We start from the raw sequence: 122,264 nt of genomic DNA, 5'->3' as shown, positions 1-122,264 counted from the left end.
TCATTGACATATATCGATGTTAATGTTTAAATTATCATATTTTTGCACAAAATAAATTGATAAATTAAAATTTATATTGCAGAACTTCTTTACTTAGAATAAAAATTACTTCCATTCTTTTAATACAAAAAAGGGCGATACTTCGAGTTTCATTAGAATTTTGTGTATACAAAATCACGGTTGGTAATATTTATATAAATATGTTTGTATTTTGAAATTAATGTTCATGTAATTTTAACAATTAATATTAGTGTTTTAAAATTTACTATTTCATACATATCCTATTTTAGGTTTTATCTGTTTTATATTCAGTATGCAAATACGGATATATATGTTATTGGGCTACTTTTTAATATGTTGTAAGTATGAACAATCATTTAATATAATATTTGTGTTGGATAAAATAAAAATCTTTTGTGGAGCAGTGAATAATAGATCACAAAATTATTATAATAGTTTCTGTCTATTAGGTAGTAATTATTTCGTCGTTAATGCAAAACCTTTAATTGGAGAAAACGTTAGAAATGCCTATGTACAGGAATTTCCTTTTGTTGTTTCGTTGATGCATCTTAGAATTTTCAATGCAAATCCAGTTGAAGATCATATATGTACAGGAACTCTCATTAGTTCAAATTATGTCATAACTGCTGAACATTGTATTGTCGTTGCACAGCCCTTGACCACTGCAATCTATGTCGGTTCTACTGACTTGAGAAATTGTGACATTTTTTACATTTACTGGTGGATTAGCTATGAACAATGGGCTGTTGCTAATAATGTACCAATTGAATTTGACATAAATGATGTTGCTGTTGTAAGGGTAATTTGGAGAGATATTTGATAAAATTTGTTTCATAATAGTGAAATATACATTTGTAACAATATTTACTAAAAAGCAAATAGATTTTCTTCATATAAATGTCTATGAAAATATTTGATATTTTAGTTAATACGCCGAATGCCGGAACCATTACCTGCCATACAATTGTCTAACATAATGAATTATAATCTTTATGGGGCTGAGGTTACGATGGTAGGATGGAGTCCAACTAATGAAACGGATTTTAGTCCGCATATGAAAGTGGCAAATGTAACAATCTTAACCCACGATGACTGTCAACACATAATTTCTGATCTTAGTCAGGATGAAATAACTTTTGATGTTCGGCAAGCCTTATGCACTATAGGAAACCCTTACGTACTAATGACGGAGGCGAGTATCTTTTTTTATTTTTTTAGAATTTAATTGCTATTTAAAACTCGAAAGACTGATAAAACAATTAAGATTTTTATTTATATTAAATAAAATTTTACCTAAAAATTTTTATTACAGATTTTGAAATATTTCCTTTTAAAAATAAATATAAATAGTATTTCTATACGGTGTATATTTAACACTCAACACTCATATATATATAAATATATATATATATATATATATATATATATATATATATATATATATATACTTTTCATTTATACATAATATTTCTTTTAGGGTGATAGTGGTGGTCCACTTTTGCTTCACAACATTTTAATAGGTATTAATAGGGGTACTTGTCCACATTTCATACAGAATAATCACCTTGTCGTGAATATCCATATGCCAGTTCGTTATTTCAATCATTTTTTTATGAGTGTCTTGAGTTTGTGATAAAATAGTAAATTTTGTAAAAGTGTCATACAAGTGTTAATATATAGATATTCTGATGATTATTATTTGCGATTATCAAACTGAAATTGCAACAGTTTGCTCATGTATGCATTGAAGTTGAAAAATTTCTGAGTGAGCAGTAATATTTATTGAGCACTATTATTTATGCTTATCTATTTTATTTTGCAAACTATAATGTTTAATAATAATAATAATAATAATAATAGCAATAATAATAATAGTAATAATAGTAATAATAATAATAGTAATAATAGTAATAAAGATGAACACATTACGTGAAAGTTTGTTAAATTGGTTCTGAACTAAGTTTAAACATACAAAGCTTCTCCCTCTCTCATTAACAAACCCCTACCTACGTACACGCACACACACAAAGATATCTATGGATCTGTGTTTAAATATTATTTATTATAATATTTAACATATTTTAAAAATTTTTAAATATTTCGGAGGCATGAATAAAGGCGTGCGCGTGTATAAAAGAAAGAAAGAGAGGGAGAGATATTGTTTAACCTTAGGTAAGAATTAGTATCAGTGAGTTAAAATTTATGTATGACAAACTAATTCATATATTTTAATGTATTATTTAATTTATATCATATTACTTTATCAATGTAGTAATTAAAATAAAATTTATGTTGAAAATTATTCTTGAAATTCTATTTTTGAAAATATTTATTTTATATTCGTGTATATTGTAATCTTATATTGTATATAAATTTATTTTTCAACTATAAAATTAATATATTTTTTAACGTTGACTAATAATATTTATTATAAATTTTCTAGACAAGGCATACATCTAGAATGTATTTAAAAATATATTTTATGCTTATCTTTCATACATAATTAATAATAAATAGGCACCAAATTATCTTTTTGTGTAAGGATATCTTGTTGTTATGAGAATTAGATTAGATATTTCTAAGTATATTTGTGATTCACCGCTGTATAAATATTTAATATTATTCTTTTTGCATGTAAGTGTTGACATTTTATGTTACAGCAATCTAATCATAGAATGTATTATTGATTAGGATACTTTTTAATTAGCGGTTCTTTCATAATTTCGATTTCAAAATTTGTATTATAATGTACCACTGCATACATAATTCAATATACGAGTGAACGTTAAATTAAATTACCAATGTATTATTATATCAACAAAATTATTTTAAAATATTTCTACAAATTTATGTTTTGTGAATCTAATACAGATTGTAACTTGATTTGTATTTTTCTTAAAAATTAATTGTTCTTTAATTAATTCAGAACATTTACTATGTTATATTTACATTGCTTCAATTAAATGTTAATCACGTACTCTTATTACATTTACGATTTACAGATATTCAGCTTTTCATGTAATTTGTGTGATTTTTTTCATTAATTTTATTTTTAGTATGCGGATCCAAATTTATTTCAGTTCTATTTGCTATATTATATTTAGTAAGTAGAAAAAATTGTTATATATTTATAGAAAAATTAAAGATTTTGAACGACAGACTTTAGTATTTATTTATATAAAAAAAATGTTATCAGGTAACCAATATTTCTTAGTCAATATGAAAGCCTTAATTGGTCACAATATTCGAGACGCGGAAGCAAACGAATTTCCATTTGTTGTGTCCTTAATGCGAGTTACTGAATCAAATAGGATCCGATCGAGAAATCATTTGTGTACAGGAAGTCTCGTAAGTAGGCAAGATGTGGTAACTGCGGAGCACTGTGTTATTTTCGAGGAGACTGATATGATACAAATTGTCGTCGGATCCTCCGAGTTAACACAGTGTTTGAAATATAATATAGCTTGGTGGACGACATTTGACCAGTGGTCGAGAATTAAAGATAAAAAGATTATTTTTCCAGCTAATGACGTGGCTATTATAAGGGTAAATTAATTTTCAAAGTAATTAAATACTTTTTTTTTAACTCTTCTGCATAGCATTACAATATAATTTACAATGCGCTTTTTACTTTGCAAATAAAATCATCTGTAAATTAAATAGAATATATATTTTTAGCTATTGAATAGTGTAGACAATAGGATCGAACCAATAACATTGTCCAACATCCCTATACGTTCATTTAATAACTTTCAAGCATCCACAGCTGGTTGGGGTCTAACCAATACTTCTTCATATAATTCACAATTGAAAATAGCAAAATTAACAATTATAAATAATAAAAATTGCAATCAACGATTAACACGTTTAGGAGATGACTTGGTTGTTGATAAAAGGCAAATATTTTGTTCTGTAGCAGAGCCTTATACGCTATTGAACGATGTAAGTAATAATTTCTTTATATAAATATGATTGTGAGTTGGTAAGGATCAAATAATATTTTAGCAATTGACTACTATATTAATTTCACATTAATAAATAAATATTATAAATTATCACAATCTTAATTATTAAATATATTTAAAATAATTTATTTATTATTCATACATATATATATATATATATGAACAATTATTTACAGTCTATCGCCCATAGAAAGAATTTTATAACTAATAAACAATATATATAATAATTTTTTCATTACAGAGTGTGGTATAACTGCATATTTGCATTGATGTGGTTTATAATTGATTTAGAATTTGATTTGGCTTTCATAAAGATAGAAAGCAATCGGGAAAATAAATATTAAAAAGAGAAAAGCGCTTACTTAGATAAATCCAATTAATCGTTAGCTAATATAATTGACAAAAATTATATCTTAAAAATATTTATATATAAATATTCATTTATAGCTTTAATATTATATACAATATTAGGTAAAATAATTATTTTTTTAAGATTTTTTTGATAATTATTTTTAAACATTCATTTAATTTGATTAATCATTTAATTAATTCGTTTAAAATTCCTTATTATTGATTATGTTTTACAATTTAGATACACTATTTATTAAGACGATTCATTATTATTATTTTTTTTTTTTGGCATTCAGTTCTTGGCCTTCAAAAGCTTTCAATTATACTTTCTTTTCTGGATTATTCTTTGTTTCATTCCTATTTATTAACAAATATAGTTAAAGATGATGCGAATGCTTCAATCTTTTCTACGTAAAGGACAACAAAGCTTCTACATATCTTTGCATTATTTCAGATTGGAATATGAGAAAAAGGAAATTTACGGCATTATTACACTGTAAAATTGAACAATTTCTCAAACCAGATAAAACTTTGTATCCCATTTTTGTTTAAAAAACAACATGAATTCTAAAAAACATAATCTGTATAAAATTCATTATAATTGTTTTTTATTATTAAACGCGTAATTATTTAAAATATAAGTCATGCGTTTCGCTGTGCAGAAAAATAAAATTGTCTAGATTTAATTTTGTTTGAATTATATGTAAATTTATTATCAAATATTTCAATTTCTCATATTTGAAGTACTACGGAAAAATATATAAAAATACAGGTGTTTGTAATATTTGTTCTAGGGTGATAGTGGCGGACCGCTTTTTTTTCAAAATATTCTTATAGGCATTAACAAAGGAACAGTTCCAAGGTCATTGGCAGATCGAGATCCACGACTTATTAATATTCATATGGTCGTTTCCTTCTACAGAAATTTTTTTGATGATGTCATCAACGATTTAGGTTAAATTTAATGTTAACTATACTTATGATAAAATATTTATGTCTGTGAATATATATATATACAAAATAAAAAATAAATGAATTTATAATCAAACTTACACGTCCTATTTTGCAATTGTACAGCTAAGATTATCTTTTCATGTATGGTTTCAAATTAAAATATGCATTAAATCATATTTGTACAGACGATTTTCTTTGTGCTAAGTAACCTATGCTTTTATATTTAATTATTGTTTTGATTCATAATTAGTATGAAATCATAAAGTGGCAAGCGTGTATTATCACATTTTTATGATTAGGCTATTAAAATGGCCGGAAATAAAATTTTGTTTAAAATATTATACTGTTATATTTTATTTTATTTATATATTTTTTATTATAATATACTTTTATATATAACCATAGTAGTAGACATAAGGTATATTAGTAATTTACAGGAAAAAGGGAACGACTATTATAACGATAATATATTATATTACCAGTGCATAAAATGTATTAATTAAGAATTAATTAAGCATAAAACTTAGTCTCCTAATTTCGCCAAACAATATTAAAACTCACATTGATATTACTGCTTCAACTATAAAGATTCGACATTCTCATATTCTTATTCTACATCGTGATAACATATTGATTATCTTTCATTCTCAGTAATCATCGATAGTTCCAACAGACGAGTTTTAGGTATCTACTGGTTTAGAGAGAAAGTTCAGAGGATATCCCGATCCCAAATACTGGGAAATAATTTAACGCAAGCTCAATACTTGTATTATATAGGCTAATCCTTAATTCCAGATTAAATACATATCTTACTTTCTCATTTTCTTACTCACACACTAGTCGTTTAATCGATACTATTTTCAATAATAGGCGATAAGATCATCTACAGCGACTAATAGTTCTATTCTCTATTTTCCTATCAATCGTGAATTACTCATAACCCATAATGTAATAATTTACTGTATTTTCAATTTTTGCGAAGAAAACAAAATAAATATTACATGAAGTATATAAAAATAGTTTTATATCACATAGAAATACTCTCTTCGATAATGAATAAACAATTCGAGGATTAAAGACAACTTGGCATTTACAAATGCAAGTGTAAATTTTTTGTCATTTTTTATTTATTATTAAGGTACAAATTTATATTTATATATAAAGATAATTATAATTTTCAGAATTATTTTAACTGTTATTGCTTTTAAATACTATATATGATGTGTTAAAATTATTTTTAATTTATTTAGTCTTTACAAATATATTTTCATTTCTATGAACTAAAAGACCTAATGAATGAGTACAATTAACTTCAGAGAGAATACCGTAAATTAAAAACGGCATCGACGCTGCATTGCAAATACGATTTCTTAATACTATATATTACTAAATACTCATATATTACTAATAAATATATTACTTATTTATTCTACTCAAAGCTCATTAATATGCCCAATCAATCTCTATTCGCAAAAATCAGCTATTACGCTGAATTTTATATTTTTTATTAATATTAATTATGTGAGCCAAAGTGGCCTATTGAGGGATAGTGAATGTTGAACAAATTTGGTTCATAAATCATTGAATTTTAATTATTTCTCTTCAACTAAAATGTTGATTCATATTTTGTGTATAGTGTATAAAAAACATTTAAAAATTAGTTGCTTGAATTTGGTTTTAAAATTCGACAATTATAAAGTAACAATATAAAATAAAATTTATAATCAATATTTGTCGTAAACAAAACGATGAATAAAAATGTATTTTCACATATCTTCGATAAAGAAAGATACTGTTATCACTCAACAGCATATGCACAACATTTACTTCAACTAGTAATGCCTTTTTAACTTTACAACTGAATTGCATGATCTTGGCAACATGTATAAAGCAATTAAAAATCATCGCGTTAAAATAAATATAAGAAAAAACAGCGTAACCAGTAATTTTTTAGGTCAGTTTATAGATGAGTTGTAGAGGCGTAGAATATTATGTTGAGTTGTCGTTTAATTATTGTTAACGGCATTATAGCTCATTTGGAACATTTTCATCAAATTTATAGCAACAGTACACTTGTAAATTCAGATTTCTCAACATTTTATAAAGTCAATGTGGTATCTTTATTGTACAACTAAATATTCTATTACTTATCGATCTCGCGTTAAAATCAATTTAGGTCGAGACTATTCTTATATTGACCACGGGCACAGAAATTACTTAGTCATTTTTGTGAAATTATCTATGTTTATGTTTACACGTGGACGTAGAGGCATAAGTATGTAATAAAAAGGTACTTGTCTTCGTAGTCGTCTTTTCAACCTCGTGAATATGTATTTGAAATGTATATGTCTATTATATGAAATAGCATAACCCTGACGGAATTTCGAGTTTTTGTTAAGTATAAGAGAAAAATATTGTATTCTTTTAAAAAATTTATTCTTTTAAATTCTTCTTATTCTTTTAAAAAATTAAAATTTTTATATTCCATGCTTAAGTCCTCTCTGTCTACCTCTATCGAAATTATTCAATTACAATTATAATTACATTCAATTTTATATAATGTTCAATGAACCATGTACCTTTTATTCAATTTCAAGCATAAGCACGAAACGATTTATAAAAAATTTTGCTTTTTTAAAATTATTTTTCTATGATAATGGATAAATCACTTTTTTTTTACTTTAGCTTCCTACTTTTAAAATATTTGGCTACACTTAAAATTCATAAATATTATTTGAAGTAGATGAAAAATCACTTGCCACAGTAATATTTACATACTATTATTATTTCGACTATTATTTTCGTAATTTTATACATAAAATATAAAGCTTTTGGAATGTTTCGCTGTCTAATTCTAAAATAAGCAATCAATTCAATTATTTTTCTAATACTCACCATTACCCAAAGCATACTGCTGCAGTAAATCCGTCATATTTATGTGAACCAGTCCCTTCTTCTCTTGCGTGAAATTGTCACAATGTGTCACCTTACCACTGCCAGGACCTCCTGTTAAATCATAATTTTCTCATTTTAATCGCGCTTAAGCATTATTTTTTATTATCATTATATAATGCTTGTGCTCGTTCTTTAAAAAGGAAGTAATTCAATGATTTTTTTAAAAAAAAATTAAAATACTAAAGTATCTTTCGTAAAACGAGTTAAAATGTTCCTAATATCTTTTCGTTCTTCAATTAAAATTTATCAAAACATTAATTATGAATATAATCGAATTACAAATCGATTCATTACAAATGCTTCGCAATCTTAAATTGGTGAGGATGCATGATAGTCCCTACTCAATCTTCTACCTGTTCGTAAAATACATTAAATTAAAGTATTATCGCGATAAGATAATAATTTGTGATTACTTAGCATATAAACAAATGTGCTAAAAATGTAAAAGTACAAATACATAATTACCGAGTACGAAAATAACCGGTACCGAGGGAGGCTCGAATCTAACCGGGCCGGCATTCTGCGTGGGAAAGCTACCCCCGGGCGGAGTCGCCAATATCCCCACCTGTCTGCGCCATTTTTCCGTATTCTGAGCACCGGACTCTTCGAACCCCTTCGATCTATCTTGTTGATCTGTAAATAAAAGCGTTCATTTTGCAATATAAATAACGTAATATAAATAAGAAAAGTATGCGCATTCGTGCCTGTCCCTGCTTATTCTTAATCTCACTCCTTTTTCACGATTTTTCAAAGAAAATCGAAACGCCTTGAACTTTAATATTTTCATAGTAAATTTAATATTGTTCTGAAACTTATCACTTACTCTACTGGGACATAGGCGAGCCTTAATATTACCCTAAATAACGCTTATTCAATACTTATAAACGTATTAATAATACCATTACTACTACTAGTACTACTACTAATAAAAATAATAATTATAGAAAAAATAATGGTAAAAAATAAATAAATAAATAAATAAATACAAAATTATGGCTAGATATTAAAATTTTAAAAATAATTATTTAAAACAATCTAAAAAAGCCGTTTCTATCATTCGCAACATAACCGGAACGATATTTTTCTACCGAGTGCTTACGTCGGTCTCACTTTTCTTTCTACGAGTCTCCGGCCAACGGTCATTTACATCTCGTGCAAAAACATATAGACCAAGCCGAAGATCCATGCAATCAACAGTCGTTCGAACGGAATTTGAAAGTTCCAGCTACACGCGGAGGCCGAACACCTATATTTTAAAAGAGCACGAAAAGATTCGATTATTAAAACGCGCGCACTGACGACTCTCCACAACGACGATGCGAAGTTCTTGGTGCGAGTCCTCTACAAATCCCGACCTGGTCAGCGAGCATCAGTTGAGGGCAGAGGCCAAGGTGACGTCCTCAATACCGCGATTCCCACGAGCGATATCCATCGCGCATAATACGTAAAGAGGATTGCGTATTCGTGGAGAACACTAGTCGGAATGTCGCTAACTTTCCAATTGGCGGACCGCAACGCCGTGCGTAAAATGGGCGGCCCTCCAAAAAGAAGTAATGCCACGCAAATAATGGGGCGTCGCCGTTTGCACGACCCTTATAATTCCTCGTATCGTGAGGAGTGGGGTGGGAAGGGTAGGGTAAGAGGGGGTATAGCAGACGCTACCGAGGGAGTCTCTTGTGGCGATCTTCTCGATTCTGTTCATAATCTTTCCAAGCGGATTCTTCATTCCGAGCTTTGAGAAATTATCGCGGTCTCGTGGTGATGATACGAGCTTGTAAATATTTGATTCCGTGCCATGTTGGAGTACACTCGTACATTATACTATATTTCATCTAAGTTAAATCAATTAAGAGCGTGTATTGACGAAACTTACTTAAAACATCTTAAGATACTTTCGTGCTTACTGTCATCTAGAGTAAATAACAATAGTGATTATAGGTAAAATAATAGTTCGAGCTGAAACTACTGGAAGGCGTTCTCAACGAGATTGATCGCCTGTGCGAATCGTGGCGATTATTAGAATTTGAACGTATTTAAGTCGTGGATGTTTATTTTCTGCCCGACAGCAAAAATAATAGTTTTACGCGTGTTCCACACTTTAAACAATAGCTTCTTTTCAATTTATCCTAAAGAAATAATCTACGCGAGTCGCTGAGCTTTATATTTCTTTAATTGTGTAACGATGTATTTTTATTATAATTGTTATGAGACCAAGGATTTATTAAAGCCCATTATAAGACTGTTTACTGCAAAATTCATCGTAAGAATTTATTATCAAGTAATTATCAAAGTAATCACTGGCATATTGATTATTAATAATGTAGTCTTTAATAAAATCCCTTCAGTAACATCTTCGTTGTATCCTCGTACTTTGCTTATAATTATCCTACGAACTCCCTCGCAGGGCAAACTTGCTGATGTATCATGATCGATTAAAATCCGCATAGCGCGAATGGCCTCTCAAATACGATTACTATCGAAGGTATTCCCACCTCTCGCTATACCACGAACCTTTTACTGTGCTTTCTCTCTTTTTTTTTCTTTTTCTTTTTCCTTTTTTTTTATCGATCGAGAAAAAAAGAGGCCAGTTCACCCTAATTGTATCAACGTTTACAATTGACTAGCGTTTTTCGACGCTATAAGTATAGAGGAGGCCGACGATCTACTAGTGCTTTGAATTATTTTATTTAAAAAAAAAAAAAAAAAAAAAAAACCTGTAAATGTATTCTCATACTGGTTTTGAATAGAAAAAAAAGTCAAAGAAAACATAACAATGATTTCAAATAAATCAACATCATACGAATATTTTCAAAATATATTCTCATATTGATGTCAGCAGTAAATTTTCTCTTTTAACACATTAAAATAAGTATTACAAAGTTTTGATGAATTACATGCATATATCTCATCTTATATAAAATTTCTTGATATATTAGGAACGTTAGTTCTTTTTTAATAATCAAGATTTTTTGCATTAATATAAACTGAAAAAAAAAATCACTAATTATAAATATAAATACATTAAAAATTTCAGCCGAAGAAATCAAAATTACTGTAAGTAAATAATTGGTGTTCCCGAGATTATTTATTATATAAGTTTGTAATTATTTAAATAATATATAATATTATAATTAGAAATTAGAAATGAATTATATATAATAATTTGAATATTATTGTTCCGCAATATCGTTAATATATTGTTTAATCATAAATTTTAATCGTTGTTTTTCGGTTTAAATAAGTATTAAATAAGAATTGAAATAAGAAGTATAGTATAATGGGATTTAATTAAGCTGCAAACTGTAAAAGCATCAAAGAAATAAATCACTTATTCACTTATCACTAATAAGTTTTAAAAAATTTTTATTTAGAATAAAAAGTAATTATGTACTTCATAACGATAAAAATTAAACTTACATACAAATGTTCACTTTATAAGAAAATGTTTTTCAAGATTTCTAATTATGGTACATCATAATTGAATTTACCGGTCAAAATTGCGCGCGTTTGCAATTTACGTAAAATTATTAAAAATTTAAGATTGATAATATGTCCACGCACAGACTTTTGGAATATCTGTTGAGCTAATTTGTCGACAGACAGGTCGGCTGGAATTAAAATGGTAGATTGGCGTAATCAACTTATTTGTATTGTACTTTATATTTGTTACTTGACGTCACGCTAACGGAAGTTTTCTTACTCGTATAATTGTCCTTTCCCCTAAAACATTACCTTTTTCAATTATTGAATGTATTATTCGTTGCTATTTGTATGGAACATTGAATTCTTTTGGGCTTTGTTACACAGTGTAAGCAATTCACAAAGAGTTAACGTGACTTTTTTTTTTAATTTTTAATTTTTAATTACCATTAAAAATATTAATAAAATATCACGTAATATTTGTAAATGTAAATTTATTATAGTAAAGTTATTATATGTACGAAAGATTTAGCAGCCTTTTGTTAAATTATTTAATACAAAATTTTCAGTTTAAAAGAAATAATTGATTGCTCGTATTTTCTCTTTATATGATTGGAATATCTGATTCCTCGATAGTGGCCAAAAAGCTTTTCGAACGCTACCTGTAATGGGAAGCTTTGGGAAATTAATACGAAAAAAATGCGCTTACACCGATTCAGAACTCATGTATAAAACAATTGTCCAATAATGTCGCGATGATCACTTTAGCAATAACTAAGTGACGGTTATATCGGTATAAACAAATAATAATTCAATATAATAAAATTAATATAAATCAAATGAAATTGTTTACTTTTCCAAATAATCTCTATAAAATTGATTCTTTGTTTGTACGAATAGTACTTTCCAGTTAATATTTGAGTGAAATATAGAAAAATTCAATAAAAATTTAAGTACAATTTTTTTTATTATAGTTTTTATTTTTATACTTATCAATGTACACGTTACATTGTGAATCCTATTTCATCTCAAATATATTTCCATTATATTGTTCAATTAGAGAGATTTTGAACTTATAGCTCAATTTTAAATAGCCTGATTAAAAAATATATACATAATACAAATGTTGACAATTATTGTCTTCTTCATTTTTTAAATGGAATGCTCAACAAATTGTAGCATATTTGAAATATAAAACATAAATTATGTAATATTTTCATTACCTACAAGCAATATAATATATAGATTATCAATATTAAAGATAATTGGCGTTCAAGTAACGTGAAAATCGAATTCACGTATGATCTGAATGTTTTGTGTTAATTGCATGCTAACATACATTGACGATTCTCCACGAATTCATTCTATAAACTATCCGTTATATATAATTATTAATTATTTTTCTATTATCATCGTTCATTTTTCTTTTAATTATATTTATATAAAATATTTCATAATGATCTGCGTTCTTTCTTATTTAAGAAAATTTAACTTTTTGTAGACATGAAGCGAGCTTTTGTTTAATTCTGTTTATATTCAAATAATCAATAGATCAATTTTAAATGTCTTAATTTTGTTATACTTTTAAATGCCTTACATTATTAAAACGTAAAATAATAACATATCCTCTTATTGTATGAAGAGTAACTGTATTTAAACCTAAAATTTCTGCTTACAAAATCTGCAGTTTAACTATAAACATATGCACAATCAATATACAAACATAAATTCTTCATTATTAAAAAATAATAAAACATACATACAGAACAATCTAACTTTGATAATTTTAATACTAACTCAAATTGCTATTACTCGGATTAAGCAGTTGTAATTATTTATTTAATATAATTAATAGACTTGTAATTATACAAGTCGAGTGAAGAAATAAAAGATAATTTTTTTAATTTCGAATATCTACGTTATTTTAATTATTTATAATGCATTTATTAACTTAAATTTATAATAAATTAATTGTAAAGACAAGATTATTTTATGTAAACTTCTGATTTTACATTATAAATAAATAGTATTTAGGCAAATATTCTTTTTAAATATATTTGATGATATAGATTCTTCAATGTAAATGGTTTTGTATTGATATGTATCAATACTTTTATGTATGAGTAAAATTAACGGTATAAATTTTATTTATAAATCGTTGAAATTATTGTAAAATAATTTGATGTGCACACTAAATTGTAAACAAAGTATTAAATATAAGATATACTATAATCTCATACAAGTATAATATTATAACTACATACACATAAATAATATTAATTTATTTTTTATTTTTCAGTCGTATCAAATGAATTAAGTATTTATTTTGTAAATGTAATTTCTCAAAATTTCCTTCTATTTTAAAATTTCAACAAAAAAAAAATGTTATTACTACATAAATTTAGCAAATTTAGAATTAATTTAGTATTCTGATGAAATAATTTGTAACATAAATATACTCATTAAGCTCATAAAAAGTATGCAGCTCTGAAAATCATGTACAAAAGATTTTTTTAATATTTCCATGTCATAAGTAATAAAATTCAATGTTTACTCTTTCGTTTATGCCAACTGATAAAAACCATTATATTTGATATTACTATTAATATAAAAAAAAATATATATAAATAAAAATAATCAAATTATAATAAAAATATTTTACAATATTTATAACAAATTCACATAAACAAAATTTCAACTAAAATTGCTCAAACATATAAAAAAATTATAAGATTTTTTATATTTTTTAAATTTTCATTTATAATAATGTAAAGAAGATTTTAATAAATTGCCTTATTACCATATGAATTTTTATACATTGCTCATTTAAATATAAATAAATTATTAATATTATATAGCTAATTAAATACTACGATTAATTTTTGTTATCGACATATTACATTAAGCAGAGCAATTTTAAAATATTTTTTGAGCAATGAATAATTGTTTCATTCGGCAAATATCCATCTGTCTGTCTGTCAATCTAAAGTCATCTTTTCTCAGCTCTACTTACCATCATTTCCAATTATAAAACAAACTTATCTATTAATAAACATTTCGCACTTTCAAAGCTTTCTTTAGTGGCTGTTGACATTAAACTTAAAATTTATTTCATAATTATATTGAAGGTACTACCTTCATTTTTAATCATTGAACACTTGTTAACGACTTTTATAATTATAATAAAGAATATATGAATGATTGTTAGAAAAGTTGCCTGGATTATTTTATATATAAATATAGTATAAATATAAAACGATTTAATATATTTATTTTAATTTTCAAGTCATTAAGTTCGTTTCTACTTCGTAATTTAATTATTTTTCAAGTTAATTCAATGTTTAATAATAATCTCAAGGATTAGAAGCTTAATATAACATATTTGTTGCTGTATATGGAGCAGTTTAATAATTCTACAAGAGATTGTCAAGTAAACAGCATTGTAGAAATATTGTAGAAAATCAATTAATATAATTAAAGTGTTAAAATTTTTTTTTAATTGCAACTCTAATTTAAAATTTGAAAATATTGAAATTTTAAATTTTGATATTTTGTTGAAATTTATAGTTGAAATGTATGCGCTGGCGTTGGACTAAGGCAGTCATACATCTGGGACAATATTACTTTAGACTTACGTTATTAAAAGTTATAATCAACGAACGAACATTAAGCAATCCTTGACAATATACAGCTTATGTGGGAAAAAATTATAATGTTTTAGTAATACAAAAAGAAAATTAAATATAAAATAAGACATTTTAACGAGTTGAATCTAAGTCAACCAGAGTTTCAGCCTCGACATAAGTCGGGAAATCAATGTATTGTACTTATTTTTTATTCCTCTGCCTCTTTTCAATTCATACTATATATATATATATATACATATATATATACATCGTACCATAGAATAATGTTAAGAATATTTCGATTAAAAATTTTTAAATTGAACGTAATACTTCAATATTATTAATATTTTGTAGCAATTTCCCATTTATACAATTAAGTCACTAACTTAAAATTAACGACGATTTTAAAATATGCTTACACTCTATTGACTGGTCTACTTAACTTTCTAGATTATTATTGTGTTATTTAAAGTTTTATTTAATTTACAATGTCTTTTCCTTTACGTTAATAACGATTTCGCAGAATAAAAAAATTTAATTATATGTAAAATTTCAATATATTACATTTCACTTTATATAATTTTCTAGAATGTAGGCTTCTTTTTTCATTTAAATATTTTAACAATTTTTATAAATAAGTCAAGTATAAGTCTTAACTAATATTAAATTGGCTATAGAAATATATATGCAGAAACGCCAAATCTAAACATCTTATTTGCTTTAAGATATATTTCCAATTTCTCAATTTAATACCAAAGAATTTTTATGTATAGAATAAAAATCTATACAAATGCATACAATGCGAATAAATCTATGATAATTTTCATGATTTTGAAATATTAGAGGTCAAAACGATTTCAACGTATTTATTAGTTTAATGCAATTCAGTTGCATTTGAGGCCTACTAAATACTCTATTTATTTGTTAGTACGGTAATTATTAAAATTATACAATTTAAATATAATATAATGAAAAATGAAAGATTACTCAAGCATACGTGTATAAAAAATGTAAATTTTTTTCAGCGGATAACAAAAATTTATGATCCAAAACAGTTTGTATGAGGAAAATAATTTGTTTTTATTTAAATTTCATAAAAATTTTAATAAATTTATGTTTTAATTTTACACATCTTTTTGATAAACTAATTAATTGACTTCATTAATTAAAAAGATAAGTTTTGAAATTTGCTCAAATTATAATTTACGAACTTAATTATTATGTGTAATTGAATTTCATTTTATGCAATGGCATATAACATAGAGTTTGTATTTTTGTAATACATAAAGGATCGTAAAATTTGTTTTTCAAGTTAGTCCATCATCATTAATTTTTAATACCTATCATTGGATTGATATTATTAATTATAAAAAAATTTAAATTCGATTTGGGATTAGAATTTTCTTCGCATTCTTCCATTGCGTTGCCATTCTCCACCAGTCTTTTCAAGGTCAATCAGCCCTAACCAATAATTATTGCTTCTCTCTTTCTCTCTTTCTCTCTCTCTCTATCTCTCTCTCTCTCTCTCTCTCTCTCTCTCTAACTAATTTCTTTGACTTTTGCGTGCGTCACTTGTCACTGTCGGTTCTCGTTTAACGGAATCGTGTCGGTAAGTTGACCAATTGCAAAATGAAGAGGATATCGAACAAGTAAGTTAACAAGTTGCGATGCTTAACGGTTCTGTTTTTAACGTCCTCTAGTCAATATTACATTATATAAGTCTTATGTAAAAAGTCTTATTCCTTAATAAAAAAAAAATTTTTAATCAATAATAATACAAATTTTCTTTAATTATGACTACGTATATTTAATATCTGTCAAATTATTAAAATATTTTTTACTATTGAAACTCCTTTAGGGTACTTTAAAAAGTAAGAGAGCTTATTTAATTAAGAAATTTATTTATGATAATGGAGCAGGTTAGTAATAACAATATCGTCGTTAATGTTGAATAATTTTTTCAATTCATCTTATTGACACAAAAAAAGGGAATAATTATTTTCATTCTTTAGAGTCTTTAATTTTTTGCAATAATTTATAATGATAATTGATAATGTATCCATTAAATTTAAAAACAAAACGAAATTTAGATAGAGGAAGTGATGCTTATTTTTAATGGAACGCTTTGTTTATAAAGTTGTCAAAAAAGTGGTCGCATCCTAAAATATTAGTAAATTCTATCGTACTATGTATCATAGCCACCAACTAACGAAAATATTAGAAAACTTGAAACTATGAAGTCAGAGTCACGTAGGGTATTTATTTCATAGCTATTATATTATCCGTAATGTTTCACATTTGTTTTTGTTCTATAATCAACGATAGCTTCGAAGTTATAATTGATCTGTCAATGTAATTAAAAAATATCTTTTACTTATTCATGTCTTCAGCATTACTTTTATTATTTCATACTAACGGAAAAAATGTATGATAAATCTTTGTCGGAAAAGAAGCAATACTTTTACCGCGATTCATTGCAATCCTATTGTAACAATGTCTAAAAGTGTAAAAAAAAAAAAAAAAAAAAAAAAAAAAAAAAAAAATTGTAATATCTCGACAATGTATTCATCGAGTCCTAGTAACCGAATATTAAAAAATCTTAGCTACATTAAGGAAACGGGTAATCGTTAAAAAAAATACCACAACGCGCCATTTAATTCTCCCTATTGACAACCACAGACAAAGTTATCTCCACAATTACAAAAATCAGCCCCCCGCGAGAAATCCCGATATTGAAAGCTCAACCCCAGCACGACATCGGCGATATGATCAGCACGCGATAGCGCTCAAACCGTACCTCATAGAAGGCTGAGAGATCCCGGGAACATTAACCGGTAAACTCGAGAGTTCATCGACGCCATGCTTCAAGTCGGCATCAGCCAACGCTCGCGTGTGCTTCTCCCGATAGTACTCATCCCCCCCCCCTCTCCCATCCAATCCCTCCACGTCCAGACCACCCGCGCTCCGTGTGTCGGTGGAACTCGGTTGGCGTATCGACGATCCATCGATTGTCTCGCCCGCACTCATGTGTCCTAGTGCCTGAGGCACGCGACCTTTACCTTGTGGTGACGGCGATCCACGGGCGTTCAATACGACTTCGACCGCGCGAGCTGCATCGAAGCAAATTTTACATGCGATCGGACGGTTAATGCCGTAAGCTTTTCCCCTAACAGTCCACTCGCCCGCTGTTCATTTCGCTTAACATGCGCGTCTTTCGAGCCACGGGATCGTTTCTTTTTTTCTGTTATATTGACACGACCGGGGGAGTTTTATTTTGCATCCTGCATTGTTTACATTGGCTTACGAGCGCTGGTGGACGGTCGCACGCGAGTTTACTGCTTTTGCTATTATTTGAAAGCCTGAATGAAAATATGAACGCGATGATGCGAGTGGTTTAAGCGTAGTTTAACTAACACTGCTAAAGCTTCAAGGACACGATAAGATCCTAGCGATAACGTTTACTCGGGCAATAAAGAATAAAGTTTTAATTTTTTATTGGATTCAATTATTTATGAAAAAAAAAAAAATATATATATATATATATATATCCATAGATTTGTAAATAAATAAATAAATAAATTGTGACAATATTTTTACAATTTTTAAAAATAGAGAGATGTACTTGATTATGAAATAAGTTTTTCTTTTACTGAGTATTATTAATATATAATGCAGAAAATCGATGCCAAAGGTCGTAAATCGGTGTAATAATGGAGGGAATATTTTAATATGTCAAAGGCTGCCAAAATCTCAAAATCTGCCCAGTTGCTCGATTGGAAGAATGAAAAATTTTTTTATCAAAGGTTATGTCAAGATCGGTATTGTTTGTTGTTTGTTATTGACAACGGTATCGGTTTGTTGTTTTAGTTGCAATGACTTAATATTACTTACTTAAAATGTGCTACTGTATTTGTTGGAATTACCTAGTGCTCTTACTGGCTTATTACGGTAATTGGTAATCAAGAAACTAATGTTTGAAAATATCAATATGTTCTTTATATAGTTCTAATGAAGCGAACAAACACATTAATTTTAATAATATATTTTTCCAACGAGAGAAAAGTAATGACATAGAGAATTCAATCCATTTGTTCGTAACGGGATTTTTTTTAAACTTTTTAATATATTAACGTAATAAATTAATATGAAATGTCATTTAAAATGACTCTACTTGCTTCATAAGATGTAATTAAAGCTTTGCTTTTTTATTGACATTTAGAAGGTAGATAATTTGTACAGTGAACGTTTAAAATTTTAAAAGTCTTTAAATGCACAACTAAAACGATAAAAAGACCATTGAAATGTAAAAAGAAATATAAATATAAAAATATTATGAATAATTATTTACTGCACATCCAAATAAAAGAAATTACTTAAAAAACATATGATTAACTATATTGACAGATTTTTCCTCATTTTATCAATTATAATCTTTCATAAATAACAATTCTATTGTTTAGTTTTTCCTAAATTAATTACACCTTTCATCGAACATTGAATAAATGCAAATATATTATATTCTTTATTATACTCATAAACTCGACTGTATTGTTTTTAACGTGAATTATATTCCTAAGAAAATACTTTTTTTTTATCAGACATTCTAAATTTACAATATCGTAACGTACATAGTATATAAAGTTTAAAAATATTGAATATACAGAAAAAGTTTATGTTTTTATTAATTAATTTACTTTTACACTTGTTAATCCGTAATAATATTTAATAATATAAACAATACCCATGAATGATGGATGAATATATATATATATATATATATATATATATATATATATATATGTTTATTATGTTTATTTGCGTAATCGTTCAAATAATATTATCATTGGTACACAAAGACGTAATATTTGTTATGATCAAAATATTTAACATTGAATATTTCGCATAAGATATATTAATTAAGAATGTATATACAGATACATATCTATACTTCCCTATATTATCTTGTGTTTTACGTTTTTATTATATAGTTTATATTATGGTATTGGTAACGCGTAGTAGAATCGTAAACTTTTTTTTTGAAAATCGAAAGTTAGTATTTCTAAGTTGTACCAAGTGTACATGATATCGACAATCCGTGATTTTACGGGAGATTAAACCAAGTGCATCGGCTAATACACGTTCACTTGCTTATTTATTCGAATATAAACATTAAATATTCAATTTTTAATGTTTATTGCTTTTCTGTTTAAAATTGTATGGACACATTGATTTTCCTTAAATTTTTAAAATTACTTCATACGTACAATACGATACAATACCAATTATGTTTACTGGCTCATACAAACGATACACATATAATAACAATAATATTAAGTACACTAGGAACTAAGCATTATACACTAAATTTACCACAGTAAAATCATCAACCGAAAATGTAATTCATGTCCGTTGGGAAAATTTAACGGCTTATACAAAAACATATTTTTAACTAATAATTTATCATCGTTATAAATGTCCTAAATATCCGAAATATAGAGAATTTAATATTTATTGTAATACTGAGCAGCAATATGACGTTCGAGCCTATTCTTGACCACGTGGTAAAATCAATTTCTCATTCTTCATAATCGCCATACTTTATCCCTGAATTATTGCTTCGACATTCTTTATTGTAACAACGAACTATTCGTTTTCCGGCCAATTATTAAACAGATATTATTAAATTTTGCTTTCCTCTTTTACTTTAAACCTTTCGTCTCTCTAATCCAACCCATACTCCAAAGACAATAATCGAGACAGTTTTAACGCGCACAATGTGACGAAAGAATTTTCAGTTTGCCATAGGATACTAAAACTATAACATTGCTTAAACATCACATTGGTCAAGAAATGTTTATAGTTAACTAATAATATAGATTAACATAATCAATGTAATAAGTTATTTTTAGCGTTTGAAAAAGATCGCTCGATTACATCGAGTACTTCAAATTTTATAAAGTTTGTATGCTAAATAAAATGGAGAAGACCGAATATAGCAAGAAGATCGTTAAATCTTTCATTTTAAAATAATCGAACACTCGAATCAGCCGCTAATAATTAATCGTTTAACAGCACAATCACCAATACTCGCTACTTATTGCATTGGCAGCATAATGTCAATCTGATCGTTAACATAATCTGACTGTTATAAACACATGTAAGGACCCTAAAATGGCAACCGTCGGGCAAAGTAATCAAAGTAGTCGAGATTGCAATTGTCTTTTATTCCAACTGAGAGCCGGACGACGTTCGCCGCCGATACGAGCCAGCCAAATGGCGCCATCCAAAATTTCCCGACCAGTTCCTCCTATTCCTATTCCTATCCCTCGCCCTCCTCCTCCCCATCCAATTCCTCTTAGCAAGAAATCGCGTAAGAAATTTGTCGATCGATGGCTTGGTAAGCTTCTGCTCATCTCACTGACTATTAAGAAATGCAAAGAAAACGCCGGGCTCTCGCGCCCCACGAAAATCCCATCGCCAACCAACAATCTCACGTATCGCATCCATTATCATTGATTCGGTCATGATGGAAAAATGGCTGGCACGGCTCGTCATTAACGCCTCGATAATATCGATCTAGCAGCGAAACATGACACGCGAAACTCATCGAAGCGACAAGGCTAGCCGCCAAATAAATAGGAAGAGCGCGTCCTCCCGCGAGACTCACCAGTGTCCAGGCAGATGCCCATAGTAGGTCGTCGGCTGGCCGACTCGGTCCTTCCACGGCCATTTAATGCTCACATGTCAGGCGGATGGGGCCCGAGCGGGAGGGCGGCCGCGCCAGTGCCGGACCCGCACTACTCGGGGGGCGCGCGTCCCGGGGCCTACGGTCCTCACTCACGAGGAGCTCTCGGGTCGGGCCGTCATCGCGCTCCCTCAACCGTGATTCTTGGTCCGGTGGCCTACGGGGGCGCGCCCGGCCGCGAACCTCATCCCCTCGGCGTTGGCGCGATCGAGGGGCCGGTGCCGCCTCAATATCGTCTTTACGATCAGGCTCACCAGCAGAATTGTCCACATTAAGGGGCCGACACGGCCGTAATTGGGCCTTGGCTCCTCCTTCCGGCTCGCGCGATACGAGCGGGCGCGCACTTCCGGCTCGACTCGCTCCTCGGAGCTTTCTGAGTCCACGACGACGCAACCGTTGGGCGATCGTCCCCGGCCGATAGGGCCTCGATCGGTGTCCAAGGGTTACAGCGAGCTTGCGCCTGCGCCCGCGAGCACGAACCGCACTCGCACCCCCAGTTGGCGGACGGGGAGGCAGCCGCGGACGCCCGTCTTCGTCGCCGAGATCCCTTTCCGGCCTGACAGCTCCGACGCAACTACTATATTTAAGCCTCGCGAGCTGCGCTCTTTCACGCTCATTGTGGCTTTACCACCCCCTGGGCCCTCCCATCCCCTTCCCGCCGCGGCTTTTTTTTTTTTCTTCTTTCAACAAATTTTCAACGGTTAGGGATCGGACCCTCTCGTCTCTCAACGATACGTGTTCTCAACCTCGTGTCCTTCTCTTTACCATTTTTTTTCCCTCCAAATTATCAGTTTTATCGACTCGCCTTTTATTATCAGCCTTCCCTTCCACCCTTCGCCCTCCCCCTCCCGAACAACTCACCCCACGCGCCACTTCGATAATGTGTTCCCTCGCATACATTAAATTACATGCCTCTATGCCCTCGTGTGTGTTTCTAAATAAGCCTCTACACATACATTAATATATCGATGTATAATAATAATCTCTCAGCGCATTAATGCCTTCACCTGTACTATGCGTATTCCATGTGAGCGCCCTCACGCACACACACACGCACACACACACACACACACACACACACACGATATATGATAATCGTATACTGAATACACATATGCGTATATTATACATTTTATACGAAGAAATAACCGTCAGCCTTCGTTTGGAATAATGTGGTAAGACGTGGCTAAAAACATTAATTAACATCCATATTTGAAATCTTTTATTCTAATTATAATTTTCACGAACCAAAGGTTAATAATTTTTTTTCTTTCTTTCCCCCATTATATATGCCTAAATGAGCAATTCTATACTTTTTTTTTTTTTTTTTTTTTTTTTTTTTTTTTTTTGCTAATACGCAAGTGTACTATGTCGATATACCTAATGTTCTATTATGTATAAATATATATATTTAAATATGAATACTTACATATTTGTTTGTTCATTGCGTTAATTTTTTTCTTAGTATCTGTCTTTAGCTTCATTACCTGGTACGCGCTCCATTTTATCCCCTACCCCTGCCCGCTAACCGCCGCCACTGACACCCTCCCTCCCCCGCAACCCACTGACCGTGCGTCTCATCGCCTTTGATTTTACATTTTCATTAATATTTATTCATCAAACTACTTATTTTTTAAGTCACCGAATCGTTGGCGCTACCTTGCTCATCCCATTTTATATTTCCTCTGTTTACATACATGTGGGATATCATATTTCGTTGCCTGTTATGCCTAACAGTTAGTACAACAATTCTGAACTATGAAGTAAGTCCACAGTGTTCAATGTCAAGTTCTCATATATCGTACACACAGGCACACACACACACACACACACACACACACACACATATCCTTAAGTAAATGCATATTCAATTCCGTAAAACACTTCGTTATATCGCATGCACGCATGCTTGCAATTCGAGTGATCGCACACAAAAACACACACGTTCAGATGGCACAGAGTGAGAGAGAGAGAGAGAGAGAGAGAGAGAGAGGAAAGAAAGAGAGGACTATCCCCCTCTCGTATAAACTAACACGTGCAAATTTAGCTTTACTAACGACCCTATATAAGAGCACGCGTTACTGATTGTTTTCCAATATTTCATTCGCGCTATATACATGTGTCAACATGATATTCGCGTGAGCATATCTCTAGATAACTTTGTACACAGTAAGTAAATAACAATGATAAATAATATAAAAAAATAAAAAATACTATCGCCTTGTCTTATTTTAATCTATTGATTTATATTGACTTTGTAAGAATGCTCGTTGCACACTATTGTTCTCTTAAATGAATTAAGTAAAAGGACTTTATCGCTTGTCATCATTTGCTTTACATTGTATACATATATTTATTTGTCTACTTTCTGAAAATTGTGCAAAATATCCATTAACATTATTTAATTAACCCGTATAATATTTATAAACTTATGGATTTTCAACCTAGCTGACTTCCGTCATAATTAATTCAGTAATCAGCCTGACGATTCCTGTAACTTGATTAATTTTTAATTTCATAATGACATACGTACTTCTTCAAAACCAAAATTCAGAGAAATAAACTTTCTAATTTATTTAAAATAATAATTTTTTAACAAGTTAGGGAAATAGATTTTCCACTTTTTAAATAGACTATATATTCAATAGTTTTTCAATTGTCAGTCATATGTAATGCGAAAATATTGTTTTTTCTTTCTTGTTTGTATTAAATTAGTATTTATGTTATTTTACATTTAGTATTTATTTTGAAAACACAGTTTGACTCGTATTTTTATATCAAAATATTATTTATACCCTTAAAAATCGTCTTGATTTTTGCTTCTCTTTCATACATTAAGTTAATTCATATTAATCCATAATCATTCTTATTCATTCTTTTTCCATTTTCATTTACATTAATTGTTTACATCTTTAATTTGATTTAATAAAGAATTTTCACATTTATTTTATCCCCATTTTCAAAGAGAATTTTTCCTTCACATTAACTTTTTCATTTAAAAAATCTACAAATACAATATAAAACAATTATTCTCAATTTTTATTATACCGTATTTTATTATAAAAAAAATAATTTCAATGGTCACTTTCATTAGCATTAAATATTCGTGGCGACGCAAGACGTCGCAAAAATTTTCTTTTCGAAATATCTCAGCATAACGATATATACTCACAGATTAATAATAATTATTATAATAATAATAATAATAATAATAATAATAATAATAATAATAATAAATAATCATCCATTTATTTTAATATTCTTTAGAGAATAGTAAATCTAGTTTACTCAGTATATTATTCGAGTTAAACTTAAACAGGTAATATTTTCTTTTACTCCAATATGATCTCTCAAAGTTGGAAAAGTAGCCGACAAAAGTGCTATATGTGTGGGGTAAATGCGATAAAATGTATGCACACAGAGTAGTCGGAGTAGTGATCGATGTGTACAAGGTGGATCGAACGTTGCCTCACGCGTTGTCGAAATAAGAACGTAATAGGTGAGAGCCTAAGTGCAATTATCGGGAGAATTTCTTTTGTATATCCTGGTGGAGATATATCCCGGAATGCGCCTGCATGTCGCGACCCACTATACGCCTAAGCTAAACATCATTGATCATAACGTCGTATTTTGCTCGTACAGCGAAGAGTAAATGATCTTCGGTCATGTAGAATTAAGGCGAGAGGATTAATCGATCTGCGCATCTTATCGGAAAGTCGGTGAAATCGGCGCTGAAAAATCCTTGAATTAATGTCAAACAATAAATTCTTTGCTATATTATTGATGATGCATATTTTGTAATTTATATAATTGTCAATATAATTTTGTGTAATTATCTATTATATGATGGAAAAGTATATGATAGTTAAATTTTTCAAGTAAATTTCTAATTAGTCATCTAATTACAAGGGAAATATATTGTTATAAAATCTTACTATATTTCTTTCTAAAACTATTAACATTAATATGATCCATTATGATATTAGAAAAATCGACAAATTAATTAATTTCGATTTGAAGTTAATTTACAATTTATTCGGTAGATAGTGAACTCAAATTATCCATAACGTTCATTTCGATAAAGTGACGTGATTTGCAATATATTATCCTTTTAGTCCGAGGTGATGCAGGTAAGATGGTATAAAAAAAATATTAAAATAACAGAATTAATTATTAAGTTATCAAATTTCATATTCATCATCTCGGCTAAAATAAATCGTTATTTGTTCTTACATAAATAATTAAATTTAAATATGCGATAATCGATAAATCTCTACTTTTATTTAAAAACTACTCCACTATTAATTTACATTACAAAAAAAAAAAAAAAAAAAAAAAAAAAAAGAAAAAACGATTCTCTTAATATTTAAACTACAAGCTTATTTTATAATTTATTAATTTATTATTTATTGTATAATATAGCCTAAACGTATGATCGTCTAACGTATGAATGTTAGTTCTAAATATTATCGAATATAGCGTTGAATAGTTTGTAAATAATTCGAAACTTTCTAAGTTTCCCTTTTAAAATATACATTTCAACTATACGAAGTTTATAAATTTAAATGTTCATATAAATGAAAAATAGAATGAACCATTGACAACTTATTCGGCCTAAAAAAATAAAATTCTGTTAAATTAGCTTGCAATCCGCATATTAATTATCAAAACTGATAATAATATGAAATATTTTTAAATTATGTGTATCTTTATATTAGGCACAAAGACAAGGATAGTAAGTAATATTCAAATAATATTGAATTACATTCCTTAAAATTTTAAATAAAAACAGCTTATAAAATTAATTTTTATAAACGATTGATTTATGATTTATATCTTTATTCGAATAATAACTCTTATTATACTCGTGAATTATTTTTGATTAATATAAAATAATGAAATGTATTTCTGATTAATTCATGTTAATAGTTTAAATTTAAAGTATCTACAATGAAGATAAAGAAGAAACTTTATATTACTTTAGAGATTTTAGTATTTTAAATATCTTATTATTTTGAATATTTTAAATGTATATTAAGAAAATTTATATTTCAGAATTACCTAATTTCAAAATGATACGAACGTTCTATAAACAAATGCTGCATTATAAATTATAATGTACGATCAAGCTGATTGAAAATTGTGTTGATTCTGTGATTAGTTTATCCGATATGTCTGACTAATCTTAGTAACTAAATTAGTAATCTAAATATCGATCATATTTAGATAAGGAAATTAATACAGAATATAATGTAACTTTCTAGTTACATGTAATATATTGTAATATATCAAAAAGTCATATATAATATAAATTATCTTTTCTAAAAATTTTCCATTTGGTTAGATAATTTATTTTTAATAATCATATTCCCTAACAATACTACCTAATAAATATTAATAATATAGCAGATGGTGTGATATAACGTTCTATCAATCGAATAGAAATATTCATCTTTACGAACAAATTTTTATAATTATATTTTCCAAATACAAATATTTCTATTTCCATTGGCTAATGAATTATTATTTCAAGTATATGTGCTTAATAAAATAATTTTGAAATAAAATCCGTAAAAATATAAAATTTAAATAAGTATTAGTCAGCAATTTCGAAACTATAGCACAAATATTCGTCTTAGTTACAGTTAAGTTCTTGTTCAATTTTACTGATTTGTATTTATTATATATGACCTTGATGCTTACTTCTTTATACTATAATTTATTACAATCGAATATTTATTATTTCAATAATTTACATAAATCGTTATATGCATAGTCAACGTTAAGAGATAACCAAAATTAAAGTTGAGCTGTGATTGAGAAATTAAATGAAGAAAAATACGAAAATATTAAAGGAACATTTTATTTAAATAATCATAAAAATTATTTTATTATTTGAATTGATAATACGTAATTATAAGTTTAATTGAATGTCTGAATTAAGGCCACGACAAATAATGTTCAATAGTAAGACATAAGAACTCTTATTAAACAAGAACATTAAAAGTTTTTCTAAAAACTTAAAATTGTCCTATTTCTAAATTGGCAAACAATAAGAACATAAAAAAAAAAATAATAATTGACTTTTATCAATTAAATGTATTAAATGATTGTATTAAGTTAAAAAAAATTAATTCATAAATATTTTTATGCTCTTGTACAGCTATTACATTCATTTTTTCAATAATTATTAATTAATAAGTCACTGATAAATATTTACATTTATATGACCATTATATTTATTTTTTGATACTTATGATGTATTATTATCCGCAGCAAATGACTTTTATAATATTTTCATACCGATTGTTGTTCTTATTCTAACGTTGATATCTTAAAAATTGTCATATTCAATGATTGTAAGCTTTTACGAATTAATTAATTCTTTTAACGCTTTAGCTTATTATTATTTTTCACTTTTACATTACACATGACATCATTATGTATAGAAATATTATCACTTTATTATGATTGTAAATAATGTTAGCTTTTTGCTCCATCAAATTAGTTGATGATACAATATTATCGAATGGAAAAATAAGCCATATATTTCACAATTGTATTATATTACCACAAAAATAATAATTTCAAGAATATTTATTGTAAATAAAAAAGAAATAATTAGTAATAATATATAATTATGATATGAGCTTTTCATTATAATGGAAAACACAATTATAATATATTGAAAAAAAAAAAAAAAAAAAAAAGTTACATTTTTAGATAATCTGCTTCTGGTGATTAATTAATTAATTAATTATAACAATAATCTCATGTTCTTTTACGCTCCATAAAATTAACCTTATGAACTATTCCTCAATATATATATATATATATATATATATATATTCTATAAAGAAAATCTATAAATTATTGACTGAAATTTTCATCCTAGATAAATAACAATTAGCTACGATAAATCTTTTCAAATTAATAATACTGAAAAATTAGTGATAATTGTTTTTTCTTAATTATATCGTGGTGTTGTAAATATATCGAAGTATAGTAATCAATTTTCTATTCCATCTATTAACGTCGAAGGTTAACAGATCAATAATATAATAGCATTCTTATTCTTTTTTAAACTTTATACTTGTACTCAATAGAAAAACAATTTTGTTAAATAATGTACGTCCGTACAAATTAAAACGTAAAATGAGCACATATTATACTTCAGAATTCTTGATATCCTAATAAGAAATTTAGCATATGAATAGTGTGATCCATGTAAACCTTGTAATATCAGCTGTTATTTCTATTTCATTACGAAGTAGAGAAATATTAGATTTTATGTACTTTATATGAAAGTTTTTAATGCGAACATAAAGGTTAAGAAACATTAAAGGGCGTTTGAACGCTACTAATAACGATTACTTTATAGAATGATGATGTGCTAATATTGATTAAAACATAGCTGACAAATTAATATTTCTTATAGTTTCAGGAAATCGGTCAAACTTAAAAAAAAAGAAAAAAAAATAATAATAATAATAAAAATTAAACAAAACAAAGAAACAAAACAATATACAACAATAAATGGCAAATCTACTATTTAAAGAGCAAAAAATTTTCAACTTCATTGTAATAAATATGTTTCAATAACAGGAGATATATTATTAATATGGATAATTAACATTTTCTAACGAATTTTGCTCATATTACGAATTAAATTCTCAAGGATTTGTTCTGAAGGAGATGTTACGTTGTTACAATCTATCGAATTCGTTCAACTCCTGAACTGTTGAGATGCTTATTGTAATCCTCTCATCAGTAAATCCCATCGAATATCAAAATTGCTATTTATTTATTGAACAATCTTTCGATTGGAAAGTATCGGGCGCCTCTCGATCGTGAAAACTCTGTCAACTGCTCTTGTTGACCCTGATGAAACTGCCAGTAACCTGGGATGGGACATAAGCGAATTGAAAGTCGCTTTCTCGAGCTCCGCTCATGAAATATTGAGACGACGAAGCACTACTTAAAGACCACTAAACAACGTGGTTTACGCGGCTGCCCTTTCCTCTTATGGTCTCGTCAGCTTTCTCTACATACGGCTTCCGATGGAAATGAGGACGTCGCGACCCTCGTCGTATCCTCAACTACAGCCGCGAGCTGCACATACGGCGATGATAAAATCTAATCGGCGCGATCATTGCGATCTGCGGGTCGCCTCCCGGGTATCGAGTCAGCACCAAAGTTGTTTTAGGAGCTGGCCAAGTCAACTACTGACATCGGGGAAGCTTAATTTATTTCCCTTCTCTGCGCAATTGTAAGTGCGCATTATTATCCTATTTAGGAAAGGAATGTTCGTGAAAATGATTCTCGAACATAGTCTTTTTAATGTTGACTTGTAATAGTATTTAACTTTCTAAATGTAAAGTGCCTGTAATGTGAAAGAAACATATGGACAGCAAATGGCAGCACATCTACGTATTGGTAAAGTATAAATCCATCTATACAATCTTTAATATAATCTCTCTCTCTCTCTCTCTCTCTCTCTCTCTCTTTATGTGTGCGTTTTTTATGATAAATTAATAATTCGTGTGATATGAGTGGGTGTATTTATTACTCTTAGGAAATGATAAAATTATAAAAATGTGTGAAAATGTAAGTCAAATTCTAAATAAAATTCAATTGGAAACTAAAAAATAACACAATTGCTTTTAAAACAATAGTAGCAAGTGCAGTAATATGATTTCAAACGATTTCATACTAAATCAATTTTGTTTTTAATACATTAACAAATACTAATTGTATGATTTTAAGGATTTATTGTTTTTTAATTCCTTTATGATAATTTTTAATTTTAAATACTTATCACATTAAAATTTTTTATTCTCTCTTTCTCTCTCTCTCTCTCTCTCTCTCTCTCTATATATATATATATATATATATATGTATGTATATATATTCTAGTCATCCCTTGCTGATGATAAAAGGCTGATATTAATACATTCCAATAATTTCGTGATTAATGTTTGACAAATCTTCATCGTTATATCCGTGGTCGCGAAAATACAAATAAAAATAAGTGGCTCGTGATCAATCATTCGCGAATATAGTATTGTCGAATTGATATCCCCTCTTAAAATACAGGAAGTAAATATTAAAGTCATAAACAATTACATTAAAATTACTACGCACTCAAATCCAAATTCACGCGGAGAGTAATCAGGCGTGAAATAATCATCACCTTGGCGCTGGCGCAACGTCCTCGGTACAACGCATTCACGTAATCTCATTCGCTCGCTAAGAAAAGCCGGCTCTTTATAATCTATAAAATCGCGAGGAATCGGCGAGTTGCGCAACGCCTCGCTTCCATTGCATACTCAAAAGCCTTCCGGAAGCTTCTTTTCAAAGGCGTGCCCAATCACGCACGTATCTCGAGCAATCGATTAATAAATCATGCGTAGTTGGTTGGTTGCTTGGCCGGAAATGGAGAGGGTTGGGTGGGTATAACTTCGGGGTTTATGACTATCGGAGCGAGGCCACGAGCGCGATGCTTAAGACGCTTAATGAATTCTCATGGCCTTCGTGCCCATATATCGTTGGAAAATTACAGATTACTCCGAGACGCCTTTGTCCCTTTAGCTCGCTTCCCTTCCCCGCTAATGCTCCAATAGCTCAACCCACGTGTATAATTTCATTATCTATTTGTAATATGTCTATACATTGTCTTCGTTTTGCAAATATTAAAGTAATGTAGAGCGATACGAGCAATACAGGTAGTTATTAACGGAGGTTTTGCGCGCAGGTGATGATTAAATAACTTCAATCCACGAGTTATGTATTTTCATAAGAACTACAAACTTTTAAATTGTCGCATGTATGTTTTCTAGTCGTGAAAACCATAATGATAATTTTTACGTTTATTTAAGAGTTTTGAATAGCATTGCTAAATACTCCGAATCCTTAATCATTGTTAAAAAGCATTTTTATTTACTATAGGCTTATAATGTCACAAAGAAACTAATAAAATTCTTTATAAATGATAAGTGTTTTATGAAATTATATCGTCGAAAATTAGCAATTAGTATTCATTGGAACAAAAAATCCTTATATAAATATTGTTTCTTCTATATTTGTTATAAGTTAATATTTCGTTGTAAATTCTGCTTTATCATTGTAAAGGTAATTAATAAATGGCATACTATTTGATTAAAATGTTATAATTATGATAACAATATTATTTATAAAGTACGAGAGAATGCTCGCAAAATGTGAAAATAACTTCAAAAATGTGATAATGTAATAAGAGGCTTAGAAAACACATGCTAGTATTGAAGAAAAAAAAACCATTACGATAATAAAGCAATTTTGTAATGGTTAAGTTCAATGTGATTATAATTATTGCCAGTTAAAAAATTTCTGCATAAATTTTAATAAAATCTAATATATCACTTTTTATAAGATCAATATTATAATATTTTTATATTTTATATAATTTTTATAATTATAATTATTATAATTTATATAATTTATATTATTTTATAATTTTATAATATATTACCTTAGAATACATACACTCTTGCACTCTCGCACTCGCTCCCACACACGGACGCACTCGCACGCGCGGGTGCAGAGTGAGAGAGAGAGAGAGAGAGAGATTATTATTATATATATAAATATATATATAATTTATTATTATATTATTATTATATTATAATATTATATATATATATATATATATATATTCATTACCAGATAAAATTATTTTCCCCATTACTTTAATTTTATCGATTACATTTTTTTTTTTTTTGAAAATAAAAATATGTTTACAATTTAATTATTTATGTTACATATTAAGTAAAAAAATGGACCTTATGAATATCATATTTATCAAACTATAATCATAAATTATATTAAAAATGAATTGTTTAAGAAAGAAATGTATTGAATTTTTTCAGAAAAATATTTTCACTGATAGTATTGATTTTGATAAATTGAATTGCTTATTTCATTTTAAATAGCGTTTTATAAGTTTTTTTAACAAGTGTCGATATAAAATAAGTATGCTAAAGTTTTATTTGCAATTATGTTTCGTGTAGGAAATTTAGATAAATTTTTAAAATAACTCCATAAATATAATTATTGTTACAAATTCATTTATAAAAAGAGATTTTTAAATAAATTCCTTTTCACAAATACTTGAAACAATAATAGTTTTTAATATTGAAGTATGTACTATACATGAGTTATTAAAAAAAGAATTATCATCTAATCAATTTAAATGTAAGTAGTAATGAAATAAATGATAATAAAGTGCATTGTAATTTGTTAACTTTTATACAAAATTTAAGGAACTACGATACTAAATTTTTAAGAATAATTTTTGTTTCTATCTTTATACGTCATTAGTATGCTTTATTTCTTTTGATAATTAATTATTAGGAAAGTTTACATTACTTCATTTAACGTAGTCTTTAGTAGCACAATTTGGAAATTCACAAAGATATTTCCTTACAGACATTACAGTAGAAGTGACCTCAGAAGAGTTGAAGTTAAATCAAGATTTACTATTTAACAATATTCTGTATATAAAAATACTACCTATAATAGCATACGAAAATAATTAATATTACATTAAATTTATTTATATTCATATACTCGTTTGTATTCATAACTTGCTTTATCATTTATAGTATCACTCATAAATACTTGCAAGTAAATATCATATCAAGATATTATATGTATAAAGTATATAGCAATTAATATTCGGATATACGTTCGATATCATATTTGAATCTACTATTATTAATTGTCATTGTCGATATTATTTAAATTGACAATTATGTAACTTTCCAATATATTTCAATGATCCTGTTCGTAAAGGACATTATTTCTGTAATTATATGGGTTCACTTTAAATATTTTCCTACCATGTGTCTAAAAAAAAAAAAAAAATGCCGGAACCAATAAATTGGAAATATTATTGTACCTCTCGCATAATATCTATACTAAAATAAAAGAAGAAATTGGTTTTCATTTAATGCAATGATCATGTCATAAACAGAATTCTGAAATTCTTTATAAAGTGAAAATTACATATTTTACGAATACTAATATTTATTCATTTATATGCAATTTGGTATATTTATTTACTTTTTTTTTTTTTTTAAAGATTATGTTCTTGTATTTTATAGAATAATTTTAAGTGTTGGTATCATTAGTATGGAAACCACACCTTATTAATTTCGATATTTATAGATTCAATACAGATCAATCAACGGTATAGCATTAAATAAATAAATTTACTATATTGGTTATAAGATAGAAATTACACGTTTAAAAACAATGATTGTTAATTTCTTTGTACAACACGTTTTTTAATTAGTAATCTAATAGTATAAAGACTAGATATAAATCTGAGATAACTAAATTATAATAAATATAAAGCTTATGCTTATTTTTAATGTATTTAATGAAATAACGAAATATTACGTAAGTTTTTAATGTTTAAATTATGTACTATAAAATTAATTACTTTTATAATAATAAGACTGAGTTGTAAGTAATATTATTATTACATACAAGGTAAGGTAATGTAAAAAAATATTGAAAATTATAAATGTTTATCAATCATTATTTATGTATTAATGGAAGCATATATAATTAAGCTACTGAAAAAATTGTTAAAAAATATAATACATAATTACTAATGACAAATGAGTAGTTTTAGTATTATTGATTACAATTGTAAACATAAAAGTGGAAATTAATCTACAAACTATTATACCTAAATTTCTTAAGTAAATGTAAAATAATAAAAGATCCTTAAAAAAAGTACTGTATTTCAATATTCATAATTACATTAATTTAAATTAAATAATTGTCGTATTTTAATGAGTATATTGCTTATTCGAATAAGAACACAAGCGAAAAATAGTAAATTATGAGTTCCAAGGGAATATAATAAATACGGAATACTCATCGTATTATTATCGATATTTATAATTGATGGTATTACAATTACTCTGCATACAGATAATTTAAAAAAATATTTATACACGACCTAAAATTTCACTTCTCTTTATTCCGATAATTCAATGTAAAATTCATATACTATTACAATAAATGCAAACAACACACATTAAAGATATTAATTATCAAAAAATTACAAATTAATTTTAAATTAATCTACTTAATATTTGTATCACTATAAAACTCGAACAATAATATCTACGGATAATTAAAATTATAAGTGTATAGATTATAATTGTTATTATTGCCATTTAATCTTTTAGTCTTTAATAAAACATAATAGAATTATTCTTTATGCTTCATGCATTAAAGTATATTGTATTGAAACAATTTAAATACATAAGAAATGAATTTTTATATTAATTCACGTAATCATTATTATGCATTCAATTTAAATAATATAAAAATACTTATAAAAATACTATGTTTATACTGTTTATACAGTAAAAGATAAAGAAGAGCACAATTATAATACTGGCACAACTATTCATTTCTTTAAAGAATTTTCAACTCATCAATGAAAAGAAATTATAAATTATACACTATGTGTATATACACGTGTATTTTTCAATTATCTATACATTGAAACAGAGTGATGAATTATTCAAAATTAAAATAGCAATAGTAAGAAATGTTCGACTAGATGATAAGACATCGTTTAAGGGAAATTCTAATTAGACGAGTAGGAAAATATACATTATTACAAGGTAAAAATAAAAATGAAATGACAGATAAAGCATCTGACTATCAAACTTCAATTGAAAATTTAAATGATACATCTTTAGATATGAATTCGTCAATACAAGACATTTCAGTATTCAGAAGTCTAAACTCGTATTTCATATTCCACTGAGATATATTATTACTTAAATTGGAACAAGATATCCTATTACAAACACATGAGCAATCGTAATTAATATACTAAAAAATAGATATACATTCGATTATTTATTGCGATAAATCGTATAAAATTGATTTTAATTATAAAAATAAACCCATTTTTTAATTATGGCTGTATGGAATAAATTCTACTTATTTAATAATTAAGTATTATATCCAATTGAATAATATTTATTACAATTTATATAAACTACTTTTTTGTATGACTTTAATTTATTTAACAATTTATAATTCGTATTTAAAATTTTATATGAATATATTATCTTTACGTTCGTTATTGATTATTGCACAATTTTTGAGTCTATCGATAAAAATGGTATAAAATTTGAATACAGGTAGATAAAAATATCATATCAAAATGTATTATTATTATTGTAATGTACAAATAAAAGTAATTGTAAATTTTGAAAAATTATATTCGTATATTCATCATTGCTTAACAAATTATATTCAAATGACTTAAAAAAAAAAAAAAATACTTTATCGCATTATCTTGAATGAAAAAAAAATTTTTCTCAATTATATCTATTACATATGCTTGATTTTTAAAATAAAAAAAAAAAAAAAAAAAAAAAAAAAAAAAAAAAAAATTGATTAAATTTAAATAGTACATAATTTTATATAATTAAAAGAATTAATGAACGAATCATCCTAGTTCATATTTGTAAAAATACTAACACCACAAATCGAAATTATATAAAAACAAGATTATGTACACAAATTTTAATTTTTAGAACTATTAAAAAGTATAAAGTATCCTCTATAAACAATTTTGTATAAATAATTTTCATTAGAAATCGATTTCGCGTATAGAAATAATGTAGAATTATAAGTTATTAGAAGGAGAGCAAGCCATTCTAACTGCATAAGTCGTTGAATATAAATGATACAAAAAATAAAGTTTTAACTACAGATTAAACACCTCTATCGAATGAAATTGTTGAAAATTGGATTACGGGTCAGTATGTCGCATTATGTACTATGTATGAAGGTAAGTTACAACTGCTGTCATAATAATATAACTAGATGTCCTCGTCCGAAAATAGTATATTAATCATTGACCGTGTGAGTAACGGATAATTTAACTTCTTTAAAACTTACATTTTAAACAAAATTTGTTTTTTTCTTTACAAAATAATACATTAACTATTTCGATTTCAATGAATTTTCTGTATATTGATGATAGTTTTACTATTCTTTGTATATTCATGGTAATACATTTGACTTTATTTAGTGAATCTTTTGCGGACAATTTTGTTTCAAGATATTTAATTACAATAGAATAAAATTCACCATCATTCGTCAAGACGCATTAAAATAATTGCGCAATCTCGATTACATTGACAATTTGAATTAATTATACGCTTTATGATAATTAATGATCAAGTGTGCAGAATATAAATAATCGATAGTTTTATAAAGCTTTAAACTAGATTATTATTGATTTTACGTTACTTCGTTTCCATCGGATAAACTTCATATTACATATAAAATTCTATTAAAAGTTCTTACAAATTCTCTTTTATAACTGATCTTATTTTTTCATTCACGAATGGGCAGACGAAGTAGGCGTTGAGAAACTAGCAATACAATGAATCTAATGCACCTTATTAAAAAGCCTCTTATACTTATCTCTCTTAGAAAACCTTGACATAAAAAAAAAATATATATATATATATATATATAGAGGTATAATAGTTTTAAATTTGCAATTAAAATATTGCTAGGAATTTAGCGAATTATGACAATTATGAACAAATAATAATTTGTTTCTACGTCACCATACACATACAAATTTAACCACATATTTTATATATTAAATTCTCTTCTCTTTCTAGAGAAATTACATTTTTTACCATACGAAGTTAATGAAAGAAAGTATTAATACAAGTTTTATTCAGATAAATAAAATTAAATAATTTTATAAGTTTTTTCTTTTTTCTCTTTTCTTAATAATTTTATTCGAAAAATACATAAAAATACTCAATAAAATTATATTTATTCCATAATAAAATTTATAGTAATTTAACGTAATAATACTTTTGCGCTTTTTCAACTATTTAGGCTACTATGAAATTTTATTCTTTCTAAAGCAATTAAGTAAATACTAGAAAGTAAAATTAGCATCGATTACATTTATAACTATAATGAAGTAGGTAGTAAGAAAACAGATACATATAACTGTAACAATTAAAAAAAAAAAAAGAAAGAAAAAAGATCAATGATTTATTTAAATATTGCTGCACTAATATAAAATTATTTTTTAAAACTTTTCCTTTTAAGAAAAATTAAAAAATTAAATATTTCTTTATTTTATATTATTTGTTATCGATAAAATGATAATGATGTGAGAAGATGATTGCTTATTTTTAATGTTAAAGATTAAAAATTACATTTATTTTATTTTATTTAAAATTAAAGTAATAAAATTCTATAGATTTCTTTATAGAGATTTATTGTAAGCCCTATATATTTTCTATATTTTAGTAATTCGAATATTTGAAAAGTATAATTCAAATAATATTTTTGACATGATAAAAATAATTGATATCTGTACTTGCTATCTTCATTTTTCAATTTAATATTTAAGTGATAATACGAATTCATGAAGTAAGTTACATAAAGTTTTCCATATTAAAAAATATACATTAACAAAATGATTTAATTATAGTTATGTTTAAAAGAATATTAATATGTTTAAACGAACATACTTGTTGTTATTTTTTTTTTTATTTCAGGAACATAGAACATTATTGAAAATAAATTTGTCCAAATAAATAAATGGCACAGTGCAAAGCTTATTTTTACACGGCATAACTACTGTTAATGTCTAATTTAAAATTGTTTACTTTTTAGAGAAACAATGAAAAATAAATTGTTATTTTATATTAACACATCATATTCTTATCAATGCACAAATACCATTATTTTGGACAAATATTATAATGTTAGAGGTCAATAAATATTGTCATATGCAATAATAATATCTATTTGTTAGCCAAAAAGTGAAATACTTGTTAAGGAAAGTAGTTGTAGTAGATCGTAATTATCGAATTTCGAAAATCGAATTTTTCTACGTAATTGCATTAAAGATCTAATTAAATTATTTTAAAATGATTATGGTAATAAATGGGAATGTTGGAATGCCTATTATCGATATATTATAAAGTTCATTATCTACCTAATTCAATGATCTAAAATTATAATGTTTTATAGAGAATTTGAAACAGAATTATCGTTATATCTCAATAAATTGAAAAATATTTTACTATAAAAATAATATTTATTGTAAAAAAACTCTTGTATAATTAAATTTTTAAATACAACATAATTTTTGTTATGGCATAATTACAATAGAAAAAATTGTTTTTTTTTTTTAAATACTACATACAATCATAGTAAGAATCCCGTTTTTATATTTTTTTAATCCAATGCAATGTACAGTGAATACTTTTGATTTTTCATTTCGTTTATACGCAACCTTAATTGTAATTAAGGCTTTTTCAGTAGCTTTTCCAGTAAGAAAAACTTAAAATCAAAGCAATGCGTTTATATATAATTACGAATGTGATAATATCATTGTTCATATTTACATATTACAACTTAGTAACTACTTTATTGTATTTTTATTCATGAATAAATAGGTAGATGCACAAAGTCGAAGAATGTATTGATTCGATAATGTGAAATAGATTTTTTTAAACATACGAGATATTTAGAATTGCTTTTATATTATGTTCAATGCATTCGTATCGAATGCTATTTATTCTATATTAGTTTAGCCTTCTATCAGAAGGTTAGAGATACAAAAGCTTGCTCTGTTGAAATTCTACATTTATAATTACCGAATTAACGAGCAGCTCGGACGTATTACTTACTCTTTATCAATTCTGTATTTCTCTATCTGAAATTCTAACGCTTTATATTTAATTAAATTATGATAAAAGCATCTATGAGAACTTTACTGTATTTTTGAGAGCATTATCCATGCAGTACTTTAAAACAATTTGTTTTTACTTTTTTACATCGCGATACGTATTAAAAATACACATGGACGATAAAAATGTCGTTAAATGGCTTGTGATACAATCTCAAGATAACGTCGACAGTAGTAATCACACGAATGCTGTTTGCTGCTGAAAATTGTATACGGGTTCCGGCTGATGGGTGAGTGAACCATTGAACCATCCGAACAGTCTGTTGAACCCTTCATCGCTGGAAAATCTATCATTTTCAATATCACTCGGATTACATTCGTCTTTTGCCATTTCCTGACATTCCTTTGGGATTTTGCACTTGACAAGTAATCTCACGTCTTGGTTGCGCTTACACCATTGCTTCCAAGATTTGTAATGAAATCTGAAATTATAATATAGGACTATTTACATTATAGCCTTATTTATGTCGCGTTAATCGTTAATCGCTATGGAGTAATAAATAATGTTTATCGCTTGAATTGTTAATCAAACGATCGAAACATTATTAACTCCTTTCATTCACGCCTAATTATATATATATATATATATATATATATATATATATATATATAGTTTTGTCCTATGCGGATTAATAACATTACAATAGTGAAATAATGATAAAATTACATTTTACAAAGCTCTTTGTCATTGACCTTTATCATTTTAAGATAAAGCACTATTCTGATTTACACGACTCCGAGGCGAATGAGATCGACCTTAGCGGAGCGTTCCAGAAATTTAAAACTTGGTACGGTATAATGTAAAAATAGAAAATATCCGAAAATCCGAAAATATCTGACGTTGAATGTGATGACAAATTTTAAAAGACAAATTCAAGTGACTTTGTCTCGTGTATAAACATCGAGGCGCTTTGAAGGCTTAACTTTTATTCGAAGATATGAGCTTTGTGCAGATTATTTAAAAAAAAAAAAAAAAAATGACAACTTGCTCAATCCACTTTCTAGCAGTGAATGATCTAATAAAATTAATCCGTCTTTTCAAAATATCTTAATACTCGTATTATTAAACTTGAAAGAAATCTTTAAAGCGGGACGTAAACCCGTTATGAAATAGTTTACAACGTTGTGCGTAGAGATAAATGCTTCAAAATGTAAAGAGAGTATAAAGAATAAGTGTGAGGAAAATATCGGTAGCTTTGAACGGTCGAGTTGATCGAAATTGACCGCGCTGTAAGTATCACTGGTAGAGTAATAAAATAACGCCGAGCGCCGAGTGCAAAGTAACAAGAGTAACAAAAAAGATGCGGGAAACAGGGGGGGGGGGGGGGGGGGGGGGGGGGGAAGGAGGAGAGAGGAAAGATACAGGGAAAAAGGCAGCTATCCCACACTATATTTTATAGTATTGAAAGACGAAGATAAGCGGCATGACATCAGAGGCAGAACTAATAGTGGCCTGCCTATTGGGACAAAGCGTACGACGACGAGAGCAAGAGAGTAAGCTACGCAGCCGAGCTATACCGGGGATCCGGACGCTTTCCGGTCGTTGGCTTACCTGGCGATGACGAAGAGCCAGAGGAAGTAAGTGGCGACAAGCATGCAGCAGAGGATGACAAGGCCCGTGCCTTCCCAGAAGCCGAGACGCGCGTATGCGGTCGCACCTACGCCACAGAGATACGTCGCTGCGAGGCAGAACGGCGTCAGGACGACCAGGCAGACGGCGTCACTCGTCACGCCCTGGGGCCCATAGAGGCCCCGCGTGCCCCACCACTGGCACAAAGACTGCAATACAAAATAGAACATGTCTTACAAGTCTGCTCGTATTTGCCCTCTCAGTTCTCTCTCTCTCTCTCTCTCTCTCTCTCTCTTTGCCCGAGGCTTTCGCGGCTTAACAATTGCATCGTGTTCTCTCGGGGGATATGAGTCCCGACGACTCTATTCTCTATTCGGCGGTTATAAGCGTAATGCTAATGCATGACCGACGACTTCTCCCGATATTACTGGCACGCTTCCAGGCACAAACGACCTTGTAAACATTTTCAATTTCATTATTTAATGATAATACAATGGCAATTATAATTGCCATCCCGATGAAGTTATTCGACCGCTTATGAGCTCCTCCTCTTCGCATTCGCTTAATTTTCACTTAAACGTACAATTTTGTAAATAAATTTTTCTATATCTTATTTGCAAATGTATATTAATATGACTAGAAAGTTTTTACTTATTTTATATAGTTATACCGAGATTTTAAAAGATTGTATAAATATTTGTGCATAGTTATTTTGCAGATGTAAATCTAATCTTTATTTAAATTAGGTAAAATTAGTACATGTAGTAAATTGAATTTAATATATGATCATAAGTATAGTTTATGTTATCCTTATTATTAATTTGTAATAAAAATGAGTAAGCATAGTTATTAAAGAATTCTTGATAAATTAATGCATTTAAGTGTTTGAAGTTGTGTAGATATTTTTTTTTCTTTTTTTCTTTTTTTAATTTTAAATAGATGGCAAACATTACCCAACAGTGAATGTTAAAAAATTGTTATAAAAATGAATGTACCAATAATGATACAAGTGTTTGCAATTAATAATTATAGGTACATCTTATATAAAATATTTGTAAATGCGTATAGCGTATTTAGAACTTTGTATACACGCTCGCGCAAACACGCACACAAACATGGATGTGTATATATAAAAGGCAGTGATATGATGTGAAAGAATTGTAAAGTTGAAGAAAGTGAATGCATGCTGCTTATAATTATATTAGTCGTAAAAGTAACTGTCTTATCGTAACATAAAACTTCAAACGCGCGCTTCGCTTTTATACAATGGACAAAATATTTTTATATTCACTTTCGTCTTATTAATAGTAACATTACAGTAAAATATTAAATATATCTTGGAATATAAGGAGCTTTACGTAATTTTGCTTACGAAAGATTGTACCCATTGTTTGTAATTGACAAACCGATCTCTATCAAAGAGTAACGCACATGAGAAAGCATTGTTTTTGTGTTTTTAAACTATTTATGTATATATGGGCTAGTAGTAGGGACATGCGAATTACAAAATTATAAATATAAGTAGTACCGTATAAGCGATAATTAAAAAAAAAAAAAAAAAAAAAAAAAAAAAAAAAAAGACAATGAAAATGTATGAAAACAGCTGGAAAGGAAATTTGAGAGGAGTCGTTAGCAGCGACATTAGGTCGCCTAACAAAGCAGCCAATTCATTTTCAAATTATTAAGAAGAATATTTTGTTTGCACGGGCGGGACATAATACGGCGGCGATACGTCCCGATCGCCGCATACGACCATATGTACATATAAGTTTGCTATGGATTTTTATCGCGAAAAGGGGTTCCGTTCCTCGCTCGTAATTTGAAATTCAAAACGAACGGCGGTTGGGTTCCCCTCCGATGATAATGTGCTCTGGTATTATCATGGGAGTGAAGCGCTCGAGCGTCGCGTATTACCGATTTAATTCATCTCCCTCCACGGAATATCTGGACAAGCGCATTATGAAAAGGATTGGCAATACAACCGCTGAGATTATGCGCGATGGGAAAATCAAGAGCGACCCCCATTGTGTGCGCTTTGTGAGCATTGTGCTTACGAAAACGACTGAGTTCCAGTGTCTGCGGCTTAGCCAATAAATTCTTCTTCTCTTTACGTCATTCTTTGCCATGCTAATGACCGTGATTTCAGATTTCAGATTGACGGATAAAGAATAAAGAGACGAGGGGCCTTGGCGGCCAAGACGCGTAAAGCATTGTGCCGTGCTTATTATCAAAGCCTGAATTAGATATCAATAATAATGTTCGGCCATTGTCAATATTGAAAACTTTTAAGTCCATTAAAATAAACTAACTATGGGAATCCGCGTCGGTAAGCGAGCGTTAATCCTTTTCCAAGTATAGTTTGTTGAATTCGCGAGGTGAGCGATTAAATCGATGATAACGTGACTAAGGCGAATGCTTGTTAAAGATTCGCGGTGACGACGCGACGATAAATGAAACGAATAAATGGTTGAAAAATTAGTCGTTGAAACTCGAGCTTAAAATTTCAATGGCTCCCGAGGGTGCTGAAATAATTCATTGTAGAATAAATAAAGTGGAAGATTTTAGCTATTTACATTTGAAAATCTTCGCCTATTGTCGTTACTATGTGTACAGATGAGTTGAGGTGGATAATGCTAATTCTAAATTCAACGGTAACTTCTCCGAGAGCCATGTAAACGTTCCCGTATGTATTACAATTTACATTATCAATTTAAAGCCTATTGTTTTGATTCAGTATCACAAGAGCCTAAGAATGCACGAGCAGAAATTCCCTTTGGCGAAGCTGCCTGTGTTTCCCAAGATCCTTTGAACATTATGCACGGGCGATAGGTTTCGAGGAGGTACATTGTTGATTTCTTCCTTTTCATTTAGTTTAGTTTCGTGGGGTTTTTGTTGTTAATTTACTCGTTGCAGCGCGATACCCGTGATATTTGGGAAAGCGTCGCGCGAGCCTAACGCTAGGTTCACAAACATTCACAACCAAATCCATTACAAATGGCGTCTCTCGTTCGACCGAATATCCTTATTATATCGGCCGTGCAATTCGCAGCGACTTATTGATTTTAAGGAAATTCTACAAACGCCAGCTCGCTTGACACGTCCACCACCCACCACCATTAATACCCATAACTCATCGTGGTGCGTAGGTATTCCATGAGCGACGGGTCTCGTGAACGGAATTCACCACCTCGACGCGCCACCGCGTTCCTTGGTAATCGAGCGACGGCAGACCGAAGCATCGATAATGGATGACCCGAGCGGGTAAAATAATGCCTTGGCTTGGCCCGGGGAAATCGACAAGAAGTCCCGAGGCAGCCACCGCATGCCTATCCGTGCGAATGGAGCGGCGGAGGTGGAGGAAGCGAGGGTGCGCGACGTATGCGAATCGCGTGCGCGCGGGAATCGGAGACGGCAGATGCGCGCCGCGACGCTTGCAAATCACTGGGCCGTACGTGGCCGTAATGACGTAATAATGCGTACCTGGGGCAGGGGCTTGCACCTGCGCTCCACGGCGAATCCGTACTTGCAGATCTCGCAACGGTCGGTGTTCCACGTGGACAGCCACTTCTCCAGGCAGCTCGCGTGGATGAGGCCCAGAGTGCCCGAGCACTCGCACGGCTCTATCAGCTCCTCCGACGTCCCATCTAAATGCAGGACAAAAAGATAAGCCTTTATCTCTCTCTCTCTCTCTCTCTCTCTCTCTCTCTCTCTCTCTCTCTCTCTCTATCTCTATCTCTATCTCTCTATGTATCATTCTGTCTATCTCGGTCAATTGAGCCACTGGCCAGCGAACTTCACCAACGTGCTGCCTAATTTTCGGCCAGTCTCGTCGTCAATTAAAATACTTTGCCGACTTTAGAGGTCGAGGTCGTGCATTACTCGCGCGTGTCAATAAATAAAAGTATTTAGATGACTCTAATGACTTTATGGCATTTATTGCTAAAGAAGAATTTGCGTAGAACGGGACGGCCTCTGACAGAGACAGCTATTAGTTAACAACTGTCTAGCTCTAACAAAGCTCTCAATGACACGATTTTCAATTTATAAAGGTAAGTCGAGTAAACGCGACATTTTACTTTCCTAGGACAGCTTGTAAAATCGAATTAATTACACTGCAATTAATCATATCCATGCACGACGATAATATATGAAATAGATTAAAATGAGCATTTTTTTTGTTTTTTTTTTTTTTTTTTTTGTTTCGTTAATAATAGCAATCTTCTTGATCCGATCTAGTCTCTATCTATTATTAAGATGTGATTAGTGCTATTATTAAAACTTTAAGGAAATCTACATTTATAGAGTGCATGATTAAATTGTGTTATAATCTGTTGAATAGAGGGATAAACAATTGTTAAAAAAAAAAAAAAAAAAAAAACAAAACAAATTTAATTTCACGCATTTTGTTTCTTATGTTACAATGACTCTCAAGGATTTTTATTCTATTTAAAATTCATTTATATTGGAAGTATTATTATAAAATTGATTTTCATCATAAACTCTAAGGTTTAAAATTTTCAAATTCACTTATTATGATATAACATACACATGTGTATAAATTACAAAATCATTATTTAACAATATTATATTATTGTGAGCAACATTGAAAAATGTAATATCTACTTTTTCATTATTACGCTAAATAATAAAGTATAAGATATAAATTACAAATTACTCTATTCTTTCTTTCTTTTTTTTTTTTTTTTTTTTTTTTTTTTTTTTTGTATATACGAAATATCTGTTTATATACTTTGTTGGGATAAACTATCATTATAATAAACTTTTGATGAGATAGAGCTCGAAAAGAGAGTAAAAATAATTCTTAACTTTAATCATGAATTTCGTAACTAATCTGCATGTAATAAAGTCATTGTGTAAATAATCATTTATAAATTCTGCAATGAAAGAAAATAAATAAATAAATGCTAATCGCGTATGCGTATATTAATTATATAGTTTATTTTAATAGTATATTACCTGATCATTTTGTAACGAAAAAATACATATTTAAGAAACAAATTGTAATAAACGTTATCGAATGCGTACGGCTTATTTATCTTATAATAATTATTTCAAAATGTATCATAAAGAAATTAAAACTACAGAGTTTAAGTAATTTTAATTTTTTCGTTTGTTTTGTTTTGTATCTTCTTTTTAAATTATTAATTATGTAATAAGTTCACACATGTTGTGAATCGTTGAGGATAATAAAACGTTAATTGCAAGACTAATGTGATTAGTCTACGAGCCAATGTTAAGTTTTCGTCGCTCTCCTTGTAGTGACATGACATTACATGCCAATTGTTTTCTTGGCGATTGCGATAATTAATAATTTTAAACACGTCCTGTTATGAATCACATCGCAATGATTCACTATTACATTTCGCATACACTGTTCTACACATGCACATGCGCTTATAAATCATTATTAATAATTTGTTTATACAATGTGTAGCTCATAGTTGCACGTTTTATAGCTGTAAAAAATTTTGTTTTTAACGACGTGTATTATGAGAAATCGTAAATCGTGAGGATTTTTTCATCGTAATTTCTTTGTACGACGAAAGTCAGCGTTGCCAAGATACACGTTTCGAGACTTTTAGAAGGCTCGCGAGCACGTCAGCATCGTTGGCCGGTAATTGCAATATCCGCTTGTAAAAGTGACAATTGGAAAGGCCAGTGTACTCCGAAGTACAACGGTCAAACTGCTCGAACACGATAAATTGCCGATGGAAAAGGCGCGAGGAGCGCGAGGAGCGCGAGGAGCGCGAGGATAAAAGCGGATAAAAGCCAAGGCGAAGATCGTGCGAAATGTGTACGCCAAAAGAATATCGGAACGCCACGGGATTCCCCTCCCGTGGACGAGAGAAAAGTCGTCGTCGATGTAATCCCGCCGCGCCTCCAGCGTATGGCATTCTTCATCGGGTCGCTCGCTTCGCTTACCTCGAAAGTGGGTTAATCGAGGATATCCTCGAGGACGAGCAACCATTTAACCTCCGGCGGAACCGTTTTGTTCGGCTTCTAACCAAACGCAGACGCGGTTCATTGTTTCGCCTCAATGCTACGGAAGTCGCGGAGACGCACGGCGGTTCCCCTGCTACTCTCTTTCCTCCTCCTCATCCTCCCTCTCCTCCATCCTCGGCATGCCGCTCAATTCACTATCCCAGCGCTTCCGCTTGGTGGTAAGGCCAGGCCGAGGTTTTGCAGAGGCGCGCGTTATCTAATTCGTCGAGCGAGCTCGAAGCCGCCGGGTGATCACCGCGAAAACTCCTCCTGGCTTTGCGCGTCGCTTACAATCGTGCTTCATCATCCTCCTTGGACACGAGGAGGGATTGAGCTTGCGAGGTTTCGATAAATAGCTTTTGTACTACCAATAAACATCCCTTGAGTCGCCCGGCTATTTATCTGGCTGTTACAGGCTTTTGGTGAACCGTCGGATTGTCGTTTCGACCGATGCATCCTTTACTATGCGTATTACACAAATTCCCCGATGGCAATTGTGTCGAGCAATCGTTACGCAAATTTCTTTTTATATAGCTTAGTATTGTCCATATATCGAAGTATACCGAATAAATAATATCGTGACAGTCGATTCTTCAATATTGAGAAGACTGGGCTCGCGTATTATCTAATTTATCATCTCGTGTTTGTATGATCTTGTTATTTGGGCGTATGTGCGCTACGTTTATTGCGCCTAATTATCTTATCCTATAAAGGAGCCCGTCCGTTCGCAAGTTAAATTATTTAAGTAAATTTATGTTAGGCCAGTGGGGTCTACGTGAAATTGATTTTTTTCTTTATTAGGAAGTTACTTGTCAAATGATGTCAAATGTCAAATAAGTACCTATTTGATGATATCAAAGCTTGTGGATCTTATTATTTTCTTAATATCCCGATTAGATTTATGGATATCAAATACGACACATTTGACCCTCTTGTCGATTAAAAAAAAAAAAAAAAAAAATTCCTTCCTTTCAGCTCAAGAATGAAATAAAAAAAGTTTAATATTTTTCTTTTCATTTTAAGTTTTTTTTTTTTTTTTTTTTTTTTTTTTTTTTTTTTTTTTTTTTTTTTTTTTTTTTTTTTTTTTTAATGAAATTTGTGTGGGACTACTGAATGAAAGAAACCAATGAAATATTCATTTAATAAAACTTAGCGCAAATTGATCTTCTTAGTTTTATTATGAATAACCTCCTTATTGGTGTGCTTGTAGATGTGCAACATTATCGACTAATAGATATTTTTACTGATCGACGTTAAAACGCTAAATAAAGTACAAAATATTCAAGTTAAATTGCTGAATTTCAGTCGGATATGTAACGACGATCTCTCAAAAGTTCTTGGAACGTCGACATATTGCACGAACTAGTTTAAGGTTTTCGTTATTGCCGATAAACATGCTCCAATAATCAAGTGATATTCTTCAAGAGATATCCAAACTAAGATTGATCGTTAATTTTTCATTAAACGAACGATTACTCTAAAAAGCGCATATTTTGCTTGAACTAGAGCATTCCATAATACTGAATTATCAATTCGGTTATGTTACATGCGATCGTTCTCACCATTACAGATAAAAATAAGTTTATTATTAAAATCGTATCATTCAATTATAAGAGTCCACTCTCTATAAATCACATGTTATTTCTCTCTTAAATTTCCATGCAAATCGTGCTGAAATTGTAATACATTAGCTGACAAATTATAATGTTTAATACATATCGTTACGTAATTTTATTGTGGCAATGAGAAGAAGCAAAGTAAATAACGTTTTTATGGCAATAGCTGGGCGTGTATGAGATCGTGTTGCGCGCGTGTCTGTAATTTTTTTCTCTTTTATTCTGATTCATTGAAAAATTGAATTCTTAAATATGAAATTCAAGCACATTGTGATACTATCGTTTAAGAATATATATTTAGATAAAAATTTTCCCACTAAATAGTAAATGGTAAATAGTAAAATTAAATCGTAATAATATTGAAAATCTCTCGGAATCAATTATTATTGTTATTATGAGAATGTTCATTTGTTTATTGTAATACAATGAAGTTTTACCGGAGGTAGACAACCATTAATAATAATCTAATATTTTCCTCGAAATCAGTAGGGTAGTAAAATGTCTTGACAATGCTTACTACCACAAGCATAAATCACGGTTATTATTGTCAATTACAATAAAAGTGTCCGCGCGTATCTGCTTCTACGCATACGTACAAACATCTTTACGCGCAAATAAGCATATGTGTATCAGTACATGGAATCTCGCATTAATAAAAAACATTTAACCGCAATGTACAATATTAGCGGTCATACTAACATTACAATATTTGAAAATTCACTTTCTAAAGAGATAAATCTAGTTTATTTTCTTCTACCATATTATTATCGTGATGATTATGATGATGATGATGATGATGATGATGATGATGATGATGATGATGATGATGATGATGATGATGATGATGATGATGATGATGATGATGATGATGATGATGATGATGATGATGATGATGATGATGATGATGATGATGATGATGATGATGATGATGATGATGATGATGATGATGATGATGATGATGATGATGATGATGATGATGATGATGATGATGATAATAATAATCATCATCATCATCAACATTGTTCTTGCTATTATTCTTGCTATTATTCTTAATGCTGCTACCGTTATTATTATTCGGCATGTCTTTAACAGACATCGATACAGAAATCTCAGTCTTCTCAACAAAAAACAAACAAACGAGCAAATAAAACTGCTTGTTGTCGTAATCGATAAACATAGCGCGTCAAACGATGCCCAAACATACATACAATTATTGACCGCCGCGTCCGCTTTGATATTATTATTTTTTCATCTTCATAATCTTGTAACAATCTGCTTATGTAATAAGATTCTCTGCAATTACATTACTATTTTTAACAACAATGGCGCCACATATTCTTATTTATACGCGTATTCTTCACCATTAATTTTAAATAGCACGTGTCCGCGCTTGTGGTCGTGTGACACGTACGAGCTGCTCGGCGCAAAATACTACCGACATTTCGAAAATAGAAATGTAAAAACTTTTGCAACTATATCACCGAGTTTGGAAGGATAGGACGGCCTACTTGAGCAAGAGGGCCTTTATAGGCGTAAAAACCAAACGATCGCTTATGAAATATACTTGCCCCACCGAGACAACATCATAGCACAAACGAGTAATATAATCGCACGTCGTAACGCACGTAGCTGAAAATTGTAGAAATTCACAGAGCGCGGTAATGAGATTCCTTGATTATCGGATTTCACGTAGCAATGAGCTTGGGAGTAGCTCGGGGGAGCTTCGTCCAACGCCGTTGCAATTTACGCTCGCCCATCGTGTTTAGCAATCGACCCCCCGTAAAATCATCATCGCGCTCATTAAATTCAGATCCGCGGCTGGAATCACATTAACTCGGGCGCGAGAGCGCAATTTACCTTCGTAGCAAATACGACAGCCCGGGGACGAGGTGGAACTGGCCTTCGGCTCGGGTGCCGTCATGTTCCCTCTTCCACCAAAGTCCAAAGATACGTTCTTCCTCGTCGTTCTCCTCCCCCTCCTCCTCCTACACCACCACGACCACCACCACCACCTCCTCCTCCTTCTCCTCCTTCACCACCTCTTCCTCCTTCACCACCACCACCACCTCCTCCTCCTCCTCCTTCTCCTCCTCCTCCTCCTCCCCCTCCTCTGTTCCTGCACAAGCTGTGTAATTGATGCTCATACGCGAACTTAAACACTTGCTCGTACAACGACCACCGGCCCGACCGATTCGCTTCATCCCCGGCCTCTCCCCCCTCCCCTTTCCCAACTTCCTCCCCACCACCACCTCCTCCTCCTCCTCCTCCTCCTCCTTCTCGTCCTTCAACGGCTCTAGAGGGGCAGCTGATCGCGAGTGTCGCTCTAGCACTGACCTCGTGTAAGCGCCTCGGCTTGTCTTGCGAAGCTTCCATTAAAAGCTCGGAAGCCCGCGGGCCTCGATGCGCATCGTCACTGCTATTCGAGAGACCCAATAACGGCCGCTTCTCTCCCCCATTCGATCGATCGACTATTTCGCTCCGTGTGCGAGCCAACGGCACACGACCACGACCCGTCGCACCACTACATTCGAGCACTGCCTCTGGCGATCGAGCGCGACACTCGGCGCGTCGCCCGCTCCAAACTACCTCGGCTCTCACATCGGTACATCCGACATCCGTCTGTAAGCTACAATAACGATCCGTTCGCTCCTTCTCCCGTTCGCCCGTTTGCCCGTTCTTCCGTCCGTCTGTCCGTCTGTCCGTCCGTCTGTCCGTCCGTCCGTTCGTCCGTTCGTCCGTTCGTCCGTCCGTTCGTCCGTTCGTCCGTTCGTCCCTTTAACGAGGAGTGCGCATTTTGGGCGGGCGCACGGATGATGACAAAGGGCTTGGGGGAGGGGGATAGCGCTCGACCCTCGTAGTGAAAGAAACTCGCTCGCTCGCTTTATCGTTTTACATCGCCGTGTACCGTGGCGTCTATTGGAACGAGTGACGTACAGGGTGGGCTTTCCCGTCTTTTCTCTGGCATTTATTTATTACCACTGGAGTTGATTCCCTTATCCTTACTTGCGCCACGAGCGAAGCCTACTTGACAAAAGCAACGACAGCGGCGCATCGACCTAATCGAGTCGTCGCGATGCGCAGCAGCGGCTTCTCCAAGTAAACGTAAACGCGAGTGATAATCGCGCCTCGACAATTTCATTTAGCGTCCGAGCTCGATTTATCGAACGGCCCGTCGCCGCGGCTAATGCGCCTTCCGTTCACAGCGCGCGGTTCCTATTCGTAAAAAAAAAAATTGGCGCCGCCCGAGCTCCCGGACGCCCCGGAACCTACCGCGTTTCTCGTCCTCCCTCGTAAACGTGAAAAAGCCCACGAGGAAGCCAAAGCCCGTCCGTCGAAAGCGAGCGCCGCCGCCGTGCAACAACCGCTCCGATATTTACGCTATCGAGCCGAAGTCTCGAGGTTGCGCAGCCGCCCTCCTCCCAAAGTCGGATCTTATCGTCGGCGTGACGTAATGGGGCCCAATGACATTGTAATCGACGACGGCCGCGAGTGCAACAACTCCTCCTCGTGGGCTTATCAGAGCCGGGCAGTGCGAGTGACTGACTGCCGGTCGCGTCCAGCGCAGCGCGAGCACTGCCTCCGACGAGATGCGCTTCGCGTGTCCACGCGTTCGATACGGGGTAGGCACTTTCCCCCCCACACCACCCCACACCGACCTCGTGGCCCCCGGCCCCTCCCTCGCTCGTTCGCTCGCTCTCGTAGTCGCTGTCTCTGTCTCCGTCGGCCTGAGTTTGGCTGCTACAACATCGCCTAACTGCACGCGCACGGGGCCTCCGCGCTCGCACCTGCCCGTGGAGGAGGACGCTTGTAAGCAAACGCGCGCCGGCCTTTGTAATGCGATACCTGTGTGTGCGCGTGCGTGCGTGCGTGCGTGCGTGCGTGCGTGCGTGAGAAGGAGAGAGTAAGAGACAGTGAGAGAGAGTAAGAGACAGAGAGAGAGAGTGAGAGAGCGTGAGAGAGTGAGAGAATGAGAGAGCGTGAGAGAGTGAGAGAGCGTGAGAGAGTGAGAGAGAGTAATATCAGCGCGGATAATGTGTGCGCGGCGTGTAAAGCGAGCGGAGACGACGATTGCACGATCAGAAAGGGAGAAATGTTTGCAACGGCGGAGTCCCGGTGATGCTCGGATGTACACGCTATTTGGCTGGGATTCGCTTATTCGTAATGCCCAAGCGACCTGGTACACACACGGATCCCGTTGTTACTTGAAAACTTGGAGCTTAGTCTTGAGTATTTTTCCCCTCCCTTTGCCTCTTTTTCTTCTCGCCTTTTGCGTTTTTTGTATTTTATTTATTTAATTATTTATTTAATTTTTTACCGCTCTGTTTATATCGGGATTGCTGTGAAATATCAACTTTAGTCGCCTCCAGTCGCGATGACTTGGATCCTTTAAAAATTAGGATAAAAATTACGATTATCATCGCTTCGTCAGCTATTGCTTTTTGCAATTATTGTTGCACTCCTCCAGTTGACGAATTAAAGGAGTGAAGTTAAAATGAACTTATCGTATAAAATGTATTGGCGCGACGCTCGAGACAGCTGGGTATAATGTATTTTTAGAATGTTTTCAAGAGTAATAGGTTTGAGGTACTTCAGCATCACGTATTTTTCCTCTTGTGTACGGTAATTCATAGACTTTGGAAATGTATAGAATTTTCTGATAAATAATAATACAATGTCTGCATGATTTAATTTTTTTCTTCTTCTTGTTTTGCATTTCCTTTTTTTTTCTTCTTACACATACACACTTTTATAAAGTTAAAAGGGAAGATTAATGTTATTTGAAAATGTATGCCGTTCCAAAGTTTGAAAAGTTTAACTCGGTCGTTATATTTTCTGTATTTGCTGGTTTTGTAGCATTTTTGTTAAATTTATTTATTTTCTTTTTCTTTTTCATTTTCTTTTTCTTTTTCTTTTTCTCCCCCCCCCCCCCCACCGTTATTTAATGTAAGTGTCTTAACTGTCTTTCAATGTGATACGCGTACTGGAATGCGTAGAGAAAGAGAAAATGTAAGAAACGGTAGACATTTGATATAAGTATTGGATTTAAATTATTTTACTCGATCGCCATCGTGGATTCGATTTCTTACTTTGTGTTTTTTATTCTTTATTTTTATTTAGTTATTTTATTTTTTCTTTTCTCTAAGTAACTTAACGTAGGTATTGCGATATACTATTGGATTTCTCTAATGTCATTAAAATCGCGCACTAGTTATTAGAAAAACTTCTCGCTTCATCAAATGTTTTGAGTTTTGATTGAAATTGAGCGAGATTGAAATTTGAGTTTGAGTGAAATTTAACATGTGAGTAATACGACAAAATGTATCACAGAGAACGAAGCTTTGTCTAAACTATCCTTTCAAAAGCACGATTACTATTATTTCACTCTTATTATGCCTAATTGCATTGATTATAAATTAATATAAAGTTGTGCGTGTGCGATAAATAAAACCACGAGGAGGGCATTGTCGATGTCCTTAAAAATCGAATGACGAACCGTTGTGTACAGTTGATAATAATATATCCCTGATAATTCTATTGTAAAATTACACGAATGGTAAAGCTTCTCCTTGCAACTAGTTTTATGGGTCGGCGGGGGGGGGGTGGTGGTGGTGGTGATGAAAGTTGCGTAAGTTATGTAACAATTTAATAAACAATTGCCAAATTCGCGGTTCAATCCGTTATTTCTAACGATATCTAATTGCAAATGTCAATTGTCTACATTTTATTATTATTTTTGTTGTTGTTGTTGTTGTTGTTCCTGCTGCTACTGCTGCTGTTGACAATATCATTCGATTATTGTTAATTCTAAGGTAACGAATGATTTTATGAAATACACCGGCCCTAAAGCATACCATCGTGGAATTTTCTTTAATATTTTCATTCAAAGTTTAACGACTTTTTAATAACAAAACGAATGAGTTCTCGAGCCGACGCGACCCATTTGTCGAAAATCTCATGGTGCTCTAAATTACAAAAATAGTTACAGCGAGTGGCAAATACACGAGCTTGTTAAGCATCGTAAAAAAAATGCCTCGAATATTATCGGAGGCAGATTTGTCAGGATGTCGGGCATTTTTCGTAAATGCAGAATATGAAGGGACGACCGCGGCTATGTATATGTCTTCTTGGCCATTAACCGAGAAGAAATTGAGCTGTCGGCCGCGAGTTTAATGCCACATAATTTCATAAGCTACGGGAAATTATTTCGCTTGATTAGAGCCGCGCACGTACGCGTTATAATAATCCGCGGCGGTCACTCTCGGGTAATCCGAGTATCCCAGTTGCGCTACGACGCCGCTCCAATTTTGTTTGGTCATTATCGAGCGCACCAACAGTACGTTCTCGCCCGATGTCCAGACGACAGAGGGCAATTCTGTTGCAACGGCGCGAACATTGCCGAGTGCCCGCGACAATTACATCCAATTCTGACGCACTATTGACTTTTCACAACAATCATTGTCGCCCTGGGGAGGAATGCGCGACATGTGATGCAATGACTAAGATGGGACTTTAAAGTAAGGGGCTACTTTCTGCATACAATGCGAATCTTTCTTTTTTTTTTTGTCATTGTTTTTTTTTATTGTTCTGACAGGCCCTCCATTGAAGAGATTATTATTACAGCTTATTAACGCCACAGACGTAGTAGAATTGAAGAGACTTGGAGTAAAATTTTAATAGACGCGTGCTGCTGATATATTAAGTCTCCGCGTAATTTATTAAAATAAAAGACAGACTATCGTTTTTAATTGATCAATGAAAAAAAAAATATATATATATATATATAGTATACAATATTTAAAAAAACAAACAAAAAAAAAAACAAAAAACAAAAACATAAACAAAAACGCAAGTATTCTATTTAAATTTTATGAAAGATTTGCATTGAAAGCCAAACGTTATAATTATAATGCATCGTTTAAATGTTACAATTAAACAAATTACTAATTCCATCGAGCCTATATTTTTAAATGTATTCATAGCGTTTTTAATTGTCTATGTTAATTTTGACAATTTCATTTATTTGAATAAGTTATCGATTTGTCACGAGAAAAATGTAATCTTTTATCGCTCACGTACCTTGAAAGATCAATAGGCGTAAATAAAAATATAGAAAAGAAAGGATTTTTGAAAGTATTTAGAACCAAAAAATATAGAAAAATATTTATTTTTTTTTTCGTTTTTGGTATATTAAAATAGAGGTAATAAAGCACGAGGAGCTTTATTACTAATGAATTAATTAATGAATTGAAACATGATAAAATATATATGAAATGAATATTAAATTTCAGTTACCGACTGTTGAATAGAAAAGGTTACATAATTATTATTCATTATTAATACATTTCCGAAAAAAAAAAAAAAAAAAAAAAAAATCAATTGAATGCTCGAATCCCTATTGAAACAAAAATGCAAAGTATATAAACAATGTAGAGAGTATTGTTTTTTAATAACAAAAAGCTTTTAGCGTTAATAAATAAATTATAATAATATGCATATTCCTTATTTATAGTACATATATTGTTCATAATTTTAAACATTAATTTCAAATATCCTCTTTAGTGGGAAATATTAAAATGTTCACGTATCTATATGTAGATACAGTGTTTTCTGAAACTTTTTAAAACAAATAACAATACAATTAATCTCAGCACATATATAGTCTTATAAATTCAAATTTAAACTTGAATTTGTTATGCTAAAGATATATTGAAGTAAAATTACTTTGTTAATATTTCTAACGTAATCATTGAAATTATTTTGAAAAATGTGTGTAAGAAATTGGTAGAAATTGTTTACAAATAATTTCTTTAAATTATAAATATTTAGCAATAGAAAATTATAAGCATTTGGACAGTTGAATGAAAATGTTTGATGAAAATTTTTAAACAACATTATGAATATATAATGATTATAATTGAAAGAACAACAATGCAAAGAAGTTTTATAACTAATTATTAATTTATAATACGATTGATGAATTATTGATTAGCAATTCGTTATGCTAATTTCTTATGTAATGCTTATGAAATATAAGTATTTTACAATAATTAATGTATAAATGTGTGTGTGTGTGTTTTGTTTTTTTTTTTTTTTTTTTTTTTTTTTTTTAATGACACTGACTATTCTCCATAATAGACATTTTTAATTTGAATATACAATCTCTTCCACGTGGTTATTCCATAATCCAAAAATATTTTAAGCTTTACCAGTGAAAATAAATTATTAATAGTGTTTTCAAGAAGTCCGTAGATATATGTTACTTAAAGTGGCTGCACTTGAGGAATAACCAGTTTTTGCTCATTATAAACATGGTTTTCGAGGCCTTAATTCTAAGCTTGTCAATACTAACGAAAATAATGCGTTTATAAGAGTATAAAGCTTATAAAGTTATAAAAGTACCGTAATAGCTAAATATTAGGGGTCAGTCACATAGTATTTTTTTTATTATTATTTTTTTTATTACAATCATTTTACTTTATTAATTAAGCTTATTTATTGTTAAAATTCTCTTCTTTTGTTTTATTTTTTCACTAATAACTATGGGCTACGATTATAATTAACACTTTCATTCGTCATTTATATCATATAAATATTTAAATATTATCAATCGTTTCTACTTATTTGCTTTATAATTTACATGAGATTCTTTAGTAATTTTTATGTTTTTTTTTTTTTTTTTTTATTATTTTTTACGTAATTCGCGCAAATCTTTAAATTAATTAAATGAGCATTGGCATGTACTGTACTTTTGCATTGATCATAAAAACCTACCGATCAATAGTTATCTGATTTATTTGTTCCATTTTCTTGTTATAACAATCAATTACTGATTCAATTTACTCGAATCTAAGTTGAACTCTATTATCATGAAGAGAATAAACATCACGAGTACATAGACAGATAATGATTTTCGGCATTTTAATTTACAATAATACGTAATTCATCATCGTCATATCTACCTTATAATGCACAATGCTCCATTAATTTCCAGTTTCAGTTTTGTGAACTTGTAGCCTAAGATCTTGCAATTTATTTTCTCTATTATGACTACTGTTATTAAATTATATATTTGGTTTCTTTAAATTGCAATCATTTTTTATAAATTACAATAATGATTGATATTTGAATACTGTGTATTTACATAAATCTATTTATTATTACAGAAATAATTTCGTACAATTATTATAGATTTATTGTTCTTTGTTATTTAAACGAACTTAAACATAGGAAATGATTAAAATTTACAAATCATTAAAATAACTAAAAAATTGTACAACAAGATGTGTAATAAAAAAACCTTACTTAAGTTTTGTTTAAAAAAAAAAAAAAAAGGGTTTTATTAGTATTAATTATCATAAGTCACTTAATAATTGTTGATAATTATAAAAATTGTTGGTAAATATTGAGGAGTACGGTAAATGTGGATACTCTAAAAAATATCTACATTTTTACTGCATTGATATAGAATATAATCTTTAATAAGCGTGGACCTTTTATTCTAATATAGAAAATTATTATTAATTAACAGTTTGCTTGGGTTTTATTACGTAAATTATTTTTATTATATTGTTTTTATTCATCAAATGCTCAAAATGTCGTAACAAAACTGTCAGCTAAATTTTTTATCTGTCTCATTAATTATATAATTTCTAATATAAAATAATTTAAATTCAAAGAGCTAATGAACAAATATATTTTGAACGTCGTGTATCAGAAAGTAAAAATATTTCGGAATTTTAAAACTTTTATAATAGTAATTTATCGTAGATTGAAACCTATGGGTGAAACCTATGGGAACTCTATTTAATTACACATAATCCAATTACGTGTGCAATGTTGTCCTTCATGCAAATAAAAATTAAAAAAAATACCTTTGATATTGGATGTTTCTATTAAATTTCATATGCCCCGAGCTATTAGCAATCACCCGGTCATATGCGCCTCTGTGAGATGTAAGACTGTGTGAGTTACGACCAATAGAAAATACAACAGCATGACTTAACCTCAATAAATATTGTTTCTTCGATCTCAAATAAACTCGAAGATTATTTAATTTATTAACAAATAATTAGAGGGATAGTAATACCCAACAATGAGCCACAATGAGTGATATAAGCTATATAAGTGACAAAGACAGTTTTGTGGAAAACGACGAGGAATTTAATGTCAAAGATTATCAAGATGATATTGAGAGCGACGAGTCTTTTAATGAACTTATAAATGATGCCGATATTATAAAAAACGTAAATATAAATTTATAACAATATATTGATATCAATTAGTAAATTTACATTAGAAATTTGTTTTAGAATTATGAAGGAGAAAGTAATAATCTAAAGGAATTACAAAGTAAAGCAAATGAAGATTTTGTTGGACCAATTCTTCCAGGTGGACATCGCTTTAATAGAAAGTTAATTTGCATTAAATATCCTGGAAATGTAGTTAATCAAGAAAAAGCAATTGAAACTTTGGGGGGTCTAGCAGATATTTCTTCGGTAAAATTCAATAACAAATATCGTATTATTATATAATAAATGATTTGAATTTTTTTTTTTACCAATAAATTGAGAAATTATATACGAATGTAAGTAAATAGAACTATAATTTTAGACCGTAGATGCAAGAAATAGAAGAATGGAGCTAAGATTTAGGCCAGACGATGGTTATTGCAAGCCAGCGTGCGGCGATCGACATCAAACGACTGGATTTTTATTACGTGTTAGAATTAAGAAATCCAGAAGAGAAAAAGTAGAAAAAATATCACAATTAAACAAGAATTTGCAAAAGGAAAATGACACAAATATTATAAATTCAAGTATTTCTAGTCTTAGTAATAACGATGTGAATGGCATTAATAATATTAACGGTGCTAATGATGGATCAATAAGTGACCTAACCGATAAAATTACAAACTGTTCTGTTAATTGCCAAAAGACATTAACAGAAGATAATGAGAATAATGATTTAGAAAAAAATCAACCGCCCACTTTTAATTGCCAAAAGTATGAAAATTTATCTGATGATCGGGAGTACGAATTACCCAAATTAAAAGTATTAGGACGAGTTGATACGGAATTTCGATTTACCAGTTAGTAGAATATCTTAATTTATTATAATATTTAAAACATATAACAAATCAATATAGTAACGCGTGTTTACAAATATTTTAGATTTATGTGATTTTCAATATTTGCCAATTACTAAAAATGAAGCTGATCTTTCAAAAGATGAATGTATTTATGATTCAATTTATCCAGTTGGTCTACCACCCTTTAGCTGGATGAAAAGCGAAGTGCCTTATTTTTTACCACCAGCTGCTTTCAGTCGAATGGACAGTGTACAGCAATACACTCCAAAGACGGAAGTGTTAAATTCAGACACGCACTATGTGATAGGAAAGACAAGAAAACGACGAGCAGGTTTCTCAAACTTTATTAGCTTCAATACTCCTTATGTTCCAACGAGTCCTCCCAAAGGTATTGAAACCGCCATGAAAGTGAAATTTCTACAAAAAAGCCACGTGGAAAAGATGCGTAAAGCATTCGAAGATCGTCCCATTTGGTCAAAAACTGCATTAATGTATATTACAAAATATTCCAATGAACAATTAAAAATTTTATTACCCTCCGTTGCTTATTATTTTATGACTGGGCCATGGCGTATAACCTGGGTCAGACTTGGTTACGATCCTAGAAAAGATCCTGAAGCTAAAAAATACCAAACTCTGGATTATAGATTAAAAGCAATGCGTAAGCATCGTATTTTATTTCTTTATTATTGTAATTTATTAACAATTAAAGAACTGTATGTTTACTTCAGATGGATTGCATTCGAATATTACTTGTAAGCGAAATTACTCGGAATATACATTGCCATATAGAAATACCTCAAACTCTAAAGCTAAGGCAATTATTTTAATGTCCAATACGAATAAACTACAAACGGAGAAGAAGCAAAAGATGATAAACGAAAATGTTTATATATATCGTCCAGGTATAATTCCACCCTCCAGACAAATGTTTTATCAGGTACCTTCACCACTTACAAAATAAATAAATTTTTATAAACATTATTTAAAATTATAATTGTTTATAACAAATTGAGTTCTTACTGTTTATCAAATTCAAATATTTCAATTGTATACAATTAATAACTGCACTTTATGTCCATAAACAGTATTGTGATGTACACGTTAAGGAGATACAAGATATGTTGGACAAGTACGTGGGCCCTCCACCTGGCACACCATGTCATGAAAAATTAGGTTGGCTACCCGTTGGCTTTGATGATTTGTGTAGAGAAATTATCAACAAGCAAGTTCGCATTGAGCTTCGAAAATTGATGAATATACCAGAAAACCGTGAGTAGATTAATCAGTTTTGAAAATTTTATTTATTTAGTAGGTAATGCATTGTCATTTACATTCTAAAAACTAATCTGTAAAGCAATTAGATTTAAGTCAGACAAGTTTAAAAAACAATAATTGTCTAGTTAATATATGATTTGAAAAAGTGAAAACTTTACGGTAAGCAAATTATAAATCATAGATTTTACAAATAGTTCAAAGCATTTATCTAAAGAAAATCTTTATTTTAATTTGGATATATTTTTAAATTCAGTATTTAGTGAGTTTTTAAACAAATTTTTTTAAAAAATTGTATTATTATTCGTTGATTTTACATTTTATATAATTTATAAACAGATCCAACTACTTTACCGCGCAAACGGAAATTGAAGCCTTCGAGTAAGTCGCGAAAACGTTATGAGAGAAAGTCAAAAGAAAAGCAGGATAAATCAACAAAATCAGAGAGCATCTCAAACTTTGATGAAGAAACTTCCATATTGTCGGACGAAGAGGGATGGGAGGATATTTCAGATGGCAATAAATTGAATAAGAATAAACATGCGCGTAAAAATTATAAGACAAAAAAGAAAAAGAGTAAGAATGAAAGTAAGGATGCGAACGATAAAAGGATTAAGAAGGAAAATGAAGATAAAAGTGTGAAAGTGGTAAACGAGAGTAATGGCAACGATGATGAGGAAAGTGAAATTACGAATTAAAAGAAACGTATAAACGGAGACAATGAAAGTAATTAAATTACAGATTGCGTAGTATACTTTTTAAAAAGTATTTTGTATACTTTGTTTATAATAGGATAGAAATAAGTAAAGCTACTTCATTATTTTAATGGTTTTACTTAACATGTATTTAAACGAATATCTATAAAACTTTTTACAAAAAGAATAGATTTTATGAAAAACTGATGATTTGTTCCTTCGACAAAATAAGTGCAATGTTCCAATAACGTTCTCTCTTTCTTTTTCTTCTTTTTTCTGTCAAACATTTAATGTTTATATAATTACTCGTTTCAATGTAATGTATAATCGGACGCAACTGTAGACGAAATAAGAATCACATTAAAAGAGCAAAGAAAAAGGAGAATTTTTACAAAAATTCGCTCTAATACAGTTTATTCGCGCATGTACCGGAGACGAAGTGACGAATCGTTTTTTTTTTTTCTTTTTCTTTTTATTGTTGTTTCTTTGTCGATTAATAAATATATGTCGTACCTCCTTAATTAGGTAATATGTTTTATATATTTAATACAAATTACGCATTAGAGAAAATGTGTAAAGGATTGATTGAAGTTTTGTGATTAAAGTGCATTTGTGACATACAAATTCAGTATCTGACGATGTTCAGCAAATGTTTAATAAAAATTATTTATTCGATAGTTTGTAAGAATTTACTGAAACAAAAATCAAGCATCTACGGCGCCTCATATTTTTCAATTACATTCTTTGCGTAAAAATATATATTCGATTAATTATTAAAAGACTACAGAGCTACAGAGGCGTTTGAAGTGTAAAAAAAAAGAAAAGAAAAAAAAAGAAGAAATTAATCTGAAAACTGCCTAACGCTAATTATCGTGTGCGAGAGATTTATTCAAAGAAATTTATCCAATCGAAGCCTTTATTGTATCGTTCGCTATTTGTTTTTCGTATTATAATTAATTTCCCATAAATTTGCAACATGTCGGGCCACTAACACTACCTAGGGAGCGTAGTAACATTGTTATTTTACAGTGAGAGCGTATCTTAATATATTTATATATAAACAATCATTAAATGTAGTAGTTCCTTTAAATTATTCGGAGAAAGTTTATCGATTATAATAACAATAATGTAAGAGTGTAATGTATTAAAATAAAGATTGCTTAGAAAATGATTGGACTAAGAGTATTATCCTAAAAGTAATTAACACTCGGGCTATAGGAATGTACGTTGCCTAATCGGTTAATACATTGTGCTCCATCATCCATTATAAGCGTCGTGATTTAACGAAAATAGTTCCCAAGAGAGCGTCCATCCTGAAGGTAGAAAAGTGGAAAAGGAAAGTAGAGAAAGATAAAAGAAAGGGTCGCTCTGGGCAAGAAAACGTCTCCACCAGCGAAACTGAAGAATGGAGAGAAAAAAAAAAAAAAAACGGCGGGTCTCCGCGTTCAGCATTAAACTAGCGTTTAAGGGGGCGATCCGAGGGCTTAGAGGCGGATGCCGCGGTTGGTGCTCGCCACGTAGTTGAGGAGCTCCTCGCTGTCCTCGCAGACGAAGGGCTTCTCGTGGTAGCAGGCGACGTCGTGCCAGGCGATGCCGTCGTTGTAGACGTTGTTGAGGACCGAGAGGCAGGACTCCTGGGTGCCGTTAATGTCGAATTCGGCATTGTCCGGCTGGCGGACCTTCTTGTGGCCGGTCTGGGACCAGGGGTTGAAACCCCAGCCGAGGGGCAGCTGGTTGGTCGGGGCCATCTTTTCGCGGTTGGCCGACCAGAACCAGCCGTAGATCGACTTGGGCTCGAGGTCGCGACGGTTCTCGCAGCCCTTGAAGTCGCACAGTCGACCCGATGTCCAGATGTATGGCACGTCATCTAGGGGCGAGAAAGTTCGTCATTAATGATCTTTGATTTGCTTGGCGGATTACGCGTGCTCCTTAAGGATATTCTTTTCAGCACTCGTAAAATATTACTTAAATTAAAATTCATTTTAATTTATTTTCTCAAATACTTACAGATTTATCGCCGCGCTGAATACATCAATTAAATGCGCTATCCATATATTAATAATTGGGGTCACGCGTCGAGACTTAATTATTGAATAGTCATGATCAAAATTGTCGAATTTGCGCATGTGGGCTTTAATGAAATATTTCCACCCTATGAATTTCAACGAGTATTAACGGCCCATTTGATGATTTACGATCCTCAGTCGGTTCTCAATGCAATTTCTCATAAAAATTCATTTGCAATTACGTCGGTTGTTTCAACTTACGAGCAAAATATATCTTCAGGCATTAATTAATACCAATTGGATGCCAAAATGCATTGCCAAGGGAATGAAAAATGCGGAGCCCATGTGGAGCGATCGGTTAATATTCGCGAGAATCATACAAAAGAGAGAATAAAAGTTATTGAATTCTCAAAAGTAGGGCATCTCCATAAAAATGCCGATAGATAAGATTGTGTGAGGATGTACGGCAACATGTAAAAATAACCAATACCTGCGCATGTTGGATCACAATAGTCGATCATTAAATTCGCTACGTTTGCATTGTTGATGCAATTAACACGCCAATAGATAACAAATTGTTGAGATTACATTTTCTTTTTGTTTTTACAAATTATTGAGCAACTAATGGAATTAGCTGTTGTGAAATATCAAAAATTAAATTCTGTCATTCGATTATAAAGATTCGACTAGTAATTTAATTATTATTATTATTGAATTGTGAATTTATTATGTATTATCTCGAGGAGAGCGATAAACTTTATCATTGATAAACTAATGACTCACGTAAACGATCTTAGTGGTATCTGAAGAGGTATCTTTTTGGAATATTAAAGATCTTTGATATGTGCATCAAAAACACAGAGGCATACTTCTTCTATTACAAAACAGTGTTTAATTACATTTGCAACGAATCTCCGCGAAAATATCAAAGCTCTTGAAGATGTTTAATGGATGCACATCCGCGAGAAGCTGGTCATGGGAAAGTTAGTGATTTTTTCTCGTGGCGAAAATTATGCAATCGATGTAACCAAGTGCAATCGCCAAGGCAACTTAAAGCTACTTAAGGAGCAGGATAAGAAGCTCCAAGCTAAAAATGCCGCGAGGTAGGAAAGTCTTTGGTAATTTGAATTGCCACCTGATTGGAATTGATTTCACCTCGGTTATTTATGAATGCACCGACACATTGACACTCTTTCGATCCTCTTTATATTGCAAGAGAGTTACGAGAGTTGAACAAAGTTTTCGTTATTGTGCAAATTCTCCTTCAGATTAAATTGCAAGTTGAAATTGGATGATAGAGCGGCTGGAAAAGTATATTTTTAATTCCATTTATCACAAGCCAAGCGTATAATATATTGAATAAATTTTCAGGATCATTTAAAATTGTGTTTAAAAAAAAGAATATATTTTCTGAAATAACAGTTATATATATATATATATATATATATATTGGTTTTGACATCGTGAATTATCATCTTCCTCTTCATTACATTAAACTCAAACATTTTCAAACCACTACTAACTAATCTTATCTATTTTATTTTTATGTCAAGAGTTTCAACGTAGTAATTAAATTTTATTCCAACCGATTTTTACATTTCCTACTTTCTTAAAAGCAAGTTTTCTAAAAAAAAAAAAAGTACCGTACCAAATCAATAAAAATTTTTTCAATTAATTACAACAAATATTCACCTTAAAAGGATATTATAAATGAAAAAAAAATTTTTATTTAATATACACGAAGAAGTTATAAAATAAATTATAACTGCATGATATTAAATAAATATCATTAATTTGAATATTAAGATTTTTGTTTTTGTTACTGAATTATATAAATAAATAAATATATATATATAACTGTTTAAAATTATTTTCAATATATGGAAAATTTATACGCAATTTTTATATAAATATTATGCACGAATTGTAAATGACGAGATCACGTTAAGATTATTTGGAAATAAATGGAATTAATTCGTATAAATTGCAAAGGTAAGATTAAGTTAAAAATAAATAATCTTATATTTGATAAAATATTACTTTTCATTGTAAATTTAATGACTCTATTATACAACGAGTATTGTAATTTTTTAAGTTGTTACATTTATTATGTGTATTGATAATCACGGCAATTTCATATTATTACCAATGATTGATTATCACAAAGATAACGATGTGAATATTATTAATATTTGTAATCCTTGATGATCTAAGGCAATGTAATAATGTATAATGTAAAATTTTATGAAGTATCCAACACAAGTGTTATTATAAACAAATTTACATAAAAATTAGGCGATTCGTCTTAATTGTAAACAAAATGTCATTGGTAACGAATATATGAATAAGACCTTGAAAAAAGCGTGCCCCTAACAAAGACAAACGACAATTTAAGATTTATACAAATATATACATTAGGTAAAAAATGAACGATTAACGATTATTGAGGAATTGCTTAATTATTATTAGTTTTTCGATCATTTAAAAATTTATAACGAAAACAGTTATTATTCAAAAGGATTGTCGTTTTTATTAATTTAATTTTCTTGTTTTTTTTTTTTTTTTCTAGTCGCGCCAAGTCGTTTTTTCTATAATTAATAATACCAAATTACTGTTTAAACATTTTAATGTGAAAAATATTTTAAAAAAATTATTCTTCCGATTTATGCGAAATATAATAGACAATTTATTGAAAAATTTTCAATCGAAATGTTTAAATTTTAATTTAAATCTAACAATGATTAAAAATTACATAAAATTTTTCGATCTATCGTAAAAAAGTTTTTATGCAAATAAGCTTTTTACCACTAAAGAATCATCGCGATAAATTAAATACTTTTTCCCCCTAACGATCGAATAAATAAGGAATTTAGTTATACCTATCGATTCATTCTAATGCGTTACATAACGAAATCTTTGAATTAATAAAAATAATGTGAGACACAGAGATGTCTCTTCCATAAGATATAAAAATGAGAAATACTTATGATTTTAAAGCTCATCGAAGCTTCTCCAATATAAAATTCGTATTGACAATCGATTGTTCACATCCGATCAAATGTATTTTCAATAGTATTCAACGTATAAAGAATTAACGTGTAATTCAAAGTACAAAGAATCTTCTGGTTAGATATTTTTTTCGAGTTTGTCTCCCAATTGACGTTGAATGTGATATTTTTGTAACGAGTAGTTTCATCGAGATTTATCCATTAAAGGAAATGTGTGTCGAAAGTATCGATTTCAGTCGTAGAGTCCGTTACAAATAAGCCGAGAAAAAACTTCCGACTCAAGCAGTCCCATCCCAGTCCCATATAAATTTTCTCTTTAAAATTGAAAGTTATGAGGTCATTTATGATTGGAAAACTATGGTAATGATTGTAGGAGTTCCCAGGAAAGCCGTAGGGAATCTTGCGACACGTAACGGCCGAGAATCTAAATAAAATAAAATTAAGCACCAGAAAATTTAACAATTATTCTTGCACTTTCTACGGCCATTGTGCCGTGCAATACGAAAGCGTTTGCGATAAAATGACAAAAGCGCGGCCGGGACACGCGCCGTGACGACGGCCACTTGGACAGATCGTCCTCACGTTCCACGGGAAAAGAAACATTACGAGAGTCTACGAGAGTCGTGCGAAGGTTCGTAAGTTCGAGCCAACGATGCTTTTCGTTATCGGGGGACGGCGATGATGAGAACCCGAGAGGCCATTGATTGTAGTTCGGGCAGGTGTGCGCTTCGCGATATACGGGGAGAACGGCGCTTATCGACGATCTATTTATGTCTCTCTCTCTCTCTCTCTCTCTCTCTCTCTCTCTCTCTCTCTCTCTCTTGCACCGGAGACATTAGACGAACGGAGATTTTTCGTCTAGCGGACGAGACACGAGGGACGTTAATTTTTCATAAACTTCCACACGGCTTGTAAACGCGAGCTTAATCATCGATGGTAAAATAGACTTTACTAGTTCCGGAAACATTCGATCGTGTAATTTGATTGGGCGTAGAGTAATCGAATGGGCGCACAAAATAAATGATCCTAACGTAGTGTATGGGCGATCGAGGTAAATTTACGAAATGATCGAGCAGGATGGTAAGGTAATTTACACGCGATAAGAAGTTGGAAGTAACGACGAAGAATAGCGCGATGTTGAAGTTGGAGGTAAATAAAAGAAGAAAAAAAGAAAAAAAGAAAAAAGAAGAAAAAAGTCGAAGATGATGGCGATGTAGCCTTGAAAATTCGGTGTTAACGGTCCTTCGGGTCGAGGAGGTTTCGATATAAGCTTGAGGGCCCACTGCCCACGTCCTTTACACAAATTTACGCACAAATTTAGCGACTGCTGGTGCACATAAAAGGCCTGGGCAACGAATTCGGGACATTTCTCGAGGTCGGCGCTCGAGAAGCCTTCGGTTATCCTTGCACACTTTTCCGATGTCGTTTGTTCGAATGGCATCGCGGATGAAATTTCAGAGGTTAGGCGGGGCCGTGTTAGTGAAAAATTTCACGCGACCGACAGACTGACATATCGTATTACTATGCAAATCAGCGACGAATGACTTAACGGGAATCTAAGGAAGGATCACGTTACATTACGTGGCTTCGTTAAAAAAATCGACGCGTGTCCCATTGTTTCGAGTCGGGTTTGAATTTGGGCCGGATTTTTTAGCTACGCTGTGAGAATTTCGTACGGGACAAGAGGATCAATGGCATTAATTGGCGCTTTTGACTTGTCACTAAATAACGTTGGACTTGCCTTTAAAATTCATTGCTCGCGTGAATCTGTTTGTGCGGCTCGTCGACTGCACCGAGCCTTGTCCAAATATATTGGAGTTCAATACGTTTCTCAAGCTTTATCCTGACATTTCTTCCACATCTTATAATTCTTATAATTTTTTTATAATTTATGATTATAAATGCGCAAGAAATTAAATCAAGTAATAAAATCAACGCGAGTTTTTTCATATTTAAGGTGAATTCGAACGATAGATTTCTTTCTTAATAACAAACATTTCACAACCATTCGAAGATAATGTGATAACTTTATTCTTTTTATTCTTATATATATATATATATATGCAGATATGAAAGGAAAAAAGTAATTATCTAACGTTACAAATTGCATGTATACGAGTGACTTTCTTACACAATTTAGTATGTCCCATTATATGCTTTGAGCTATTAATTTTTCCCCATTCGATACAAGCAATTTTTCTTTATTTTTTATTTTTCTTTATTAATTAATTAATTAATTAATTTATTTATTTATTTATTAATTAATTAATTAATTAATTTATTTATTTATTTATTTATTATTATTATTATTATTTATTTATTTATTTTAATAATCCACTAAATTGCTAAAAGTTTTCAATAAATTATTATATTGTTTTCAATTTGCTTTTAGCACTCTTAACCGAGTGTTTGCGTAATTCTATAATAATGTTAATTACGGTGTTGCTACATACTTTGCTGGATAAGCCTGAAGATCATATTATTCTTTTCTTGCGTCTCCAATGATACGAGATCCATACAGTATTCTCTGCAGATATTTCTAGCGTCTAACCAGTCGACTTTCTGATTTGCATGAGCCGGTACGTGACCGCTGAAGAACAAGTTGTGGCCTCTGTAGTTGAATTCCTTTGGCCCTGAAATTCCAAATTGACTCATTAGTTCGTCGAATTATCGGGAATCTTTCGGCAATTACCATCAAGCCTCGCTATATTATTTTTACGATTATTGTGCGGCACTTGAGCCTTTGTACCAAGGTTACAATTCGACGGATTAACTTTTCTCGATTACATATCTAACGTACAGTGACTACCTCTGCATTCGAATACTACTGGCTCATTATATATTCGAAAGGTGTTTATTGTATTGAAAGAGAAATAAATGAAAATTACTTTTTTTTTTCTTTTTCTTTTTCTTTTTCTTTTTCTTTTTCTTTTTCTTTTTTTTTTTTCTTTTCATCTAGGCAAAAATATTGTTCTATACATAAAATGGCCATTATAATTAATTAATAAAATTTATCCATCGATTATTACGGGCGCTCGTTTAGTACATGATATAAGGCATTAACAACGTAATTACATTAATTACATCTTTACTTATAAAGCATATAATTTTTTCTTTTTATTATTTAACTTTTATTGCCATTAATTTTTTTTATTTATTTATCACGAGAAATTTAATACAAAATACAATGATATTTTAAGGGCCAATTATTCATTATTCTTCCAAATTATCTAATAATCGATATAATAAATGTAAAAAGGCAAAAGTGTAAAAATCATTGCATTTGAATTATTTAAATCATCAGGTAAATTTACAAGCGACTATAAATAAAGATAAATAACAGCATAAATACGATCGGGACAATATTATAAATTGAATGGCCTAAGTTATTAACAATGTTCCAAATAAATTGGGTTTTCATAACTATGTCAAAACAACAATAATTGTTTAATGAAATGCGAGAATAGAAGAGAGTTTTAAAAATATTTTACCTCGAGATGCAGATTTTAACATGGCTATCGTGCCAACGAGTCACGATCGTCATTAATACGATATCAATATGATAATATATAAGCTTGTAAAACAATTATAATAATTCCATTTATTTTTCAAATATATTTGAAAAATAAATTCTTGAATAGTATGGAGAAGAGGGATGTAACATTTGCAAAATTAAATATCTTGCAAGATTAAATATCTACGGCAAAATGGGACAAAGAGAGGAAATGGAGTAAAATAACGTTAATAATCGTAAAGTCGCGAGATACAAAAAATCCAACTCCATCGAGCTATTGTAAATATAATTAATATCGATGAAAATAGGCGGCTGAGAAAACTCGGATTTAAACTACAAAATTAACATTAAAGTTTATCAAAAGATACTATTAACTGGCATTCGTGACAAATGAACATTTGAAATGAACATTGGGAGCAAAGTTTGTAATGCAACAATTGCTTTTGAGCTCGAGGGTATCGGCAAAATAAAAAGCAAAAGCGACGCGTTCGCTGCGCCAGCGATGAAAGAACAAAATTCTCTAGCCCGTGTGTTTTCATCTCGCATATTGCGCGCGCGCAAACTACCGATGCATGTTGCAGCATTCATCGTGACGCCCGTTGTTCCTTACATGGAATGCACACGACTCTATTCTCAAAGGTCCACGGGTCAAGCGTTTCGCCAACGTGTCGCAAGAACTTGGCAAACCAAGCAGCCAAGAGCCGGAGCAATCAGCGATTAAATAACTTTGGGGGACAGCGACGATGATGGCGAAGTCGTGAATTTGCGAGATCGCTAACAACGTTGACTTTGATCGCTCTCACTCACTCTTTAATCGACATGTTTGATTAGGCTGAGATCTTGTTAATGCGCGGGTGGAACGCTTCTACGTAGCCTATTCAATCATTAATTCAATCATGTAACCATATTCTCGCTATAATATACTGATAGAGAATCAACATTATTATTTTATTATTTTAAATAATTTGCACGTTTGAAATGTTCTGCTGTAAAATCGAGGCACAGCTTCACTGTTCTGACAATGTGTCGAACGATTGCCAAAGAAGCGAATCCATCGCTCAACAATTATGGAAAAAACAACGTGACTGTATCTGTATACTAATGCGCAAATAGTGTGATATTATTTGGCATCGACTTTGAATCATTTGAACATTTAATGTTTCCAATTGATGTGATCGTATTCATCATTTGCAAGCAGTCAATTGTTCATCTCCAAAAAATGAAAATTATTATTTAAGCTTAGAGAAACGAATGATTTTTCGCCATCGAGTGTCCTCTTATATCAAAATTGTTGGCTTTACGGAATGTGAATTAGCCGGGACTCATCGTCATTAGGACTCTATCGCCGCGAACAATCTGTTTGATTTTTATTTTCAATGCATACGAGGAGAAAGTCTCTAGGAAAAATATTCTAAGCGAACACCGCCGCTATAGATAGCCTAATGATCTTATTCGACTAGTTGATCAAGACTTCGGTCTATACGCATCGGCTCTTAGTGTAATGTGTAAATGACACACACACACACACACACACGCACGCACACGCACACGCACATGAAAAACAATTATAATTCATTGATAAACAACGTTCTGTCGTCAATAAAATGTCGAGATGTACTATTATATTTATGTTCTAATGTATTTTCGATGACAATTGCTTGATTAAAGTCTTCAAATAATGTGAAATATTAAAATTTCCTTGGAGCTTCAAAAGCCATCTCTACGACCAAGCATTATTATTATTTCAATCAACATTTTCCAACAAATTAATATACGAAAATATAGATAATATATTAGCATAATGTATTGTAAAATAGCCGTAATTAAATTTCAATTGAATGCAAAATTTTAATAACTAGTGCTTCAGCACCATTACATTTCAAAGAAAAGTTATATACTAATTTATTATTTTCTTATGAAAGTATAATACCTAGCAAATTGTGATGAAATTTGTAATACAAGTCCAAATGATGAAATACTTGAAAACTCAAGAATATAATAACAATTAGTTGTAAAATTAAAAATTTTTGTTTCAATTTATCGATTAGATTGGCAAATAATTCTAAAAGAGTATGTATATAATACCTTCGTTATAAACCAAAACAAACAAAAAAAAAAAAACAAATCAAAAAACAAAAAAAAAACAAAAAAAAAAACAAAAAAAAAAAAACAAGAAAAAAACAAAATAAAAACTATGAAAATTCTTATGCTTGAAGAAATCATATATGAAATACGAGTAAAGAGAATGGCTTATGAAATTAAATTTAATCATAGTCTAATTATTAGTTAAACTATAAACGACGTACTCCATTATATATGCATAAATTTATATTGATTTAAGTGTTTGTCTATTTCTGAGAAAAGTTATTTTAATATAAATTTTTCATTGCGAGTAAAATTTTGTTATAACTTAATTTCATATTAATTAACAGTTCGTCGTTCCATTATAGCTCAATTTATTCGTAAATATATAGTTGGGGCATATTTATAGAGAATTGTTATTATAAAGTAAATGCGAATGATTTCAATCATTATTATGGGCTCTTAACGAGTAATTTAAAAATTATTTTGCTTCAAATGAAATACCACGTCTTCAAAGTAGGTGAGAATAAAATGAAATGAATAAAATGAAACTCGGCTCACTTAAATCGTACTATTTCAAAATATTTGAAGGAATCTACGTATCATCGAGCAGCTCGCCGTATTATTAGATAAACTTCCGACTAATCAGTACGTAAGTGGCAATTTGAATAGCTAAGTGGAGAAATGAGTAAACGAGAAATACGGATTTATGTAAATTTCCTAGATGTGCTCCTCGGGAATTTCGAATTACCTAATTACCAATACTGAAATAAGCCTTTTAAGATGCTCGTACTACGCTTAAAATGCATAATCAGCTTTCGATTTCGCGTCCGAACTACACGTGTTTACGAACTGCAGATACTTACATCCTCCGTCTACGTTTCATTCCGGGAGTCGCGCTCAAAGTGGAACGATAATGCGTAAGAATATTCGTCGGCGCGAGAAAGTCTTCGCGAGAAAGATTCTCTTGGTTGTGCAGGTGCTCGAGATTCGGCTGCCGTCAAGTAGAAAGCCAAGAGAAAGATGCATCGGACATGCAAATTTGATTAGTAAACAAAGAGGCAATTTCTTCTTCGCGATGAATAGTGTGATCGATGCTCGCTAAGGCACACTAACACTAAGGCTACGAAAGCTAGTTGGTTCGCCTATTGCCAAGGTGGAAAATTCGGTTATTTCAACGTGGACCGTGTTTTCTTTCGCTTTGAATAATATTCTTTAACCGAATGTAGCTCGCTTCGAGAATCGGGTTTTTCTTCATACTTCTTCTTTTTTTCCTTCTTATTCTTCTTCTTCTTCCTCTTCTTCTTCCTCTTCTTCTTCCTCTTCTTCTTCTTCTTCTTCTTTTTTTCTTCTTTTTTTTTTATATTTGAGCATCAGGAATCTCGACGCTACCTTTCGTGACCAAAGGCAAGGCTTTTAAAAGAGCCAAGCAATGCCAGTCTGATTTATTAACGTTTGAGGTGAAATTCGGGTATTATTTTTTCATAATTTATAACGTATGCTGAAGATTTTTGAAATTTGAAAGCCTGAATTATTTGTAGCTTAAGAGAGGTTATTTTACGATATGCAAGTGCCAAAAAGTATTGATATTAAACGAGAATTTTAATATTTCATGTTATATCGAACGAGAAGATCGTCCTACTTTTTTTTTTTTTTTTTTTTTTTTTTTTTTTTTTTTAATCGCTTTATCACTTCAAAATACATTTTTGAAATATCGCTGAAATCTTATGAAATCATAAGAGACAAACAATAAATAAATACTTTCCGTACTAGTACACTGAAGAAAAACTCTCTGCTAAATATTAATTATTAATGTACTTTATGCACATGCGTAAACGGTCTTAATCTTCTATCTATAAATAATTACTATTTAATATGCTCTAATGATACTTTAAAAAAAAAAAAAAAAAAAAAAAAAAAAAAAAAACATTAGAATTTGCAAATACTCTATCAAATAATCCTATTGTAGATTAAGAAAACAGAAATTAAAAATTCAATAAGATAAATAAATCAAGATATATATATATATATATATATATATATATAATGGCTTAATTATTTTGCGAACAACTTTCATCCAAACAATGTATATGAAATTGCTAAATATCAAATACATATTTTAAAGAATTTCTTTCGGTTAAAATTTATCATTATAATTCTATTTCTCTATCGTCTGACATTTAAAAGAGATATTTTTGTATGATGGAACGAAACAAAATACCAACAACAAAACAAAACCACAAAAATATGATCTTATCTCCCTTATCTACATTATCTACATAATCTACAATTAATAACTGTCAAATATCTAATTTTACATAATATAGTTATAATAATGACAATTAAAGTTTTTGTGTAACAGAAATTATAGTAAAATTGACGTTCGACAATAAAAAATACCAATCAGAATATCATCGAGCAAACGAATTTCTGTGAAAAAATATAATTTTAAAAGTATTTTAATGTTTTTCATTGGAACACGGTGTCATTGCTATTTTATTTATCATAGCTACAAATATACTTACTTTTTGTAATGCTGTGTAGTTTATTAGCTTATGCGAGTACGTGAGTAACTTAAGTAATTCCAAAATTCAAGCTAAACTTTATGCCACAATGAAAATAAATTCGAATATATCGTATAATTAGTTTGAGAATTTATAAAAGCGATTCTGAGACAGTCGCCATATAAAAATAGTCACTCTAATAATTCACAATTAAATGCTTACGCTTTTTTATCTTTGTCTTTTTCCTTTTTCTTTTCTTTTTTGCTTTATCGCATATTAAACACTCTTATCTTACCGCCATTGCTTATAATCGAAACACGCGCGCGCGCGCGCGCACAGACACACACACACACACACACACAAAAGAATTATACTCGCCGCATAAATTATACAATTATAAAGCCTCATTAAACGCGCATCAAACAGCGGCAATTTCCCTGAAAGTTAATTTTTCGAAGGCGTTCGCGTGCTTGGGCATGGAGCATCTGGCAATTAACCTAAAATAATTGACGGACAAGCCATAGGAGGAGACTCATCGGGAGAATTCTAGGACGCGAAACGCGCACTCTTTCTGGACTATGAGCGTGTGATTTCCTGCCGGCGAGAACAATTATCTCGTACGACTGATTCGCCGAGGCGCGAGCACAATGCCTCCGGCCAGCAATTATATCTTATATCCTTCCCGATTATGTAAAACGCCCCCGCATCCTATCAATCGCATCTTATTCCCTTTTGCCGTGCAATGACTCCCGGTGACAGCGGAGCATCTCAATCGGCCTCCATTGTTCCCTCATACTTTCCAACTAATTGAACGAATTGCATTTGCTGTTTGGCTCTAAGTATCACGACTGTCTCGGTCTATGCTTCACTTTATTTTGCATTTGGTCGAGGAGCAACGATCATTGGCATTCATTTATTCAATATTGATTAGTGATGAAAATACGGGAAAAATAAAGAAAATAGACTTTTCATTCCCTTTTAGCATGAGGGCACGATTCATTGACGTTGCAGGCAAAAAATTGAGAAGAAATTGACAGTAATGAGCCAAGATTTTCAATGAGCTTTCACAACCAGAGAGCGAGGGATAACTTGAAATTAAAGACAATGAAGAAGCAACCACAACTTAGAGACTATTTTCTTTTTTAAAATGTCGACGACATTAACCTTATCGTTGAAATCATCAAGTGATTTACAAAGAAAACCTTTACCACTCCACTGACCGAGTAAAGAAATTTCAATTAAATTTCACTAAAATCGAATGCCTTATTATTAATTCGGAACTTCGGTCACTTCAACGTATAAATATTCATAACAGGAAGCTTTTGTTGACCATTTGTCTGCCTTTCACTTCATTTACGATAATTAATCGTACATTTTATTTAAATTTAAATGGGAGATTTTTCAAGCGATTAGCGATAAGCTAGATTATGGATAAACTTAAAACATATAATATAATATATAACTATATAACAATAATATATAACTTATATAAATACATATACAAATAAACAAATAGGATGATGCATTATGCGATGAAAGAGCAGATTGTCTCGAGACCCTGAAACACTACGTATTGTCGTTGATTTCTCGCGCTCCCATTCCAAATTGCACCTAAACGATATTGGTCCTTTTGCCAGCCGTGAATGTCACGAGGATTGGAAAAAATTGGATTGAATTGATTTGCATTGGATTGGATTTCGGGCCAAAGTCGAAGAACTTTGCGCACGCGCGAGTCCTCTTATTACACGTACGTGGCGGCATCGACTCGCGGGCGAATGTGCGTATTCGCCGCTTTCGTAATTGACGGCGCCTCTCTCGCAAATTCTCTTATCGACTGCATAAAAGGAGTCGGCACTGCTTGCGAAATTCCTCGGGCAGCTTCGCTCTTACGCTCTTGAGCGTTTTTGCAGGCGCGCGAGTCAGGTTGCATCAGCGGCTGCTCTAGACGTCGGCAGCGCGAAATTTAACGAGGCTTCGACGATGCCGTAGCCTGACCTTTATCCGAGCCTCTTATCGGATTTTATATAAGCCCCTTCCCTGCTGCCGAATCTCCGATTTATTTTTATATATTCGCACCGACGCGACTTTAGCCGCTACTTTTGGGCTTTGCTGCTTTGGCTGCGCGAATTCACGTCTATGACGAACATTTGGACTTTGGCTCTTTATTTAGCCGACATTCCAAGGAGAATTATATTATACCGAGAAAATATTATTCCGATCATTTTAAAGTACTATGTGCAAGTGCATTATTTATAAATTGCTCTATTGGATTGCTTCTCTTGAGAAATTTAACTGCCTTTACAAACATATTATCAGGCGTATTCGCGACATTTCAAACTTCATAATCATTATTCATACAATTATTCTTCAAGCTCTCGAATAAAATCGAATTCTATCGTCTATCCATTATTATACGAGCAATCGTTAATTAATTAAGAAGTATAGTAAAGTTGTGCAAATAAAAAAGAAAATAAAGAAGAAGGAAGAAATTGTACAAGTTGCGATGTGATCAATTTTATATTACACTTTCATTTTTTAATCCTTTCCAACTAATAAAATATAAAGTTAATCTTTCTTATTTAATTACAATGAAAGGTGTACCATCAAAAACATTGATATGACACAAAAATTTTCAATTTCCGACGACTATCCGCGTGTTTTAATAAACAATAACTAATCATTATTATTATTACATCGCTTTAATTCAATTAGTTTTGCAAATTTATAATCTATTTTGTCATCTTAACTTATACGATAGGGAAACAATATCAGAGTAAAATAGCGACAAAAGTATTAAAGAACCGAGAGAGTCAACAGTTCGGATAATAATTAATTACATACCATCGCATGAATAATAATGTATAATTAAAACTGGCGCATACGTGAGGGTGCGTGTGCGCGTCTATACTAATGCATACGTTTTTAAAAATCTTAATAAGTTAAAAGCGAACATCAAAATTTGCATACAAAACAGCATTGCTCACTGACTCGTGTGTCAACATGCACATACACATCGTACACAACTACGAATGTCAGGCCCAATCGTTTGTATTGTACTACAACTGTCGCTATCATTCTTTAATTTATCGATTTTTTTTTATCTCCTTTATTGAATTTTTTAGCATGCATTAAATGTTCATTTATACAAGCTTTTTAAATCGATAAATTTCAAAAATATTTCACAAACAAGGCGTATTAACGTAAAATTTGTCTTTCGAAATCTCAAAAAAAAAAAAAAAAAAAAAGAAGAAAAAGAAGAAGAAAACACACACACGTACACACACACGCACACACGCACACGCGTGCAAAAATTCTATCTTTCTGCTACGATAGAAAAAAAAAGAAAATATTATAAATGTAGAAAATATTATGTAATTTTTATATTACCTCTTGTACAACAATACACTTTTTCTTCCAGAGTTATTACAAAAGGACAAAAGCTAAAGGAATTTTATAAGCATTTGCAAATTCATTTATCGCATTCTATCTATTACCAAAGCCGAATCTTTTGTCAACAATGCTGCATGGATAATAAATTGAGTGCGATCCATGTCGCTTAATGAATCTGACGATTTACGTACTTTAATCTCTGTAAGAACAACCTAAAATTTAGTAAGATAATGCTGTATTAAAATAATCATCGAGCAGTATGAAATTTGAGACAAAAGATTAGCGATAAAATCAGCACGACCTCTCCCCATCTCTCTCTCTCTCTCTCTCTCTCTCTCTCTCTCTCTCTCTTTCACTTTTATATTCATTTCGTCTTTACTTTTCTCTTTCTCTTTTATTATATCTATTATCAGTCTAGCAAAGTGTTAATAGATACATACTCGTATATGAAACCACGAGGACGTCTCCTTACGCAAGTCCCTCGCGTTACCTACATCCTCGCGAGGGTCAACGTCGTGACTCCTTGCCTTCATAGACGTAATACCTTTGCGTCGCTTACATTACGGGATCATTAGCCACATACCCATAATCAAGTACTCCCATACTTTAGGGGTTTGAAGACTCTCGTATTAGATTTAATATCAAGTTAAAAAGTTATCCGTTAAGGAATTACTAATTTTTTTTTTCTTCTATCATCGATCCAAACATCAGATGCTATTTTACAGAAGTGGTGCTTCGATTCTTTAAAATTTCCAAGGACATCGATATGTTGGGCAATTTTACGCTTGGAGACACATGGGAAGCACAATCGACATTTAAAATTCAGTTTTTCCACTTTGAGTAATCGACAAAATCAGGCGATCGCCTATAGAATTGAAAATAAGGAAAAGAAGAAAAATTAACGATGATTAATTTTGCATTCAGTCGTCGCATATTAATTAATAGCTTTTACGATAAAAAGTCGAAATTTATTTGCGATAAGTCCTACATTGCATTCCCACTAATTCTAGGCCTTATCGATGAGAAAAAAGAAAGTCTCAGACAAAATGTCACCGTAGCTCAATGTATCCAAACCATAAAGTCACCTTTTCGTTGCGTCTCCAATTTAAGAAACTCAAGCATTTCTTCATTTCAAGCGGCTGTTAATTTTATAAAAGAAAGTTCCCGCGTAAAGAGTAATGATTAAACATAGAATGTAAAGCCATTTATTCACCATACATATATTAAAAATAAATACGTTTAAACGAAGATATATATATATATATATATATATATATATATATTCCCTTACCGTGGTTCCCCACGACTTTTTTTGCCATTCCAACACTTACTTATGATTAGAATATTTGCTTTTTAATATGGCTCTAATACAATAGGCGTTCATTCTCATTATTTTTCACTCTTAAATGTATCGTAACTTGTTTATACTATAGTCATGATGTTTTTATAACGATCGTTCGCTTTAAATAGCAATGCTGACTTTATCGATGCCAATATATTAGATAAAAAAAAAAAAATCTGTGTAAAGTAATGAAATAAGAAGATTAATGAAACAATGATTTATCTTATAATATATATATATATATATATATATATATTGATACGAGATAATAATTAATGTTCATGAAAACCTGACGATAAAAGCAATCGATCCAATTGTAATAATATCTATTATTGTATATATTTATCTCGGCAATTATAAAGAATATTAATATTACAGATACAGACTGGCATAGCCTGTGAAAAATTAGAAATCGACGTGGCTACTCGAAAATACAGACTTTTATAAATAAATTAATAGCAAGTTTTAACGACGGAAGTCGAAAAAAATTTATAAGAAAGAAAGAAAGATAGACAGACACATTCAGGGCATCAATATTTCAATGGCCGCTGGTACGTTGGTATTTAAAATTTCTTTAAACTCTCGTGGCGCTGCTTTAAAGGCTATAAGTTTTTTAACTTACGCATTACTTATACCAAGTGAAGTAAGATTTTGATATTTGTCAGACGGCTAAATAATCATACGAGATGTGGAGAATTTTTATCGCGACGATCAAATTTAACTACTGAATGCTAGAAAAAGATTTCGACAGAGAGTCGAGAGACGTGTCCAGTCGTAATTACGAAATATTACCGTTGAAAATAAGATTCTACGCCTTACATATTACATATAGCACAGTAAATGGAATAAATTGAAAACGAGTTTTTTTAATTCTTTAATTTTAACCTTATGATTAATTAATTATATGTATATCATTGTGCCATAAATTCTAATAAAAAATTATAATGTTTCTATTGCTGTTTTCATTAAGAATATCAAATGTATTTTGTGGAGCCATTTTAATTGTCCGTAAAAGTTAATTTCGTATTAAAAAAAAAAAAAAAAAAAAAACAGTAAACAATAAAAATTAGGAAATATAAGGATTGTTCTTTTTTTTATTCATTTGCTTTTTATTCAATAATTACGTTTCATATATTCTAATGATAATAAATAATATGTAGGAGAGAATATTTTTCTATCCCTTCGTCAGGTATAATCTATAACTCATAATATGGATGCGATGCATTACACAATACATCGTGAGTTCAAAATAACTAATTAAAATTATTTATATATATAAAGATTATTTATATTAATATTTAAAAATATTTACCTTTTAAATAATTTACTTTTTATTCGAAGCCGATATATTATCGTGGGAAATGTAATGTACGTGCGAAAAGGAAGCAAAAGTTATTACAAAACTTGTGCAGAATTAAAACGCGAACGTACTTCATGACTAAATAATTCGCTCAATTTCAGAAAAATAGTTGATGCTGTAAAGAAAAATAATGCAATAATCGCGCACATAATATTAAACATGCATTTTTAAGACAGAAAAATTAATAAAAACGTTAATAATTTATATGGATAACAATTCAATACAATAACATTAGACGAAAAATATTTAAGCTTCTTTAAAAAGCCAAACTTTTTATGTATATGAATTTTCTATAAAATCAATAGTCAAGCTTGGCAAAGTTGGAAGGACAAAAATAAAAATTTGCGTCAAAGCAAGATATTGGAAAGTTTCGTAAAGTTCTTTGAAAATTACCTTTAACTGGCGTTCGTAATAATTCAAAAGTTATTCGTTTATCTCTCACTACGCCTTTACTTTACGAGTTCCATTTGTAAATTTAATTATTCTATTCGTTGTTTCCAATTCAATTCCAAAAAGCTTCATTACCTCGATCGATTGTTCCCCCCCCCCTTCCCTTCCCTTCCCTCTTTTTCGTTTTATTCTTGTTTTGCTTTTATTTTATTTACTATTATTAATTAAGACATTCATTCATGAACGTATTTTATTGAACTTACTGTACTTTAGATTGAGAGTAAATTTGAAAAACACCGTAATGCAACGATTTATTTTACTTTAGAAAATCCAATCGCATATCTTTATCTACTATTCTTCCACTAATACATCCACCATAGGAAGCGCATTCCCTTCATATCGCATGAAAGTTTTAATAATAATAAAACACGGTTTAGCCAACTATAACAAACATAAAAAGCTATAAAAATTTCGTTTCACTCGTCAAGAATTTTATTATTAATTTTTACATATTCCGTTAATAATTTATAACCGTTTTAAAATATTGCTCGACGTCTTAATTCTACGGGAAACAGCTGAATATTGTAAGTTACAAAAGCTCTCCACTCGAGTAGCTTCGTAATAAATGTAAAAAGCCAATAAGAGACTAATAAAGTCTATGTACATTTTAATAAAATAGTACATTAAAAGTACGATAATCCACGTACTTTAGTAGTGTCCTTAGGCATAAAGTTTAATGGCCAATTGTTAGTGCCAACGCATTTATCAGGATGCTAAAGGCTAAAGGAAAATGTTGCTCTTTTGCAAGGGAAAGTCGACGTGCCTGTCGAAAGTCGGCAAGAGCGAAGGCGGAAAAGCGGCCGCCGTTTATAAGTCGCGTAAGCCCGGCTCCATCCAGCCTTCCCACCTCGAACGCGTCAAGCTCCTTGCACAAAGTTCTTGCCGATTTTTCGCGAAATAATTGCTTGTCCAAGTGGGCCGTGTGCAAGAAGAAAGAAAAGGGCGTTTTGTTTTCGAATGAGAAAACCGTGCGACCGCTGAAAGCATCTCGGGAATTAGCCGCATGGAGTCGAGACTGCCTTTGTTGATGTTGACGAGCGAGTATCGCAGCCCGTGAAGAAAGTACACGGCTAAGATTTACGCGGTGAAACAGCATCCGGACCATCCGGAGGCTAAAAACGAGCGTTCGCTCGTCGTTGACGCGCCTATGAGAAATCATACCTCGTGCCCTTGAATCTATAATAGACAAGACCGAGTCCTCTTTTGGTTGCTTTTTCTTCGCGACTCAGCTTCCGTTGATATTGACAGATTAAATTTACGGCTTAAGCAGAGGTTTTGATGAATTTATCGTCTCAGCGAGTAAATGTGATTTTTGTTATGAGAAATACACGCACGCAGACGAAAATGCGGATAATCGTGAATGCGAAAGATTATGCTTGAAATTTTCTTGTCTTCGTTGAGATGTCAAACGTAACTCTAACTATAGTCTCGCTAAACTAATTGTTTAAAGTGGCGAATGTTGATATAAATAACCGGTAATAATAATATGCGGATATCATTTGAGATTCTTAATATATAAATGCGATTAGATGGTGTGCCGCTGTTATTATTAAATGTTTATTATTAAAAATTAGATTAAGTTTCAATGCCTTAAAATGAATTTTCATCGATTGAATTTCTACTGATTGAATGACAGTGTATGCATACAATGCATTTATATGTATTAATCGAAAGCCTTATTAATAATAAATATTTGTTTAAAAATTCAATGGCAAGTCTGAATAAATCGTTGACGCACGAGTGGTAAGATCATTTTCATAAACCCTGAATTGTAATTTAACTATGCATTAGCTACTTCGAAACAATATAGTTTCTCATAAACACTTTATCAATAAAATCTTGTAATTTCAAGTAGATGCTTAATTATAGTTTTATTTAGGTTCTCAGATTATTAGCGTTCAACTAGACAACGATATCTACGTAAAACCAGATAATCTTCCAATCAAATAATTGTATGGTATGTTCTCAATAATGTTGTTAGCGATGTGTGAAAATGCCGCTATTCTCCTTAATGTTTTGAAAAACAAAGATTAGTGTAGAGAGACTAATATTACATGCTGATGCGTATATAAATTAATTAACAAATCATAAGTTCATTGAAAGCGCAACAGAAAATAATTTTGCACGACAGTCATCTAATTGCTATCCATTCGATCAATTACATCCTGCGTATAATATATATTCTCCATAATTTATTCGCATTTTCCATGTTTTTATTCCCGCTATTCCGGCTATTCCCAGAAGCAGAGAACATTACAATGAAAATCTTCGCTAATGAATATAATCCCAATGAGCGCAGTAAAGCCATGTCATACCCCTTGGCCAGCATGATAAATTATATTATCGCTCGGAGATTAACGACGCGTGCTTTTGTCTTCTTACCGCAACGCGTTCAGCAGAATAAGGTCATTCAATTAGACGGATCGAATTGTTAGATTCGATTAATTGATTAGAGGATCGTAAAGTAGGATTCACTCGCGTCGCTACTTATCGTCATTAATTAGCTAGTGCGCGCGCGGCCTTTGACAATCGTCTCGGCAGTCAATTACACGCACGGATGTTCACGGCATGAAAAATCGTGCGCGACGAGCGTGATGGAAGGTTCGCCGTTAAAAGGGTTCGATAAGTTTTTAACAGCACGAGAGCGAGAGTGAAGAGCGAAGTTACGATGTCGTAGTGCGATAGAGATTTCGCGTTTCTAAAGCAAAAGTAAGGCGATGTCGAGGTGCTTTGAACGCTCCCCATTGTCCCCCCCCCCCCTCCCGCCAAATCATCTCCCTTCACTACCATCTCCACCTTCCGTCACCCGCCACCATTCCCTCCACAAGTCCTCAACCGCAACAAAGTTACTTCTCAATAGCGCGCTTATTTCTCGTTTCTTTTTCAAATAGAATTTCTCAATCTATTCCGCCCGAATTGGCTAATTGGTCGCGATGGTCTCGGACAAGGCTAATCGACAATGTTTAACTATCAATTGGAGTACATTGAAATTCATAAGCCAAAAAGTTCCGTATCTTGGTCCGGCGCGTTAGCTTTCCGTCACCTTACACCCTTCGTCCCGAAATTCTCCCCACCCACCTCATACCATTATAGCATTAAAAGACATTAAAAAGAGCGCAGTGGCGATAAAGCAAATAGGAACTCACTGTTGGCGCACTTCTGCGGCACCGGTAGGGACAGAAATCTGCCAGGGCGGTTGCTGTGGGGTCGCACCTCGCTGATCGCGGCATTTGCGTACGCCGCCAAAGCCACCAGGAGCAGCGGCAGCAGCATCATCTGTGTAATCATCGATAAGACTATTATATAATTTTTTTTTTATTATCGTTCGGGGAAGGCGTGGACGGTGCGTCCCATTCTTTTTCGTGTTCGCGGGATGAGATCGAGGCGGCTCTTCACGCTCAATCAACTTTCTTGAGAATCTTATAGTGCCAGGCCATTCTACAATGTTTACTGGCTTATTTGAATCGTCGGCATCTCGTATCGCGTACTTTTATCTTTGAATGCGAGGGAATAAGTAATGGGGGAAATAATTAAAAGGGGAACGATATCTACGATTGATATTATCTGCGCTGCTCTCGCTTCCGCGTTTCGATCAAAGAGTAAAATACGCGACAATGCCTAACAAATTAAAGTGTAAGTTGTCCCATGGCTATTAGCAAATAAATAATAGCGATAATAATGATGAGGCAGGCGATTTAAAATTTAAAACAAATCATTCCAACGCGTACATATTTCGTAAATAAATGAAAGGTTTGGCTAAGTTACGCGATATTTTCGTCATGGAAAAATTAAAAAAAATAGTCGCGACTGCAGCGAGTGTTTCTACGAAAAAAAAAAAGAAAAAAGAAAAAAAAAAGAAAAATGAAAAAACAAACATAAACATCATTAATAAATTTTGCAATGATGTATCGTGACAAAAATCTATAATTATTTTTAGATATAATCATTTAGAGGTGAAAAGTCTGACAAACTCAAGATCTTGAGCGTTATGTATACAAAACTGTGATCCACCGGTCGGGAAAGACAATAAAAATTCGGTTGCACCGGGAATTGAATATCGAAGTGTTTGTGTGCGTGTTTGATAGAGGGACATTGTATGAGAGACTGGGGGCGAGAGGGGAAGGGGATGGTGGTGGTGGTGGTGGTGGTGGTGGTGGTGGTGGTGGAGGCAGGAGCAACTAACGTACACTAAATCAATATTAAATGTGCTGGGATTGGAAGCGTCAGCTTGAGCTTCGTCGAGCACACTTTCAGCACGAGCTCGCTCGCTCGTCGCCTCGACCCAACGAGTGTAAAGAGTCTGCGGCACGGAGCGACTGAATTCTTAAAGGGCCAAAGCTCGATTAAAAGCCTGATGAATGATGGTGGTGGGGAACGAGAGAATAAAGAAAGGCACGGAGGGGAGCCACGGAGCCGACACTCACCTTGCACGGGAAAATCGAGGACTCGGGCTGACTCGCTTATAAGAAACTGTTAGCTTATGGAGAGACGGGCACCTTCGCCGTCGCTTATATAGATGTGGTCCCCACCAGGACTGTTGGGTCCCATCCCACCATTACGAGGGCCCGTGCGTAAACCGCTCGCCAGCCCCATCCTCGGCCGTTTCTGACCTCACGCCTTACCCACGAATTGCCGCGGCTCCCTCCTCGTATCGCTGGACCACGAACCCGACCCACATCTCTCATCATCGTATCCGGTCTCCGAAGCGGAAACCAACGCTATCAACATACGGCGCATTCGTATTGACTAATTGGTGTACCTAACGTCCACGCCCCTCCAACCCCCGTAATCCACCGATCAAACAAGATTGTGACCGAGATTTCATTTCGGACTTTAATACTTACAATTGTCCGTGTCTTAAGTGCACTCGATCGGCTCACCTCGATGACATAACTTGGCCGTACCTCGTCGACTTCAGTCACTGCACTCTGCCGTAATAATAATTTATCAACGAAATGTTGTGAAAACCGTTTGGATTTCGGGTGCCCTCGTCGCTTTCCCATCTATCGATCTTAGGAACAAATTATGCTGTCGCGAACATGGAGTTTCAAGTGAGATGAGCACCTCGGATAAAACCGTGGCTATTAATTTTCGATTAGAGCGATAAGTATAAAATTACCGAGCATTCACGAGCGTTCACGAATGAATAACATGAAACGTCAAATGGTGATATAATGGTTAAGGGCGAATGGATATTGTGAGTCGAATCGTTTGTAATTATTTGACATCGACGCGCAGTTTCGTAAAAATGCGTGAACTTGTGAGCGACGTTATCGATTAAGCAGATAATCTTACAAGATGTATGGAATTTTATATAATAATGATGTGCTATGGTATGGTATTCGATAAAGTACTCCAGTACGAAATAATAATGATAGAGTAGCGCGAAAGGAGAAAATACGAATGAACCTTGTAAATATCAAATATGTACGATATGTATTTGTATAATATATCGTTGGTAAGTGATAGATATAGTTTTTCCAGCCAAACTCATTCTCTTAAAGGCCAAAAGTATTGGAAAAGTCGGGAATTCCAATATGTCGGCTATATTACGGCGACGAGTAATTAGGTAATAATTGGGTAATTAGGTCGTCCCGTTTATCGGCTACGTCTCGCTCGATCGTGCGAAAAAAAAAATCTCAACGAAAATTACTGGCGTCTGTATATAAAACAAAAAACAAAAAACAATAAACAAAAAACAATAAACAATAAACAATAAACAATAAACAATAAACAAACAACAAAACAGAGTTTGTATAGCGGATCGAAAAACAAAAGCGTAAACGAGAAGAAGATAAGCGGTGACGTGAAATGCCAAAGTGCAACAAAGCAACAGCAATGAGGGATCGAGCAAATATTATCCTTTGCTCAAAAGTATTCGCGAATAATACTCTCCACTCCAGGTCGTAGCGATGCAATCACTTTCATGGAACGTTGACACATGATGCGCCTAAGCTCGATTTCGCGCGCCAATTGATTTAGCTCCTACGCTCGCGGTCTGCGAACTTTTCGAAATTCGTTGATACTCGCACCCGGCAATTATTTCATAGTTTAGCGCGATTGCGCGCAGGAGGGAATAAGACGATCGAGCAGGTAATTGAGACACACGGAGCGATTAGCGTAATTTAAAGTGCCAATAACAAGCCAGTATTGGTTAGGTGCGATTGTCGCAAGACTCGTAATTTCTCCCAAGAATTTTCGTTGATTTTATTGTCTTAGAGCCTCTCCTGGGTTCCTATCACTTTCATTATTTCATTGCGAATCCCTTTCTCGTGAAAATTTTTTATTCTTCCTAATCGATATAAAACAACTGGATAACTCTATAACTACATTGCCAACTTCAAGCTCAACGCTCAGCGAGTACGTTCGAATTCCGTTCAATCGAACGACAAAATTGCTACCAACGAAATAATCAAACCATTTATGCATTATGCGCATAAAGCGAGAGGCGAAAGTTCCAGATGCGTGATCGTATTTAAAGATAAAGAACCCCCATATACGCCATTAATAAATTAATTATCTCGGCTCGAGGTACTTATAAATGGAGCTTTTTTCATTACATTTCAACTAAACCATTCGAGCCATTTACATTAACACGACATTGAAACGCCTCTATTCGCCAATATTTTATAAAATATAAGTTACAAAAGTCGTAATAAAAAGCTACTAATATAAATGACGTATTCTGTATAAAACTACAATCGTGGATTAAATACAAAGATGAATCTTAAGAAATGCTAATCGACTCTCGTCCCTCTATTGCTCTTGCTCTGTCCACACAATTGCTTACGAGTTACTGACGTTTTACCTTTTAGCGTCAGATGACAAACATTAAACTCACACGAACAGCATCTTTTTAATCTGTATAATCCTTTCTATCTTTAATTGAATAAACTGTAAATGTAATGTGTCATTATTATTGAAATTATATTGTTTTGTCGAAATGTAAACTTGTTGTATTTTATGATGAAAGCACGGATTGTTAATTAGAATGCGAGCCTTATAAGTAAACGGCATGAAATTAATTCAATGCGTATGCATAGAGTACAGTAATAGAAAACTATTGTACAATTAATTATTAAATTACTCGAGCCGTGTATTATTAGCAAACCGAGTTGAAAAACATCGAAACTTAATATTTCGTTAAGTGTATGTAGAGGATCATTGTAATAATTCAAATTCATTTTAATATTAAGAAAATAAACAATAACATGCTTATGCGTTATTATGCTATTCGCGTCTCCGTTGACATTTTAATTTATTCGGCGTAAATATTTACAGAAATATTGAAAACTTTTGCTCGTGTTAAATATTATTTTCATGAGCGATATTTGAGCATAAATATAATCATCGAAGATACATATTATCATTTTCAATCATTTACACAAAGTACAAAAATTAATAAAAGCGTCGAATGCACGTGTACGCTAAGGTAATGCAAAGGTAAGCACTTTCTCGTTTTTTTTTTTCTTTTTTTTTTTGCCATTAAGTAAAACTTTTAAATAATTTTGGATTCACTAACGTGGCTTTCTTTTAAAAATTAATTACTCATTAATTGTCCTATGAATATTTTACTCGTTCTTTTTATTTCCTATACGCAATCATGCATAATTACTGGTAATATATAATTAACAAATTGAGTACCTGTAATAATCATTATTAAACGTACTTATATTAATCTATCATTCATTATGTACAAACACGTGGAATTAAATTATCATAAAGAAACAAAAATTCAAGCCTAAAAGGTAGTATAATTAATAAAAATTATTCGATTATAATTTCAATTACATTAAATTATATTTTCAAGCATTGAATGAGAAAATCAAGCCTTAAATGTACGATAATTTTATTGATTAATTTTTCAATTTTTATTTTTGAAATAGAATGATATTATGTTGAAATGAGATTTTACCTTAATTCAATGATAGGTTACTGGAAAATAAATTTACATTTGTACTGGTATTATACTATACAATTAATTTTAACAGTGTGTCATCGAGTGTATCGTTTATGAAAGAATTAAATAATTTTTTTTTTTTTTTTTTTTTTTTTTTTTTTTGTTCAAGGAAATGAACTTTATATTTGCTATATCCATTATATTCTCTCCTTTACATATTCTTTTATCCGATTTCTCGTGAGTCAGGTCAATGTTTGCATTTGATTTTTATACACCGAATCGTTGAATTTACTCTTTTCAATAAGATCGTTTTCACGAGAATATTATAATGTCTTAAAGTCCACAAAAAAAAAAAAAAAAAAAAAAAAAAGTAAAAAAACAACGTAGAATTTAAATTGAACAAAAAAAAAAAATACCTAATTACTTACGCTATAAAATCTGTCGTCGTATAAGATCTTCATACACAATAAACAAATGGTATGGAAAAATATTTTAAAAGCTATGTTACTCTACGTATAATGTCATCGATATTATTGTATAAGACGTTGATAAGATAGAATATGTTAATGTTGAATCAATCGAGCCTTTTTACCATAATATATATATATATGCAAAAATGACTACGGAATCCTATGAACTGAATAATTCGAATTAATTAATTTTCTTTATATAAACATTGTTTTACTTTATTCACAAATAATATAATAAGTATAGATAAAAGATATTAAAGCCGACATGGTTGATTGTAACAATGTGATTGATAAGACAAGCACCCATTATGAATTAATGTAAATAATAGCTTGAAAATATCTCTTTAATGCTTTATCAAATAATTTAATACTCATAATCGTATTTAAATTAAAAGTTAATCAAGAATATTTAACTCGTATAAATAAAAAATCAATTTATGGATTTATAATAGTACAATGAAATCTGATGTATTTATCGTATAATAATCGGTTGATCTAAAATATTGATAAAAATGCATGAGATACACATAAGATTCATTGATTTTCGAAAAGAAACGAAAAACGAGAGAAAAAAAAAAAAAAAAAAAAAAAAGAAGAAAATTAAATAAATGACAATGTATTGGATGTAGGTATCTATAATGGATTTATTAAAAGTAAAACCTTTTATTGATAGTTTTATAAGCGCGTGTATAAAATGATATTAATATCTTTATTAATAATGAAATTGTCACGTTTCTTCAATATCAATAAAGAAATGAGGAATTTGAGAGGAAATGTCAATCAACTTTATCATATATATTTCACAATAAATTTTCGTACTCTTACAATGAAATAAATTTAAAGTAAACTAATGTCAAATAATATCGATTCACTTAAGATATATTAACATATTCAACTTATTATTCCGAATAAATGGCGTTTATCCCAAAGTATTGGAGTATCAAGTAGCTCACTCCGATTCCTCCAATAACAAGGAATTTCTCATTCTCTAATCAATTTATCCATAATCAAAATACATAATAATATTCGACTCGAAACTATTAACAAAACATGATCATCATTATTCATTCATTCACAGTTACATGTAAGTACCATAATATCATTTGAGAAAACAGTTTGCTTCGTAGCAGAATCATAAATGCTTGATTATTTGAATAAAGACGCGGAAAGATAGTCATCTCTTATACAAATAGTACTAAACCGGTTTTCATATGATATAATGGGAAAATCTGTCTCCGGGCATTCCTCCTTAACTCTCGAGCTTATCTTTGTCATTAGCTTAACTATGATCTCGGCATATTACATTGCACTTTGTCGCGCCGAGATACTTTATTTATCGCGGAGTAATAGCATTGAAGAAATCGAACACGAAAAAAGAAAAATGAAAGAAAGAAAGAAAGAAAGAAAGAAAGAAAAAAAGCAAATAATACAGGGACAGATATCGAACAATTTGTAAAAGTAGCCGATTATCGATCGTGTTAAGTTTGGTATTTAATTGCCACTGCCCGTCACGAGGTATTACGTTGGGGAAAAATTGTCCAAGTTTATTTTGCATTTGTGCACAGGCGCAGGCGCTCCGTAGTAATGTTAATGGTTTTAGCAGACTTTGACAGTGACGCAAACCGAGATAATAATGTATATAATTATATCAGGATTTCTGCATTGCTTCATAATTTGCCGATAAATAATTCATCATCTATCGCGTAAATATCTGGCTACTTCCGCCCCGGTTGCTATTATACGTGTCATTAAATCAACTCTAACTAAGCGCAATCTTTTAACCATATCCAAAATATATGAAACATTAAAAGGTCGAAAGTCGAGATAGAGCAGTGAAAAAAGTGCGATAGATGTCGCACGGTAATCGCGAAGCCACGAGAATTTTCCGAAACACCCGCACAAGTCGGCTCTTGAACAACCATAAGAGAGCCACTCTCAGCGAGTAAATAAACAGAGAGTAACGAAATTCCAGCACGAGTTGGCCGATCTGTCGTAGCCGATGGCATTAGAGTACCGTGGAACATTAGAGGACTCGCATTGGGACTTATTCAACGTGACCCGCAACGGGCTTTAGGATTGTTCTGGAAAGAGGCGACTAAAAGCGAAAAGACATGGGTCGCGCGTACACACGGGACTCGGCTTTACGCGTCGCCTCTCTCGCTCGGCATTTTCTTCCCCAGCAACCTTGAGTCGCGATGATGAGCTCCTCGTTAACTTTCACCGGCTCCCGACGATTGAGAAGCAGATGAGAAGCATCACAAGCCGCTGCGTTAGCTCTCGTACCAAGTGCGCCGAGTCAATGTCAAACCGACCCCGGCTATTATGTTTAATGGGTAGGGAGAAGATTCGCTACTGCCGAGGAAATATCCTTTTCGACGATGGATTACCGGCCGACTGTCATCGGCCATTAGATTAAACGATGATATTGCGGTGCTGCTTGCGTCGTTATCAATGATAAAAGGGACAATGGAGAATCGTGAGCCGCCACGTATTATTGGGAATGCGCGGTGGTGATGCGAATGCGCGTGCAAATTAAATGCCTCGGACGTGTTGTAATCTCAATCTTGTATTAAGAATTACGGTGAATGCTTAGCGATAGTTTGCATCTCCCGTTGAAATAAGCATGGAAATTACGTGTTGAAAACGACGTCTCGGCATTAATCTCGTCCAATCCAATGTCTGCTTACTTAGTACATTTCAACTTAAGCAGAAAATTCTATCAAATTGCTTAATATGTGCTTAATATTTGCTCTGATCGGTCGTTAATCGACCCAATTAAATCATATCTGTAAGGATAAATTTTCAAATATATATATATATATATATAATTCTTTAATATACTTTGTTGCTTTTTATTTACAAACAATTGGGCGTCTCGTTGATGTCTACATTGGCATTCCACATGCCCGTATATATATTGAGCAAACGGCATTTATAAATTATATACATTGCTTTGATATTTCAATATTACAATGTAGAATTACTTATCGTAAGGAAGACATTATTTGCCAGATTCTGGCAATTAGATCAATCTTATTGCTTAGTCAGATGATAAAAGAAAAGTGGATAGCTCGATTGGATAAATGACTGGATGATGATTGGCCCATTGAGAAAGATATTGCCAAGAAATTAAAACTAATCGATAATTTATATTCATTGATACAAATTGTTTTTATTTTTATATTTTTTCATTGTCCATACAGTATTTATCCACTTCGTTAATATACTTAATATACGAAATTTACACAATCTTTATTTACATTAGAAAAAGTCGTTAACATTTTACATTTAGACACGACATTTATCGATATCGCTCGACAATCGTTTTTTTTTTTTTTTATATTTAAGTATTTTTATATTTAAAAGCTAATGCTTATATCAAATATTTTTATAAAAATACACACGAGTTTAGCTGGAAATAGACAAAAATTTTACTTTCATCAACTGATTCCCTCAAAAAGTTGCTCAAATATATCTTACGATATTATATCTTAGTATGAAATTTGATTGTTAATTACATTAAGTGAGTGTCAAGTGTAAGGGATTAAGGGCATAAGATAATAAATCGAATCGTACATAGACGGAGAACAAAATTATAAATAATTCGAGTTTTCCAAATTATAGATTGTCCTTAAAAAAATTTATGTATTTCAAAATTCCGTTAGATTTTTGAGTTTCCATCATCTCGCATCTCTCATGTGTTACATAACAAATTGTAAGAATTCTCGAGTATATATTAAGAAATTGTTGAAAGTCATTTTTCATTTCTCAATACTATTCGTTTAAAAAGCACAATTAAAAATGTCGAATCATTCAGAAATACGTTTTAAATTCTTTGACATAACATTGAATAATTTTTAAGTGAAAATGAAAGTGTTGAAAAGTTACATTTTATGATCAACGATTTACATGCAAATAAAAGTTTCGAGTTACGTCACAATTGTACTAATCGCAAGAACATCATATCTCTTATCGGTAACATTCGAATAAAAAGCATCAAAATGCACACTTTCTCATACATAATTGACGCTCATTTATAATTCGACAGTCAAGAGTGCGTGTCCGATAATTTTACTGAAGCAAATTTACTACTAAGTCGCTTAAATTTAAAAATAATTTCGATCTGCGTTACACGAGTTCACGTACATTTATCATAATGATCAATAGATGGTGCACTAATAATACTAAGATTTATATACAACAATTGTAATTATAACGTCGACAAAAAAAAAAAAAAAATAAATAAATATGATTATATTATTTCTTGTTCACTTTATTGCATTATATAGTATATCTCGTTCTTTACCTAATTACGACGACATAAAAGTGAGAGAAATTTATGAAAAATTTGTTTGCTGCCAGACTTCAAATGAGATGTCAAACAAGATTAATGTTTTGTAAACCTGTAATTCAAATTTATTGAATTTTCAGTAAAAACATAATTCAATTCAATAATGTTGACGTTTGCTATTAATTTAATTCAATATATTATTTTTAATAATTGGCCTACTTTCTTACAATCTAAATGGAAAATCTGTTCATTAGGAACATTGTTCTATAATAAGAAAAAATTTGGTGTATTGTGTGAGTTCGAATGAATTGAATAATATCTAAAAATTAATTTTATATTGAAAATTGTATTCTATTTATAGATTTTTTTTTCTTTTAAGCCCCTCGAATATATTTAATATGTAATATTTTTAAAAATCTCTCAACGCATCAATGCTTAATCAAAGCGATTATAAATAATGATTTATTTGCCTTAAATCTTTAGTAACTTATCGATGACATTTAAACATAAAAGTTAATTTATCATCTCACACACTAATATATGTGTGTGTGTGTGTGCATAAAACGTATAGTATATCGAAGATACTTTTCTCCCGTAATTTGCAGCAAAAGATGAGAGAAGCATGAATTAGCCAGCAGTTGCAACATTAATAATCGAATTAATTCTAATTCGTCAATATAGTCTCCACAATAAACGGGCGATTCAATAAAATTCAAGCACGCTTCTCGCTATTCCCAACCAGCATTTTTATATGAGAAATAAGAGTCGTGTGGCTTGCGCATAATCGCCAAGTGTGTAAGTAATCGCACGTGATCGTATAAGGTCAATCTGCACCTTGGTCACACACGACGTATGTGCTTCTTTTCATTGATGCATACCTGCTTAGGCGTTTCGAACGGAATATTATGGCGGCAAATCGATACAAATGCTCGATCACTTATGGATGCGATCCTTCTTCATCGCTGTATTTTTCACATGTCGGTGATCGAGCGCATAAGCGACGGTGAAAACTACGTGAATGGATTGCTAATGCGTAAGAGATGATATATATATATATATATATATATATATATAAAGAGAGAGAGAGAGAGAGAGAGAGAGACCATTTTTACGTTTGATTATGCAAGATATAGATAATGTGAAAAGTCATGTGATCAAGGTGATTGCGAGCGCGAATTTATAGATATTCAAGCGTCGGATTATCAATACTTGCGAGCCAGGAGGGATTGACTTAATATTGCCCAAAACTTCATTAATTACATTAACTACAATTATTTTAACGACGAAATTAATTCATCTTATCATTAAATAATCTATCCGTATATCGTAAAATAATAAACATTGTTTTATTGATTTATTTTTTCTTAGAGCATTGCCTTTCTTACAATCATAATTTCATTTAGAGAAATTTTGTAAATATTTATAGGGTTCAGGAATTTTATGAATTGCCAATTTAATTAATATTTAATTTCTACAAAAATGAATTTTTTTCCTTAGTACTTTTGTATTTTATAGAATGACAATTTAAGATATTTTTACAGCAAAATATCCGATACGAGTAGAAAAGATTAATTAAATAAATACAAATTCTTATATATGTGATTATAATATTTCCTGGTATATTGAAATAAAAAAAAAAAAAAAAAAAAAAAAAAAAAAATTTGTAAAAATCATGAAATCTACTGTTGCTTTATAATATTATCGTGAAGAAAATAACAATTCCGAATGTTCGTGGTTGTTGAAATGGAAGGTGAAAACTTGTTGAGACGATTGAAGAGAAAGAATCGAGGCTGCTTTGTATAATGAAAAATCTGCATCTAAAGGAAATACAAACTAACAAATTTTTTAATATAAAAAAAATTATACATTTCTGAATAATATATCGAAAAAATAAATTAAAATTCCAGTCTAAGAATTCTTTAAACGTTTAAGTGTCTCAGAATTCCAAGAAAACTAATTACCAAAATAAAATCAAATATTAGTTATATTCTTCAGAATACATGGGTAATGTAAAAGTTTTCGTAAACAATGACTTCCATCATTTCTTTGCATTCACGTACATTCATAAACACGTTAGTATATTAATTTTATGTTTTCTTAGTAAAATCTTTATTTCTATATCCAACAGTGATAATTAGTTTTTTATGTAAATCCTTTAATTTTTACTTACTTAAGTAAATAATGGAAGCGTGATTTTTATTTCATTGTGTGATATTGAAATTTTTAATAGATCGAAGAAAAATAAAATTGAAAAAATATAGCATTACAAAAGGCTGCGTGAAAAGATGAAAATTTTATGAAATAAATGCCAAACAGTGAGTATTATTGACATATTCCCAAGTATCAGGGTTTTCATGAACTTTCCAACCAATCATTTTTCTTTATTAATGCTAATTTACATTATAATGATCTTTAATATGTACTTGAAGTGATTTTCAAATTTCCATATGAAACTTGAATCATAGCGAGTATTAGAATTTATATAGAATTCTATAATCTATGAATTACAGAGGCTTATGAATAATTCATAACAGCTATAAAATAAGCAGCTAATTAATGTACAAACTTTTTAATTCCCCCCCCCCTCCCCCATCTTTTTATTATATATAACTTAATTATAATAAAGAGTCATTAACATGCGTTAATAATTCTTATTTATTTCACAGTTTTATATTAATATCGAGAGATTTTTTAACAATTTTTAACAAAACGCTAAGCGATAAATATAAATTATTTCATATTCTTTTTAATATAATTTATAGGATTTATTAAATTTTGATAATATCCGAATATAGTATTTTTTGTAAATCTAAATTTATTATGAATAAATCACGTGGATAATTAATAATATTCATTGGCTATGTATTTAACCCATAAAGCTTATAAATACCCTCCTCGCCGCATTTCTTTTCACAAAATTAGTTTTTACTGGATTTTTAAAACGAAATTTATATTTACAATTCAATTAATCTTTATACCTCTAAATATAATATATATTTCTTATACAAACAATACACGCTATGCCTACAATATAAGAAAATCTTTCATTTCAATTGTCGCTCAATCCTACAATGACAATGAAAAAGATGATATGTCATTTTATCAAATAATAATTATTGATTTACAAATCTCAAACCTGAAGGAACTGTATTATAAATATAATTAAATTAATTTATATCAATAAGTCTTTAAATAGAAATTACACAATATTCATATATAAATAAATATTTATATTATGCTGGTTACTTGTATTACATAAATTAATATACTTAGTTAATTATAATAATATTAAAAAGAACGTAGCTAATGAATTATTTATGAATATTCACAACGAGTGTAAAAAATTTACATCTATAAATATCTTATTAAATGACTGAAAACTGAATTATAAATCTTCTAAACATTGTTGTGCTATTAAATGTATTGATTTATTCACTTTACTTAATCTAATGCTATGTAACTACAAACTAATTAATTTCAAATTATTTAATTGTAGAATAATTCTTATATTTATAAACAAAGTATATAAATAAAAATAAAAGATGAAAAATCCGAAGATCATGTCATTTTAATAGATCTGCCTAAAATGTATAAATTAATTTTATTATTATTCGTAGTTGGAAATTAAATGTACAGGTAATTGTTTAAATTATAACTCATTTATATATACACACACACACACACACACATATATATATATATATATATATATATATATATATATATATATATATATATATATCTATTTAAATATCCAGGTTCCTATTCAAATTACAATTTATATTATTCACGTAACTATTGGCATTAGTACGTAAATTATAAGAATAAACTATCGCAATAAGTCCTTTTCTTTTAATTGTTTATTCATTCGAATATGATTGATTACATACAGATATTTATAGAGAGATAATTTTATTAACCAAACAAATTTCTAATGGTTTCCTGAAAAAATTCATTTTGATGAATTGCAGCATGAATGCAGGAACTGCAAGATTAAAATTGGAATAAGTCAATCAATATAAAACATGTCTAATATAATAAATAATAAATTAATGAAACAGTCTAGCAAGGAATATATGCGAACTTCGACTTCATTACTTTGACTCCTAAGAATAACTGAACTTGTTTCGCTATAAAAAACGTATTTCTCGACACCATTTATTATCCATACATTTACTGTATCGAAGCTTATATAAAACGCAAGTGTCATTTTTTTTTTTTTTTTTTTTTTTTTTTTTTTTTTTACACAACAATCTATTAATAATTACATCGAGTCATTAGGAATATAAAGGAAATAGGTAACAATAAAGTTAATTTGTACACCCTCTCATGCTTTGGACATCGCAACGTATTTTCAATGTATCTGGGATTTAAAAAAAAAATAAATAAATAAAAAAAAAAACGACGCGACATATTTTTTTAAAATAGAAAATGGCTTATTTTATTAAATGAAACATAATTTAGAAAATAAATATCCATGTAAACTGCACCTTAAAAATTTTAGCAAATACATTAAAATAGTATAGGAATAACAAGCAATAAATCTGTGCATTTATGAGCGTGATTATAATTACTACACATCCTTAAAACATAGCCTTTAAATTTTTCAAATATAGATATCACATTATGGATTATGACTATGGCGAAATACTAATTCTTGTATTATGGGAGAAAAAAAAACCATAAAACTTGTCTATGTGACCATCGTCTTAAGAATCTTAAGATATATTAAAGAAACACATAATTACAAATAGGATATTTTTATGTCCGATTATCAAAATATGTCATAAAATTATATAAATTAAAAAAATAAGAAAAAGAAAAACGAACCTTAATAATGAAGCTCAATAAATAATAATCACAGCTTTTCAATACCTCATTGAACACGTTTGTGCCAACGAAAATATCACCTTTAATACGAATATGTAAAAATAATTTATTATACATAACGTTTATTCGTTAAGCATAATTATAAACTATTATTTTGATTTCTTATGTAATCTAAAATTATTAGCACTTTAATCTTAACAACTTTTAAGGATTTATTATATCCAGATGCCTATAAAATGTTTAATAATAACTAATTGCCTGGGATCAGACTAAAAACCTTCCTACGATGGTGGGTGGAGGCTTGCTGGCAAGTGGAAGGGGCAATGCAATCATACAATACTGCCTTTAATGTTTATAGTCTTTCCTTTTATTAAATATAATAAATAATGAATAGTTAATAATCTATGAATATCGAAATGAGCGTATGATAGAATGAATTTGTTTAGTGTTTCTTCATTAATGTTGGTGGCGATAAGTTTGCAAGTGTATTCTTGATAGCCTGCAGCGTGATTCCCCTTCTTCTTTTGGGTTGAGTAGTATAGTGGGAGACTCTTGGTGATAGGCTTGCTTCTCGCAATTCTGTAAATATTATGTTGATAGCCCCATTAATGGAAGGGAAAAGATGTATCAGTTTTACTTTGCTGGTAAAATACTATTCAAGTGTGTCCCTGAGCCAAGGTCGGTAAAGAAAGGAGGCAATGACAACACATGGAAATTTACCCTCAAGTACAACCCGATTCAACTACAAAATCGCGGCATGGCGGGCGGTACCAGTGAGAAAAAACGTCAATTAATTCATCGCGCTGTCCTTATCGCCATAAAACCGTTAAACAACCATAAGTAAATTTTATTGCTAACTGTACAACTATAAAATTGATTAGGATGAAGTCCACGATAAGACGCGCCCACCTTGTCCAACCACTTCTTGAATGAATTCTCACCACATTAACAATGACAGAGATTCAGGCCGTCTAAGCAATTCTACAAAAAGGGCACAAGTCAACCCCCGTGGAAGTATTCAACAGGAACACAGCGATAAGGGCATTGACAGAATAACTCAGGACTACAAGAGACAGACACAAACCATACCAGGCAAGGATAGTATGATATGTGTCACGTCATCGGAACTCGCTCGCAATCACCCGAGAACTCTCCCTCGAGGCATTATCCAAGCATAAGATGAATATAAATTTATTTCGCATCATATAAAAAATGAGTATCAATAGTAAGCGTTGCCAAGTTATATAAGGAATACCATTGGATAATTTACATTATAAGAAATCTCCATACTCCTTGCCCAAGTTAACTCAACCACAATCACGAAACCACCCCACATTCTACCAGTCCCGCCAGCTCCCACCGAAGACACGAATTCTAATCATCAATGAATTGACGATGGCGGCCGGAATATTACGGATTACAACAGTATTTTTAAGCGGAATACAAGGTGCGAGAGGTACGAGCGCAGCAAAACATTGCTTTCCATGTTTTTTTGTTTATTCCTATATTTATTTTAATACTAATTTATAACTGGCATGCTAAATCTTACTGACACTATAGAAGGTTTTGCATATTGGACAGAATCTAAAATTAACCAGGTATGAACAAGTAATTGCAAACTTCCTACTATTTTTCGGGTATCTACAACAACTACCAGACTGTAAAATTCCTTGAGGGCCAATAAAATATTTCTCTTGTGTCTTACTATTGTAAACGGATATATGTTTAAGATTATAGCTAGTATCTTTAATAATTTTTATGTCAAATGTATTTACCACTTTATTAATTCTAACTTTCTGTGAAAAACTTAATATATTGTCATCAACTAGTGCGCTACCAGCTTTTACACTAGATGAACTTTTGACCTTATGTAATTCATCATTGAAATCAATATTTGCTATCATACTTGTGTCACTTGAGTCTTTTGATCGAGAACCGAGAAAGATTTGTACTATATAAGGAAGCCGAGGTGTTGGAGGAAATTTCCAATGAAGTTTGAACTATATTGTCTCGTGAACTATGGGAATCCACTGTTTCCAAGTTATCTTTCTGCTCTCTGTTTGAAAGTTAATTTCCTATAATCTTCGAGTGTGTTAATACCTGCCATAACTATAGGGTTGAACATCTGTGACTCCTTGAATAGGTCATCAATGTGGGAATACTTAAGATGAGCTGGTAGGCCCGGTGTAGCCTGGATACAAAAGAACCGGAAGATTTTCTCATCGTATTTCTTACCTGTCCTGAAATACCGTTTAACAATCTTGACAACAATCGACTCTCTTAATTCTGGCTTTGCATTTTTGGTTGCACATCACGCAGCTGCCATTGCTGCACTAGCATCACTAAAACGCAGATAGTGGCTACCTGACTGACAGCTGGCATTCAGCATAGATGTTGTCTCCGCTAAGCTCAGGTTTTAATACATGAGCTATTTCTTTAACTTCAACTATTGCAAATATGGCTCCTGCCAAAGGAGTCAGAATTATTTTCTCATCTTCTAGCACAGCACTTGCCTTGGCTAGGCTACTAACAGCAAGTAGTGATGCTTGTTTCATCGATATCTCCATAGTGTGGTCTGTAACTCTATATGCATACTTGAATGACTTGTAAGTGCTTATATAGATTACCTTAAATTCAATACTATGACCCACATCATCGGATGTGGCTGCTTTTAACACATCGTGTATTCCTGTGCGTTCAGCCTCAAGCTTGCCCTCCAAGTCTTCCATAACCTCTACGGCTGCACCAGCCTGAGACGCTATATTATTCATCTCTCCTGCAATAGCATTTTAAATCCAGATTGTCTAATGATCTTCATATGATTAGGTATATACTTGAGGGTAAATTTCCATGTGTTGTCATTGCCTCCTTTCTTTACCGACCTTGGCTCAGGGACACACTTGAATAGTATTTTACCAGCAAAGTAAAACTGATACATCTTTTCCCTTCCATTAATGGGGCTATCAACATAATATTTACAGAATTGCGAGAAGCAAATGTGTCTGGGATCAGACTAAAAACCTTTCTACGATGGTGGGTGGAGGCTTGCTGGCAAGTGGAAGGGGCAATGCAATCATACAATACTGCCTTTAATGTTTATAGTCTTTCCTTTTATTAAATATAATAAATAATGAATAGTTAATAATCTATGAATATCGAAATGAGCGTATGATAGAATGAATTTGTTTAGTGTTCCTTCATTAATGTTGGTGGCGATAAGTTTGTAAGTGTGTTCTCGATAGCCTGGAGCGTGATTCCCCTTCGTCCTTGTGGTTGAGTAGTCGTAGTGGGGAACTCGCGGTGGTAGGGGAAGCAAGTTAGTGCCGTCTTAGCAGCCAGCGTGGGGTGAGATATAGTGTACGGAGTGGTGGGAGAACGCCCGTGTGACGTCACTGCTTGTGCGTCCGTGAGATGAAATGTAGTGGTGGCATTGGTGCACGTTCATATGCTCGACGTGGGCGTAAACGGCGATGTAGAGGTAAGATGTAAGAACGAGCGTCTGATCGTATCTTACATGAGCTGGCGGGAAGGGTTGTAGTAGTAGTAGTAGTAGTTTTAAGAACGAGCGTCGGCGTTACTTACATGCGTTGGCGGGAATCGCGAGCGTAGAGTAGTGGCGATCCTGTCGTGATGGGTGCTTGATTAAACTAGTAAGAGTAGTTAGTAGTAAGGAACGAGCGTAGTGGCGTTGCTTACGGAGGCGTGGGTGCCAGTATAGTTGTGGCATCGCTATTAGTTCCTTAGGTTGCTCGATGCTTGCCATGGCCTCCCAATGACGATGGCAGGGTTGGGGGATAGCGATCCCGCTGTGAAGAGTGCATGATTGATTGGTACTAGCAAGGAGCAATCGCGACACGTCCAGTTCCTTAAATATTCTCGTAGGAACTGGATCCGCCGATAGCGCATCGGTGGCTGTTGCTATGCCGCTATTTGTCGTGACGTCAATGGGGCATAGCTTTGTAGGATTAAATTGTTATTAATTTTCGTAATTGTAGTCGTATATTCGAGTTTTTTCGGCATAGAAGCATTCATCGAGTCCATTGGCCAGTGTTTACAAAACAAATGTTCGCGCGCTCACACCTCTCGCACTTTGCATTCCGCTTAAAACTGCTGTAATCCGTAACACTAATAGATTGGCCATATCGGAAAAAATTTATAATTAAGCTAAGTAATATAATTTTAGCGCGAAAAATGATTTATTAATGATATTATATAATTTTATGTACCATCTAATAAATCTATATTGCCAAATAGATATACCAATCTTTATTATCAAATGGATATTGAATATAACTACCAAGTCAAATACAATATTTAATAAAATCAGTAGACCGATACAAAAGTCTTCCAAGTGTCTTCTAGGTAGAGACTATGTCAGATTCAATAAATAAATAATAAATCGGTTTAAAGTAATCGTATCATTACCTCACAACAGCCGTAACGAGGCCTCTCTATAATCAAAGACAAATTGTACGTGCATAATTGATTTATATAAAAACAAAGTTTGCATGAACAAATTCAATGATGAGGCATTACATATAAAATAACGCAACATATCAAATAAATGCTTAAAAAATTAATTCATAAACTGTTTTTTTTGTTTGTTTTAATAAATTACGATCGTAAACGGAAAAATTGTATTTGACCTCTTTGCTTATGTAAAACGGCGGATGATCATTATATTGCTCGGAAGAAAATTATAGATTTAATATAAAGAATGATGATGATGATGATGATGATGATGATGATGATGATGATGATGATGATGATGATGATGATGATGATGATGATGATGATGATGATGATGATGATGATGATGATGATGATGATGATGATGATGATGATGATGATGATGATGATGATGATGATGATGATGATGATGATGATGATGATGATGATGATGATGATGATGATGATGATGATGATGATGATGATGATGATGATGATGATGATGATGATGATGATGATGATGATGATGATGATGATGATGATGATGATGATGATGATGATGATGATGATGATGATGATGATGATGATGATGATGATGATGATGATGATGATGATGATGATGATGATGATGATGATGATGATGATGATGATGATGATGATGATGATGATGATGATGATGATGATGATGATGATGATGATGATGATGATGATGATGATGATGATGATGATGATGATGATGATGATGATGATGATGATGATGATGATGATGATGATGATGATGATGATGATGATGATGATGATGATGATGATGATGATGATGATGATGATGATGATGATGATGATGATGATGATGATGATGATGATGATGATGATGATGATGATGATGATGATGATGATGATGATGATGATGATGATGATGATGATGATGATGATGATGATGATGATGATGATGATGATGATGATGATGATGATGATGATGATGATGATGATGATGATGATGATGATGATGATGATGATGATGATGATGATGATGATGATGATGATGATGATGATGATGATGATGATGATGATGATGATGATGATGATGATGATGATGATGATGATAATAATAATAATAATAATAAATGATAATAATAATAATAATAAATGATAATAATAATAATAATAAATGATAATAATAATAATAAATGATAATGATAATGACAATGATAACAATACACCAATAAATAATAACAATTTTGATTTCGTTTTCACATTCGTATAATAATTCATTTATATTCTTTATTTAATAAAGTATATTACATTAATTACAAAATTAAGTACAAAATTTTTGGAATAATAATAATAAAGATTCAAAATGAATATTTCTTATTGAATGGATTTTATGTCGAATCCTCGATACAGTCTGTAGAAAAATTATTAATTATATTATATACTTATAATGTTTTCAAAACCGTCATTTTCATAATAATTTCATGCCCCCCATTGCAATGTTGCGGTGCGTTTACAGGTGAAAAAAAAAAAAAAAAAAAAAAAAAAAAAAAAAGAAAACAGCATAATCAGCATTAAATCCATAGTTTTTATAATATATATTTATTAATATATTAATATTATATTATATTAATAATTAATATAATATATTTCTTTATAAAAGTATTGCTTAATTAAAAATCTTGTATATACTTATTATTGGGTTTTTTATTATCTTACGATTAATTCGGATTTGTGCAACCATTATTTTTCTGTCTATAATCGTTGCTAACATGTCAATCCAATTCATCTCAAGCTTATTTAATTAAAGACACGACTTTTGAATACCATGGTTATTTATCTTATAAATATTCTTAAATGTAAATTTTAGCCAGGCAAAGAGCTTATAATCTTCGAAAAAAACAAAAAAAAAAACAAAAAACAAAAAACAAAAAAAAAAAAAAATTACCACTACCATTGCAATAGCGATCTAATTCTTGCATAAGCAAGTATTATGATCATATCGACGAAAAAGCGGAAGTGAAAAGAGGCAGTCGATTGAAAAAGACAAAATTTTCTTCCACATTCTAATGGTACAATGATACCATTGCAACAATAACACGATGACAAGACAACGCCTACATTGCCCGAGTTCTTTGTTCCTTCTTGTGCGAAAAACGCGTCTTTGATTGCCAGGGGACGTGGAGTCGTTAGTCATCCTTACGAATAACGTGAACTTTCGTCAAGAAATATAACGAAGCTGTTTTATGCATAACCCAGGAGGCACCGCTGATGGATCTCTGAAAAGATTTTTACAAATATTTTGAGACTATAGCCTAGAGTGATTCGCTAATGTTAATTTTGCCTTTGAAATAGTTAAATATTATTTTTATAATCTCGGATGACATAATATTTTTTATATATTAATTAATCAAACGTCCAAGTGTATTCGCGTATTATAACTTTATATAACACACACATATATATATAGTTTCCTTCTTGTTGATTAAACATTATCATTTTGTCAACGCACATGGAGCTCGAATAATTGAATTCAAATTATTGAAAAGTTAGGTGTTAAATGTATAATACCCATTTATTAAAATAGATGATAAAGTAAAAACAAACGGATATTGAGATATTTTAATTTATTTGATCAAATTTATTAAGAATTATTGAATATACGTTTCATCATTAGTTATAAATATTATTTTCAAATAATTTCAATCTCATTATTATATTATAAGATTATATAATTTATTATTACCTAACGCTTCCATACACTTATTAATAAATATATAAAAATAAAAAAACGTATTTTGCACAGAGTAAAATATACATTTTACTGGATGAATTGTATTTTGAATGTTTTTTTCTATCACTAATACAGGTGCAGGCAGATTATTTTATCAACATTTATAACAAATGAATTCTTAGTTTTTACATTTATATAATGAAACGGCCGATGTCGAGAAATCGATCGAATTCCAGCTCATCGCATTCGCACTCCATTATTTGCGGCATCGAAAAGACATTTTTATCAAATGAAGAAGTCTCTTGAAACATATATTTTTAAAATGATTATATTATAGTAAGGTTTCATCTGGGAGTCATGACGAATCGTCGTCTCGCACAATTTAGATAACAGTCCAATATTTATTTTATATTGGGAGGCGCATCTCGGAGAAAATATTTTCATCATCTATTATGAGCAAAAAATGTTTCTATACGACTGACATCTGGACTCGTCCTTACTTGGACTTGCATAAGCCAACTTTCAAATCTAGCGTGACATTGTAATTTCTGTTTTTTTTTTTTTTTTTTTTTTTTTTTTTTTTTTTTCATTCAAATAATGACCGAAGATGTCTAATGATCGACTGCATTTTGCTGTTGCATTATTTTTTCCATAATTTTAATGCCGGTAAGATTGAATTTTTCCGAAGCCATTGAGTATACTTTTTGCCAAGTTTTTATACATTTGGCAGTATCTTCGAATGAGTTTGTTGTTAATGAAAAAAACAAACTGATTTGCCGTGAACTCGTGTAAATAAATTCTTAGTCATAAAAAATCCACACCGACAAGTTCTTACGAAGAATTATTAAATAAATGGAATTTTAAAAAATAAAAAATTGTTGCTTTATCACAGTCGTAAATTTTATTAGAAATAGTTCAGAAATTTTTTATTGGCCGTACATTATGTATTTTAAAGTGAGAAAATATGGGATGATATCGTCGTTTGCTTTTTCTTTATTAGTAGAAAAAGAAAAGGTTAAATTCATTTTTTATTAGAAATAAGATTTTTTTTCTTTTACTTATATTATTAGTAAGCATTTATAATTATAAGTTTTATACTCGATTCGCTGAATATAATTTCTCTCTCTCTCTCTCTCTCTCTCTCTCTCTCTCTCTCTCTTTAATCAATGGATTTTAATTTATCATAATAATTAAATTCAACAGTACTTAGTTATGGCGATCGTTTTATGCTGTTGTAACAAAATATGCTGACTATCGTACCAAACGTTTAAAATAACGTCGATAATCCAAAAATCTGCACTTCCTTCCCAATGTTCCCTAATTTCCCAAAGCATTGCTTATTGTAAAGTTTCGTATTTCCATGTTAATGTTTCGTTTGCTAATGTTGCTTGGGAGACGACATGTAATAAATAATGACCCGTTAATCCTGAGAGATTGAATGAAGGAAGCACAAACGTCCATTGCACGTGGAGCAGTTGTTGAACGGGGTGGACAATCTCTTAGGAGGGGCGTTGGGAGGTGGGAGAAATCGGCGAGTTGGCCTTTTTGAAATCCGGAACACTTTTAACATTAAAGACGCGTTAAAATCTCGGGAGAACAAAGTTGCCGAAACGGATGTGACTATCGCCAGTGGTTGCAGTCGTTGCTCCGCTGAGCTTCATAAACAATAAACATTGTTCGCCAGAACAATAGTGAGAATTTGATTGCGAACCCCGTGAAAACTCGGCTATGGCGAACGTCGCCGCAAATCTCGGCGTCCCAGCCTAAGCCGCCTTTCTCAAGCCGTTGTTGTTGCTATTTTGAAAATCAACGCCTAATATTTGCCGGCATTTTCCTCCTCAAATAATCCTCAAATAAGTTATTTAAAAGACTAATGAAATTTTACAGTCAGAGCTCGTGACGAAATCTCAGCATTAATTGCTTAGCCATTAGTTTTCAGAAAAGAAAATACATTTTCGTAAATGCATCATTAGTACGATCGTTGAGCGAATATTGACTTTAACGTACGTAGAAGGTAGGGCAAAGTGTATAGCGATTCGTAAAATCGTCTTAATAAAGCTATTAATGACTGCGCTAATTGATAAAAAAATTAATTTTACATATCGAAACGTGACATAGAAAATAGTCTACGATTGATCGATAATTATAATATTCGTCCATTATAATTACAGAGAATATTCAACATTTATGCTCAGAGTATACGGTTTAATAAATATCGATAAACGGTGCTCTCGAGTCGACAAAATTATTTCATTGTATTCATTGTACACATATCTTCATTCTCATAAAATTATCGTTTAATATTTGAAAAATCTCGACAGCTATAGATAAATAAATACATTAATAACTTGAGAAATATATACTTTTACAAAAGTGAAAAAAGCCTTTATTTATGCCTCAATGCAAATGGATAATATCAAAGACAGTTATAATCCATTGATAAAATCTATTATATAATTGCACTAAAGAGCTAAAAGCGTATATATGATGTTAATAATTAATAAAGACATTGAAATTACTCACAATCAGGATAAGATGTTTTAATGGCTGCGTCAAAAAAGAATTTCAATCGAACCTACAGTCGCCCCAGCAGTTTGGATTAATTTTATCGCCTCGGCCCTCTTAATTAGTTAAACGCTCACAATCGCCTAACTTGAAAACGTCACCGAGCACCAGGAGATGCCAGGAGCAGCTCTAAGCATACCATGAAAGCGTCGCAACGAAACTGCGAAGCCAGCGTATTAACGATCGCTGAAAGGTATTGCGATCGAGGCCTTCAATATCATAATCAACATCGATGTCAACTCACCTTTACGTAAAGGATCGCACAATCGGATGCATAAAGTGTGCATCGATGATTGTGCATTCATAAGCGAGGAGGAGCGCAGAGGAGCGCAGAGGAGCGCAGAGAAGCGCAGAGGCAGAGGTAAGGGAAAATTTCCAGACTCACCATCTAATATCCGTAATATTTGTATGGTGTGATGTCTTGAAGACTGGAATGGCAAAGAAACTATCTTATCGAGATTGACCTTTTGTGGAAAGAGTTCTCTATATTTTCGAACCTTTCAAAATCATGCGAACGAACAATTTGCTACAAGTTAAATTTCATAATGTAATGTACGTTTTATAACGCTGTACTCTCTCTCTCTCTCTCTCGCTCTCTCGCTCTCTCGCTCTCTCTCCCTCCCTCCCTCCCCCTGTCCCATAAGGTTGAAATTTCTCAGAATGGCCGTCGTCTATTAAAAGCCAACTGGAAAATTTGCCATTTGGATAAACGATTGTGTGTAAATAAAGTATGGAGCGAATCGAATGAAAAATTCATCCTTATTGAGGTTACTGATACTACCTCTACTAGAATTTACGAATGATGTAATAATATTAAATCAATGACGTCTGTACGAGAAGTCTCCGATCCCATGAAATAATTTTATTTCAAGGCTAAAATCATAATATACTGAAAGTACGATATTAATTGTCAATACTCTGACGAATCGCTGTAATAATTTCATATCGATCTAATAATCTGTGATAGTTTAATTATAATAGCAAATAAATAAGATAAAATCAATAATATCATGTATATTACGTTTAGTAGAGCTGTTCTCTACTAAAGGTGAGAGAGAAACAGAAACAATATTGAAATTGTAACAATAAATGTGTTATAAGCTTATCCTGCCGATAGACTCGACCTTGCAGAAAATTATTATATATATAAAAAAAAAAAAAAAAAAAACCAATGAAGAAGATAAAGGGAATTTTGTTATTTTTATTTAAATATTTGTTGTTCTATGCATACCGAAGAAGCTATTTGCATTGCAAGAAGACATTGACCCAATATATTATTAAATTTACCTCTTCATATTGTCGAATCATAGTTTGAACAATGACGGATCATCATGCATTTCCTACCTCGAAATATACTATTATTCAGTTCTTATCAAATTTATTATCAATTTAACAAGCGCGCGTTTCTTACGTGGCCGATACTTAAAATTGTTTATTATTTACAATTATCACTAGCTAAATTATACCTTAAATAATCATAACACCTTAATTCTCAAATCTAATTCAATGCTTATAAATATAAAAATATTGAAGCTATAAACGCGTATGTTATTGTGTTTCAATATGATTATCATGAAAGCAAATAATGCTGATGCACGCCACGAATGAAAAGTAGAATCCATGTTCAAACGTGAATATCGTAAATTTTTATTGAATTATCGTAGCTAGAAATTTTGGCAACAAGAGCCGAAGCCTGAAAGCTGAAATGCTAATGACGTACATCGAACAAATCCCGTTTTCAATCGTGAAAGGATACCTATGTGGATTATAACGTGAGTACATCTAAATTAATTCATTTACTTATAATTGTATTCTCATCCTACAAACATAAGAATTAAGATTCGCTTAAAAACAAATTTTAATATTGTCGATGTGTGCTTTACGCTCGAAGATAAAATCGAGGACGATCCAAATGAAAATGTTATAAAAAGAAATTATACGAGAAAATCGCGTAGAGGCAAACGAAAAATCATGCACAATGTGATAGGGACGACTTATGGCACAAAATATGCATATTCGATGGAAAGAAAAATAATAATTTTCAATTGTAAAGGCAGTTTGATGGAGAGGCGTAGCGGAGGAAGCATAAAGGCTAGAATCGTCGAGATTGCGGTCTCGAGCTCTCGGGTCTGTGGTTAAAAAAAAAAAAAAAAAAAAAAAAAAAAAAAAAAAAATGGAACACCTAAGAGCAAACTAAAAGGAGAAAAACATCGAAATCTCGGCGAATTGGCGTCGACCTCACAACGCTGGAAAGTCGAAGCGCGCATCATCGTTGGCACGGGGACCCGACAACAACGCCAACATAAATAAAGCAGACGCGCGAATAAGCGCAATGACTAACGGCAATAAGGACGATAATTACGAAAAAAACCTCATCTCCATAGATCATTGTTTGTAGATGATAAGCAGCTCGCGTTCGCGCGAATATAAAGCAATGCAACATCCGTGACGAGCTCGCTCGAGCCATTGTACAATGCCGCAGACACAAGAGAGAAACTAGGCGATGATGCCGTTGCCACTGCAGAGGCCGGCATTCTCTTTCGTTATTCTTCTCCACTCCATCCCTCCCTACCATCCTCCTTTTCTCCCCCCCCCCCCCCACCCCCCCCCCCCCCTCTCTCTCTCTCTCTCTCTCTCTCTCTCTCTCTCTTCGTTTTCGAGAGATAATGAGGTTGACACCGATAAGGAAGACGCTACAAGTACCCGCGAATTGGATAGAATATTCCAATGGGGGGAGTTCCATTAGCAGTGCCAGTCGGGACAGTTATAACTTTTAATGTGAGAAAGCGTTAATATTTGCGCTTCAACGCATTTAATACGAGTACAATACGTATTATTTGCGATAGCCGACAGTCGATGCTTTCGTGTAGGCGAAAGCTCGCGCGAGCCAGTTGCACTGAATTTTCAAAGAAACGAACACAGCTATACTTATTACTGACTTTCGTCTACTTTTGAAATTTTCAAATATGTGATAAATGTCGGCTCGCGTTCGTTAAATACATCTTATTGCCGTTAAAACTAGTATTATAACTACAAGATATGTACATTTATTCATAAGCTAAGAGCATTGAAATTTTCGAAACATTTCGTTTATTCGAATGCTTTTAACATTATTTGTAAAACGTTCTCTTTAACCTCCCTACATTCGCTCCCGTCATTAATATTCACAATATTAATCTCGCGTTCATTCGAATTAATAATAATTAATTTCAGCATTATGCACATACGATCCGTACGTGCCTTTAATTATATATATATATATATATATATATTATTGTTCAATGAAAGAACTATAACTCGATTAGAAAAATATTCCTGATAATTGGAAAGCAATAAGTTAACCAATACTACAAAGAAAACGATCGGCTATGCAAACATTATCATTTAAATATTTATTACGTAACTTAAAACGTGTCTTATAAACGATAGTATACTCAATTAACTGTATGATTAAATTAATTGATATCCTTGTATACATTTTTATCAAAATTTGTATCTGATTTTAGAGTTGAAAACGTTGAGCGTTTTAGTGTGATAATGCAAAGTAATAATAAGCAATGTCGACCGGGAGTTTTCATTCGCAGAGTTAAAAGCCAACGACTTTGACAATTGTACGAGAATAATAAGCAAGCTTTATACTTAAGTTTTGATAACTCTAATGATAACTCCAATAATATGATAACAATGGACGATCAAAATAATAGCTTCGAACATTCGTCTTTATTTCTTAAGCGGAAACCTATACAGTTCCATCCGCCCATAGGGATTCTATTAAATGATTTGATTCGCTGAAGAAAAAAAATTTAAACGTCCACCGATATATTTGACTCGAGGCCCGATCATTATTTAATAAGACATTAAATTCAAAATAAAATTATCATAGTTCGCCGTTAGCGCTTGTTATCCTTAAATAACTTAAACGAAATTATATCATTTAAAAATTGCCTTCGTTCATTCCTTATTATGCTCAAATTTATTATAATGTTATGATAATGACTCGATTGGGTCAAAATGATTAAATAATACCTTATTACCAGCCATTACACATCATTAATCAATCTTACCAATTAATAATAAAACTCATTATTGATTCGCTCTAGTAGATAAAAATCTCTTCGAGAGATATATTGCGCTCTTCGCTTAACGATTAAACGAAACGATACAATTTAATAGTCAATTTATCAATTTATCCGTTGCAATCATTAGGAAAAGTGCTACTCTCCCTTTAGATAGCCGTATTGAAAAAAGAAATTTTTTTTCATACATGCATTTTCATTGAAAGACGAGACGATGGACAACCATAAGAATCGCTCGAAAATCAAATTCCAATGATAAAATGCATAAATTGATCGCGTTTATCCGAGCCTCCTTACTAACACGCACACGCACACACGCACACACACGCACACACGCACACACACGCACACACACGCACACACGCACACATTGTACATACATTTAGGCGCGTATAGTTACGTATAATAGCTACGTCACTCTCAACTCAATAATATTATATACTCGAGGGTTAGAAATAAGAACTATGTCTTGCAAAAGAAGAAAATTATTCAAAATATTTTGAATTGTGAGAAATTTTTTAGTGAGAATTTCATCGTCCGTAATATTTTACGATCCCTACGACCGATTATTAAAATAAACGAATTGCATTTATAATGAGAAGCGAAATGCATAATATGTCGTTTTAACTCTCTGCTAAACTCGTGATATACAATAACCTAACAATTCAAAATCACCTCTGTTATCTATAACAATCAGTGTCGACAAGACGGGATACAAAATTGTTATCACGAAAACACGCCGTCAGTCTTACGATCTTACGATCCAACATAGCGCCGCATGTTTATAAATCTGACTAATGCCATCCATTCCTCTCGGAGCGACTCATCTTTTATCAATACCTACATCACCATACTAAGTATCGCTCTTTTTTTCTTTTTTTTTTTTTCTTTTCTTTTTTTTCTTTTGCCTCTGACGCATCTGATTTTTAACATCATCTCGTTCCATTGCTGAAAAGGTAAAAAAAAATTCAAGGTATTCCCTTCATAATTTAGATAGTCAGCGCGACATGGAATAAACCATTAATGATAAATATAGAGGGAATTTTATGAAATAAGGAGCATTAATATAAGTTTTAGGTAATTGATACATTTTCACTGGAATCTTTAAATATGCGATAATATTGACACTTATTAAATATATTATAAACGTAAGATTTTATCGGATACCACTCTACATATCTCTCTCTCTCTCTCTCTCTCTCTCTCTCTCTCTCTCTCTCTGTATATATATATATATATATATATCTAAGGAATATTATAAGTTTGCACTCCCAGTTACGTACAACTCCCACATATTTACCAACGTACCGATGTATAAAAACTTGATATAAATTATTATGGAATCGCGGGGAATTAATTTTCACTCACTTGTACTTACGGACAATAACGAAAAATATATTTCGAGCAAATTCATAAGATAGCTCGTATAATGCCAATTCTCAAAGTGGATTAAAAATTATCGTCATCTCACCGCGCTTAACGGCCAAAGACGATAAGATAGCATTGTTCTGGATATGGGAGGTAACGTAATAGAAAGAACTGAGCGGTATCAACTTTTATCCGGTAATGCGTGTGTCGTGAGCGAAATTGTGTGTAATAAATACGACCAAGGGACGGGAGATTTACGAATTAATAAATAACGCGTCGATGGAACATCGGCGAACATCGGGGCGAAACGAACAAATACACGAATGTAAGAAAACGAAGGAGAAACGAAGGAGAAACGAAAGCCAACGTCATTATTAAACAGTGTACTCGCGATAGTTAATACGATTATTAGTATAAAGGGACATTAATGGCAGACTACCTTAACGTAACGTAAGCAAAGCTTATTATATTAAGAAATTATCAATGGCTATCGATGATGGATGAATCGAGAATGAACAATCAAGGGAACGCAGAGGAGAGTGGTGTGGGTCGAGGAAAGAATCGACGAAGAAGTCAGATTTATCACTACCGCCACTTGACCTGCCAATTAAACGTAAAATGTCATTTTAACGAACAAGTACGCGTAAAACTTAAAAAAAAAAAAAAAGAAAAAAAGTAAAATAAAATCCCATACGAATGAATTTAATAGAAAAGTATTTTACAATTACAAAAGCACGTTTATTCTAATGACTTTATAATAATTCATATTAAAAAGTCCAACAATTTATCGTTTTCTTATCGCTGATTATATTAATACATTAAGGTCCTTGTCTCGGTTGTCTTACGATATGATTCGTTTGAGAAATCGCAACGAGCAATAAATTAATTAAGAGAACTGATCGCGCAATCGCCGTTGCGTAAAATAATTAAAAATAAGTACAAGCATATAAAATCTACGTAGAGTCAAATCGAAGAAGAATCTCGAGTCGAAATAATTCGCTTATGGGCGACAAATGAGGGGAATACCTTGAGCCAGTTAGTAGCCACGTAAAAGTGGCTTATCTTCCTCCCAAGTACTGGCAATATGAAAATACGAAGATGGTAAGATTATAAGAGTTTCTTCGTTGCCTCTCTTTTTTTTTTTTTTTTTTTTATCCATCTTTCACCGTTAACGACAATTGCAACTAATAGCCGGCAATTAAACTGCCAAAGAATGATAAAAGAATGCAGAACATTATTTGCCATTAGTCACAACGTTATTAAATGAAATTAATAGTCACCCTCTTAAAAGAATATATTTTTCAACAAGTTTTTGAACAAATGGCATATAACAAATTAATTATGTAGTTTCGTCATATATTACAATTGCTAATTAATTAATAATTGCAAATTTATACCTTGTCATTTATGATCATTAAGCACATTGTTCATTTTTACATACATATACATATACATATACATATATATATATATATATATATATATATATATATATACGTTCCATAAATGCATATAAATGCAAATAAATTGAAACTTTTTTTATATTAATAGATAGCAAGTTTCCTTTTTGAAACTAAAATTGTAATAGTTATTTATATATTTATATATTTATATATATATTTATAGTATTTATATTTATAAACTATTTTCTATCTTTCATAAAATTTAAAAACTTTTTCTTTTTCTTTTTTTGCAATAAGTAAAATACAGATGATGTATTTAAAATAATTTATTTTAAAGCCAAAATACTGAAAATTAAAAAAAGAAAAATATAACTATTGTATTAATGTACATACAAATTATCAATACTTTTTTTTAATACTGCTCAAACAGTGTCAAATTATCAATTAAGTAAAAAAAAAAAAAAAAAATTTAATTTCACAATATAATGAAATAATATACAGAAAATTTAATTGATTTTTAACATAATTATTGGTTTAAAATAATGAAATATTATTATTATTATACGTAAATAATAAAAGTTTAATGACAACATAACATTTACAACTAATTATGACATTTGTTTTCGTTCTGTAAACAGAGTTCCTTCATTCATTCGTATACTTTCTCTCCGATTACTTTCATTCCCCCTTTTCAAACTCTGCATGTCATTTCTCCGGTATAAAATGCGGTGCGACCGTTAAATTCTTAAATTTTTTCCATTATTTCTTTCATAATAATTGTAAATTATGTATAAGGAAAATTATTCGTGAAATAATCTACGTTTAATGTTACATTCAACAAACTGTCGCGTCAGCCAAATCGACGCTGTACCTGCAGCTCTCTCTCTCTCTCTCTCTCTCTCTCTCTTTCTCTCTCTATCTATCTATCTATCAATCATCTCGAAAATCATGTATATTTTGGAACCAGTATAAAAATAAAATTAAAGAAACATGCAAACCATTTTTTAAATCTATCGAATCAATAAAATTTCATCACATAAATTTGATTATGTAAAATCATATTTCCATCCAAATTCAATCTCATATCAATGTAGTAGACTTGCACTTAATAGATTATATGTGCATTATATAATATGTCCTGTCTTGTTTCGTTTTAGAATAATGTAAATACAAAAACTATCAATTAGACATCGTTTTTTTTCTCCTTGTTTTAAGCACTTGCTCTTATTATTTTAGCGTATGAATTTGAAATTAAAATTATTTACATCTATCGCAGACGAGGCTTTCATTCTAAAATGTTTTCTTTCTTTCTCTCTTCTTTTTCTTTTTTCTTGTTTTTTTTTTTTTTTTATTTTTTGTTTTGTTTAGTTTAATTTGTTTAGTTTAATTTGTTTAGTTTATTAGGGCAAATCTGATAAGTTAAAAATTATATTTATTAGGATAAGTCTGACAAGATTCACTATGTACTTGTTTATTCATTGATAGTAAAAAACTAGAAAAGTCTTATTATACTTATTTATTGAAATTCGTTCCAACGTCACCGGTATTGTATTCCATTAATTTGACGGCACGATGTTTTAGTAAATAGATAATTCGCGTAATTAAAATAATTCTTTTTAACTCAAATTCAAATTACAAAGGCCACGCGACATTCCATTTCACATTACCATTGCTTTTTAATATTAGTTTATATCGTAATTTCTAATGATCTGTCGTTTGTTCGTTATGTATATGCAACACTTAATATTATAACCAAGTAAATTTTATAAAATAGAAGATTATAAAACGGATTTTATTCCAATTGTTTTAACTTAACAGACAAACTAAAAATATGTGGGAATTCACGTGCATTAGCTAGCTCCATTTATTTATTTATTTTTTTGTTTTTTTTTTTTGTTTTTTTTTTTGTTTTTGTTTTTGTTTTTGATATTCGGCTTAAAATAATGACGGATCGATACGAGTATTATTACTCTCTTCCATCACTCTTTCACTCAAATCATTCTTTACCTCTCTCTTTTTCTTTTGTTAATTTTCTCCTTTACTTCTCTCTCTCTCTGCTCTCTGCTCTCTCTCTCTCTCTCTCTCTCTCTCTCTCTTTCTTCATTATTCTATCTATCTAGTTATCTTTAAGCGCTGAGAAAGGAAATGCTCCTGTACAAGAGCGGAACGCGTCGTGCAAAGGCATTTATTTCAACGTTTCATATGCATGTTTGTGTATGCGTGCGTGTGCGTATATATGCATATATGCATGTGTACATGTGTGTATGCATATGCATATATATATTATTTTCTGCCGATAACCGTCGCACAGTCTCCATCAAAAATCCATGATCTTTGGCTGCTGCGTATTTCTTTTACGTTTATTATTTAAATAACTTTATAACATAGTAATATTGTACAATTGAAGTTTAGAGTACAAAGTGATTCTTTTTCTCATTCGTTCATTTTTATTATTCCTGTTATTTTCTTTATTTTCCTACATCATTCGTTGGCCATTAGGCGATGCAAATTGTGACTGTTGGTTGTTGATTTGCTGGTCAGGTGGCACTTGCGACACGAAGGGTGCTGGCCCGACGGAGCTACTCTGCACTGGGAATCTATTGTAATACATTGATAAATTAGACTATTTTACTATGTAACAAACATTTATTTGGATAATTATATAATTAGAATAGGGAAATGAAAAATTAATGATTCATTCGTAAGAATTGGCTGCTTACATCCTTTTATTAAACAAAGTACCATTGAATAAATATATATTTATATGGTTTTAAAATTATGGTTCGAGCATAATCAATTATTTGAAATACAATATTTTCATAACCCAAATGATCGATACATATAGAATATATAATACTTAGAATATTATTATAATTACCCTTGCGTATAGGGAATGTTGTTTTGATTCGATTGCTGAGACTCTTGCCGTACCTCAGAAGGTATTTGTCGAAGTCCTGGTGGCATATGGAAATGATGAGGTAATGTCATGGTAGGTAAACTTGTTGGTCCCTGTTGGGTGGTAATTAAATCGCCGGTTGGCGGTATATTCGTGTTAAATCTTGGTTGCGTGCCAGGAAGAGTTTGCGACTGAGGTCCAGATGGTAAACCATTAAAAATCTAAGTCAATAGATAATTAAAATGTTCGTGTTAATGTTGTGTTAAATTTAATGAAATATGCATCCTGAAAATTTCATAAGATATCAATTATACATATGTTAATAAATATAGTCTTTTTAGCCAATATAATTGCTAAGTTTTGTGTATCTTAAAATATTTTATATATTATTAATGGCAGTGAGTGCTTGGTATAATAATTATGAAAAATTGTCTTTCCATTTTCATATTTCCATAAGAGCAATAGAGTTTGATATCGAATAATCAGTGCAATCATATGTATTACCAGAAACCAAATAAACTGTAAATATGTCAACTAAATAAATTGTAATGTATATTAAAAAAGTACTATTCTTAATTATTTTAGACAAAGAAGTTTTGTCTTTTATTCATTATTTGGCAGTAAATTTGAGAAGCTCACATGAGGCGGTGCTCCTTGAGGAAGTCCTGATTGCGAGGGTACTGCTTGAGGATGTCCTATTTGGGAATGACCTCCTTGTGGATGTCCGCCTTGCAGATGTCCCTGTTGGGGATGTCCCGCTTGAGGATGTCCCCCCGTTTGTGAATGGGATGCTCCTTGTGGATGAGGATACTGATAAACCATTTGCTGAGGAGGCATTTTCGGATGTGTGTAGCTTGATATGGCGGGTTCGCGCATTAGCATGTGATATAGATTCATTGCGTCTACTAAATCGGAACTTAATTGAGTAAGCTTGGCATGCTGCTTGTCTACCTTCTCGAGTGCTGTGTCTATTAATGGCCCCATTGCAGTGACGTGCTCTATTGTGATACAAAAGTACGAATGATTTTTCTAGTCACTATCCGTAAATTCTCTGGAAACTAAAAGACCCGATTACCTTCTAAATCAAGCATCTCTTGTGGATCGGAACTATCGGATTGAGGATCAGCTTCATGCAATAAATGCAATAGTCTATCCATTTTTTGTTCATCAATTTCTATCTCGACGACTTCGGGTTCTCTTTTTACAGTTTTCACTTCAACTTCTTCCGTAAATTGAACAGATTTTTTATTGTTACTTTCTAATTCTATAAATTAATTATTTTAAGAATAAAATTTTTTTATCAATGATATTTTATATTTCGTTGCTTAGGAAATATGTTAAAATTAGTACTTGTAAATTGTTCCAATTCAACGGACAAATCAGCCGTTACAAAATTAGAAGGGAATAGGCCTTCGCCTCGATGGTTGCTGCCTTTCCACCAATTAGGATCGGAATCATCTAAAATATTAACTGAAATTTGGATATAAAAATAATTAATCCAATATATTACGGCTATTAATCAAATTTAGCTTTCCCACTGTAATTGCTTACTGATTTCCCCTGCTGAGAACGTCAATTCATTATCCTCTACTGCTTCAAAATCATAAAGAGCTTTCACTTTCCTTCCTTCTGAATTAGCGGTACCGACTAATGTTGAATTTACATTTGGATATATACTAGGTGACTTCTTCATAGGTGGTGTATTATGCGAGGTCGTCGAATGTTTAGTATTTTCTTTTAATGATAATTCAATAGCTAGATTGACAAGATAAAAGTAATCGTTCTCACTATGAACAACGTAGTTAAGAATTTTGTTAATAAATATATTACCTTTAGCTATTTCCTCTTCTTCTTGAGCACTTGTGACTACATTTGGGTCTTTACTAAGCACGTAATTTGGCCTTGGCTATGATTAAATGAAATATATAATGAAATTAATGAAAATGACATGTCAAATGAAGAATAATAAAATGACCGATTATTATCGTGCTGGACTAATAATTATGTCTTTGCACATTATTCTTGGTATATTGCTTCGGTTGGCAGAATTATGTACCTTGTGTATTAAAAATCTTAAGGACCTTAACATTACATTTTAACATTTATAAGAAAATTACTCAATTGGTGTAACAAAATTTGCAGGATATATATATTTTATTTTATGATCATTGTGAAAATAAGTATAAAAATTTCAGTAAGTTTTAAAGAATCATTTTGTTGAAACTTTTAAAAAATATTTAATACAAGTGCGTCGATTAATTGGTCCGCGTAAATTAAAGTGCTCGCCTTTTTTATTTTTATATTTATTAAACTAAAAATATTGGCAAATCTATGTATTATTTCTTCGATTAAACATAATATCTATTATTCTTACCATATCGATTATAGCTGAAAAATCATGACCTTCTAATTTCAACTTCTGATACAAACTTGGAATCAAATTGAGTTGAGGATCTGTTTTAAAATCACCTTCCGCCCATTTCTTTAGCAATGCCTTTAATTTTTCATAAATTTTTGGCTGAGTACGATTATTCTGTATCAATTTTATAAATTGACCCTCAAATTCTCTAGATGCAATTTCCAAATGAAATGGCTTACCGCAATTACTGGAGCAAGCATCCAATAACTGCAAATACAATTCATTGCATTAAGTAATTGTAAATTTTTCTTGTATCGCGTTTGCCTTCATTAAAGCAACTGACAACTTAACATTTACATTCTTGTGTTTAATAAATAAATAATACAAAACGTCGGTAAGGCGACAAAATATAAATTCTAAATTTTGTTTAACGTTAAGAAAATATTCTTAAATGCCAGAGGATCGTACGGATAATTTGATTATAAATAAGAAATGTTTTACCACATATGATGCAATACTGAATTAACATAAGTCTTTAATTAATTTATCTAGTTTTAAGTACTCTCCGAACGTTAGGAAATGTCAATGAATACGATTAAAGAGTTTGCTCACTGTTATGGCAAGTATCACAATATGCGGATCCTGAGCATTTAGCCTCTTCACGATCGAACGAAGATAGTGCTTAGAAAATTGTGGCGAACGACCCAACTTGTCGCATATTTCCATAATCAAAGCCCAGTCCTCGGTAGTACTTTTGTGATTGGTTGCTTTTTCTATAATAAAAACAATTGATTCTTTGTAATATGGTTCTAGTTTGTTTACCTATTATCATTATGATATTCCCAAATTTATGGATATTTTTCATAAACCGAGGTACAAGGATGTAACAATTATAACGCATATAATCAATCGAGAAGGTAAAAATTGGGTAAAAATAGGCTCGATGACCGTTAATGCAATGAAAGTAAATACACCTCCAGGCCATTGTCATTCGCATGAAAATATGTCACGTAGGTAGACTGACATAATCGCGAAACTTATGTTTTATCACAGCCCCTGGCCATCAAAGTCCTGCGAAGAGATATTGCAAGGGAAAGCGGGACTCGGATAAATTACATTGGTCACATAACGGATAAAAACAATGGAAGAAAAACCAGGGGGTGACAGGGAAAG

The 122,264-nt window shown here is 31.5% G+C and overlaps 5 protein-coding genes across 5 annotated transcripts in view; 1 reads left to right on the top strand and 4 right to left on the bottom strand.

The window, feature by feature from the left end:
* The window catches only part of LOC105366619 (adenylate kinase isoenzyme 5), a 54,319-nt gene extending 32,338 nt beyond the window's left edge, over positions 1-21,981 (bottom strand). The window contains exons 1-3 of the mRNA XM_011505118.1: positions 21,960-21,981; positions 8,712-8,879; positions 8,187-8,297 (exon numbers count right to left, since the gene is read on the bottom strand). Of these exons, the coding sequence (XP_011503420.1) occupies positions 8,187-8,297; positions 8,712-8,879; positions 21,960-21,981 (301 nt within the window). The remainder of the gene's footprint in view (positions 1-8,186; positions 8,298-8,711; positions 8,880-21,959) is intronic.
* Positions 21,982-39,605: 17,624 nt separating this feature from the next.
* LOC105366586 (E3 ubiquitin-protein ligase MARCH2) lies at positions 39,606-51,045 on the bottom strand. The gene is made up of 4 exons (XM_011505083.1): positions 50,902-51,045; positions 44,906-45,069; positions 41,408-41,634; positions 39,606-40,277 (listed from the first exon to the last, which is right to left on the bottom strand). The coding sequence occupies exons 1-4, from the start codon at positions 50,963-50,965 to the stop codon at positions 40,034-40,036; spliced, it is 699 nt and encodes a 232-aa protein (XP_011503385.1). The 5' UTR covers positions 50,966-51,045; the 3' UTR covers positions 39,606-40,033.
* Positions 51,046-58,967: 7,922 nt separating this feature from the next.
* Positions 58,968-62,182, top strand: l(2)37Cd (general transcription factor IIIC subunit l(2)37Cd). The gene is made up of 7 exons (XM_011505082.1): positions 58,968-59,288; positions 59,355-59,540; positions 59,656-60,133; positions 60,216-60,794; positions 60,865-61,073; positions 61,222-61,405; positions 61,748-62,182. Exons 1-7 carry the CDS (start codon positions 59,148-59,150, stop codon positions 62,104-62,106), a joined length of 2,136 nt encoding a protein of 711 aa, XP_011503384.1. The 5' UTR covers positions 58,968-59,147; the 3' UTR covers positions 62,107-62,182.
* Positions 62,183-63,526: 1,344 nt separating this feature from the next.
* slf (C-type lectin domain-containing protein slf) lies at positions 63,527-86,233 on the bottom strand. Its single transcript, XM_011505081.1, has 4 exons — positions 86,184-86,233; positions 84,906-85,035; positions 69,571-69,750; positions 63,527-63,970 (listed from the first exon to the last, which is right to left on the bottom strand). Exons 2-4 carry the CDS (start codon positions 85,033-85,035, stop codon positions 63,588-63,590), a joined length of 693 nt encoding a protein of 230 aa, XP_011503383.1. The 5' UTR covers positions 86,184-86,233; the 3' UTR covers positions 63,527-63,587.
* A 31,683-nt stretch (positions 86,234-117,916) lies between these two features.
* The window catches only part of Stam (signal transducing adaptor molecule), a 4,711-nt gene continuing 363 nt past the window's right edge, over positions 117,917-122,264 (bottom strand). Inside the window, exons 2-10 of the mRNA XM_011505080.1 lie at positions 121,704-121,864; positions 121,107-121,358; positions 120,563-120,638; positions 120,284-120,487; positions 120,083-120,202; positions 119,808-119,996; positions 119,372-119,730; positions 118,715-118,953; positions 117,917-118,433 (exon numbers count right to left, since the gene is read on the bottom strand). Coding sequence (XP_011503382.1) covers positions 118,313-118,433; positions 118,715-118,953; positions 119,372-119,730; positions 119,808-119,996; positions 120,083-120,202; positions 120,284-120,487; positions 120,563-120,638; positions 121,107-121,358; positions 121,704-121,864 — 1,721 coding nt within the window. The 3' untranslated portion in view covers positions 117,917-118,312. The remainder of the gene's footprint in view (positions 118,434-118,714; positions 118,954-119,371; positions 119,731-119,807; positions 119,997-120,082; positions 120,203-120,283; positions 120,488-120,562; positions 120,639-121,106; positions 121,359-121,703; positions 121,865-122,264) is intronic.

Source organism: Ceratosolen solmsi, unplaced genomic scaffold (genome assembly GCF_000503995.2).
Source record: "Ceratosolen solmsi marchali unplaced genomic scaffold, CerSol_1.0 scaffold16, whole genome shotgun sequence".
Classification (NCBI taxonomy): Eukaryota; Metazoa; Arthropoda; class Insecta; order Hymenoptera; family Agaonidae; genus Ceratosolen; species Ceratosolen solmsi.
The sequence above is the reverse complement of the archived record's forward strand: the minus strand, read 5'-3'. Positions and strand labels throughout refer to the sequence as shown.

Bases quoted from the DNA above. Each gene is read 5' to 3' on its own strand.
- slf (XM_011505081.1), bottom strand. From the start codon at position 85,035: ATGATGCTGCTGCCGCTGCTCCTGGTGGCTTTGGCGGCGTACGCAAAT. The intron at 69,751-84,905 runs GTGAGTTCCTAT...TTGGAATTTCAG, and splicing joins GCCGCAGAAGTGCGCCAACA to GGCCAAAGGAATTCAACTAC. The intron at 63,971-69,570 runs GTATGTAGCAAC...TCTCGCCCCTAG, and splicing joins CTTCAGGCTTATCCAGCAAA to ATGACGTGCCATACATCTGG.
- LOC105366586 (XM_011505083.1), bottom strand. From the start codon at position 50,965: ATGACGGCACCCGAGCCGAAGGCCAGTTCCACCTCGTCCCCGGGCTGT. The intron at 45,070-50,901 runs GTAAATTGCGCT...TCCTGCATTTAG, and splicing joins CTGTCGTATTTGCTACGAAG to ATGGGACGTCGGAGGAGCTG. The intron at 40,278-41,407 runs GTAAGCCAACGA...TTATAATTTCAG, and splicing joins TGGCTCTTCGTCATCGCCAG to ATTTCATTACAAATCTTGGA.